Source organism: Muntiacus reevesi, chromosome 1 (assembly GCF_963930625.1).
Source record: "Muntiacus reevesi chromosome 1, mMunRee1.1, whole genome shotgun sequence".
Lineage (NCBI taxonomy): Eukaryota > Metazoa > Chordata > Mammalia > Artiodactyla > Cervidae > Muntiacus > Muntiacus reevesi.
The window spans coordinates 188,449,825-188,594,003 of record NC_089249.1 but is presented as its reverse complement, the minus strand read 5'-3'; the positions used below and the strand labels follow the sequence as shown (position 1 = coordinate 188,594,003).

The window sequence follows — 144,179 nt, the reverse complement described above, 5'->3', positions numbered from 1 at the left end:
GAGTTGCTAGTATATTTTTGAGATTAATTCTTTGTCTGTTGCTTCATTTGCTATTTTTTTCTCACATTATGAAGGCTGTCTTTTCCCTTTGCTTATAGTTTCCTTTGTTGTGAAGAAGCTTTTAATTTTAATTAGATCCCATTTGTTTAATTTTGCTTTTATTTTCAATATACTGGGAGGTGAGTTATAGAGGATCCTGCTGTGATTTATGTCGGACAGTGTTTTGCCTATGTTTTCCTCTACTAGTTTTATAGTTTCTGGTCTTACATTTGGATCTTTAATCCATTTTTAATTTATTTTTGTATATGGTGTTAGAAAGTGCTCTAGTTTCACTCTTTTACAAGTGTTTGACTAGTTTTCCCACACCACTTGTGAAAGAGATTGTCTTTTCTCCATTGCATATTCTTGCCTCCTTTGTCAAATATAATATGTCCATAGGTGCATGGATTTATCTCTGAGCTTTCTATTCTGTTCCATTGATCTATATTTCTGTCTTTGTGCCAGTACCATACTGTCTTGATGACTGTGGCTTTGTAGTAGAGTCTGAAGTCAGGCAGGTTGATTCCTCCAGTTCCATTCTTCTTTCTCAAGGTTGCATTGACTATTTGAGGTTTTTTGTATTTCCATACAAATTGTGAAATTATTTGTTCTAGTTCTCTGAAAAATACGATTGGTAGCTTGATAGGGATTGCATTGAATCTATAGATTCCTTTGGGTAGTATACTTATTTTCACTATATTGATTCTTCTGATGCATGCACATGGTATATTTCTTCGTCTATTTTTGTCCTCTTTGATTTCTTTCATCATTGTTTTATAGTTTTCTGTATATAGGTCTTTTGTTTATTTAGGTAGATCTATTCCTAAGTATTTTATTCTTTTCGTTTAAATGGTCAATGTAATTGTTTGTTTCCTTAATTTCTCTTTCTGTTTTCTCATTGTTAGTGTATAGGAATGCAAGGAATTTCTGTGTATTAATTTTATATCCTGCAACTTTACAATATTCATTGATTAACTCTAGCAATTTTCTGGTAGAGTCTTTAGGGTTTTCTATCTAGAGGATCATGTCATATGCAAACCGTGAGAGTTTTGCTTCTTTTCCAATCTGGATTCATTTTATTTCTTTTTCTGCTCTGATTGTGGTGGCCATAACTTCCAAAACTCTGTTGAATAGTAGTGGCAAGAGTGGGCGCCCTTGTCCCTTGTCTTGTTCCTGACTTTAGGGGAAATGCTTTCATTTTTTTACCATTGAGGATACTATTTGCTGAGGTTTTGTCATATGTAGTTTTTTTATGTTGAGGTATGGTCCTTCTAGTCCTGCTTTCTGGAGGGCTTTTTTTTAAAAATCATAAATGGATGTTGAATTTTGTCAAAGGCTTTCTCTGCATCTATTGAAATAATCATATGGTTTTTATCTTTCTATTTGTTAATATGGTGTATTACATTGATTGATTTGCGTATATTGTAGAATCCTTGCATCTCTGGGATAAAGCCTACTTGGTCATGATGTATGATGTTTTTCATATATTGTTGGATTCTGTTTGCTAGTATTTTGTTAAGGATTTTTGCATCTATGTTTATCAGTGATATTGACCTGTAATTTTGTGTGTGTGTGACATCTTTGTCAGGTTTTGGTATTAAGGTGATTGTGACATCATAGAATGTGTTTGGAAGTTTACCTTTTTCTGCAATTTTCTGGAAGAGTTTCAGTAGGATAGGTTTTAGCTCGTCTCTAAATTTTTGGTAGAATTCAGCTGTGAAGCCGTCTGGTCCTGGGCTTTAGTGTGTTGGAAGTTTTCCTACTGCAGTTTGAATTCCATGCGTGTGATGGGTCTGTTGAGATTTTCTATTTCTTCCTGATTCAATTTTGGAAAGTTGTACTTTTCTAAGAATGTGTCCATTTCTTCCAAGTTGTCCATTTTATTTGCATTTAGATGCTGATAATAGTCACTTATGATTCATTGTATTTATGTGTTGTCTGTTATGATCTCTCCATTTTCATTCCTAATTTTGTTGATTTGATTTTTCTCCCTTTGTTTCTTGATGTGTCTGGCTACTGGTTTTTCAATTTTATTTACGTTCCCAAAGAACCAGCTTTTGGTTTTGTTAATTTTTGCTATGGTATCTTTTGCTTCTTTTGCATTTATTTCTGCCCCATTTTTAATATTTCTTTCCTTCTACTAACCCTTGGATTCTTCATTTCTTCCTTTTCAAGTTGCTTTAAGTGTAGAGTTAGGTTATTTATTTGTTTTTTTTCTTGTTTCTTGAGGTATGGCTGTATTGCTATGAACCTTCCCCTTATCACTGCTTTTACCGTGTCCCATAGGTTTTGGGTTGTTCTGTTTTCATTTTCATTCATTTCTATGCATATTTTGATTTCTTTTTTTATTTCTTCTGTGATTTGTTGGTTGTTCAGCAATGTGTTGTTCAGGCTCTATATGTTGTAATTTTTAATAGTTTTTCTCCTGTAATTGACACCTAATCTTACTGCATTGTGGTCAGAACAGATGCTTGGAATGATTTCATTTTTTTTTTTTTTAATTTCCCAAGGCTAGATTTATGGCCCAGGATGTGATCTGCCCTGGAGATGGTTCTGTGTGCGCTTGAGAAAAAGGTGAACTTCATTGTTTTGGGGTGAAATGTCCTATAGATATCAATTAGGTCTAACTGGTCAATTGTATCATTTGAAGTTTGTGTTTCCTTGTTAATTTTCTGTTTAGCTGATCTATCCATAGGTGTGAGTGGAGTATTAAAATCTCCCATATTATTGTGTTATTGTTAATTTCCCCTTTCATACTTATTAGCATTTGACTTACATAATGTGTGTACACTTTTTTATATGAGTAATATATCTCGTGACAGTTTTGTTTTTTTTTTTTTTTTTTTCCAGAAAGCAAAGCAAAAATTACTCGGGATGACATTTGTCATTTAAGAAAGTATTATTCCTCAACTTACTCCACAAAAAAATTGAAATGTCCAAATATTTCTTATGCAGAGTTTGGAAAATTTTGAAGTAGAAAAAGGCACAACTTAAAAAAAAAAAACACCTAAATGATAGTATGAAAAGAAAGTTTAATAAAGTGAGTAACAGAGATTATATAGAAAAGATGATTTTCTATAAAAATGGATATCCAAGGAAATAAGTAGAAGGAGCAAATTTCATTCTACACTGAGAAGAGTGTCACAATTACTGATTCTCAGGCTTTGAGCAATGCAATCAAGGGCACTTCACCTGCCCCAGGACAGTTGGCCTTTTTATACCTACTATTCCATAGACTCAATACAGATCCCTCTTTATGTCTTTGTTCCTCAGGCTGTAGATGAAGGGGTTCAGCATGGGTGTGACCACAGTGTACATCACAGAGGCTGTTGCACTTGAGTGTGAGCTGTGTGTAGCAACAGAGCTAAGGTACACTCCTAGACTCATACAATAAAATAATAAGACAAATGAGAGATGAGATGCACAAGTGAAAAATGCTTTAAACTTTCCCTGAGTTGATGAGATTCTTTGTATGGAAGAGACTATCTTAGAATAAGAGTAAATGATACCAGCAAGTGGCCCCCCAGCTAGAAGCACTGATGCCGAACACATCATCATGCCATTCAGAAAGATGTCAGAACAGGCAAGTTGGACCATCTGATTGAGTTCACAAAAAAAGTGGGGAATTTCCACCTCTCTACAGTAGGTCAGTCGCAAAACCATTAAACTTTGTGACAAGGAATTCATACAACTCGTCATCCAGGACACCAGCACCAGAAGTGCACAGAGGCAAGGGTTCATGATGACTGTGTAGTGCAGGGCAGATGGCCACAAAGCAATCATAGGCCATCACTGTCAGGAGGAAGTCATCTATTCCTGCAAAGAATATGTAAAAACACACCTGGATGATACAGCCTTCATAGGTTATGACTTTGCTCTGGGTCTGGATATTCTTAAGCATCTTTGGGATGGTGGTGGAGGTGAAGCAGATGTCTACAAAGGACAGGTTGGAGAGGAAGAAGTGTGTGAAGGTGGGAGTCAGAGATGGTGACCACGATAATGAGCAGGTTTCCAAACACAGCAATCAGGTACATGGAGAGGAAAAGCCCAAAGATGAGGGGATGCAATTCTGGATCCTCTGAGAATCCCAGAAGGAAAAATTTAGAACATTGTGTATTGTTACCTGGTTCTATGTGGTGGAGTTGACTACCAGGAAAAAAGAAAATAACGAGTAATTTTCACACAAATTGGCATAACTCACATAGTGCAATTTCTATTTTGCTCTCAATAAATTAATTTTAATATCTTGTGTTTAGAAAAGTTCTGTTTCATCTCTTCTTGGGCATTTTTGATCCATTCTCAGCATATTCCCAAAGAAATCATGCATTCTACAGTTCTAATAAAAATATATTCATACATTTCAAGAATGTATTTTGACTGTCAACCATGTTCAAAGCACATATTGCTTAGTTGCTGAGCCGAATCTCTCACTTTTGAGACCCCCGAACTGTATGTAGCCTGCCAGGCTCCTCTGTCCACGGGATTTCCCAGGCAAGAACACTGGAATGGGTTGCCATTTCGTTCTCCAGGGGATCTCAACCCAGAGATTGAACCCACCTCTCTTGCATTTCCAGGTAGATTCTCTACCACTGAGCCACGTGGCAAGTCCCTCCAAACAAATACAGGTAACAAATATATGGTGCTGAAATACAGAAGTTTTCATAATCCTGTGCTGGTGCAAGATGATTTGCAAATATAATACAATATGTCAAGTAATAGCAGTTGCTCTGAAGAAAACAGAACTAGATATAAAAGGGTGTAGTAGGAGGTATTTTCATGTACTGAGTATTCAGGTAAGGCTAGAAAACAAGGTGATAATTGAACAGATAGCTCAAGAAAGGGTGAGAAGGAACTAGAATGATATCAATAGAAATATGTGCTTAGTGAGGGAATGGCCACTTCAAAAGACCTAAGGAAAATGCTTGTTCCTTGTACTTTATGAATTTAGTTGCAAAAGCATCCTGTGAATTAAAGCATCTCCCATCCTTAATACCTTCTGCTGACTGAGGTCTGGGCTCTGTTATAAGACACCTTAATATATGAGTCCAAGCACCTCTGCTTTAAGAACTGCTCTCAAGGCACAAGCACACACACGTGCACACACATACACACACACACACACAAATAGGCACAGACACACACACACACACACACTCACACCATAACCTCCTGGGCTATGTTCCTACCACACATTTTTCACCCAGAACCACCCTCCTCACACCATATACCATTATAACTCAAGCTGATCATGTCAGATAATCTTTCTCCTACATAATGTGTAAATGGTACCCAGAAAAGTGGGCAAAGAAAATAAACCAAGAAAAATGAATAGTTAAAGGAAAACAGCAAAAACTAAACATGTTTTATAGAAAGCAATAGAATACATTTTCCCCGATCCTTTCTATTTATTTGACCAACTTTTTACTGTTCTATAGGGAAAGAGGCAAGCTCTTTCCCAGTTTCCTTCTGGGGCATCGTGTGTTTCTTATTCTTCAAGTTTATACACTATCAAATTTTAAAATAAATCTGATGAGCATACCCCAATGCTTTTCTAGTCTTTGTTCAACATGCAAAAGGTTTTTCAAACTATACTCTGTAAACTTTACAGACACCATCTCAGTCAATCCTTTTGTCCTGAATAAATTTTTTCACAGGATTCATGCCTGAAGACGTTATATTATATTATAATAGATGCTCATTGTACTGTTACTTCACCATGACGATGCAAAATCCTAATCATCAGAGACTTCAACTGCTATGGTCACTATTGTACTTTCAGAAAGATATGTGAACATATGTGCACTTATATAGAAACATGGGCTTTCCAGGTGGTGCTAGTAGTAAAGAAGCTGCCTGCCAATGCAGGAGGCATAAAGGAGGCAGGTTCAATTCCTGGGTCAGGAAGATCCCCTGAAGGAGGGAATACAAACCACTCCAGTCTTCTTGCCTGGAGAATCCCACGGACAGAAGAGCCATGTATGGCTAAAGTTCATGCAGTCGCAAAGAGTCAGATACATCTGAAGTCACTTAGCATGCGTGTAGGCAATCAGAAACGTATTTAAATATATGTGAAGTTACAAAATAAAGGGGATTGCAGGGAATATAACTGAATAAATTAGTTCCAAAGCAATTGTATTTTTTCAAAATTGAATGGAGTTTCACACACTAACTCAAACAATATTAAAATAGCAATAATTTACTGATATCCAATGGAATAATAATCAAATTGGGAAATGTGTAAACATGAATATAATATATAATGTTCCTGAAAATTATGGCATGTATTAGATTCTGTTATTATATATTGAATGAATCAGGATTTACTTCTCAATTATAGATTTCATTAAATACATATAAGATTTTACTTCAATTTGGGAAGATTAGATTATTGAATAAATCAGAGGGATTATCTATCCAATGTAAAAACCAGTCCTTTCTGGTGAATATCTAGAAAACTACACACTAAAATCCACAAGTGTGCCGAACTGTCTTAAAGCAAGAAATCCAGCATAAGATAGACGTATTTAACTAAGTAAAATGAAAAAGGAATTTTATGGCAAAACAATCCCCAAAAGGTCAACTGAGAAACAACAATTCTTAAAAATCATTTCAAAAGCTGATAGTGCTCTAATAAGAGGTTTATATTATATGGGCATATAATAATAAAATCGACACATCAAAATGACAATTCAAGGTATTATTTTTTAGCAAACTCAGTAATAGTTAAGAAAAGAATACTTTTCACAACCATCCATCTGGGGAAATACTTAAGAGTTGCCACACAGTTTACAGTGGTGCTTTGAAACAGGGAGCAAAGGTGCACTATCTGTATTTGCAGACAGAAATTTAAAATGTTGCACTGTTGGGAAAATCATTCGAACAATCGCACAGATAGTAAAATACAGAGAAGCTCTTTACCTGGAGGCGTCTCATTCTCAGCACTGGTGACATTCTCGGACAGGCTGTTCTCTGTGGTGGGGTCTGTTCTGGGTCTTCAGGATGCCTAGAGCATTCCTGACCTCCACCCACTGTTCCCAGAGTAACAGACAGATATTTCTACAAACATCGTTCAGTGTTCCCAGGGAAACAAAGTTGCTCTCGCTTAGAAACACACTTTAAATTTAACAATCTCAAATATTTTTGTAGGAATGATATAATAGCAACCTGAAGATAAAGAGTAGGAAAGACAGTCTGCAGTGTGAGAAGCACAGCCTCTTATGAAATACTAAATATCTATTGAAATAATGAACCCATGTTACATTGAATACTAGTTGATTGGAAGAAAATCCCTGGGGCTTTATTGACCCATAAAGGAAAAGGGACACAGGTAGAAAAAAAAAAAAAAAAAGACTGCACTGAATCAAGAGTATCTGTGATGTGCACAGGATTCTATAGAAATATATGAATAGGTGTTTGTACCTAATATAGAAAGAAAAGTTTAAAAGAAACCTAGCATATGTGGGACAATATGACTGAGAATAAATCTGGGTTAAGTGATAGCGGTTTTAAAATAACTGAATGTAACAAGATTGAATGAATATCTATAACTAAGTTTCATAAAGACCTGAACAGTAATAATTTAATGATAACAACATTCACCACTAATTCAATGTTAAATTGCCAAAGACTTGAAAATAAAATAAGAGAAGATAGTTTAAATGCAGTGAGAAAGCAGTATTCAAGTTAAATTTTTTTTCTTAAATAAAGATACATGGATTCAAATATGTGCATGAAAGACAAAGGTGACATTTAATCAAATGGTTTTAAAATTATTTCTACATGATGTCCAATGGTAATACAACTTTTAGAAATGCATTTAACCACAAAAGATTAAAAGGAACAACAAGGAAGAAGAGAGTAAAAGTTAGAAATATGTTTAATAAGTGGTTGTGTGTGTGTGTGTGTCTGTGTCTGTGTGTTAAGTTGCTAGAGTCATGTCCAACTCTGCAACCCTATGGACCACAGCCCACCAGGCTCCTCTGTCTATGGGATTCTTCAGGCATGAATACTGGAGTGGGTTGCCATGCCCTCCTCCAGGGGATCTTCCAGGTCCAGGGATCCAGCTATTTCTCTTATGTCTCCTGCATTGGCAGGTGGGTTCTTTACCACTAGCATCACCTAGGAAGCCCATAATAAGTGATTAATTAACACTAAAAAATATGCAGGAAATAAATCACTGCCTTATTTTCAAAACAAATATCGTCAAGTGAAGAATATTACAGTGAGAGCTCAATTATTTCTTTTTTTTTTTTAAATGTTATTTTATTAGTTGGAGGCCAATCACTTCACAACATTTCAGTGGGTTTTGTCATACATTGACATGAATCAGCCGTATAGATTTCAATAAAAAATGTAAAAAGCAATGGATACCATATGACTGACTGACCACACAAATTTCATAAATTACAAAACATTCTCACAAATACTTCTATATATACATAAAATAGCTAAATGGCAAGCATTTTGTGGAAAGAAAATAAATTCTCCATTTTGAATAATCTGAGCAAAGACAGGAATAAAAACACTCCAGCTGCAGCTTATAAAGGGTTCTCACAGACAATTTTTCATCAACAGAGTAAATGTGTAACACAGATAAATATATATGTGTATGTGTATGTTTGTGTGTGCTCAGTCATTTCCAACTCTTTCAATATAAGAATGCATATAAAACTTTTCAACAAAGGTCTTTCCCAATTGCCCAGGTGGTAAAGAATCTGCCCACAATGCAGAAGACAAGGGAAATGTGGATTTGATCCCTGGATGGAGATGATCCCATGGAGGAGGAAATGGGAACCTACTCCAGTATTCTTGCCTGGAGAATCCCATGGACAGAGGAAATGGCAGGCTGCAGTTCATGGTGTTACAGAGTCAGACAAGATTGAGTGACTGAATATTATAACAAAGAGAAGGTACTATCCATTAAGAATTTTTTAAATTTATTTATTTTTAATTGGAGGATGATTACTTTACAATATTGTTTTGGTATCTGACCTACATCAGCATGAATCAGCCATGGCATACATATGTTTGCAGGGATATATTTTCATGAAGCCCTTGGTTAATATCTTACTCATTAATATAGAAATATCAAATATGACCCATCTTTTTAAAAAAAATCCTTACTTCAACGTACATCTGCCCACATCTAATAACTTATTTTTCTACTCTTGTTACTTCATGTTGTCATTAGGCTTATGTTCAAATTTTACTGGAAACACTTGATGCCTCCCATTCTCTCTTCTACCTGAACTTCCATTTTTATCATTTAATTGGCAACACTGAGCCTTACCTTACTCAGGTCAGTTTTTGCTTCCCTTTTTTGTACCTGCTCAGTCGTTCAATTGTGTCCGACTCTTTGCGAGCCTGTGGACTGAAGCCCACCAGGCTCCTCTGTCCATGGAATTCTCCAGGCAAGAATCCTGAAGTGGGTTGCTATGCCCTCCTCCAGGAGATCTTCCTAGCCCAGGGATCGAATCCGTGTGTTTTATGTCTTCTGCATTGCCAAACAGGTTCTTTACCACTAGTGCCATTTGCGAAGTCCTTGCTCCTCTTTTAGTCCTAAATAAATACATTTATTTATGAACTAGGGTTTCCTGAGTGGTGCTAGTGATAAAGAATCCACTGCCAATGCAGGAGATGTAAAATACTCAGGTTCAATCTCTGGGTTGGAAAGATCGCCTGAAGGGGGAAACGGCAACCCACTCCAGTATTCTTGCCTGAAAAATTTCATGGACAGAGGAGCCTAGCAGGCTACAGTCCATGGGGTTGCAAGGAGTCGAACATGACTGAGTGAATAAGCATGCACACCCAATAAACAAGAGTGCAAACTTCCTCACTAATCTCCGGTGTCTGAGCTGGGCTGGACTCAATCACAGGTGACCTCAGATAAATGCTCAAGGTTTGCACTGTATTTCTCTCCCACAGTGTCTCTGGGCTCTCAGACTCACCCAGATGGAAACTGAAAGAAAGGTCTTTGTGTGGAAGTTCAAATGCCTCCTGGAATATTGATGATAGAGACTGATGCTCTGTCCCCACAAGACAGCTGGAGGGAGTAAAGGACTGATTTCCCAGCAAAACTCAGGTTTTCAAAGGAAACATGTTCTGTGGCGTCCAAGATTTCTCAGGCTGAGGGGACCACAGCAGAGGAGATTTTATAGCTGACCTGGCTTCCCATTAGGCATATTTCTGCTGTAACACCCATACTCTATACCTGGTTTCCCTGGGGGACAGGGGTAGGGCAGAAAGGAAAGTTTTCCAGTTCATTCTTTGTTCCTAAGAGACCAGGTTACAAGGCAGGTGAATTCTGTTTTCATTCCTCCTTCTCCTTAATTCTTCTGTGTCCAGAGGTTTAAACCATGCCAGCAATGTATCCCAGTCTAAGCTAAAGTTTCCTCAAAGTCTAAGGTTAATAATTCTCACTTAATTTAGTCCCTCAGATCTTTCAAGTTTTCACTAGTGTTGAACACATAACTCCTGAGAGTTCTAAAAAATATTTTATGAGTATGACAACTTTGTCCTTTCATATAAAACCTTGGGCACTACACTCCTTGGTTCCCTGACATTTTTGGCAAACCAATCAGGATTTTTATGCTTATATCAGAAGTAAAGAGCTGTCCTTTAGTACTTCATTCTAATTGTTTTTAACTTTGAGACAAATTTAGATATTTTTATAGACTATAACCTAACTTAGCACATTATAGGGACTGTCTGCTTTAATTTTTATAGACGTTCATGCTGTGATACAGTCTTCTTATACATTACGACTTCATCCTCTAGTATAGAAATAAAACACAGAGGGGTTTAATGTTCTGCTCCAAGGTATGACCAAGAAAGGGATGGAGTCTTGAATAGGTGTCTTGATTGTCAGAATGCTTTCAGTTCATAAATTCTATGGCAGTGATTTGCAATCAGAAATGACTTTGAAGCTGGTTATATTTTTCAGGATCTAAAGAGATTCTACACATGTATTGCATAGGATGGTATCCAGTACTTATAATTGTGCTTCCTCAAATACCATCAGTGAAAAGGTATAAAATTTATTCTAGTCCAGCATTTTTCTAAATTGACTCTTCTTAAAAATTACCAAGACCAAATGAAAACTCTGATTCAGCAGTCTGATTCAAGGTACCAGAGATTCTGCTTTTCTAACAAGATCCTACATGTTCTTAACACTGCATATCCTTGTCTGAGTAGCAAGAACATGATTCTGTTACTTAATTCTGCAAATTTAGATTTTTTATACACCTGGTGGCTCAGACAGTAGAGAATCTGCCTTCTGTGAGACCTGGATTTGATCCTTCGGTTGGGAAGATCCCCTGGAAGAGGACATGGCAACCCACTCCAGTATACACTTGCCTGGAGAATCCCCATGGACACAGGAGCCTGACAGATGACAGTCCATGGGGGTAACAAAGAGTCAGACATGACTGAGCACCTAAGCACAGCACAGCTCAAACACTATAACCTAACTTAGCACATTACAGGGACCGTCTGCTTTAATTTTTATACTAGTTACTTCTGTGTTGTAGTCTCCTATGTTCTTCATCCTCCATTATAGACATGAGACACAGGGAGGTTTAATGTTCTGCTCAAAAGTATACACCAATTAGCTCTAGTAATTTTCTGGTAGAGTCTTTAGGGTTTTCTATGTAGAGGATCATGTCATCTGCAAACAGCGAGAGTTTCATTTCTTCTTTTCCTACCTGGATTCCTTTTATGTCTTTTTCTGCTCTGATTGCTGTGGCCAAAACTTCCAACACTATGTTGAATAGTAGTGGTGAGAGTGGGCATCCTTGTCTTGTTCCTGATTTCAGAGGAAATGCTTTCAATTTTTCACCATTGAGGGTGATGCTTGCTGTGGGTTTGTCATATATAGCTTTTATTATGTTGAGGTATGTTCCTTCTATTCCTGCTTTCTGGAGAGTTTTAATCATAAATGAGTGTTGAATTTTGTCAAAGGCTTTCTCTGCATCTATTGAGATAATCATATGTTTTTTATCTTTCAATTTGTTAATGTGGTGTATTACGTTGATCGATTTGCGGATATTAAAGAATCCTTGCATTCCTGGGATAAAACCCACTTGGTCATGGCATAGAAAACCCTAAAGACTCTACCAGAAAATTACTAGAGCTAATTAATGAATATAGTAAAGTTGCAGGATATAAAATTAACACACAGAAATCCCTTGCATTCCTATACACTAACTGAAAAAACAGAAAGAGAAATTAAGGAAACAATACCATTCACCATTGCAACAAAAAGAATAAAATACTTAGGAGTATATCTACCTAAAGAAACAAAAGACCTATACATAGAAAACTATAAAACACTGATGAAAGAAATCAAAGAGGACACAAACAGTTGGAGAAACATACCGTGTTCATGGATTGGAAGAATCAATATTGTCAAAATGGCTACTCTACCCAAAGCAATCTATAGATTCAATGCAATCCCTATCAAGCTACCAACGGTATTTTTCACAGAACTAGAACAAATAATTTCACAATTTGTATGGAAATACAAAAAACCTCGAATAGCCAAAGTAATCTTGAGAAAGAAGAATGGAACTGGAGGAATCAACCTGCCTGACTTCAGACTCTACTACAAAGCCACAGTCATCAAGACAGTATGGTACTGGCACAAAGACAGAAATATAGATCAATGGAACAGAATAGAAAGCCCAGAGATAAATCCACGAACCTATGGACAGCTTATCTTTGACAAAGGAGGCAAGGATATACAATGGAAAAAAGACAATCTCTTTAACAAGTGGTGCTGGGAAAACTGGTCAACCACTTGTAAAAGAATGAAACTAGAACACTTCCTAACACCATACACAAAAATAAACTCAAAATGGATTAAAGATCTAAATGTAAGACCAGAAACTATAAAACTCCTAGAGGAGAACATAGGCAAAACACTCTCCGACATAAATCACAGCAAGATCTTCTATGACCCACCTCCCAGAATATTGAAAATAAAAGCAAAAATAAACAAATGGGACCTAATGAAAATTAAAAGCTTTTGCACAACAAAGGAAACTATAAGTAAGGTGAAAAGACAGCCCTCAGATTGGGAAAAAATAATAACAAATGAGGAAACAGACAAAGGATTAATCTCAAAAATATACAAGCAACTCCTGAAGCTCAATTCCAGAAAAATAAACGACCCAATCAAAAAATGGGCCAAAGAACTAAACAGACATTTCTCCAAAGAAGACATACAGATGGCTAACAAACACATGAAAAGATGCTCAACATCACTCATCATCAGAGAAATGCAAATCAAAACCACAATGAGGTACCATTACACGCCAGTCAGGATGGCTGCTATCCAAAAGTCTACAAGCAATAAATGCTGGAGAGGGTGTGGAGAAAAGGGAACCCTCTTACACTGTTGGTGGGAATGCAAACTAGTACAGCCACTATGGAAAACAGTGTGGAGATTTCTTAAAAAACTGGAAATAGAACTGCCATATGACCCAGCAATACCACTTCTGGGCATACACACTGAGGAATCCAGATCTGAAAGAGACACGTGCACCCCAATGTTCATCGCAGCACTGTTTATAATAGCCAGGACATGGAAGCAACCTAGATGCCCACCAGCAGATGAATGGATAAGGAAGCTGTGGTACATATACACCATGGAATATTACTCAACCGTTAAAAAGAATTCATTTGAATCAGTTCTAATGAGATGGATGAAACTGGAGCCCATTATACAGAGTGAAGTAAGTCAGAAAGATAAAGAACATTACAGTATACTAACACATATATACGGAATTTAGATAGATGGTGGCGATAACCCTATATGCAAAACAGAAAAAGAGACACAGAAATACAGAACAGACTTTTGAACTCGGGGGGAGAACGTGAGGGTGGGATGTTTTGAAAGAACAGCATGTATATTATCTATGGTGAAACGGACCACCAGCCCAGGTGGGATACATGAGTCAGGTGCTCAGGCCTGGTGCACTGGGAGGACCCTGAGGAGTCGGGTGGGGAGGGAGGTGGGAGGGGGGATCGGGATGGGGAATACATGTAACTATATGGCTGATTCATGTCAATGTATGACAAAACCCACTGAAATGTTGTAAAGTGATTGGCATCCAACTAATAAAATAATATTAAAAAAAAAAAAAAAAGTATACACCAAGAAAGTCTTGATTGGGAGTCTCGATTATCAGAACACGTTTAGTTCACAAGTTCTGTGGCAGTGATTCTCAATCAGAGATGACTTTGCAGCTGGTCATGTTTTGCAATATCTAAAGGGATCCTACAAATGTAATGCATAGGACAGCATCCAATACAAATAATTAAACTGCCTCAAATACCATCAGTGAAAAGAAATAAAACTTATTCTACTCTAGCACTTTCCTAAGTTGACTGTTCTTAAAAATTACCAAGGACTATAATTCACATGCAAATTATGATTCAGCAGGTCTGATTCAAGGTACAAGAGACTCTGCATTTCTGACAATGTCCTACACGGTCTTGACACTGCAGGTCTTTGTCTGGTTAGCAAGAAAATGATTCTGTTGGAGTCAGGCAGAAACAGTTTTAGGTCTTCATCAAGAATCTTCCATGTAAATAATTTTGAGCATCTCACTCACTTTTGCAAGCAGTGGTAAATTCTGTTTGATTTTTTTAGTGGGAGAAGCCAAGGGTGGGATCGTTTGAGAAACTAGCATTGAAATATGTACATTACCATATGTAAAACAGATGACCAGGGTAAAATCGATTCATGAAGCAGGGCCCCCAAAGCCAGGGCTCTGGGACAACCCAGAGGGATAGAGTGGGAGGAAGGTGGGAGGAGGTTCAGGATGGGGGGGACACGTGTATACCTATGGCCCATTCATGTTGATACATGGCAAAACCATCAGAAGTATTGTGTGGTAATTATCCTCCAGTTAAAATAACTTTTTAAGAAGAACTTTTGAGTGACATCGTGATATATATCTGAGAAAAGACACTTTATTTTTTTTTCAATTATTTTTATTAGTTGGAGGCTGAAAAGACACTTTAATAGCAGAATGAGATACTCAAAAAATAACCACACACCATTCCCAAGACCTTTTGAATATCGTATCTAGGTAGCAAGGGAGATACTCGAGTGGGTAGCCTATCCCGTCTCCAGGGGATCTTCCCAACCCTAGAATTGAACCAGGATCTCCTGTGTTGCAGGCATATTCTTTACAAGCTGAGCTACCAGGGAAGCCTGAGATTATATTAGTAAATGGAATAAAGTGGATAATCATTGATCTTGATATCAGATAAGCATGTATATTCAGCTTGGAATAATGTAATCACAGTGATCCTCTAAATACGGAAGAGAAAGGAAGACGAATTAGAGTCAGATAGATATTTTTAAATGCTCTGCCCCTGTGTTTGAAGATGGAGGAAAGATCATGAACCACGGAATGCTGGTGGCAACTAGAAGTAAAACAGCAAAGGGAACGCATTGTCCTCTGGAGTGTTCAGGAGGATCACGGTCCTGCAGACATCATAATTTTAGCTCAGTGAGACTTCAGACTTCTGAAGAGTTTTAAGACACAAGCATGGTAATTTGTTACAGAACTTTAAGACAGGTATTCGTTTTAAGCCTCTAGCGTGGTAATTTGTTACAAGAGCATGCATGCATGCTAAGTCACTTCAGTGGTGTCTGACTTTTTGAAACCCCATGGACTATAGTCTACAGGGCTCCTCTGTCCATGATGATTCTCCAGGCAAGAATACTGAAGTGAGTTGCCATGCCCTCCTCCAGGGAGTCTTGCCAAACCAGGGATGGAACCTGCGTCTCTTGCAGGTGCAATGGTAATCTAATACAGATATGTGTCCAATCAGATATTGTTGTTGGAGTTGAATTTAAACCTTTCAATTCAATCAGTGGGCTTCGCTTATCTACAGGTATTTTGTGGTGAAAACCTACCTCAAACAGAAGGAGACAACTGAGTCCTTTTTGAGGTATTCAGACTCATTAGCTGCTAGAGAGAATTTCTCATTGCCTAAATGTAAATACAGTTCTAACTGTTAGGTCTCTGAGGATTGAAGATGAGAAATGTAAATCATTGTTAATATTATGGGCACACATTCTGCTTAAAAGCTTTCTGTCAAAATTTCTAAATCCTTTCTATTTTCTGTTATTTCAAGCATCTGTTCACTTCAATAATTCTAACTCCCTCTCAAGTTTTCTTTCAACTTGGAATGGCTTACAAATGAGAATGTCGGCATGTGCATACAAGTGTGAGTGTATTTGTTTCAGAGAAAGTTGTATACAGATGCAGGGACATATATACATACACATACATCTAACCTTAAACTTAGGTTGGAAAAGCCAATGACTTTTCTAACAGAAATGACTTTTCTAAAAGAAAGGACTCAGCAAAGTGTTTCTATACATTTCATTCATTCTTCACAGCATCCATGTGAAGTTTGGATTTGTCATCTCAACTTTTCTTCTGAAGTAATTAAACCTGAGACTCAGGTCAATCACATTATTAACAATAACCTTTCAAAGAAGTTAAAACTTGTGCATTTTTGAGCTATTAAAGAAACGAACCAGGTAGAATTTACAGCCAATTTATGAAATTCAGCAAATAGTATGCTTTAAAACTTGGTGGTTTATTGTATATAATTACTCTTCAAGGGATGAGAGTTTAAAACATCTGGCTTTGCATATTCAGGGTAACAAGGAAAGCCCATGTTGTTGAGTCTCACACACACAAAAAGTGTTATATATGGATATAAGAAGAGTGATACTGATATGAAGAAATTATCATTTGATACCATTTGACACTGAAACACCATTTCAGCTTTTTTCTTGTAAACCAAAGATGGACCTATGTATATAAAAAGAACAAATTGTAAATGGCAATGGGTCCACACCTATCAATAATTACCTTAAATGTAAATGGGTTGAATGCCCCAACCAAAAGACAAAGATTGGCTGAATGGATACAAAAACAAGACCCCTATATAGGCTGTCTACAAGAGACCCACCTCAAAACAAGGGACACATACAGACTAAAAGTGAAGGGCTGGAAAAAAATATTTCACGCAAACGGAGACCAAAAGAAAGCAGGAGTCGCAATACTCATATCAGATAAAATAGACTTTCAAATAAAGGATGTGAAAAGAGACAAAGAAGGACACTACATAATGATCAAAGGATCAATCCAAGAAGAAGATATAGCAACTATAAATATATATGCACCCAACATAGGAGCACCGCAAAATGTACGCCAAATGCTAACAAGTATGAAAGAGGAAATTAACAGTAACAAAATAGTGGGGGACTTTAATACCCCACTCACAACTACGGATACATCAACTAAACAGAAAATCAATAAGGAAACACAAACCTTAAATGATACAATGGATCAGCTAGACCTAGTTGATATCTATAGGACATTTCACCCCAAAACAATCAAATTCACCTTTTTCTCAAGCGCACATGGAACCTTCTCCAGAATAGATCACATCCTGGGCCATAAATCTGGTCTTGGAAAATTCAAAAAAATTGGAATCATTCCAGTCATCTTTTCTGACCACAGTGCAGTAAGATTAGATCTCAATTACAGGAAAAAAATTGTTAAAAATTCAAACATATGGAGGCTAAATAACATGCTTCTGAATAACCAACAAATCATAGAAGAAATCAAAAAAGAAATCAAAATATGTATAGAAACAAACGAAAATGAAAGCACAACAACCCAAAACCTATGGGACACTGTAAAAGCAGTGCTAAGGGGAAGGTTCATAGCATTACAGGCTTACATCAAGAAACAACAAAAAAGCCAAATAAATAACCTAACTCTACACCTAAAGCAATTAGAGAAGGAAGAAATGAAGAACCCCAGGGTTAGCAGAAGGAAAGAAATCTTAAAAATTAGGGCAGAAATAAATGCAAAAGAAACTAAAGAGACCATAGCAAAAATCAACAAAGCTAAAAGCTGGTTTTTTGAAAAAATAAACAAAATTGACAAACCATTAGCGAGACTCATTAAGAAACAAAGAGAGAAGAACCAAATTAACAAAATAAGAAATGAAAAGGGTGAGATCACAACAGACAACACTGAAATCCAAAGGATAATAAGAGACTACTACCAGCAGCTCTATGCCAATAAAATGGACAACTTGGATGAAATGGACAAATTCTTAGAAAAGTATAACTTTCCAAAACTGAACCAGGAAGAAATAGAAGATCTTAACAGAACCATCACAAGCAAGGAAATCGAAACTGTAATCAAAAATCTTCCAGCAAACAAAAGCCCAGGACCAGATGGCTTCACAGCTGAATTCTACCAAAAATTTAGAGAAGAGCTAACACCTATCTTACTCAAACTCTTCCAGAAAATTGCAGAAGAAGGTAAACTTCCAAACTCATTCTATGAGGCCACCATCACCCTAATTCCAAAACCAGACAAAGATGCCACAAAAAAAGAAAACTACAGGCCATCAGTTCATCACTGATGAAAACTACAGTTCATCACTGATGAACATAGATGCAAAAATCCTTAACAAAATTCTAGCAAACAGAATCCAACAACATATTAAAAAAATCATACACCATGACCAAGTGGGCTTTATCCCAGGAATGCAAGGATTCTTTAATATCCGCAAATCGATCAACGTAATACACCACATTAACAAATTGGAAGATAAAAACCATATGATTATCTCAATAGATGCAGAGAAAGCCTTTGACAAAATTCAACACTCATTTATGATTAAAACTCTCCAGAAAGCAGGAATAGAAGGAACATACCTCAACATAATAAAAGCTATATATGACAAACCTACAGCAAGCATCACCCTCAATGGTGAAAAATTGAAAGCATTTCCCCTGAAATCAGGAACAAGACAAGGATGCCCACTCTCACCACTACTATTCAACATAGTGTTGGAAGTTTTGGCCACAGCAATCAGAGCAGAAAAAGACGTAAAAGGAATCCAGATAGGAAAAGAAGAAGTGAAACTCTTGCTGTTTGCAGATGACATGATCCTCTACATAGAAAACCCTAAAGACTCTTCCAGAAAATTACTAGAGCTAATCAATGATTATAGTAAAGTTGCAGGATATAAAATTAACACACAGAAATCCCTTGCATTCCTATATACTAACAATGAAAAAACAGAAAGAGAAATTAAGGAAACAATACCATTCACCACTGCAACAAAAAGAATAAAATACTTAGGAGTATATCTACCTAAAGAAACAAAAGACCTATACACAGAAAACTATAAAACACTGATGAAAGAAATCAAAGAGGACACAAACATATGGAGAAACATACCGTGTTCATGGATTGGAAGAATCAATATTGTCAAAATGGCTATTCTACCCAAAGCAATCTATAGATTAAATGCAATCCCTATCAAGCTACCAACGGTATTTTTCACAGAACTAGAACAAATAATTTCACAATTTGTATGGAAATACAAAAAAAACCTTGAATAGCCAAAGTAATCTTGAGAAAGAAGAATGGAACTGGAGGAATCAAACTGCCTGACTTCAGACTCTACTGCAAAGCCACAGTCATCAAGACAGTATGGTACTGGCACAAAGACAGAAATATAGATCAATGGAACAGAATAGAAAGCCCAGAGATAAACCCACGAACCTATGGACACCTTATCTTTGACAAAGGAGGCAAGAATATACAATGGAAAAAAGACAATCTCTTTAACAAGTGGTGCTGGAAAAACTGGTCAACCACTTGTAAAAGAATGAAACTAGAACACTTTCTAACACCATACACAAAAATAAACTCAAAATGGATTAAAGATCTAAATGTAAGACCAGAAACTATAAAACTCCTAGAGGAGAACATAGGCAAAACACTCTCTGACATAAATCACAGCAAGATCTTCTATGACCCACCTCCCAGAATATTGGAAATAAAAGCAAAACTAAACAAATGGGTCTAATGAAACTTAAAATCTTTTGCACAACAAGGGAAACTATAAGTAAGGTGAAAAGATAGCCCTCGGATTGGGAGAAAATAATAGCAAATGAGGAAACAGACAAAGGATTAATCTCAAAAATATACAAGCAACTCCTGAAGCTCAATTCCAGAAAAATAAACGACCCAATCAAAAAATGGGCCAAAGAACTAAACAGACATTTCTCCAAAGAAGACACACAGATGGCTAACAAACACATGAAAAGATGCTCCACATCACTCATTATCAGAAAAATGCAAATCAAAACCACAATGAGGTACCATTACACACCAGTCAGGATGGCTGCTATCCAAAAGTCTACAAGCAATAAATGCTGGAGAGGGTGTGGAGAAAAGGGAACCCTCTTACACTGTTGGTGGGAATGCAAACTAGTACAGCCACTATGGAAAACAGTGTGGAGATTTCTTAAAAAACTGGAAATAGAACTACCATATGACCCAGCAATACCACTTCTGGGCATACACACTGAGGAATCCAGATCTGAAAGAGACATGTGCACCCCAATGTTCATCGCAGCACTGTTTATAATAGCTAGGACATGGAAGCAACCTAGAGGCCCATCAGCAGATGAATGTATAAGGAAGCTGTGGTACATTTACACCATGGAATATTACTCAGCCGTTAAAAAGAATTCATTTGAATCAGTTCTAATGAGATGGATGAAACTGGAGCCCATTATACAGAGTGAGGTGAGCCAGAAAGATAAATAACATTACAGTATACTAACGCATATATGCGGAATTTAGAAAGATGGTAACGATGGCCCTATATGTAGGGCAGAAGAAGAGACACAGAAGTACGGAACAGACTTTTGAACTCTGTGGGAGAAGGGGAGGGTGGGATGTTTCGAAAGAACAGTATGTATATTATCTGTGGTGATACAGACTACCAGCCCAGGTGGCAGGCATGAGTCAAGTGCTCGGGCCTGTTGGGCTGGGAGGATCCAGAGGAATCGGGTGGAGAGGGAGGTGGGATGGGAGACCGGGATGGGGAATTCGTGTAGCTCTATGGCTGATTCATATCAATGTATGACAAAACCCACTGAAAAATAAAAAAATAAATTAAAGAAATATAATATTTTTAAAAAATAATAAAAATAAAAAAATAAAATGCAAAAAAAAAAAAAAAAGAATAAATTGGTATAAAATGGCTCAAAACAGAAGAGTACTACAACTGCACACACCATCATGGAGGAGACTTTAAAATACAAAATAGAGCCAGACAGCTGACAGTAGACCCATGAAGAAGAGAGTATCAGAACTCAGATCAGATCCCCATAGTGTATTCTTGTTTGAGAGTAATGACATTATGTTAAACCATTTGCTTTCAGGATGAAATTTTAACTTGTTATGAACAGAACTGAGTGAAATTATAATCATGTATGGCTTCTATTCTAGGCATTTGTTATGATATTTTAATAGCATTTATAATTACTCAGTTATTCAAGTTATATTTCATATAACTGAATAGCATTGAATAGCATTTATAATTACTCAGTTATTCAGTTATATTTCATATAACTGAATTAAAAAGTGATTCCATTGAGGTTTTCCTGTAGGTAACCATGCCAGGTTAAAAGGATGTGCCTGTTTGTTCAAAAATCTGTGACTCTGAATCATAGGACCAGAAGGAATTTAAACTCCCTAGTGAACTGGATTTTGGAGATATACATACAAACACACACACTCACAATCACACACTCACACGAACACACACACCTATATATGATATTTATATTGCTCATTCAGTATCCTTTAGTGGTTATGATAAAATTTAGAAAGGGGAAGATATTTCATTTAGAACAATGGAAGGAATCATATTTGTAGGTAACAATGCAAGCTTTCAAGCAGAGGAAGAAAGATAATTCAATATAAAATATAAGTATACCAATCTTTCACACTAATGATAAACCCCTTTATATATGGACACTGATGTTACATACATTGGTAACTAAATGTACACCAGAAAAAATAAATTTCATAGTTAAAATCTGTATAAATATGTGCTTCATTTTCGTTAGGGTCATCTTAGACTCTAGACATTATTACGTCAAACTTTCTACTGAAATTTGGGTTTCACATAGACTAGCATTGGAGACATGCATCGATGATCAGGTTTCCTAGTGACTCTGAGAACATTGGCTCAGCAGGTAAAGAATCTGTCTGCAGTGCAGGAGATGCAGGAACTGGAGGTTGGATCCCTGGGTCAAGAAGATCCCTTGGAGTAGAGAATGGTAACCCACTGCACTATTGTTGCCTGAAAAACTCCACAGGCAGAGGAGTCTGGTGGGCTACATACAGTCCATGGGGTCATAGAGTCAGACACAACTGAGCAACTGAGCGTGCACTGATAACCTACATGCACACTGAGCTAAAGAGCAAGATCTTGGAATCAAATGGAATGCCTTGCTATGAAACACACTATATGCTAACGTCTACATTTTAGGGGAAGAGAAATCACAGTAGTGATATACACAGGAATGATGAACCAAAAGTGATAATCTGAGGTATCATACTTACATTCATGAAATTATGTCACCGGGTTTAGTCACCAAGGTAGTTTTTCTTTTCCAAAAAGGTAACAGAACTCATGACTATTCACTCAGTAAAATGAAATCAATTTGATCTGTATATAACATTTCACAAAGAAATCATTCTTAGGAGATACATCAAGTCTATGAGATACATACTCACAACCTTACTTCACTTAAGATTGGGAGAGATCAATTTGGGAGAGAAGAAAAATGGCAAAAGATGAAGCATAGTTGGCAGAACAGAAAAGCTAATGAAGTAAGTTACTGAAGTTGCATAGAGAAGTCGAAATCTAAGAAATGAAAATAGCAAGCAATAATTTGAAGGAGCAAGTGCTATCTCTACAGTTTGATCAAAGAATCACAAGAGGTGGCCCCAAAGCTTTAGCCATGCTATCATGGGCATTTCTTCAGCCCAAGGACAAATGACCCTGATATATTCTCCTTCCCAGATAATCTTTTCAGTTCAGTTCAATTCAATTGCTCAGTTGTGTCCGACTTTTTGCAACTCCCGGAATTTACTCAAACTCATGTCCATTGAGTTGGTGATGCCATCCGACCATCTCATCACCTGAGAGCAAGCTCTGGGGGTTGGTGATGGACAGCGACGTCTGGCTTGCTGCAGTCCATGGGGTCGCAAAGAGCTACACATGACCGAGGTTCTAAACTGAACTATATATAGCATTTCACAAAGAAATTATTCTTAGCAGATGTACACAGTCTTATGAAATACATAGGCATTTCCATATATTTCACTTAAGATACTGAATCAATTTAGGAAAGTAGAAAAAGTTAATGAAGCTAGTTGCTGAAATTGTATAGAGAGGCTTAAATCAAAGAAATGGAAATAAAAGGCAATAAGCAGAAGGAGCAAGTGTCATTTTCACAATCTGATCAAAGAATCATAATATGTGGCCCTGAGGCTTTAACCCTGCCATCATGTGCAACTTTTAGAATAGATTTAGAATGAAAGGACCATAAGGAATAGGAAATGTGGAAAGTAGTTGAAAATATGCAAAAGTGTGATGTATTTGCACCACGTATGAAGAACATTCTTTTTCATTTTTGTTAAGGCAAGGATCTGCAAGTGAAGAATATTTGAGTGATGGCTCAATTCCTTCAGTTAAAAAAATATTGGAGAGAGCATAAGATGACTGACACAGATTTTACCACACAAAATTTTAAATTCTCAGAGTTTCTGCACAAATAATTGTAGACATTATGACATATCTAAGGGCAAACAACAATCTTGATCATAAAAATCGAATTCCTAGTTTGAAAGCATATAATAATTAAAAACAAGAGCAAAAACATGCTGAATTTCCTATATGAGAGCAAAGAACTTGACTGATCAATTTTAAAAGGTAACAGTAATGGGCTAATGATTCTACCAGATCAAACCAGTCAATCCTAAAGGAAATCCGTTGTGAATATTCATTGGAAAGACTGATACTGAAGCTGGAGCTCCACTACTTTGACCACCTGATGCGAAGAGCTGACTCACTGGAAAAGATCCCTATACTGGGAAAGATCAAAGATAGGAGAAAGGAATGACAGAGGATGAGACGGTTGGGTGGCATCACCGACTTGATGGACATGAGTCTGAGCAAGCTCCGCAAGTTTGTGATGGACAGGGAAGCCTGGTGTGCTGCAGTCCGTGTGGTCGCAAAGAGTCAGACACAACTGAGCAACTGAACTGAACTGAATGATTCTACACATATATTTAATATTATTGGAAATTAAATAATGGCAGGGTAAGCTCTTTGGCATAAAATTTTGATGTAATAATTTTTTTTAAATTTGTATATTAAGAGGGTGGAGACACCGAAATGTATGCCTCATCAATTGCTGTTGCAAGGGAAATGTTTGCCAGCATTCTAGGTCTGGATCTTATTCATCATAGTTAAATATGCTTCTGCTAGAAAAACATGCTACATCACTGTACATCCCTCCACAGCTAATACCGTTTAACTCTATTTTAGTTAATGACAAACATACTTGGACTTAGGTTCTACTTTGACTGAAAACTTACATTGTAAGTTTACAATATAAACTTACTAGCTTACAAACAGTTGGAGGACATTAAAGTTGCTTGCTCAAATGACTAAGGCTTTACTGTTTGTAAGGCCTGGCTGAGGGAGCGGTTTGAATTTTAAAGCCGCCGTTTTCTCCCCTTGGTTTTAGATCTCACCCTATTGAGATGTCAGGCTCAGTCTCAGGTCCTTGTGGAGTGTATTGATGAGAATACTGGAACTGGCTTGAAAACCAGTTCTCAAATATTTTCATGTGCAGGTTGATATAAGCTTATGACCTAGGACACTTTTTTTTTTTTTTTAATTTTATTTTATTAGTTGGAGGCCAATTACTTCACAACATTTCAGTGGGTTTTGTCATATATTGACACTTTTTAATAGGAATGAAACCTCTTTAGTTTGCTTAGAACTCTTTTCATGCAATATCTTTAGCACTTAATAAGATGATCCTATTTGGGGGATGATTTTTTTTCTACTTATTTGCTCTACTTGCAAGGAGAGATAAGAAAGCCTTCTTCAGTGATCAATGCAAAGAAATAGAGGAAAATAGCAGAATGGGAAAGACGAGAGATCTCTTCAAGAACATTAGAGATACCAAGGAAATATTTCATGCAAAGATGGGCTCGATAAAGGATAGAAATGGCATGGACCTAACAGAAGCAGGAGATATTAAGAAGAAGTGGCAAAAATACACAGAAGAACTGTACAGAATAGATTTTCATGACCCAGATAATCATGATGGTGTGATCACTCACCTACAGCCAGACATCTTGGAAGATGAAGTCCTTAGAAAGCATGACTATGAACAAAGCTAATGGAGGTGATGGAATTCCAGTTGACTTATTTCAAATCCTGAAAGGTGATGCTGAGAAAGTTCTGCACTCAATATGCCAGCAAATTTGGAAGACTCAGCAGTGGCCACAGGGCTGGAAAATGTCAGTTTTCATTCCAATCCCAAAGAAAGCTCAAACTACCACACAATTGCACTCATCTCACATGCTAGTAAAGTAATGCTCAAAATTCTCCAAGTCAGGCTTCAGCAATACGGGAACCGTAAGCTTCCAGATGTTCAAGCTCATTTTAGAAAAGGCAGAGGAACCAGAGATCCAATTGCCAACATCCACTAGATCATCAAAAAAGCAAGAGAGCTGCAGAAAAACATCTATTTCTGCTTTATTGACTATGCCAAAGTCTTTGACTGTGTGGATCACAATACACTGTGGAAAATTCTGAAAGAGATGGGAGTACCAGACCACCTGACCCACCTCTTAAGAAATCTATATGCAGGTCAGAATGCAACAGTTAGAACTAGACATAGAACAACAAACTGTTTCCAAATAGGAAAAGGAGTATGTCAAGGCTGTATATTGTCACCCTGCTTATTTAACTTAAATGCAGAGTACATCATGAGAAACGCTGGGCCGGAAGAAGCACAACCTGGAATCAAGATTGCTGGGAGAAATATCAATAACCTCAGATATGCAGATGACACCACCATTATGGCAGAGAGTGAGGAGGAACTAAAAAGTCTCTTGATGAAAGAAAAGAGGAGAGTGAAAAAGTTGGCTTAAAGCTCAACATTCAGCAAACTTAGATCATGGCATCCGGTTGCATCACTTCATGGCAAATAGATGGGGAAACAGTGGCAGACTTTATTTGGGGGGGCTCCAAAATCACTTCAGGTGATATAGATTATTTTATATTAATCTATAAATTAAAAAGGGCTGATTCATGTCAATGTATGACAAAAGCCACTACAATATTATAAAGTAGTTAGCCTCCAACTAATAAAAATCAATGAAAAAAAAAAAAACCACATTCCCCCCCCCAAAAAATAATAAAATAAAATAAAAGATTCTTGCTCCTTAGAAGAAAAGCCATGACCAAACTGGACAGCATATTAAAAAATAGAGACATTACTTTGCCAACAAAGGTCCATCCAGCTAAGGCAATGTTTTTTCCAGTAGTCATGTATGGAAGTGAGAGTTGTAGTATAAGGAAAGCTGAGCACTGAAGAATTGATGCTTTTGAACTGTGATGTTGGAGAAGACTCTTGAGAGTCCCTTGGACTGCAAGGAGATCTAACCTGCCCATCCTAAAGGAAATCAGTCCTAAATATTCATTGAAAGGACTAATGCTGAAGCTGAAAATCCAATACTTTGGCCATGGTGTGAAGAACTCTCAAAAGATCCTGATGCAAGGAAAGATTGAAGGCAGGAAGAAAAGGGGAAGACAGAGAATGAGATAGTTGAATGGCATCACTCACTCAATGGACATGAATTTGAGCAAGCTCTTTCTCCTTTTCCTTTAGCTTCTTTTCTTTTCTCAGCTATTTGTAAGGCCTCCTCAGACAACCATACCCTCTAGGTCTAGCCATATTGTTGCAAATGGCAAGATTTCACTGTTTTATACCTAAGTAGTGTTCTACTGTATAGAACACATCATCTTTGTCCACTCTTCTGTCAATGAACACTTTGGTTGAAACCATATGTTTATTATCTTAACTATGTGGCAATGGATATAGCAATACATATTATTTAGTGTTTTTACATCTTTTGGATAAATACTCAGAAGTGGAATTGCTTAATCACAGCATAGTTCTATTTCTAGTTTTGGAGAAACTTCTGTACTATTTTCTATACTGGCTGCACCAATTTACTTTCCTACCAACAGTGTACAGGGTTTCCTTTTCTTGAGATCCTTTTCAAAATTCATTAAGTGTAGACTCTTTGATGATGGCTATCCCCACAAGTGCAAGGTGACATCTCATGCTTTTTTGGTTTGCATTTCTCTAGGAATTAGTGATACTGATCAAACGTCCATGTGTTGATTATCCATCTGTGGATTTTCTTTAGGGAAAAAATGTCTATTCAGGTCTTTTGTCCAATTTTTTTTAAATTGAGTTGTTTATTTTTTGTATTGAGTTGTATAGGCTGTTTATATATTTTGGATTGTGAGCCCTGCTAGTGATATAATTTGCAAATATTTTATCCCATTCCATAGATGTCTTTTCATTTCTTAGATGGTTTCCTTTGCTGTGAAAAATCTTTTAAGTTTAATTCAGTTCCATTTGTTTATATTTGTTTTTATTTCCTTAACTGAAAGACAGAGATCCTAAACAATATTGTGATGATTTATGAAAAAAATGTACTGTCCATGTCCTCACTCCTCAGAATTTTATGAGTCAGGTCTTCCATTTAGGTCCATAATCCATCTTGAAATTTTTCTTCATATGTGGTGTGAGGAAATGTTCTAATCTCATTGTTTTATACGTAGCCATTTAGTTTTCACCAGCTTCCCAAGTGGCTCAATGGTAAAGAATCTGCCCACCAGTACAGGAGACACAGGTTCTATCCTAGATTCAGGGAGATCCCCTGGAGAAGGAAATGGCAATCCACTCCAGTATTTTTGCCTGGGAAATCCCACCCGTGGGGAAGCCTGGAGGGCTCATCCACGAGGTTGCAAAGAGCTGGTCAGGACTGAGCGTGCACAAATGCCCATTCAGTTACGGCAATGCAACTTGTTGAAGAGACTGAGCTTTGCTCCATGGTGCATGCTTGCCTCCTCCCTTGTCATAGATTGATTGGTCACAACTGTTTGGGTTTATTGCTGGGGTCTCTATTCTCATCTATTGATTCATGAGTCAGTTTTTGTGCTGGTACCATGCAGTTCTGATCATCATGTCTTGGTGTTGAGAGTACAGTCTGAAATCTGGGATCTACATGACTCCAGCTTTGTTGTTGTTGTTTCCCCAGGATTGCTTTGAAATTCTGTGTCTCTTGTAGTTTCAAGTGAATTTCAGGATTCTGTTCTACTTCTGTGAGAAATATCATGAGTATTTTGATTCAGAGTGCACCAAATCTGTAGATTGCTTTGGTTGTATGGCCATTAGAATATTACTTCTTCCACTCCAAGAGCATAGGAATGTCTTTTCATTTCTTTGTATTGTCTTTGGTTTTACTCCTCAATGTTTTATACATTTTTGAATACAGATCTTTCACCTCATTGGTTAAGGTTATTTCTAGGCATGTTTTATATGATTTCATATATATATATATATATATATATATATATATATATATATACATTTTTACCTTTCTCATTCTCATAGTTGATTTTTAATGTTTAGGGAGGTATAGACTTCTGTGTTTTAATATTTTATCTTGCAACTTTTCTGATTTCATTTAATAGTTCTGATACACTTTTGGTGGAGACTTTGAGTTTTTCTATTTAAAGTATCTTGCCTTCTACATCATGGCTTAATAAAAGACTCCTTTTGTCTCTCTCCTTCAATCAACAGCCAAGAAAACTTTCACAACACAGGAAAGGTGCCTCTGCACAACCTACCAGTTTATCAAGAATTCCACAAACCTGTACTTTTAAGGTGGGGACATACAGGAGAAGCCAACTACCTACAAGAGGGTGATAGAGCCTGTGACTCAGGATTTCTCAGGCCCATCAGGAAAGCCTACATCCCTGTGGCCCGGGCAGCATACTGGTAACTGTGACAACAAGCAAGGTACCCACTGAAAGAACATCTTTGGCAGAGGTTGGAAAGTGCATACTTTCAAATGATAATCAAGGGCTGCTCAGGTAGGAAGGTTGAAAAACCAAGAGAAAAAAGAAAAAGTTATGCCACGTAGTGGATTAAAAAACAAAGCATTTTAATTTAGTAGAAGGAAAGGAAAAACTGCTCCCTTCTTCAAAGGCACCACCTGAGAGGAACAGCACATCAAACCCGAGAAAGAACCACAGAAATATGACCACAGAAAGAAAGCAACAACTGCCCAGCAGCCAAGCTTCAACGCTGTCGTGAAGAAACTCAATTCAAGAAAACCGAGAAAGACAGCTGAATGAACCCAGGAATAAAATTAATGACCAGAAGGAATGCTTTCCAAAATATTGAAACTTCAAGATAAAACTAAACAGAAATTCTAGAGCTGAAAGGGAAACAATAAGCCAGATGAGGAATGCATTAGAAATCATTGGAAACAGGACAGAGTTAGTGAATTTGAAGATGGAAAGGTAGATATGATACAAGTAGAAGAAGAAAGAGAAACGAGGTATTAAACAATGAGGCTATTCAAGGAGAGGTAACTAACTCTTGAAAGAAGGGCCACTTTAAGGTAGTGAGTGTCTGAAAAAGAGAAGAGAAAAACGAAATGTGTAGAGTTTATTCAGATAAACAAAACTGAGTATTCCCCAAACTTGGACAAAGAATTGGATATACGAGTCCATAAAGTTAAGACCATCTAATTATCTCAATGCACAAAAACCTTCCCCAGGACACATCATACTAAAGTTGTCAAAAATCATTAACAAAAAATAATTTAAAGGCTGAGACAGAGAAAGCAGGATGGTAGCCTTCATGAAACACTCATTAGACTCAAAGAAGATTTCACGGCAGAAATCCTACAAGCCAGGAGGGAGTAGCATGGCATTCTCAAAATTCTGAAAGAGAAAACCTTTCACCCCAAAGTAGTCTATCCATAAAAATTATCATTAAGATATGAAAGAGAAGTCCTTTTTCATACAAACAAATGCTAAGCGAGTTTAGCAACACTAGACCTAACCTACAAGAAAAAGCTCTTCAACATGAAACAAAAAAGGCAAAAACACACAAAACTTTCAGTAAAGTGACAAATAGAGTCATAAAATCATAAATACTGCTGGAATAGATTTTTAAATACCTTAGTACAGTGTAATGTGCAAAGAGGACAAAAAGCAGAAAACAATTACGGCTACTTCAATTAGGCAACAAGCTCATGACATAAAAAGGCAACTAAGACACAAAACGGGAAGAGGAAAACTAAGGAACCCATGTGTGCAACAAAAATAAGATGCTATCAGTGAGAAAACGACTATTTTTACCTATGAGATGTTTGCCACAAATCCATGGTGATCACAAAACATAAATCTAGAAGACTCAAAACACCAAAAAAGAGGAAACTGATCAAAACAAATCATAGAAAAATGGCCAAATTTAAATGGCAGACAGAAAGTCAGGAAAAAGGAAAAAGGGAGGTGGGGAATAGAATAACCAGAATAGAAAAGATAAAAGAGTAGTACTAAATCCTCATCTGTCAATAATCATTCTAAATGTGTTGAATGCACCTATCAAAAAAACAGTGTCTGGATGGATTAAAATACAAGACCCACATACATACTAAACCCAAGAGACTCTTCATGTCTAAAGACATAGATTTAAAATTAAGAGACGGAGAGAGATACCCCAAACAAATGGTAACATATAAGGTGTAGCCGTAATCATATCAGAAAAAATTGGATTTCAAGACAAAAGCGGAGCCAAAAGACAAAAATGGACAGTTCATCAGGAACACTTAATTTTTTTTCTTTTATTTATTTATTTATTTATTTTACTTTACAATATTGTATTGGTTTTGCCATACATTGACATGAATTCTCCATGGGTGTACATGTGTTCCCCATCCTGAACCCCCCTCACACCTACCTCCCCATCCCATCCCTCTGGGTCATCCCAGTGGACCAGCACTCAGCATCCTGTCTAATGCATCTACCTGGGCTGGCGATTTGTTTCACATATGATAATTTACATGTTTCAATGTCATTATCCCATATCATCCTGCCCTCGCCCTCTCCCACAGAGTCCAAAAGACTTCGATATATCTGTGTCTCTTTTGCTGTCTCGCATGCAGGGTTATCGTTACCATCTTTTTAAATTCCATATATATGCGTTAGTATACTGTATTGCTTTTTTCTTTCTGGCTTACTTCACCCTGTATAATAGGCTCCAGTTTCATCCACCTCGTTAGAACTGATTCAAGTGTATCTTTTTAATGGCTGAGTAACATTACATTGTACATATATACCACAGATTTTTTATACATTTCTCTGCTGATGGGCATCTAGGTTGCTTCCATGTTCTGACTATTATAAACAGTACCATAATGAACATTGGGGTGCTCCTTCAATTCTGGTTTCCTCAGTGTGTATGCCCAGCAGTGGGATAGCTGGGTCATATGGCAGTTCTATTTCCAGTTTTTTTTTTAAGGAATCTCCACACTTTTTTTTAGTGGCTGTACTAGTTTGTACTCCCACAGAGTAAGAAGGTTCCCTTTTCTCCACACCCTCTCCAGCGTTTATTGCTTGTAGACTTTTGGATAGCAGCCGTTCTGATTCGTGTGAAGTGGTACCTCATTGTGGTTTTGATTTGCATTTCTCTGATAATGAGTGATGTTGAGCAACTTTTCATGTGTTTGTTAGCCATTTTTATGCCTTCTTTGGAGAAATGTCTGTTTAGTTCTTTGACCCATTTTTTGATTGTGTCTTTTATTTTTCTGGAATTGAGCTGCAGGTGTTGCTTGTATATTTTTGAGGTTAATCCTTTGTCTGCTGCTTCATTTGCTATTTTTTTCCCATTCTGAAGGCCGTCTTTTCACCTTGCTTATAGTTTCCTTTGTTGTGCAGAAGCTTTTAAGTTTAATTAGGTCTCATTTGTTTATTTTTGCTTTTATTACCAATATTCTGGGAGGTGGGTCATAGAGGATCCTGCTGTGGTTTATGCTGGAGAGTGTTTTACCTATGTTTTCCTCTAGGAGTTTTATAGTTTCTGGTCTTACATTTAGACCTTTAATCCATTTTGAGTTTATTTTTGTGTATGGCGTTAAAAAGTGTTCTAGTTTCATTCTTTTACAAGTGGTTGACCAGTTTTCCCAGCACCACTTGTTAAAGAGATTGTCTTTTCTCCATTGTATATTCTTGCCTCCTTTGTCAAAGAAAAGTTGTCCATATTTGGGAGGATTTATCTCTGGGATTTCTATTTTGTTCCATTGATCTATATTTCTGTCTTTGTGCCAGTCCCATGCTGTCTTCGTGACTGTGACTTTGTAGTATAGCCTGAAGTCACACAGGTTGATTCCTCCAGTTCCACTCTTCTGTCTCAAGATTGCTTTGGCTATTCGAGGTTTTTTTGTATTTCCATACATACTGTAAAATTATTTGCTCTATCTCTCTGAAAAAATACCGTTGGTAGCTTGATGGGAATTGCATTGAATCTATAGATTACTTTGGGTAGTATACTCATTTTCACTATAATGATTCTTCAAATTCATGAACGCGGTATATTTTTCCATCTATTTGTGTCTTCTTTGATTTCTTTCACCAGTGTTTTACAGTTTTCTGTATATAGGTCTTTTGTTTCTTCAGGTAGATATATGCCTAAGTATTTTATTTTTTTCGTTGCAATGGTGAATGGAATTGTTTCCTTTATTTCTCTGTTTTCTCATTTTTAGTGTATAGGAATGCAAGGGATTTCTCTGTTAATTTTATATCATGCAACTTTATTATATTCATCGATTAGCTCTATTAATTTTCTGGTGGAGTCTTTAGGGTTTTCTATGTAGAGGATCATGTCATCTGCAAACAGCCAGAGTTTTACTTCTTTTCCAACCTGGATTCCTTTTATTTCTTTTTCTGCTCTAATTGCTGTGGCCAAAACTTCCAAAACTATGTTGAATAGTAGTAGTGAGAGTGGGCACCCCTGACTTGTTCCTGAATTTAGGGGAAATGCTTTCAATTTTTCACCATTAAGAATAGTGTTTGCTGAGTCTTTGTCATATATAACTTTTATTATGTTGAGTTATGTCCCTCCTATTCCTGCTTTCTAGAGGGTTTTTATCATAAATGGATGCTGAATTTTGTCAAAGGCTTTCTCTGCATCTATTGAGATAATCATGTGGTTTTCATTTTTCAATTTGTTAATGTGGTGTATTACATTGTTTGATTTGCAGATATTGAAGAATCCTTGCATCCTGAGATAAAGCCCACTTGGTCATGATGTATGATCTTTTTTCATATGTTGTTGGATTCTGTTTGCTAGAATTTTGTTAAGGATTTTTGTATCTATGCTCATCAGTGATATTTGCCTGTAGTTTTCAATTTTTATGGCATCTTTGTCAGGTTTTGGTATTAGGGTGATGGTGGCCTCATAGAATGAGTTTGGAAGTTTACCTTCCTCTGCAATTTTCTGGAAGAGTTTGAGGAGGATAGGTGTTAGTTCTTCTCTAGGTTTTTTGTAGAATTCAGCTGTGAAGCTGTCTGGTCCTGGGATTTTGTTCATTGGAAGATTTCTGATTACTGTTTCACTTTCCGTGCTTATGATGGGTCTGTTAAGATCTATTTCTTCCTGGTTCAGTTTTGGAAGGTTGTACTTTTCTGAGAATTTGTCCATTTCTTCCAAGTTGTCCATTTTATTTGCGTATAGTTTCTAATAATAGTCTCTTATGACCATTTGTATATCTGTGTTCTCTGTTGTGATCTCTCCATTTTCATTCTAATTTTGTTGATTTGATTCTTCTTCCTTTGTCTGTTGATGAGTCTGGCTAATGGTTTGTCAATTTTATTTATCTTTTCAAAGAACCAGCTTTTGGTTTTGTTGATTTTTTTCTATGGTCTCTTTTGTTTTGCTTGCATTTATTTCTGCTCTATTTTTTTTTTTTCATTTGTTGTTTTTTTCTTTTTTAATTTTATTTTATTAGTTGGAGGCCAATTACTTCACAACATTTCAGTGGGTTTTGTCATACATTGACACGAATCAGCCATAGAGTTACACGTATTCCCCATCCCGATCCCCCCTCCCACCTCCCTCTCCACCCGACTCCTCTGGGTCCTCCCAGTGCACCAGGCCTGAGCACTCGTCTCATGCATCTCACCTCACCTTTCTGCTCTATTTTTAAAGATTTCTTTCCTTCTACTAACCCTGGGTTTATAATTTCTTCCTTTTCAACTTGCTTTAGGTGTATAGATAGGTTATTTATCTGGCTTTTTTCTTGTTTCTTGAGATAAGCCTGTATTGTTATGAACCTTCCCCTTAACACTTCTTTTAAACAGTGTCCCATAGGTTTTGGGTTGTTGTGTTTTTATTTTCATTCATTTCTATGCATATTTTGATTTTTTAAAATTTCTTTTGTGATTTGTTGGTTATTCAGTGGCGTGTTCTTCAGTCTTCATATGTCGGAATTTTTAATAGCTTTTCTCCTGTAATTGACATCTAATCTTACTGCACTGTGGTCAGAGAAGATGTTTGGAATGATTTTAATTTTTTTTTCAATTTACCAAGGCTAGATTTATGGCCCAGGATGTTATCTATCATGGAGAATGTTCCATGTGTGCTTGAGAAAAAGGTGAAATTCATTGTTTTGGGGTGAAATGTCCTATAGATATCAATTAGGTCTAACTGGTCCATTGTATCATTTAAAGTTTGTGTTTCTTTGTTGATTTTTTATTTAGTTGATCCATTCATACGTGTGAGTGGGATATTAAAGTCTCCCACTGTTATTATATTATTGTTAACTTCCCCTTTCATACTTGTTAGCATTTGTCTAACATATTGTGGTGCTCCTATGTTGGGTGCATATGTATTTATGATTGCTATATATTCTTCTTGGATTGATCCTTTGATCGTTATGGAGTGTCCACCTTTGTCTCTTCTCACATCCTTTGCTTTAAAGTCTATTTTATCTGATATGAGTATTGCTACTCCTGCTTTCTTTTGGTCTCTATTTGCATGGAATATCTTTTTCCAGTCCTTCACTTTCAGTCACTTTCCTGTTTAGTGAAGCTTGCACCGGTGTTCTGGTGGGTGGAGCTGGATTTCTTCTCTCTAGAGTGCAATGAAGTGTCCAGTAATGGGTTTTGAGATGTCAGTGGGTTTTGTGTGACTTTGGTCAGCCTGTATATTGAGGCTCAGAGTCATGTTCCTGTGTTGCTAGAGAATTTGCATTGTATGTCTTGCTCTGGAGCTTGCTGGCCCTTGGGTGGTGGTTGGTTTCAGTGTAGGTATGGAGGCGTTTGATGAGCTCCAATCAATCAATGTTCCCTGGATTCAGGAGTTCTCTGGTGTTCTCAGGATTTGGACTTAAGCCTCCTCCCTCTGTTTTTCAGTCTCATTCTTACAGTAGCCTCAAGACTTCCTCATCTATACAGCACCAATGAGAAAACATCTAGGTTAATGATGAAAAGTTGATCCACAGTAAGGGACATCCGGAGAGGCACACAGAGTTACATGGAGAAGAGAAGAGGGAGGAAGGAGACAGAGGTGAACAGGAGGATGAAAGGAGGAGTCAAAAGGAGAGAGACAGATCCAGCTAGTAAAAAGTTCCCTAAATGTTCTCCACAGCCCAGAACACACAAAGAGATTCACTGAGCTGGGTAGAGAAGAAAAGGGGGAGGGGGGAGATAGAGGCCACTTGGTGGAGGAAAATAAGAGTCAAAAGGGGGACAGAGCAATCAGGCCTGTGATCTCACTCCCAAGTAAAAATGGGTACTGAAGATTGGGTTCTTAAAAGTACAAAGCTGATAACAAATACCAAAACGCAAAGATTAAAAATCTAGTGTAGAAGTTAGATTCTCAAAAATACAATATTAAAACAAAACAAAACATAATATCAACAGCAAAGTCACCAAAATTATAAAATATATATACATATGAAGTTTGCCTTTAAAAGTAGGGTCTTCCTTTTTTTTTTTTTCCCAAGGTAATATTAGGCTATAAAAATGAAAATTAAAGGAGCAATGGGGACTTAAAAATTTTAAAAAATCATTAAATATTTTTAAAAATTTTTTATTTAATTTAAATTATGATAATAGTAAAAATATATCTAAGACTTTCTCTGGAGCTGTTGCGAACAGTGTGGGGTCAATTCAGTCCAGTTTGGGGTCTCCTAATGTTCGTTGGAAGGACTGAAGCTGAAGCTGAAACACCGATACTTTGGTCACCTCATGCGAAGTATTGACTCATTGGAAAAGACCCTGATGCTGGGAGGGATTGGAGGCAGGGGGAGAAGGGGACGACAGAGGATGAGATGGCTGGATGGCATCACCACTCAATGGACATGAGTTTGAGTAAACTCTGGGTGTTGATGGACAGGGAGGCCTGGCGTGCTGTGATACATTGAGTCACAAAGAGTTGGACATGACCGAGCGACTGAACTGAACTGAACTGGACACAGTAACATAAAACATATAAAACAGTAGTTAACAGACCTAAAGGGAGTAATTGACAGTAACACAATAATAGCCCATGACTTTAACAATCCTGATATTTGAATAAATATCATCCAGCCAGAAAGTAAAAAAAAATAAGTATCAGCTAAATTAAATATAAGGCCAGATGCATTTGATATATTTATATAGAACATTCCATTCTAATGCAGAAGAATATATATATTTCTCAAGTGCACATGGGACATTCTCAAGAATACGCCACGTTTTGGGGACACAAAACTAGCCTCAATAAATTTAGGAAGCTTTGAATCACATCAAGTTTCTCTTCCGATCACTAGGATATGAAACTAGAAATCAAATAAAAGAAGAAAGTTGGAAACAAAAAACAGAACTCTGTGAAAACTGAAACACATGCTACTGAACAACTATCAGGTCAATGAAAATGCCAAAGGAGGAATAGAGAATCACCTGAAGACAAATGAAAATAAAAATATCACATATTTAAATCTATGAGATATACTAAAACTGAACTAAGATAGAAATATTTGGCAATACAGGTCTACCTCGGGCACAAGAAAATTTCGAGGTAAACAATTTTTATTTGCAACAGAAAAAAGAACACCATACCATTTCATGGTAGCAAAACATGTGAGATTGTTTGCTTTCATAATGGCTTGCTGTGAACACCATATGATATCACTTACATAGGAAATCTAAAATATGACACAAATGTCCTTATCTCTGAAACAGCAACAGATTCACAAACATAGAGAACAGACTTGCAGACTGTGAATAACACTTAAAAGAGTTCCTAAAATTCTATAAAGATACTGAATTAAAAGAAGGAAAGAAAACTGGAAATCCCAGGAAATAAGGGCAAGGAGCAATTTTATTTCACAATGATCAGAGAAGAATTTCTGGTTTTGATACTTTGAGTTATGCAATCCAGAGCACTAGCATAATTGGTCTTTTGTACTTGGCATCCAATACAATCTCTTTAGACCCTCTTTTATATCTCGGTTTCTCAGGCTGTAGATGAAAGGGTTCAGCATGGGTGTGACCACAGTGTACATGACCGAGGTAATTGTACTTGAATGTGAGGTGTAGGTAGTCCCAGAGCTAAGGAACACTCCTAAGGCTGTAAAATAAAATAGGAAGACAACTGAGAGGTGGGACACACAGGTGGAAAATGCTTTATACTTCCCCTGAGCTGATGTGATTTTACATATGCAGGAAACTATTTTAGAATATGAATAAAGGATGCCAGCAAAAGGACCAACACCCATCAGGACAGCTGCAAAATACATCACTATGTTATTAAGAAAGTTGTCAGAACTGGCAAGTTGTACCAGCTGACTGAGTTCACAGAAAAAGTGGGGGATTTGCACAAGTGGACAGAAGGACAATCGCAGCACCATTAAGCTGTGTAGCAAGGAATACAAGGCAACAAGCACCCAGGATATCAGAACCAGCAGTCCACAGAGCCGGGGGCTTATGATGACCGTGTAGAGCAAGGGGTGGCAAATGGCCACATACCGATCATAGGCCATCACACTCAGGAGAATGTCATCCAATCCTGCAAACATTATGTAAAAATACATTTGAGTCATGCAGCCTCCATAGGTGATACCTTTGCTCTTGCTCTGGATGTTCCACAGCATCTTTGGGATGGTTGTGGAGGTGAAACAGATGTCTACAAAGGACAGGTTGGAGAGGAAGAAGTACATGGGGGTGTGGAGGTGGGAGTCTGAGCTGATGGCCAGGATGATGAGCAGGTTTCCAAACACAGTGATTAGGTACATGGAGAGGAAGAGCCCAAATATGAGAGGCTGCACTTCTTCTTCTGAAAGTCCCAGAAGAATAAATTCTAAAATTCGTGTATTATTCCCTGGTTCCATGGGGTGGAGGTGCCTATCAGAAAAAAGGAAAATAACATGACTCGTTTGCACAAAAACTGTCATAATTCACATAGCTGAAATACTGCAATTTCTATTTAACCCTCAAGTAATTGATCATAATACCTTATTTATAGAAAAGTTCTCTTCCAAAGTACACTCCATTTCAACTCTGACAAAGAATTTTTGTCCCATTTTCATCACATTGGCAAAGAGCTCATCTATTCTAGAGTTCTAATGAGGTATTTCTTCATTTATTTGAGAAATACGTATTTAGTGCTGACCCAGTAGAAAATGCTGAAAAAAAAACCTCTCCCAGTCCACGGATTATGATTGATGATATTCAAATAAAATATGATAGAATATGTCAGAATGTCATGCATGCTATGAAGAAAACAAAACCAGGTATAAAGGAGAGCCTGGCAGGAGGTGTTATTTTGTCCTGAGTGTTCAGGGAAGAGCTTCAAACTAGGTGATGTTTAAGATGCTGAAGAGAGAAGCCTTTTTGATGTCAGAAGAAGTGTGTGCCTGGCAGAGGGAGCTGCCACTGCTAAGGACCTGAGGAAGATGCTTCTTCCACATGTCCAAGTGCAAACAAGGAAGCCAGTGGGGTGAAGGAATTAGTAGGAGGCGGAGTGATTAGAAACAGTGTCAAGGATGCTGAGGAACAAGGTGGCCTCCCTGCTACAGCTGAACCTTCAGCACATAGAGAACCCCTCCTTCAATCTGGTTCTGAAAGGTTGTTGCTGAATGATAAGACGCTGGGATTCTTGGCCTCCAGAGGAGACAAATTCAATCTGGGGGCAGAGACAAGGCTGGATCACTCAGAACTTTTGTGTAATAAAGTTTTATTAATGTATAAAGGAGATAGAGAAAGCTTCTGGCATAGGCATCAGAAGGGGGTAGAAAGAGTACCCCCCTGCTAGTCTTTAGCTGTATGCCATATAGTCACTCGCAGTCTGTTAATGAAAAGAAAGGAATGTCATAAAATTTAGTATGGCACCAGATAATTCATCTCCGGCCATAAACGATTGACTTGAATCTTGTAGAAGGGCAGTTTACCAAGCAAATAATTTTGTTTACATAGATTAGGGGAACAATATCTGAGTATAGTTTGAGCCATTTTGGTGGAACTTAGAGTCTGGGGTAAATGCATAGCACATTAACATAGCTTAAGACAAACATTTCCATAAAAAAAAAGAAATGTATTGGTTAACTCAAGGTTTGAGAATAGTTAATTTCAGGTGAAACCAGGTGTCATGGCAACACAGCATTTTAATAGAAACCTCCTTTTAAATTTGTATAAAGAAAAATATATCAAAGGTTTGTTTCCTCCTGCTGCTTAAGAGAGATAAAAATGTCTGGCACTTGCAGCCTATTTCCTCCATTTGGAGACCCCTGGCCTTCTTGCCTGTTACCCTCTCAGTTCCTTGCACTTTATGAATTTAGTTTAAAATCATCCTGTGATTTATGTCAGTTGGCTACTTATTTCCATCTATTGACCAAATTGTGACTTCTGTTTTATAAGTCATCTTAACATATGAGTACAGATGCCTCTGCTTTAAGAATTGGTCTATCTTCACAAGTCCCAGGCAAACACACACACACACACACACACACACACACACACACACACACACACACATGATGCTTCAGGATTGTGTTACTATAATAAACTGGTCACCCATATACACCCTCGTTAAGCCATGAATGGTTACACATCAAGCTTGGCAGATCAAATTATTATTCTCCAAAAGAATGTAAAATTTTTACCCAGAAGTTCTAGGCTTGTTTTTGTTTTGTTTTTAATTTATGTGTTTTTTAGTTGAAGGATAATAGCTTTACAGAATTCTGTTGTTTTCTGTCACACCTCAACATGAATCAGCCATAGGTATACATATATCCCCTCCCTTCTGAAACCCCTCCCATCTCCCTCCCCATCCCACCCCCAAATTTCAGTTTATAAACTTCCCATAGAAAAATAAACTTCAGGTTCAATGTTGGTATGGATTATTTCTTCTCAGTATTTAGAGAATAATGAAAAGCATGAGGGAGAAAGAAAAAAAGAGAAATGAAACAGACATAGACAAATTAAGAGGGAAAATATCCAATAAACTCAAATGACCCCTGAGACAATGCAATGAAGAAAAGTTTCCTGCCTTCATCAATATTCCAACTCCAGTGACATCTCCTTCATGCCCAGAAAAAAATAATGAAGAAAAATATTTTTTTTCAAAGACATAACTGGGGATATATTTATGATGTGATATATCTTACAGTTGAAATATACCAAGAGAATAAGCAAATGGAATATAAACTACCAACTCAAAATCAGAAATAAATGAAATAAAACAAAAGTTGAATATATTGTGTATGAAGAAGCAGAATACTTCTTTTTCTTGAGGAGTTTTCCTATTTATTTACTTCTGTTCATAAATAAGATTATTAGACTTATTGTCTACTTTTACTGGAAGCCTTTTATGCCTCCCATTCCTTCTAATGGGGCTTCCTTAGTGGCTCATTGGTAAAGAATCCACCTGCAATGCAGGAAGCCAAGGTTCAGTCCCTTGGTGAGCAAGATCCCCTGGAGAAGGAAAGTGCACCCCACTCCAGTATTCTGGCCTGGGAAATTCCATGGACAGAGGAGCTTGGTGGGTTACAGTCCATGGGGTCACAAAAGGGTCAGACACAATTTAGCAACTAAACCACCACCACTGTTCCGTCTAACTGAGATTCCTCTGTTACCATTTGTCAACATTGAGGAGTGAAGAGGTCATTTTACTTTTAGACCTAAATAGATACACTAAAATTAGGAAAGCCAGAAACAACCACAGTGACCTCTGGCCTCTGGATACACTAGATTGGCCCTCAGGTGACCTCAGGTACATGCTCCTGGCTTCCGTCCTCTCTGATCCTCTCCTGAAATGTGTGCAGAGCTCTCACCTGCCTGCAGACTAAAAAGGCTTTCCCTGTAGAAGTCCAAGTTCGTTTCTAAATGATTAATGATGCAGACAGAATTTTTGTCCTTAAACAAGACAACAGGAAGGGATAAAATCAAGCATTGGCTCCCAGACAGATTCAGAGATCTAAATTAAGGACTAGGTCCTCACCAGCCAAAGCGGCACAGGCGGAGGGGCTGCAGCAGAGGAGATATTTGCAGCTTCTTGTGTCAGCTCACAGGGCTTCTCCGGTGGCTCAGTGATAAAGAATCCACCTGCAATGCAGGAGTCACAGGAGATGGGGGCTTGATCCCTGGGTCAGGAAAATTCCCTGGAGGACTGCAAGGCAATGCACTCCAGTGTTCTTGCCTGGAGAATCCTATGGATCCTAGAGGGCTACAGTCTGTGGAGTCTCAAAGAGTTGGACAGGACTGAAGGAACTTAGCAAGCAAGCACATATGTCAGCTAATTAGGCATATTTTCCTTTTGTTACACCAACCTCCAAGTACATGATTTCCCTTGGGGACACTGGGCTGGACACAATGCAATTATTTTTCTGTAGATTCTCTGTTACTCGATGACTGCATTCTAAGTTGGTGATTCAGTTTTTATCACTCCTTCCCCTTTAATTCTCCTGCTTTCAAAGCACTAAGGCTCCCAAAACCTCATTACATCACTGAGATCTAATTACTCTTTAAACTATAACACTGAGAATTTGTCTTGATGAGGTTCCTTGGGTCTTCTAAGCTTTGATTTCTGGTACAGAAAAGAAAAAATCCATATGGTCGCAGAGTCTGATACAAATGAAGCCATTTAGCATGCATGCTGTCAAACAGAAACTTATTTAAATATATGTGAAGTTACAAAATAAAGGGAATTGCAGGAAAAATAATTGAATAAATTAGTTCCAAAGTATTTGTATTTTTTAAAAATTGAATGGAGTTTCACACACTACTCAAACAATATTAAAAGAGTAATGATTTGCTGATATCCAACTGGACTAATAGTAATTAAATTGGGAAATGTGTAAACATGAATATAATATATATAATATATAATGTAACAGATTTTGTTAAAGACATATAAGAAATGTATTTCAATTTGGGAATGTTAGATTATAGAATAAATCAGAGGGATTATCTATCCAATATAAAACCAGTCCTTTTCAGTGAATACCTAGAAAACAATACACTAAAATCCACAAGTGTGCCGAACTGTCTTAAAGCAGGAAATCCAACATAAGATAGATATATTTAGCTATGTAAAATGAAAAAACATTTTTATGGCAAAACAGTCCCCAAAAGGTCAACTGAGAAACAACAATTCTTAAAAATCATTTCAAAAGCTGGTAGTGGTAGAATAAGAGGTTTATATCATCTGGGCATGTAATAATAAAACTGACACATCAAAATCACAATGCAAGGCATTATTTTTTATCAAAGTCATTAACAGTTAAGAAAAGAACACTTTTTCACAACCATCCATGTGGGGAAATACTTAAAGAGTTGTCACACAGTTTACAGTGGTACTTTGAAACAGGGAGCAGATGTGCACTATCTGTTTGCAAACAGAAATTTAAAATGTTGCATTGTTGGGAAAGCCATCTGAACAATGGCACAGATAGTAAAAGTACAGAAGCTCTTTACCTGGAGGCCTCTCAGTCTCAGTGCTATTGACATTCTCGGACAGGCTGTTCTCTGTGGTGGGGTCTGTTCTGTGCTTTCAGGATACCTAGAGCATCCCTGACCTCCACCCACTGCTCCCAGAGTAACAGACGGATATTTCTACAAAGCATCGTTCAGTGTTCCCAGAGAAACAAAGTTGCTCTTGCTTAGAAACACAGTTTAAATTTAACAATCTCAAATATTTTTGTAGGATTGATATAACAGCAACTTGAAGAGAAAGATTAGGAAAGACAGTCTGCAATGTGAGAAGCACAGCCTCTTATGAAATACTAAACAGCTATTGAAATAATGAACCCATATTACATTGAATACTAGTTGATTGGAAGAAAGTCCGTGGGGCATTATTGACCAGTAGGGGAGAGGGAACACAGGTAGAGGAAAAAAAAAGACTGCACTGAATCAAGAATATCTGTGATATGCACAGGATTCTATTCATACATTTGTAAAAAAGTGTATGAATAGCTGTTTGTACCTAATAAGAAAGAAAAGTTTAAAAGAAACCAAGCATATGTGGGACAATGTTACTGAGAATAAAACTAGGTTAAGTGATAGCGGTTTTAAAATAACTGAATGTAACAAGATTGAATGAATATCTATAAGTTTCATAAAGACCTGAACAGTAATAATTTAATGATAGCAACATTCACCACTAATTCAACGTTAAAGTGCCTAAGACTTGGAAATAAAATAAGAGAAGATATTTTTAATGCAAGGAGGAAGCAGTATTCAAGTTCAGTTTTTTTTCTTAAATAAAGATAGGTGGATTAAAATATGGTCATGAAAGACAAAGGTGACATTTAATCAAATGGTTAAATAATTGTTTCTATATGATGTCCAAAGGTGATACAACTTTTAGAAATACATTTAACCACAAAAGATTAAAAGGATCAATAAGGAAGAAGAGAGTAAACGTTAGAAATATGCTTAATAGGTGGTTGTGTGTGTGTGTGTGTGTGTGTGTGTGTGTGTGTTAAGTTGCTACAGTCATCTCCAACTCTGCAACCCTATGGACCACAGCCCACCAGGCTCTCTGTTCATGGGGCTCTCCAGGCGTGAATACTGGAGTGGGTTGCCATGCCCTCCTCCAGGGGATCTTCCAGATCCAGGGATCCAACTATTTCTCTTACGCCTACTGCATTGGCAGGTGGGTCCTCTACCACTAGTGTCACCAAGGAGGCCCATAATAAGTGATTAATTAGCATTAAAAAATATACAGGAAAGCAATCACTGCCATGTTTTCAAAACAAATATTTTCAAGTGAAGAATACTACAGTGACAGCTCAATTATTTCAATAAAAATGTGAAAAGCAATGGAGAGAACACCATCTGACTGACTGACCAAATACATTTTATAAATTACCAAGCATTGTCACAAATACAACTATATATACATAAAATAACTAAACGGCAAGCATTTTGTGGAAAGAAAATAAAGGCTCTAATTCATCTTGAATAATGTGAGCAAAGACAGTAGTAAAAATACTCCAACTGCAGCATACAAAGGGTTCTCACAGACAATGTTTGATCAACAAAGTAAATGTGCAACAGAGATAAATATATATGTGTATGTGTGTGTTTGTGTGTGCTCAGTCATTTCCAACTCTTTCTATATAAGTATGCATATAAAACTTTTGCATGTGTGCACACATACATACACACACAGCACACACACATACACACACACACAGAGCACACACACACACACACAGCACACACACAGCAAACACATACACAGCACACACACACATACACACACAGCACACAGACACACACAGCACACATACACACACAGCACACACACACATAAACACACACAGCACACACACACACAGCACACACACATACACACAGCACGCATACACACAAAGCATACACACAGCACACACGCATACACACACAGCACACACACGCACACACACGCACACACAGCACACACACACACATGTTCTTTGTTGTGTCTCCATTATACACTGGTCACCCAGATTCACCCTGTTTAGGCTGTGAGTGGTTAGAGCTCAGCTGGTCAGCTCAAATAGTTATTCTCCAAAGGAATATATAATTTTTACCATGAAATTCCAGTTTATAAACTTCTCATGGAACAATTAATGTGGGGTTCATTTTTGGTATAGCCAATGTCTGCTTGGTATTTTGAGAATAATTAGAAGGATGAGAGTGAAAGAAACAGGGAGAAATGAGATGAATATATGGACCTGAAGGGGAAACTCTATCCAATATACTCAATGACTATGAGACATGCAATAAAGAAAGATTTCCTTGCTTCATCAACATTCCAACCCCAGCGGCTTCTCCTTGATTTGGAAAAATAATACAGAAAAATATCTTTCATCTAAAAACATACAAAAATGATATACTTATGACATGGAACATCTTACAGTTTGAATATCCCAAGAGGAAAAGAAAAAAATGGAATATAAGCTACCAATTCAATATCAGAAATAGACAAAATACAACAGAAGTTGCATATGTCTTATGTGAAACATATAAAGCACTAGAAGCTTTTTCTTTTCTTAAGGACTTCCCCTATTTGTTTCCCCTTGTTCATAAAAAAGGTCCGTATACTAGTTTTCTACTTTTACTGGAAGCATTTTATGCCTCCTATTCCTTCTAAAAGGGTTATCTTGGTGGTTCAGAAAGTAAAGAATCTGCTTGTCGATGCAGGACACATAGGTTCAATCCCCGAGTCAAGAAGATCCCCTGGAGGAGGAAATGGCAACTCACTCCAGCATTCTTGCCTGGGAAATCCTAGGGACAGAGGAGCTGGGTGGGTTAAAGGCCATGGGGTCACAAGAATTGGAGCAACTTAGCAACTAAACCACTAGCATCATTCCTTCTGAGCTTTCACTGTTACAATTTAATTGTCAAGATTGACACTTGCACTTTCAAATGCAATGTTCACTTTATTTTTAGACTGTAAATAAGTACTTTAATATTAGGGAAACCAGAAAACAACTACAATGACCTCAGGCCTCTGGGCTATGCAAGATTGGTCCTCAGTGACCTCAGGTACACATTCCAGGCTTCTATCATCACTGACACTCTCCTGGAAGGGTCTGTGGAGCTGTCAGACTCACCTGCCTGCAGATTGAGAGAGAAGGCTTTCCCAGTAGAAGTCAAAATTCCTCCTAAATGATTACTGATGCAGACAGAATTTTTTTCCCCAAACAAGAAAACAGGAGCAGATAAAAATGAAGCATTGGTTCCCAGACAGATGTAGAACTTCCAAAACAAGAACCAGGTCCTCCCCAAACAAAGTGGCAGAGGCTGAGGGACTGCAGCAGAGGAGATATTTGGAGCTTCCTCTGTCAGCTCATTAGGCATGTTTCCTCTGGTTACTCCAATCTGTAACTACATGATTTCCCTTGGGGACACTTTTCTGGACAGAATGGATTTTTTCACCTGCTGATTCTCTGTTCCTAAGACACTGCATATAAGTTAGGTGAATTCATTTTTTATTACTCCTTCCTCTTAATTCTCTTGCTTCCAAAGCCCTAAGGTTCCCAGCATGTCATCATATCCCTGAGTACAAGATTTTCTTTAAATTGTAACATTCAGGATTTCTCTTGACTAGGTCCCTTGGGTCTTTAATGCTTTGACTTGGGGCAGGGAAGGGGTCACTGAAATCTCTAAAAATTACTATTCTCCTCTTCAAAACAGGGGATAACTTTGCTACTTTAGAATAAAACCATGGTTAATATACTCCTTGGATGCATGCTAGTTTCTCCAAGTCAATTAGAAATTTCTCAGTTATATCAGAACTTAAGAGCTATCCTTTAATCCTTCATTACTAATGCTTATACTTATGAGAGACATTTACATGCTGATATGCACCATAAACTATCTTAGCGTATTACTGTGTGTGTCTGTGTGTGCGTGTGTGTGTGTGTGTGTGTGTGTGTGTGCTCAGTCACATCTGAGTCTTTGTGACCCCATGGAATGTAGCCTGCCAGTCTTCTCTGTCCATGGAATTTTTCAGGCAAGGATACTGGAGTGGGATGCCATTTTCTTCTGGCCTCTAGACAAAGAGGCAGCCATATCTCATACCTGACTCAAGTCCAAGCCCTCCATTCCTCGTAGCAAGATGACTGCAATCAGTATACCCCAAAGAAAGGCATGAATTGTGATAGCATCAGATCTAGCTCTTCCAATAAAGTCACTGGGCACACATCAACTGTATATAACTCTTCGCACAAAAAGATACAACTCTAAGACAGCAAGAGTTAACTGTGGCACATAATTTCAGAAGACAGACAAAGATAAATAAAATGAAAATACAGAGGAATTTGTCCCAACTTAAATAAAAAGATATCATGCCTAGAAAACAGCCAATGAAAGAGAAACAAACAGTTCACCAGATTGGAATCAATGCATTTGTAAAGATATAAAACTCCATTTTCTCAACCTAAAATGATTCAAGAAATTTTCCAAAAGAAGTTTTATTTCCGGTATTCACCCTGTGCATTTTGTTAATAATGGAAGACCATAAAATATTTAATTTTGTGTTAAAAGGACTGTTGAATTCATTATGATTTTAATAGGGAACTATAAAACAAAAACTAGTTTGAACTCAACATTCCATTAAATGAAATGAACAACTAGAAGTAATTAATAATATACCAGGTGATACAGAAGAATGCATAATCTAACTAAAATATAGAATCATGGAAATGATTAGTCAGAAAAGAAAAAAACAGATTATAAAAGGGAATAATTTGAGGGATGTTTAACTGCATTAAGAACACCAACACTGGCATAACTGCAGTACCCAAGAAGGGAAAGGCAGAAGGAAAGGTCATCAGAACTTATCTGATAAACTTATGTCTGAAAAGTTCCCAAACCTGAGTAAAACAGCAAATTCAGGTACCAGAAGCAAAAAGAGTCCCCCAAAATGACAGCAACAAAACCTACACCAAGATACAGCAATTAAAGCCACAAAGTTAAAGATATGGTTTTCTAAAGCCAGCAAAAATAAAACAGTGTCATATAATATGGAAGCACATAGGTCTATCAGCTGATTTCTTTTCTTTTTTTTTTTTTTTTGCAGAAACTTTGTGCGATATAATGGGGAGGCATGATATATTTAAAATGTAGAGAGGGAAAAATGTGCAAACTAGGGCTTTCTACCCAGAAAGACTAACATCGAGAATTGAAGGAGAAATAAGGAACTTTTCAGACAATCTAAGACTAATAGAATTTATCAATTCTAAAGGTACTCTACACAGAACATTATAGGACCATCTCTAAGAAAGAAGGAAGAAAGGCATAGCAAGTGGGAAGAAATTATAAGAGGAAACCCTGTGAGTAAAGGTAGACGCAGAGAGAGGCTGAGGGTCAGATCACTGAGCTGGTGTGAGGACTCAATAGACCAAAAAGTCCTAAAATCAAGTATAGCTGCAATAAGAATGAAAGGGATAACTAAGGAGGTATCAAATGTGACTTCAGAGACATAAAATGTAGGGCAGGGAGTGAAAATGTAGTGTGATCAGTATGTGTATGAACTTAAAAGACAACTTGTTTTTATAAGTAGACATCATTGTAGGCCATCATATGAAGATCCTTTATCATACTTCAAAAATCTACACAAGTTAAAACCTAGAGAGAAAGGAACACAAGCATATCACTAAATAAATCATCAAATCATAAGAAAAGAAACACAAAGAAAAAGGAAAAACAAAGAATGACACTAACAGAAAACAAGTTAAAAATAGGCAATAAGTAATACTTATGAAAAAACTCTTAAACTGCCAGTAAATTAAATGATCTCCTAAGAGACAACTTAAGATTAAACATTGAAACAACTAAGGTCATAGCATCTGGCCCCATTACTGCATGGCAAATAGAAGGGGAAAATGTGGAAGAAGTGACAGATTTCCTCTTCTTGGGCTCCAAAATCACTGCGGATGATGAGTGTAGCCATGGAATCAGAAGATGATTGCTTCTTGGCAGGAAACTGATGACAAACCTAGACAGTGTGTTGAAAAGCAGAGACATTACTCTGCCAACAAAGGTCCGTAGTCAAGGCTATGGTCTTCCCTGTGGTCACATGTGGTTGTGAGAACTGGACTGTAAAGAAGGCAGAAGGTGGAATAATTGACCCCTTTGAACTATGCTACTTGAGAAAACTCCTGATAGTCCCTTGGACAGCAAGGAGATCAAACCAGTCAGTCTTAAGGGAGATCAACCCTGAATATTTGCTGAAAGGACTGATGCTGAAGCTGAAGTTCCAGCATTTTGGTCATCTGATGCAAACAGATGATTCATTGGAAAAGTCTCTTCTGCTGGGAAAGATCAAGGACAGAAGAAGAGGGCATCAGCGGATGAGATGGCTGGATGTCTTCACCAATGCAATGAACATGAACTTCTGCAAACTCTGGGAGATGGGGAGGGCCAGGCAGGCCAGCCGTGCTGCAATCTGTGGGGTCACAAAGAGCGGGGCACAACTGTGTAACTGACCAACAACAGACTAAATGCTCTGAAAAAAAGACATTGCACCTGATGAAGTCTCCATGATTCTATGATACTCCATCAAAGAAATGGATTTCCAAACATTTTTGATCCAAAGATAGGAAAACTGTGGGTAGGAAAAAATAACAACTGTCTATATATAAGACTGAGAATAAAGCATAAAAACAGAGTACCTAAAACTCTATAAAGATACTGAATTAAAAGAAGGAAAGAAAAATGGAAATCCCAGGAAATAAGGGCAAGGAGCAAAATTTCTTTCACAATGATCAAGGAACAATTTCTGGTTTTGATACTTTGAGTTATGCGATCCAGAACACTAGCATAATTGGTTTTATACTTGGCATCCAATACAATCTCTTTAGACCCTCTTTTATATCTCGGTTTCTCAGACTGTAGATGAAAGGGTTCAGCATGGGTGTGACCACAGTGTACATCACTGAGGCAATTGTACTTGAATGTGAGTTGTGGGTAGCCGCAGAGCTAAGGAACACTCCTAAGGCTGTAAAATAAAATAGGAAGACAACTGAGAGGTGGGACACACAGGTGGAAAATGCTTTATACTTCCCCTGAGCTGATGTGATTTTACATATGCAGGAAACTATTTTAGAATATGAATAAAGGATGCCAGCAAAAGGACCAACACCCATCAGGACAGCTGCAAAATACATCACTATGTTATTAAGAAAGTTGTCAGAACTGGCAAGTTGTACCACCTGACTAAGTTCACAGAAAAAGTGGGGGATTTGCACAAGTGGACAGAAGGACAATCGCAGCACCATTAAGCTGTGTAGCAAGGAATACAAGGCAATCAGCATCCAGGATATCAGAACCAGCAGTCCACAGAGCCGAGGGCTCATGATGACCATGTAGTGCAGGGGGTGGCAGATGGCCACATACCGATCATAGGCCATCACTGTCAGGAGAATGTCATCCAATCCTGCAAACAGTATGTAAAAATATATCTGGGTGATGCAGCCTTCATAGGTGATACCTGTGTTCTTGCTCTGGATATTCCACAGCATCTTTGGGATGGTGGTGGAGGTGAAACAGATGTCTACAAAGGACAGGTTGGAGAGGAAGAAGTACATGGGGGTGTGGAGGTGGGAGTCTGAGATGATGGTCAGGATGATGAGCAGGTTTCCAAACACAGTGATTAGGTACATGGAGAGGAAGAGCCCAAAGATGAGGGGCTGCAGTTCTTCTTCTTCTGAAAGTCCCAGAAGAAGAAATTGTGAAATTCGTGTATTATTCCCTGATTCCATGGGGTGGAGGTGACTACCAGGAAAAAGGAAAATAAGGTGACTCGTTTGCACACGAACTGGCATAATTCACATAGCTGAAATACTGCAATTTCTATGTAGCCCTTAAGTAGTTGATCTTAACACCTTATTTATAGAAAAATTCTCTTTGAAAGTATACTCCATTTCATGTCTGACAAAGAATTTTGGTCTCATTCTCATCACATTGGCAAAGAGCTCATCTGTTCTAGAGTTCTAATGAGGTATTTTTTCATTTATTTGAGAAATACGTATTTGGTGCTGACCCAGAAGAAAGTGCTGAAAAATAAACCTCCCCTAATCCAAGGATGGTGAATGAGGATATTCAAGTAAAATATGATAGAATATGTCAGAATGTCACATGCTATGAAGAAAACAAAGCTAGGTATAAAGGAGAGAGTGGCAGAGAGTATTATTTTGTCTTGAGTGTTCAGGGAAGAGCTTCAAACTAGGTGATGTTTAAGATCCTGAAGAAAGAGAGAAGAAACCTTTGTGATGTCAGAAGAAGTGTGTGCCTGGCAGAGGGAGCTGCCACTGCTAAGGACCTGACAGAGATGCTTGTTCCCCATGTTCAAGTGCAAACAAGGAAGTCAGTGGGGCGAAGGAATAAGTAGGAGGGGGAGTGATCAAAGACAGTGTCAAGGATGCTGAGGAACAAGGTGGCCTCCCTGCTACAGCTGAAACTTCACCACATAGAGAATCCCTCCTTCCATGTGGTTCCTTGCACTTTATGAATTTAGTTTAAAACCATCCTGTGAAGTATGTCAGTTTCCCTACTTAGTTCCATCTATTGACCAACTTCTGACCTCTGTAGTATAAGTCATCTTAACATATGAGTACAGATGCCTCTTCTTTAAGAACTGGTCTCTCTTCACAAGGAACAGGCAGACACACACACACACACACACACACACACACACACACACACACGCTCACACGATGTCCTTCTGACTTGTGTTACGATCATAAACTGGTCACCCAGATCCACCTTCATTAGGCCATGAATGGTTACATATCAAGCTGCTCAGATCAAATTATTATTCTCCAAAAGAATGTATTATTTTTGCCTAGAGGTTCCAGGATTTTTTTAAAATTATGTGTCTTTTAGTTGAAGGATAGTAGCTTTACAGAATTTTGTTGTTTTCTGTCACACCTCAACATGTATCAGCCATGGGTATACATATATCCCCTCCCTTCTGAACCCCCGTCCCATCTACCTCCCCATCCCACCACCAAATTCCAGTTTATAAACTTCCCACAAAACAATAAATTTTGGGTTCAACGTTGGTATGGCCAGTTTCTTCTCAGTATTTAGAGAAGAATGAAAAGCATGAGAGAGAAAGAAAAAAAAAAGAGAGAAATAAAATGGACATAGGCAAATTAAGCAGGAAAATATCCAATAAACTCGTTAGCCCTGAGCCAATGCAACGATAAAAAGTTTCCTTCCTTAATCAATATTCCAACTCCAGTGGCATCTCCTTCATGCCCAGAAAAATATAATAAATAAAAATAAATTTTTCCAAGGACATAAACAGGGATATATATTCATGACGTGATATATCTTACAGTTTAAATACCCCAAGAGAATAAGCAAATGGAATATAAGCTACCAATTCAAAAGCAGAAATAAATGAAATGTGACAAAAGTTGGATATATTTTATATGAAGATGCAGAATACCTCTTTTTCATGAGGCTTTATCCTATTTGCTTACTTCAGTCCATAAATAAGATGATTAGACTTATTGTCTACTTTTACTGGAAGCCATTTATGCCTCCCATTCCTTCTAAGGGGGTTTCCTTAGTGGCTCATTGCAAAGAATCTGCCTGCAATCCAGGAGGTTAAGGTTCAATCCCTGGGTCAGGAAGATCCCTTGGAGAAGGAAATTGCAACCCACCCCAGTATTCTAGCCTGGGAAATTCCATGGACAGAGGAGCCGGGTGGGCCACAGTCCATGGGGTCACAAAAGGGTCAGACCCAACTTAGAGACTAAATCACCACCACCTATTCCTTCTAATTGAACTTCCTCTGTTACCATTTATCAATATTGACGAGTGAAGGGGTCACTTTATTTTAGACCTAAATAGATACACTAATATTAGGAAAGCCAGAAATAACCACAGTGACTTCTGGCCTCTAGATATGCTAGATGGTCCTCAGGTGACCTCAGGTTCATGCTCCTGGCTTCCATCCTTTCTGAACCTCCCCTGAAATGTGTGCAGAGCTCTCACCTGCCTGCAGACTGAGAGAGAAGGCTCTCCCTGTAGAACCCAAATCCTTTCTAAATGATTAACGATACAGACCGAATTTTTGTGCCTAAACAAGACAACAGGAAGGGATAAAATCAAGCATTGGCTCCCAGAGGGATTCAGGGATCTAAATTAAGAACTAGGTCCTCACCAACCAAAGTGGCACAGGCGGAGGGGCTGCAGTAGAGGAGATATTACCAACTCCTTGTGTCAGCTCACAGGGCTTCTCCGGTGGCTCAGTAATAAAGAATCCACCTGCAATGCAGGAGTCACAGGAGATGGGGGCTTGATCCCTGAGTCAGGAAAATCCCCCAGGGGACTGTATGGAAACCCACTCCAGTATTCTTGCCTGGAGAATCGCATGGACAGAGTTGCCTAGAGGGCTACAGTCCATGGGTCTCAAAGAGTTGGACAGGACTGAAGGGACTTAGCAAGCATGCACACGTGTCAGCTAATTAGGCATATTTTCCTTTTGTTACTCCAGCCTCCCATAACATGATTTCCCTTGGGAACACTGGGCTGGACACAATGCAATTATTTTTCTGTTGATTCTCTGTTACTAGGTGATTGTGTTATAAGTTGGGTGATTCAGTTTTTATCACTCCTTCCCCTTTAATTCTCCTGCTTTCAAAGCACTAAGGCTCCCAGAACCTCATTACATCCCTGAGATCTAAGTCTTCTTTAAACTATAACACTGAGCTTTTGTCTTGACAAGTTCCCTTGGGCCTTCAAAGATTTGATTTGTGGCAGAGGAAAAAAAAAAAAAAAAAAAAAAACTTCTGAAGTCTTTAAAACTACTATTTCCCTCTTTAGAACTGGGGACAACATTACTCTTTCAGTATAAAATTGTGGGTATTATACTGCCTGGATTTATGCCAGTTTTTCCAAGCCAATTACAAGTTTCTCAGTTATATCAGAAGTCAACAGCTGCCCTTTAGTCTCTCATTATAAAATGTTTATAACTATAAGAAAAATATTTATATGTTGATATGATAAGTGAAAATTGCTCAGTCATGTCTGACTCTTTGGCCCACATGGACAATACAGTCCATGGAATTCTCCAGGCCAGAATCCTGGACTGGGTAGCCATTCCCCTCTCCAGGGAATCTTTCCAACCCAGGGATCAAACACAGGTCTCCTGCATTACAGGCAGATTATTTACTGGCTGAGCCACAAGGGAAGCCAAGGAATCCTGGAGTGGGTAGCCTATCCCTTCTCCAACTGATCTTCCTGACACAGGAATTGAATCAGGGTCTCCTGCAGTGCAGGCAGATTCTTTACTAGCTTAGTTATCAGAGAAGCCTGATGTGATATTAACATGACCATAAACCAGGCTTCCCAAGTAGCTCAGTAGTAAAGAATATGCCTGTCAATGCAGGAGACTTTAGAGATGCAGGTTTGATTCCTGGGTCAGGAAGATTCCCTGGAGGAGGAAATGGCAACCCACTCCAGTATTCTTTCCTGGAGTATCCTATGGATGGAAGAGCCTGGCAGGCTACAGTCCATGGGGTTGCAACCAGTTGGACACAACTGAGTGACTAACACATGACCATTAAACTATATCAGCATGTTATAGTGATTGTCAGATTTAATTTTTTAAATAGTGCGGTTTTTGAGGTAGCACTTTTATGAACTCCATTCTCCATTGTCAGAATGGAACTCAGAAGGATTTAATGTTCTGCTTAAAAGTACAAACCAAGTGAGGGCTGGAGTCTGGATTGAGGTCTTTCAGTTCTGGAACTCAGTCCCAGTCATTCTCAACCAGACACGATTTTGACACTGGAGATACATGGCAATATCAGAAAGGAAGCTACTAATCTCCTATAAACACAGAAAAGTTCCCAATACAAACATTTCTCCTTCCCAAGGCAGCGTAAGAATGTGAGTAATCCTATTCCAGATAAGAATATCTATAAATTCACTGTTCATACGAATCACCAAGGTCTGTGGTTCAAATGCAGATTAGGATTCCTCAAGTGGTCCAGGGACTGTGTCTCTGATCATTTGAGCCAGAATATCAGATTCCAGTTCAAATTCTTTACACCCTGATAAAAAGGGAACTTCTTTAACACTACCAATGGTGGTCCTTTTATACTTGCCACTCCAAATAATCCTTTCAGAGCCCTGTGTATGTCTTTGTACCTTAGACTCTAAATAAAGGGGTTAAGCACGTGTGTGATCACAGTGTACATCACGAGGTGATTGCACTTGACTCTGAGCAGAAGGGCATGAGTAGCCACAGGGTTGAGGTACACTCAAGGCCCATCCAATGAAACAAGATACAAGTGAGAGGTGAGATGCACAGGTGGAAAGCACTTTGTACTTCCCCCAAGCTGATGGTGTTCCAGAGAGAGAGGAAACTATCTTAGAGAAAAGGATGCCAGATAAGGCATTTGTTGTTCAGTCACTCAGTTGTATCTGACTCTTTGTGACCCCCTGGACGGCAGCACGTCAGGCTTCCCTGTCCCTCACCATGTACTGGAGCTTGCTCAAACTCATGTCTATCCTGTCAGTGATGCCATCCAACCAACTCATCCTCTGTTGTCCCCTTTGCTTCCTGCCTTCAATATTTCCCAGCATCAAAGTGTTTTTTAACAAATCCGCTCTTCACATCAGGTGGCCAAAATATTGGAGCCTGAGCTTCAGCATCAGTACTTTCAGTGAATATTTAGGATTGGTTTCCTTTAGTATTGACTCATTTGATTTCCTTTCAGTCCAAAGGACTCACAAGAGTTTTCTCCAACACCACAATTCAGAAGTATTATTTCTTTGGTGCACAGATTTCTTTATGTTCCAACTCTCAAATCCATACATGACTACCTGAAAAGCCATAGCTTTGACTAGATGGACTGTTTTTGGCAAAGTCCCTGCTTTCTAATATACTGTCGAGGTTTGTCAAAGCTTTTCTTCCAAAGAGCAAGTGTCTTTTAATTTCGTGACTGCAGTCACCATCTGCAGTGATTTTGGAGCCTAAGAAAATAGTCTCTTACTGTTTCCATTGTTTCCCCATCTCTTTCCCTTGAAGTGATGGAACCAGATGCCATGATCTTAGGTTTTTGAATGTTGAGTTCTAAGAATGCTTTTTCACTCTCCTCTTTCACTTTCATCAAGAGGCTCTTTAGTTCCTCTTCACTTTCTGCCATAAGGGTGGTGTCATCTGCATTTCTGAGGTTATTGCTATTTCTCCTGGCAATCTTGATTCCATCTTGTGCTTCATCCAACCCAGCATTTCTCATGATGTACTCCGCATATAAGTTAAATAAGAAGAGTGGCAATATACAGCCTTGACGTACTCCTTTCCCAATTTGGAACCAGTCCATTAAACCTGGATTACAACAGTTTCAAATTACAGCATCATGTCATTAAGAAAGATGTCACAATTGACTGGATGGACCTCTTATTTGCTTTTACAGGAAAAGTACAGAATTTCAAGAAGGTACAGAAGGACTGTTGCAACACTGTTCATCTTTGTAACAAAGAATGCAGGGCACTCAAGAACCAAAAACCAGAACCAGCAGTCCACAAAATGTGTGTGTTGGGGGTGGGGGATGTTCATGGTGACCGGGTAGTGCAGAGTTTGACAGACGGCCATGAAGCGATCATAGGTCTTTGTGGTCAGTATAATGCTGCCCAAAGAGTAGGTAACAGTATATTCACAGATTATGGCTTTGCTTTCTTTGGGATGGTGGTGAATGTGAAACATATCTTAAAAGAACAGATTGGAAAAGAATTACATGGGTGTGTGGAGGTGGGAGTCAGAGATGGTGGCCAGGATAATGAGCAGGTTCATAAGTAAAGTGATCTGGAACATGGGAGAAAATGTGCAAATATAAGGTGCTGCAGTTCTGGTTTCTCTGATAATTGCAGAAGAAGGAATTGTGAAATTCGTGTAACATTTCCTGGTCTCATGTGGCCCTCATCAACTTGTGGATTTCTGTCTCTTTGTAATAGCCATTCTTCCTGTGGAAGGTGTACCTCTTGCAATTTTGGTTTCTGTTTCTTTGAAGATTAATGATGTTAAGCCACTTTTCTTGTGTCTGTTGGTCATTTGTATGTCTTCCTTGGGAGAAAATGTCTATTGAGGGTCCTCTACCCATTTTTAATATGGTTATGTGTTCATTTATTTAATGGAGTTGTCTTAGTCTGATATATAGTTTTTCTGTTTCTGCCTATCAACCTGATCTTTTGGGTAATTTTGCCTTCTCATTTCAAGTAGAAGAGAACACTTCAACTTTGCTTATAAGACAGTTCTGGGTGCTGACCTCCCTCAGCTTTTCTTTATCTGGGAGAGCTTTTATTTCTTCTTCATATGGAAAGGATACCTTTGCTGGATGGAGGATTCTTGGCTAGCAGTTTTTATATCACGATAGTTTGAGAATGATATTCCATTCTCTCTTGGCCTGTGGAGTCTCTGCTAAGAACTTTGTTGATAATCCAATGTGGGTATCTTTGCAGGGTGCTCACTTTTTTTCCTGGATACCTTTAATATTCTTTCTTTTTAATAACTTTTTTTAAAATGTAATTGTTTTACAGTGTCATATTAGTTCCAGGTGTACAGCAAAATTATATACATATATATATATAGATAGATTCTTTTTTAGATTCTTTTTCCACTATATATTATTACAAGATATTGAGTTTATTTCCCTGTCTTTAATTCCCTAGGCCCTTGTTGACTGCATATTTTAAATATACATACTAGTATATAAAAACAGCATTCTTTCACTGACTTTTGAAAAAAAAATTATTTATTTATTTGATTTCTTTCTTTTTTTTTTTTTTCCATTTACTTTTATTAGTTGGAGGCTAGTTACTTTACAGTATTGTAGTGGTTTTTGCTGACCGACCGGAGTCCGCCTTGCTCTGCCGGGGCTTTCTCTGGTTGCGGAGGGGCGGGCGCTACTCTTCACTGCGGTAGGAGGACTTCTCACCGCGCTGACCTCTCTGGCTGCAGAGCGCGGGCTCCGTACTGCAGGCTCAGCAGTCGCGGTGCCCCAGCTTCGAGACTCTCGGGCGTGTGGAATCTTTCCCGAACAGGGATCAACCCAACGCCTGTTCCTGCCTTGGCAGGCAGATTCTTACCTACTGACCCACAAGCTAAGTCTTTTCTTTCATTGACTTTTGACAGTTTTAATATGTGTGTGTTGGAGAAGGTCTTTTGCACTGAAACATTCATGTGTCTTATTATAATACCTCTGTGGAAGTGTGCATTCGGTTCCTTCCTCAGACTTGGGAAATTCTCAGCTATTGTTTCTATGCATAATCTCTCTGATCCTTTCTCCCTCTCTTCTGCATTTGAGACACCCAGTATCCTTCTTACCCTTCCGGTAGAGTCAGAATTTTCGCAGAGAATATCTTCATTAAAAAAAAAAAAAAAAATCTCAGTTCTGTCCTCACATCTACCTGAATCATTCTACCTTTGAACTCAGTCTCTCTACTCCATATGGTCTCCACTTCCAGTGCTTTGCAACTCATCCTTCATCTCAGTTACTGAGTTCTTCAGCACCAGAATTTCTGTTTACTTATGTTTAAGGGGTTTCATCATTCTGGAAACTGTTCCTTATGGTCATTATTTTTATTCCTCAGCTAACTGAAATGTCTTTGTGAGTTTTCTTGTAGCTTGTTGAGCTTCTTCATGACACTATTTGAATTCTCCTCTTGCTAGATCACAATCTTTCCTGACTTTAAATTAGTTCATGGAAAACTGCCGTGTTCTTTTTGTGATTCCATGTTGCTGTGGTTTTTCATGGTGCTCAGAGGGTTGTTCCTCTGTCCATGCATTTGAAGGAGCAAACAGTTTTCTTATGTAGGCAAAGCCTTGTACTCTTTGATTCTAACAATTCAATTAGATTACTAACAGAGGTCCTTCTACGTTTTTCAATTAAGTGATTTTGTGGCACAATTTTTGGTTTCTTTCACATGAGCTGCTTCTGGCTATATTTGAGGAACTGCATGTTTTGCATTTCATGGCCTCTTCCAGAGGCGTTGTCATTGTCCTTGCCATCAGTGTTTGTGCCTCCAGCATCACTGGTGACCTGGTGCTGTCAGTGTCCCTGATGTGTTGGCATCTTTGCTGGGGGTACCAGACTGGTTGGTGCTATTGCCACATCCAGGGTGACCTTGTTTGAGGGCCCCCCCACCACTGGTGCCAGGTTCCCTGTGGCCGCAGGTGCCGCTGCATCCAGGAGGCCAAGGTTACAGGCACCATCTCCAGGGGTACTACCAGGAGTTCTGGGGCTATGGGCTCAGTTGCCTCAGCCATGGGGCTGGGATCAGCATCACTGCCTCTGCTGTTCCCCTGGATCCACCGCCTCTATGTGAAAACGCACTCACCTTCACATGTACAACTTTGTGTATGTCTGGTGTCCCAATGTGTTGGGTAGAAAAAAATTTAGTTATGCATGATGTTATCTACAAGTTGGAGATTGACCGGGAGAGACAAAGGGAGTGTCTTCTGCTACCATAATACTAAAGTCACCCTGTTAAACTTTCCCCCACAAGCTATAAGATTAAAACTGGGGCTTCTGAGGGGGTTCAGTGGTTAAGAATCCACCTGCCAATGCAGGAGATGCAGGTTTGGTCCCAGGGTCAAGAAAATCCCCAGAAGCGAAAATGGCAACCCACTCCAGTATTCTTACCTGGAGAATCCCATGGACAGAGGAGCCTGGTGAGCTACAGTTCATGAGGTCACAAAGATCAGACACCACTGAGGACACATGCATAAGCATTAATTAAAATACACAAATATATGGAGTAGACTATCATATATTAGTGAGGAAAGAGTTACTACATGGCTCCATACAACCTCATGGATGAGCTTTAGAGTCCAACATATAGAATTACAGAGAAACATAGACTCATGAGAAACACCGCAGAGATCAGAACAACTCCTTAATATTAAATCTCATTTGATAATAAAGACATCGTTTAGAACACTTACTGTTAGGATGAATGGTTATGCAGCACCAAGTAACAGAATAAAAAACAAAATGGTATAGAACTAACAAATTACTGGAGATCAACTCCAAAATGGTATAGAACTAACAAATTATTGGAGATAAACTCCAATAATCACATTCTATGCATTTATTATGATATTTAAAGATAGTATTCACTACTCTGATTTTTAATTGTATGACAGATAATTATATAAAAAAGTTATTCCATTGCAGTTTCCTCCCAGGTAAGCAGGACATTGGCAAACATGTTTGTTCAAATTGTGACCTGAACCACATGACTGGATAGGCAGACAAGCTCTCTAGTGAGTCATCTTTCATCATGAGGTATATAGGCACACTATGCACATAGAAAGATTTGACCGTTAAATAATGCAGAGCTTGGAGCAATGGCACCTTGTGGAATTGAAAGTTTGCCTGTAACATTGCAATCAACTCTCCTTATTCATAGCTCCGCATCCTCTGATTCAGTCCACCCTTTTATAAAATTATATAAATTGCCTTCGATCTGACTTGTATACTTTTTTACATGAGTAATATATCTCATTACAATTTTTTCCAGAAAGCAAGGCAAAAATTACTCAGGATGACTTTTGTCATTTAAGAAAGTATTATTCCTCATGACACTCCATAAAAAATAAAACATTTCCTATCCAAAATTTGGAAAATTTTGCAGTAGAAAAAAGCAGAACTTTAAAACAATACCTAAATGAGAGAATGAAAAGAAAGTTTAATAAAGTGAGTAACTGAGATTGTATAAAAAGTTGAATTTTTATAAAAATGGATATCCAAGGAAATAAGTAGGAGTGAATTTTATTCCACACTGAGAAGACTGTCACAATTACTGATTCTCAGACTTTGAGCAGTGCAATCAAGGGCACTTCATCTGCCCCAGGACAGTTGGCCTTCTTATACCTACTATCCCACAGACTCTCTTCAGAGCCCTCTTTCTGTCTTTGTTCCTCAGGCTGTAGATGAATGGGTTCAGCATGGGTGTGACCACAGTGTACATCACGGAGGCTGTTGCACTTGAGTGTGAGCTGTGTGTAGCAGCAGAGCTAAGGTACACTCCTAGGCTTGTACAATAGAATAATAAGACAACTGAGAGATGAGATGCACAAGTGGAAAATGCTTTAAATTTTCGCTGAGTTGATGAGATTCTTCGTATGGAAGAGACTATCTTAGAGTAAGAGTAAATGATACCAGCAAATGGCCCACCAGCTAGAAGCACTGATGCCAAATACATCACCATGTCATTCAGAAAGGTGTCAGAACAGGCAAGTTGGACTATCTGATTGAGTTCACAAAAAAAGTGGGGAATTTCCACCTCTGTACAGAAGGTCAGTCGCAAAACCATTAAACTTTGTAACAAAGAATTCATAGCACTCATCATCCAGGACACCAGCACCAGCAGCGCACAGAGCCGGGGGTGCATGATGACCATGTAGTGCAGGGGGTGGCAGATAGCCACAAAGCGGTCATAGGCCATCACTGTCAGGAGGAAGTCATCTAATCCTGCAAAGAATATGTAAAAATACACCTGGATGGTACAGCCTTCATAGGTTATGACTTTGCTCTGGGTCTGGATATTCTTAAGCATCTTTGGGATGGTGGTGGAGGTGAAGCAGATGTCTACAAAGGACAGGTTGGAGAGGAAGAAGTACATGGGGGTGTGAAGGTGGGAGTCAGAGATGGTGGCCAGGATAATGAGCAGATTTCCAAACACAGCAATCAGGTACATGGAGAGGAAAAGCCCAAAGATGAGGGGCTGCAATTCTGGATCCGCTGAGAATCCCAGAAGAAAAAATTCAGAAAATTGTGTATTGTTACCTGATTCCATGTGGTGGAGGTGACTACCAGGAGAAATAAAAATAGCATGAGTGATTTTCACACAAATTGGCATAACTCACATAGTGCAATTTCTATTTTGCTCTCAGTAAATTAAGTTTAATATTTTGTATTTAGAAAAGTTCTATTTCATCTCTATGGGGCATTTTTGGCCCATTCTCAGCATATTCCCAGAGAAATCATGCATTCTACAGTTGTAATAAGAAATATTTTCATACATTTCAACAATATATATTGACTGTCAACAATGTTCAAAACACATGTTGTTTAGTCCCTAAGCCGGATCTGGCACTTTTGAGAACCCCCGGGACTGTATGTAGCCTGCCAGGCTGCTCTGTCCATGGGATTTCCCAGGCAAGAATACTGGAATGGGGTGCCATTTTCTTCTCCAGGTGATCTTCTCAACCCAGGGATTGAATCCGCCTCTTTTGCATTGCCAGGCAGATTCTCTATCACTGACCACCTGGCAAGTTCCTCCAAACAGATACAGGTAACAAATATATGGTGTTGAAAAATGGAAGTTTTCACAATCCAGTGATGGTGAAAGATGATGTGCAAGTAAAATATAATTTAATATGTCAAGTAATAACAGCTGTGATGAAAAAAACACAACTAGATATAAAAGAGAGTAGTAGGAGTTATTTTCATGTACTGAGTGTTCAAGTAAGGCTAGCAAACAAGGTGACAATTGAACAGATAACTCAAGCAAGGGAAAGAAGGATCTAGTATGATATCAAGAGAAATATGTGCCTGGCAAGGGAATGGCCACTACAAAGGACCTAAGGAAAATGCTTGTTCCTTGAACTTTGTGAATTTAGTTTCAAAAGCATGCTGTGAATTAAAACTTCTCCTGTCCTTAGTACCTTCTGCTGACTGAGGTCTGGGCTCTGTGATGAGGCACCTTAACATATGAGTCCAAGCACCTCTGCTTGAAGAACTGCCTTCAAGGAACAAGCACACACGTGCACACACACACACATTCACACCGTGTCATCCTGGACTATGTTGCTACTACACATTTCTCACCCACAAACATACTCCTCACACCATATACCATTATAACTCAAGCTGATCATGCCAGATAATCTTTCTCCTACAGAATGTGTAAATGCTACCCAGAAATTCCAGTTCATAGACTGCCCATGGACCAACAAACCTGGGATGCATTTTTATGATCACTTTCAGCTTTATATTTAAAGAAACAAAAAAGTATGTGTGTGTGTGAAAGAGAGATGGAGGGAGAGAGAAGACAGGGAAATGAAATAGACATTGGAGGGTAAAAGATTTAATAAGCTCTGATGAGAAGACAATAGCAACCCACTGCAGTATTCTTGCCTGGGAAATCTCATGGACAGAGGAGACTGGTAGGCTGCAGTCCATGGGGTTTCGAAGAGTTGGACACCACTGAGCGACTTGACTTTCACTTTCCACTTTGACGCATTGGAGAAGGAAAAGGCAACCCACACCTGTGTTCTTGCCTTGAGAATACCATGGACAGAGGTGCCTGGTAGGCTGCCGTCTATGGGGTCGCACAGTCGGGCACGACTCAAGCAACTTAGCAGCAGCAGCAATGAGGTCTTACAAATAGCTGTGAAAAGAGGAGAAGTGAAAAGCAAAGGAGAAAAGGAAAGATATTCCCATTTGAATGCAGACTTCCAAAGAATAGCAAGGAGAGATAAGAAAGCCTTCCTCAGCGACCAATACAAAGAAATAGAAGAAAACAACAGAATGGGAAAGATTGAAGACCTCTTCAAGAAAATTAGAGATACCATGGGAACATTTCATGCAAAGATGCGCTTTATAAAGGACAGAAATGGTATGGACCTAACAGAAGCTGAAGATATTAAGAGGTGGCAAGAATACACAGAAGAACTGTACAAAAAAGATCTTCATGACCCAGATAATCACGATGGTGTGTCAGTCACCTAGAGGCAGACATACTGGAATGTGAAGTCAAGTGGGCCTTAGAAAGCATCACTACGAACAAAGCTAGTGGAGGTGAAGGAATTCCAGTTGAACTATTTCAAATCCTGAAAGATGATCCTGTGAAAGTGCTGCACTCAGTATACCAGCAAATATGGAAAACTCAGCAGTGGCCACAGGACTGGAAAAGGTCAATTTTCATTACAGTCCCAAAGAAAGGTAATCCCAAACAATGTTCCACCTACCACACAATTGCACTCATTTCACACGCTAGTAAAGTAATGCTCAAAATTCTCCAAGCCAGGCTTCAGCAATACATGAACTGTGAAGTTCCAGATGTTCAAGCTGGTTTTAGAAAAGGCAGAGCAACCAGAGATCAAATTTCCAACATCTGCTGGATCATCAAAAAAGCAAGAGAGTTCCAGGAAAACATCAATTTCTGTTTTATTGACTATGCCAAAACCTTTGACTCTGTGGATCAAACAAACTGTGGAAAATTCTTCAAGAGATGGATATACCAGACCACCTGACCTGCCTCTTGAGAAACCTGTATGCAGGTCAGGAAGCAACAGTTAGAACTGGACATGAAACAACAGACTGGTTTCAAATAGGAAAAGGAGTACGTCAAGGCTGTATATTGTCACCCTGCTTATGTAACTTCTATGCTGATTACATCATGAGAAACGCTGGGCTGGAAGAAGCACAAGTTGGAAATAAGATTGCCTGGAGAAATATCAATAACCTCAGATATGCAGACACCACCCTTATGGCAGAAAGTGAAGAGAAACTAAACAGCCTCTTGATGAAAGTGAAAGAGGAGAGTGAAAAAGTTGGCTTAAAGATCAACATTCAGATAACCAAGATCATGGCTCTGGTCCCATCACTTCATGGCAAATAGATGGGGAAACAGTGGAAAGAGTGTCAGACTTTATTTTTTTGGGGCTCCAAAGTCACTGCAGATGGTGATTGCATCCATGAAATTAAAAGACACTTACTCCTTGGAAGGAAAGTCATGAAACCTAGATAGCATATTAAAAAGCAGAGACATTACTTTGCCAACAAAGGTCCATCTAGTCAAGGCTATGGTTTTTCCAGTGGTCGTGTATGGATGTGAGAGTTGGACTGTGAAGAAAGCTGAGCACCGAAGAATTGATGCTTTTGAACTGTGGTGTAGGAGAAGACTCTAGAGAGCCCTGTGGACTGCAAGGAGATCCAACCAGTCCATCCTAAAGGAGATCAGTCCTGGATATTCGTTGGAAGGACTGATGCTGAAGCTGAAACCCCAATGCTTTGGCCACCTGATGTGAAGAACTGACTCATTGGAAAAGCCCCTGATGCTGGGAGGGTTTGGGGGCAGGAGGACAAGGGGATGACAGAGGATGAGATGGCTCGAAGGCATCACCAACTCAATGGACATGAGTTTGAGTAAACTGTGGGAGTTGGTGATGGACAGGGAGGCCTGGCATGCTGCAATTCATGGGGTTGCAAAGAGTCAGACACGACTGAGCGACTGAGCTGAACTGATCTGAATGGTCCCTGAAACTATGTGATGTATTAAAGCTTCCTTTGTTCGGCAGCATTCTAATTCCAGGTATCTCTACTTGATGCCCAGGAAAAATGATTTTCAAAAAGAAAATACATGTTTGCCATGATAGAAACAGTTATACTTTTATAATGAAAGAAACCTGAAATATTTGACTACCCCAAAAGAAAAATGGGCAAAGTAAATAAACCAACAAAAATGAATATCCAAAGGAAGACAGCAAAAGCTAAACATGTTATTTATATAAAGCAATAGAAGACTTTTTTCCTGAATCTTTTCCATTTATTTGACGAATTTTCTACTGTTCTATAGGGAATGCGACAAGCTCTTTCCCAGTTTCCTTATGCGGGCACTGTGTGTTTGTTATTCTTGGAGTTTATGCACTATCACATTTTTAAAAATAAATTTGATGAGCATACCCCACTATTCTGGTCTTTGTTCAACATGCAAAAGGGTTTTCAAACTATACTCTGTAAACTCTACAGGTACCATGTCAATCGATCCTTTTGTCCTGAATATATTTTTTCATAGGATTCATGCCTATAGAATTTATATTATGATAGCTGTTCATTGTACTATTACTTCACCATGAAAATGCAAAATCCTAATCACAAGAGACTTCAACTGCTATGATCACTATTGTACTTTCAGGAAGATATGTGAATATATGTGAACTCATATAGAAACATGGACATACAAGGTGATGCTAGTGGTAAAGAACCTGCCTGCCAATGCAGGAGGCATAAGACAGGCAGGTTTAATTCCTGGGTCAGGAAGATCCCCTGGAGGAGGGAATGCAACCCACTCCAGTATTCTTGCCTGGAGAATCCCATAGACAGAGGAGCCTGGGGGACTACAGTCCCTATGGTGGCAGAGTCAGATACAAATGAATCCATTTAGAATGCATGCCATCAAACAGAAACTTATTTAAATATATGTGAAGTAACAAAATAAAGGGAATTGCAGGAAAAATATTGAATAAATGAGTTCCAAAGTATTTGTAGTTTTAAAAATTGAATGGAGTTTCACACACTACTCAAACAATATTAAAATAGTAATGATTTGCTGATATCCAACTGGACTAATAATTAAATTGGGAAATGTGTAAACATGAATATAATATATATATATAATATATATTGTAATAGATTTTGTTAAAGACATATAAAATTGTACTTCAATTTGGGAATATTAGATTATAGAATAAATCAGAGAGATTATCTATCCAATATAAAACCAGTCCTTTTCAGTGAATACCTAGAAAACTACACACTAAAATTCACAAGTGTGCAGAACTGTCTTAAAGCAAGAAATCCAGCATAAGATAGATGTATCTTATCTCCATAGATACATACGTAGATGAATGTATCTCCAACTCTTTGCAACCCTATGGACCACAGTCCACCTGGCTCCTCTGTTCATGGGGCTCTCCAGACATGAATACTGGAGTGGGTTGCCATGCCCTCCTCCAGGGGATTTTCCAGACCCAGGGATGCAGCTATTTCTCTTACGTCTCCTGCATTGGCAGGTGGGTCCTTTACCACTAGTGTCACCTAGGAGGCCCATAATAAGTGATTAATTAGCATTAAAAAATATACAGGAAAACAATCACTGCCATGTTTTTAAAACAAATATTTTCAACGAAGACTATTACAGTGACAGCTCAATTATTTCAATAAATATGTGAAAAGCAATGGAGAAAACGCCATATGACTGACTGACCACATAAATTTTATAAATTACCAAACATTGTCACAAATACAACCATATATACATAAAATAGCTAAATGCCAAGCATTTTGTGGAAAGAAAATAAAGCCTCTAATTCATCTTGAATAATGTGAGCAAAGACAGGGATAAAAATACTCCAACTGCAGCATATAAAGGGTTCTCACAGACAATTTTGATAAACAGAGTAAATGTGTAACAGAGATAAATATACATGTGTATGTGTGTGTTTGTGTGTGCTCAGTCATTTCCAACTCTTCTATATAAGTATGCATATAAAACTTTTCAACAAAGGTCTTTCCCAGTTGCCCAGGAGGTAAAGAATCTGCCTGCAATGCAGTAGACGCAGGAAATGTGGATTTGATCCCTGGATAGGAATGATCCCTTGGAGGAGGAAATGGGAACCTACACCAGTATTCTTGCCTGGAGAATCCAATGGACAGAGGAGATGGCAGGCTACAGTCCATGGGGTTACAAAGAGTCAGACAAGACTGAAGATTACAGCAAATAGAAGGTGCTATCTGTCAATAATTTTTCAAAATTTATTTAGTTTTAGTTGGAGGATGATTACTTTACAATATTATATTGGTTTCTGTCCTACATCAACGTGAATCAGCCATCACATACATATGTTTGCAGGGATATATTTTCATGAAGCCCTTGGTTCAGATCTTACTCATTAATATGGAAACAGTCAAATATGACCTATCTTAAAAAAAGAATCCTTACTTCACTATACATATGTCCGCATCTAATAACTTATTTGTCTACTCTTGTTACTTCATACTCTCAGTAGCCTATGTTCAAATTTTACTGGAAACACATTATGCCTCCCATTCTCTCTTCTACCTGAACTTCCATTTTTATCATTTAATTGACAACACTGAGCCTTACCTTACTGAGGTCAGTTTTTGCTTCTCTTTTGCATGCCTGCTCAGTCACTCACTTGTGTCCGACTCTTTGCAAACCTGTAGACTGTAGACCACCAGGCTCCTCTGTCCATGGAATTCTCCAGGCAAGAATCCTGAAGTGGGTTGCCATGCCCTCCTCCAGGGGATCTTCCTAGCCCAGGGATCGAATCCGTGTGTCTTATGTCTCCTGCATTGCCAAGCAGGTTCTTTACCACTAGTGCCATCTGGGAAGCCCTTGCTTCTCTTTTAGTCCTAAGTAAATACATTTATTTATGAATTAGGGTTTCCTGAGTGGTGCTAGTGATAAAGATTCCACTGCCAATGCAGGAGATGTAAGACACTCAGGTTCAATCTCTGGGTTGGAAAGATCCCCTGAAGGGGGAAACGGCAACTCACTCCAGTATTCTTGCCTGAAAAATTCCATGGACAGAGGAGCCTAGCAGGCTACAGCCCATGGGGTTGCAGAGTCGAACATGACTGAGTGAACAAGCATGCACACACAATAATCAGGGTAGCAAACTTCCTCACTAATCTCTGGTGTCTGAGATGAGCCGGACTCAATCACAGGTGACCTCAGATAAATGTTCAAGGTTTGCCTGGCATTCCTCTCCCACAGTGTCTACTGGGCTCTCAGACTTACCTCGATGGGAACTGAAAGAAAGGTCTTTGTGTGGAAGTTCAAATTCCTCCTGGAGGGTTGATAATAGAGACTGAAGCTCTGTCCCCACAAGACAGCTGGAGGGAGTAAAGGACTGGTTTCCAAGCCAAACTCAGATTTTCAAAGGAAACATGTTCTGTGGCATCCAAGATTTCTCAGGCTGAGGGGACAGCAGCAGAGGAGATTTCATAGCTCACCTGGCTTGTCATTTGGCATCTTTCTGCTGTAACATCCATATTCTGTACCTGATTTCCCTGGGGACAGGGTTCTGGACGGAAAGGAAAATTTTCCAGTTCATTCTTTGTTCCTAAGAGGCCAGGTTACAAGACAGGTGAATTCTGTTTTTATTCCTCCTTCTCCTTAATTCTCCTGTGTTTAGAGGTCTAAACCATGCCAGCAATGTATCCCAGTCTGAGCTAAAGTTTCCCCAAAGTCTAAGGTAAAGAATTCTCACTTAATTTAGTCCCTCAGATCTTTCAAGTTTTAACTAGTGGTGAACACATAACTCCTGAGAGTTCTAAAAAATATTTTATGATTATGACAACTTTGTCCTTTCACATAAAACCTTGGGCACTACACTCGTTGGCTTCCTGACATTTTTGCCAACTCAATTAGGATTTTTATGCTTATATCAGAAGTTAAGAGCTGTCCTTTAGTACTTCATTGTGTTTTTAATTATGTGACAAATTTAGATATTTTTGTACACTATAAACTAACAACACAGCATACGGACTGTCTGCATTAACTTTTATAGAATTTCATGTTGTGATACAGTCTTCTTATATATTATGACTTCGTTCTGCACTAGAGAAATGAGACACAGAGGGGTTTAATGTTCTGCTCCAATGTATGACCAAGAAAGAGATGGAGTCTGGATTGGCTGTCTTTATTGTCAGAATGCTTTTAGTTCATAAATTCTATGACAGTGATTTGCAATCAGAAATGACGTTGCAGCAGGTGATATTTTTCAGGGTCTAAAGCGATCCTGTAATTCGTAGAGTGTATCCCATACTTATAATTATACCACCTCAAATACCATCAGTGAAAAGATATAAAATGTATTCTAGTCCAGCACTTTTCTAAATTGACCGTTCTTTAAAAGAACTATAAGAAGTTCTATACCAAGAACTATAGTTCAAATGAAAACTATGATTCAGCAGGTCTGATTCAAGATACCAGGGACTCTGCATTTCTAACAAGATCCTACATGTTCTTAACACTGCATATCCTTGTCTAAGTAGCAAGAAAATGTTTCTGTTATTAAACTCTGCAAATTTAGATATTTTTATACACCTAGTGGCTCAGACAGTAAAGAATCTGCCTTCTGTGAGACCTGGGTTTGATCCCTCAGTTGGGAAGATCCCCTGGAAGAGGACATGGCAACCCACTCCAGTATTCTTGCCTGGAGAATCCCCATGGACACAGGAGCCTGACAGACGACAGTCCATGGGGTCACAAAGAGTCAGACATGACTGAGCGACTTAGCACAGCACAGTACAAACACTACAACCTATCTTAGCACATTATGGGGACCGTCTGCTTTAATTTTTATACTAGCTCCTTCTGTGATGTAATCTCCTTATGTTCTTCATGCTCCAGTATAGACATGAGACACAGGGGGTTTAATGTCCTGTTCAAAAGTATAAACCAAGAAAGACTTGATTGGGAGTCTCGATTATCAGAACACTTTTAGTTCACAAGTTCTGTGGCAGTGATTCTCAATCAGAGATGACTTTGCAGCTGGTCATGTGTTTCAGTGTCTAAAGGAATCCTACACATGTAATGCATAGGACAGCATCCAATACAAGCATTTATACTGCCTCAAATACCATCAGTGAAAAGGAATAAAACTTACTCTAGTCTAGCACTTTCCTAAGTTGACGATTCTTAAAAATTACCAAGGACTATAATTCACATGCAAATTATGACCCAGCAGGTCTGATTCAAGGTACCAGGGACTCTACATTTCTGACAATGTCCTACATGTTCTTGATGCTGCCGGTCTTTGTCTGGTAGCACTGATTCTGTCAGAATCAGACATAAACAGTTTTAGGTCTTTATCAAGAATCTTCCATGTATATAATTTTGAACATTTCACTCACTTTGTAAGCAGTGGTAAATTTTGTTTGATTTTTTTAGTGGGAGAAGTCAAGGGTGGGGTGGTTTGAGAGAATAGCATTGAAATATGTACGTTACCATATGTAAAACAGATGACCAGTGCAATATCAATTCATGAAGGTGGGCACCTAAAGCCAGGGCACTGGGACAACCCAGAGGGTTAGAGCAGGAGGGAGGTGGGAGCGGGTTCAGGATGGGGGGGGGAACACGTGTATACCTATGGCCAATTCATGTTGATATATGTTGAAAAACCATCAAAAATGTCGTTATGGTAGTTATCCTCCAGTTAAAGTAATCTTTTTAGAAAGAACTTTTGAGTGACATCAAACGATATATATCTGAGGAAAGACACTTTAGTACTTTAGTGCAGAATAAGATACTCAAAAGATAACCACACCCCATTCTAAGACCTTTTGAAGATCCTATCTAGGTAGCAAGGGAGACACTTGAGTGGGTAGCCTGTCCCTTCTCCAGGGGATCTTCCCAATCCAGGAATTGAACCAGGGTCTCCTGAATACCAGGCATATTCTTTACCAGCTGAGCTACCAGGGAAGCCTGAGATTATATTAGCAAATGAAATAAAGTAAATAATCATTGATCTTGATATCAGATTAACGTGAGTATTCAGCTTTGAATAATGTGATCACAGGGATCCTCTAAATACAGAAGAAAAAGGAAGAAGAATTAGAGTCAGATAGTTATTTTTAAATGCTCTGCACCTGGATTTGAAGATGGAGGAAAGACTGTGAGCCAAGGAATGCTGGTGGCCACTAGATGTAAAACAGCAAAGGAAACGCATTGTCCTCTGCAGTGTTCAGGAGGATCACAATCCTGCAGACATCATAATTTTAGCTCAGTGAGACTTCAGACCTCTCAAGAGTTTTAAGATACACATATGTTTTAAGCCATTAGTGTGGTAATTTGTTACAAGAGCATGCATGCATGCAAAGTCACTTCAGTGATGTCTGACTCTTTGTGACCCCATGGCCTGTAGCCCTCCAGTCTCCTCTTTCCATGATGATTCTCGAGGCAAGAATACTGGAGTGAGTTGCCATGCCCTCCTCCAAGGAGTCTTCCCAAACCAGACATGGAACCTGTGTCTCTTGCGGGGGAAATAGGAATCTATTACATATATGTGTCCAATCAGATATTGTTCTTGGAGCTGAGTTTAAACCTTTCAATGAAATCAGTGAGCTTCTCTTATCTAAAGGTATTTTATCATGAAATCCTACCTTAAACAGGAGACAACTGAGTCCTTTTTGAGGTATTCTGACTCATTAGCTGCTAGAGAGAATTTCTCATTGTTCTAACTGTGAGGTCTTTGAGGATTTAAGATGAGAAACGTAAATGATTATTATTATGGGCACACATTCTGCTTAAAAGTTTTCTGTCAAAATTTCTAATTTCTTTCTATTTTCTGTTATTTCAAGCACCTGTCCTTTTCACTTCCACCTGTCTAACTTCCTCTCAAGTTTTCTTTCAACTTGGGATGGATTACAAATGAGACTGTAGGCATGTGCATACAAGTGTGAGTGTATTTATTTCAGAGAAGGGTGTGTACAGATGCAGGCACATATATACATACGTATACATCTAACCTTGAACTTAGGTTGGAAAAGCCAACAACTTTTCTAACAGAAACAACTTTTCTAAAAGAAAGGACTCAGCAAGGTATTTCTCTACATTTCATTTATTCTTCACAGGATCCATGTGAAGTTCGGATTTGTCATCTCAGCTTTTCTTCTTAAGTAAGTAAAGCTGAGATTTGGGTCAATTACATTATTAACAATAACATTTCAAAGAAATTAAAACTTGTTGCACATTTTTGAACTATTAAAAAATGAACCAGGTGCTATATATACAGCTAATTTTTGAAATTTAGCAAATAATATACTTTAAAAACTGGCAGTTTATTGTACGTAATTACTCTTCAAGGAATTAGAATTTAAAACTTCTGGTTTTGCAAGGTTCAGGGTAACAAGGAAAGGCCATGTAGTTGAGTCACACATAAAATTGGGAGATATCTCTTTAAAAGAGGGAGAAAGAAAAATGTTGTATATGGATATGAGTATAGTGATACTAATATGAAGAAATTACCATTTGATACCATTTGACAGTGAAATTCCATTTCAGCTTTTTTTCTAGTAAGCTAAAGACTAACCTACATACGTAAAAAGAAGAAGTTGTCATAAAATGGCTCAAAACAGAAGAATACTACACCTACACACACCTCCTGGGGGGAACATTGAAACACAACATAGAGCCAGACAGCCAACAGCAGACACATGGAGAAGAGACTGTCAGCGCTCGGATCAAATCCCCATGTGTATTCCTGCTTGAGAGTAAAGACATTATGTTAAACCATTTACTTTTAGGACAACTTGTTATGCAGCAACAAACTGATAAAATAATCCAAGTGAACAGAACTGAGTGAAATTATAATAATGTATAGCTTCTCATTCTGATATTTGAATAGCATTTATAATTACTCAGTTATTCAAGTCTATTCCATATAACTGTATTAAAAAGTGATTCCATTGAGGTTTTCCTGTAGGTAACCATGCCAGGTTAAAAGGATGTGCCTGTTTGTTCAAAAATCTGTGACTCTGAATCACAGAACCAGAAGGAGTTTAAGCTCCCTAGTGAGCTGGACTTTGGAGATATACATACAAACACACACACATACACATATATATATGATATTTATATTCCTCATTCAGTATCCTTTAGTGGTTATGATAAAATTTAGAAAGGGGAAGATATTTCATTTAGAACAATGGAAGGAATCATATTTGTAGGTAACAATGTGAGTTTTCAATTAGAAGAAGAAAGATGATTCAATATAAAATATAATTATACCAAATATTCACTTTATATATGGACACTGATTTTACATACATTGGTAAGTAACTGTATGCCAGAAAAACATATTGTTCATAGTTTAAATCTGGTATAAATATGTGCTTCATTTTAGTTAAGGTTATATTCGACTCTAGACATTATTACATCAACTTTCTATTGAAATTGGTGTTTCACATAGACTAGCATTGGAGACATGCATCGATGATCAGGTTTCCTAGTGACTCTGATAACAACGGTTCAGCAGGTAAAGAATCTGTCTGCAGTGCAGGAGATGCAGGAACTGGAGGTTGGATCCCTGGGTCGAGAAGATCCCTTGGAGTAGAGAATGGTAACCCACTCCACTATTGTTGCCTGAAAAACTCCACAGGCAGAGGAGTCTGGTGGGCTACATACAGTCCATGGGGTCATAGAGTCAGACACAACTGAGCAACTGAGCGTGCACTGGTAACCTACATGCACACTGAGATAAAGAGCAAGATCCTAGAGGGGACCAAATGGAATGCCTTGCTATGAAACACACTATATGCTAACGTCTACATTTGGGGGAAGAGAAAGTATGGTAGTGATGTACAAGGAATGATGAACCAAAAGTGATAACCTGAGGTATCATACTTACATTCATGAAATTATGTCACTGGGTTTAGTCACCAAGGTAGTTTTTCTTTTCCAAAAAGGTAACAGAACTCATGATTATTCACTCAGTAAAATGAAATCAATTTGATCTGTACATAACATTTCACAAAGAAATCATTCTTAGGAGATACACCCAGTCTATGAGATACATGTTACAACCTTATTTCACTTAAGGTTGTGAATCAATTTGAGAGAGTAGAAAAATGGCAAAAGATGAAGCATAGATGACAGAACAGAAAAGCTAATGAAGTAAGTTGCTGAAGTTGCATAGACAAGTCAAAATCTAAGAAAAAGAAATAGCAGACAGTAAGCTGAAGGAGCAAGTGCTAAAAGACAACTAAAAAAATTACTTGCTTCTGAAAATGGAAATCAAGTACGTCACAAAAGGGATTGCCCTAAGAAAGCTAATAAAAAAATAAAAAAAAACAACTCCACAAGTCTGCCCCTGCTGCCATAGAGAAATGCATTAGGCCAAAGAGTGTAAATCTAAATTTGATATTGAAGGAAAACCTATTCCAGAAAACTCCAAGCAGGAGACCCCCCCCCCCCCCAACCCATGTCCCCTTCAACAAAGCCAGGGGAAAATTCCATCTCTTCCCTCAAACCCTCAACATCCGCAGTGCTGCTGTTGATATACCAGCCCTAAATGACTTTCTTCTTTACCCTCAAGCAGTCCCCTCTAGAATACCTACCGGACTTTTTGGGCCCCTGCCCCCACAAACCTTCAGTCCTTTACTTGGCTGATCTAGTTTGACTTAACAGGCAGGAAGGCCAGGGGTCTCCAAATGGAGAAAATAGGCTGTAAGTGTCAGTTTTATCTCTCTTAGCGGCAGGAGGAAACAAACTATATGTATGTATACATATAAATATATATATATATATAGATATATATATAGATATATATATATATCTATATATATATATAGATATGTTGTTTTTTTTTTTTTCCTTACAGATTTAAAAGGAGGTTTCTCTTAAAATGCTATGTTGCCATAATGACACCTGGTCTCACTTAAAATGAACCACTCTCAAACCCTGAGTTAACCAGTGCATTTTTCTTATGGAAATGTTTGTCTTAAGCTACGTTAATGTGCTGTGTGGTAATCTGCCTTTCTTCAAGATGCATGTCAATCATTTTATGGCCCGGGACTACTCAAGGTTATCTCAAAATGCATGTTGTGGGTGAGGGGCCTGGTGCTATTCTCTGAGTTTTGAGACAATTCCTTTCTCTAATTAGCAGACTGCTAGCAGTTATAAGACATCTGGCTAAAGACTAGCAGGGGGGCACTCTTTCTGCCCCCTTCTGATGTCTGTCAGAAGCTTTCTCTATCTCCTTTATACTTCAATAAAACTTTATTACAAATAAATATCAATTTGAAAATGCATTACAAACTTCTACCAATTTCCAAATAGCTTTTCTAAAATATTTTGGAGAAATTTCCTTTCTTTATCCTTCTGGTAAGCTGTGAGATTTCTTCAAAAATACTGAATTTATTATTTCTCACATTATCACATCACAGTCTATACCACAAGCTGAAATTTTTTATATGAATGGGACTAAAAATGCCAAAGCTTCACTCTGGTCTCTTAAAAGATATAAAGTATTTTATACTACATTTCATTCTGCTCAACAAAATGAATTATATGCCCTTATTCAAGTTATTTGCCTACATCCTCACCCCTTTAATATAGTCTCTAACTCTATATATTGTTTTTGTATTAAAAAATATAGAAATCTTCACAATAAACTCCTAGTTCTATTAAACCAGACAATGGCCCTGCCTATATTTCGAGGCACTTTAAACAATTTTTGCAATCTTTTTCTATTAAACATATTACAGGTATTCCTTATAATACACAGGCATAAGACATAGTCGAACGAACACATCACACAAGTTACAAATAAACTTACAAATAAAAAAGAAGGGGGAATACACAGATACACTACTTTCTTCCTTATCTAAAGCAGACTTTACTAGATTCCAACATAAGATATTTTCTAAACCTATAACTATTGTTAATACAGTTTTATTTGTTTAAAATTTTTAAATCTCTTTGGAAGATTCGACCCAAGGGGGTCCCCGGCATTCAAAATTTAGATGAAACAACAAGAACCCCAGGAGGAAGAAATTCCAATACGGGCCATGGCGGCTCTAAAGATCTCCAGGAAGCACCGCCCTCGGAGACATCAACCCTATGATCTCCCCACTTGGGGACAAATAAAAACCCTTACTAATCAAGTTAAAAATCTGGTTTCTCAACAGGAAATGCCTCAGAGTCCTGGAAACCTCCTTATCGCTATGCTCTGTTGGCCTGTGCGACCCTCACTTGAGCCAGATTAACTACTAAAAACCGCACTTCTCAGACTTGACTGGGCTTACTTACCCAACCCCCCTTTATTACAGGTCACAAAATGGATGGAGAAAAGACCCATCATATCAACCTATGACTCCACCCATATGCCCCCTCCCTGGAACCCTCACACCCTGGGGAGGAAAGAGAACTAATTAACATTTCTTTAGGCTATGAAGTCCTTCGTTTGTGTATAGGCCCACCAAAATTATTCGTAAACATTAGCTGACAAACTTGGGCTTTCGTCCTGCCTCCAAAAGGAAGACTTTCCGACCTTGCTGCCCTTTCTCTGTCTGTGAACCATGTTTATACTACTGAGACTTTAGGGAAAGCGTTAGGGAAAGAACAGAGAACATTATGCAAATGGTTTACTTATAAGAACTTTACATATACTCCTGTTCATTGAGAAAGATGTCAAGTCAAATCTGGAAAATTGATGTTTGTGGCTAATCATACCATTGTTGATTGGGGACCCCATGGTATGTGGTTGTCTAACTGCTCAGCTGATATTAACAGCATTGCATGTGACTGTGCTACTCAACATTGCTAACCCTGCGCTGGAACATTACCATGACAGAGGATTTCTTGGCTGGCTTGATGATGGAATGACACCCCCTCACCTAATCACATCGTCCTCAATAAACAAACTGGGCCTGAACAATGGGACATATGGAAGCGCTGCCAGCACTGAAGAACTTGGGACTTAGACCGGACATTTCACAGGGACCAGTCATGGTCATAGTAACTATTTCTTTTGTTATAATCAGTCATATTTTATACAGGCCTGCGTCCCACTTCATTTTGTTATAACCACAAGAAATTTACAATTTAATAAGACTTTACATTCTGTAACTTGTATTAATTGTCAATTTTGTGTTACTCCTGTTTAGTTCAATTATACTACCTACAATTGGGAACAAATCAAATTTCATTTACATGATAATGCCTCTCTGAATGTACAATTACTGCAAAATAAATCTTTAAAACTTTTTCTAAACACTGCCCTCTTCCATTAATTTGGAAACTTTAGGTGAACAAATTACCCTGGCTAGAACCGCAAGGTTGGTTTCAAAGTATTACCCACAGCATCAGGTCTTGAATTGTAACTTTGGTGATTGTCTTGATAATTATATATATTGCTTATTGTCACCTTTCTATAAGGTTGGTTAATACTAACCAAACTCATTTGGTCAGGATTTTTTTTCTACAAATATAATAAAATAGGGGAAATTGTCAAGAAGCATTTAACAGGAGGCTTCCTGGGTGCTGTTTTGGATCTGCCAGGAATCCTTTGTTCCTTATTACTTCCTGAATATTCAGGAATTAAGAGCAGGGACAAGCCATTCCCAGGACTGAGGAATCCAGGCATTTCCTTTGTTAGTTTTTCAATATGGTGATAAGTACCCTCTTCCTTCTTATGAACCATATGGCAGAAGTGATTGTTTACAACTCTGTTTAATATGGATCGCCTTATGTTTTGTAAGTCTGGAATTTTAATCTTTATCTTTGCTGAGAATAACTACCTTGTAAGGCAGTACAGATGCCCAAACCATGTGGATTAAAACACGTTTGCTCCATCAGAGCTTGGGTCCCCGTGTCTTTCTTTCTTTCTTTCTCTTCCTCTCTTTCTATCTCTCTATTCCTGGCTGATTCCCAGGAGTGCAAAGGCCAGCTGTGTAACCTAGGGAATATTAGCCTCTTTCCTTCTTTCACTCTCTTATCGTCGACTCTGGATCACCAAGTTCCAGTCCAATAAAGGACCAACACAGATGCACCCAGTCTTATGAGATATATGGGCATTTCCATATATTTCACTTAAGGAGGGGAATCAATTTAGGAAGGTAGAAAAAAGTTCATGAAGCAAGTTGCTGAAATTGTATAGAGAAGTTTAAAGCAAAGAAATGGCAATAGCAGACAATAAGCAGAAGAATCAAGTGCCATTTTCACAATTTGATCAAAGAATCATAAATATGTGGCCCTGAGGCTTTCACCCTGCTATCATGTGCAACTTTAAGAATAGATTTAGAATGAAAGGACCATGAGGAATAAGAGATGTGGAAAGTAGTTGAAAATATGCAAAAGTGTGATGTATTTGCACCACGTATGAAGAACATTCCTTTTCATTTTTGTTTAAGGCAAGGATTTGCAAGAGAAGAATATTTGATTGATGGCTCAATTCCTTCAGTTAAAAAAATATTGGAGAGAGCATAAGATGACTGACACAGATTTTGCCACACGAAATTTAATTTCTCAGAAATTCTGCACAAATAATTGTATACATAATGACATATTTAAGGGCAAAAGCAATCTTGATCATAAAAATCCAATTCCTAGTTTGAAAGCATGTAATAATTAAAAAGAAAAACAGGAACAAAAACATGCTGAATTTCCTATATGAGAGCAAAGAACTTGATTGATCAGTTTAAAAAGGAAACAGTAATGGGCTAACGATTCTACCAGATCAAACCAGTCACTCCGAAAGGAAATCAGTCCTGAATATTCATTGGAAAGACTGATGCTGAAGCTGGAGCTCCACTACTTTGGCCACCTGATGTGAAGAGCTGACTCATTGGAAAAGACCCCTATGCTGGGAAAGATTGAAGATAGGAGAAGGGAACGACAGAGGATAAGATGGTTGGGTGGCATCACTGATTAATGGACATGAGTCTGAGCAAGTTCCGCAAGTTCGTGATGGACAGGGAAGCCTGGTGTGCTGCAGTCCGTGTGGTTGCAAGGAGTCAGACACGACTGAGCAACTGAACTGAACTGAATGATTCTACACATATATTTAATATTATAGGAAATGAAATAATGGCAGGGTAAGGTCTTTAGCTTACAATTTTGTTTTAATAATCTTTTTTATTTGAATATTAAGAGGGTGGAGACACTGAAATGTATGCCTCATCAATTGCTGTTGCAAGGGAAATGTTTGCCAGCATTCTAGGTCTGCATCTTATTCATCATGGTTAAATATGCTTCTGCTAGAAAAACGTGCTACATCACTGTACATCCTCCACAGCTAATACCCTTTAACTCTACTTCAGTTAATGACAAAAGTATTTGGACTTAGGTTATACTTTGACTGAAAACTTATATTGTAAGTTTACAATATAAACTTACTAGCTTACTAACTGTTGGGGCACATTCAAGTGGCTTGCTCAGATGACTGAGACTTCACTGTTTGTAAGGCCTGGCTGAGGGAGCATTCCCAGTGGTTTGAATTTTAAAGCCGCCGTTTTCTCCCCTTGGTTTCGGATCTTACCCTATTGAGCTGTTAGGCTCAGTCTCAGGTCCTTGTGGAGTGTATTGATGAGAATACTGGAACTGGCTTGAAAACCAGTTCTCAAATATTTTCATGTGCAGGTTGATATAAGCTGATGACTAAGGACACTTTTTTCATAGGAATGAAACCTATTTAGTGACCTCAGAATTCTTTTCATGCAGTATCTTTAGCATTCAATAAGATGATCCTATTTTTTGGATGATTTTTTTTTCTACTTATTTGCTCTACTATAATAAACACATTACCAATATGAAATGTTGGTTGCTTGCTAGGGTTAAATGTTACTGGGTCATCGTATTTGGTTTGAATGATAAATTGCTGAATATACTTATATTTTATTGCTATTTTCTTGGAGTTTTTAAAATAATATGAAAATTAGAGATTAGTCTTTGGTTTTTCTCATACCACTGCTATTGTAGAAGGCTGTTGGCTTTTGGTATCATGATTAAAATAGTTTCAGAAAATTCACTAACACTTATTTTCACATGCCTTCAGATACTTTTTATGTATTTCAAACAGGTTTCTGGGTGGTAAAGTTGATTGATGACTCAATATCTTATTTCATGTTTATCCATTATATATTCAAATCAAGTAAGTAGAAAATACCATGTTATTAACATAGTTTATGTAAATTATGCACAGTCATGTCTTTTTAATTAATGTATTAAAATAATAATCTAAATAAAACAATTGATTATAAATCAATATAATTTAAATAAAATGAGTAATACTTTAAATAAATAATTATTTTATTATAAAGGCATTTAACAATAAAGTACAAAGCAATTCAAAGGCATCTGAGAAAACTAAGCCTGGGTGACCAGGGGTCAAGGTAGTTAAACAAATGAGATCTTCTTTGGATGCAAAATTACTTTTCATGTGAAGCATTTCTAGCTAGTGGTTGCAACACAGGAGAAGATGATAGCATTAGGAGACCTCAAACTGATAGACAAGAGAGAAGAGACCATTCAGCAAAAACATTAGTGATTTTTTTCTTAGTGATAAGATAAATATATTTCATTTCATTATTTTTGTCTTTCCTAGATTTTATTTTTCTCTCTTAAAAAAACGTTTATCTTTAATAGGAGGATCCTTGCTTTGCAATATTATGCTGGCTCCTGCTGTATGTGACATGAATCAGCCACAGGTATGTGTACCTTCCCTCTCTCCTGCATCTCCCTCCCACCTCCCACCCCATCCCACACCTCTAGCTTATCACAAAGCACCAGATTTGAGCTCCCTGCATCATACAGTAAATTTCCACTGGCTATTCTAATTGTGCATCTGGTAACGTATATGTTTTAATGGTACTGACTCTATTCGTCTCACCCTCTCCATCCCCTGATGAGTCCACAAGTCTCTTCTCTATGTCTGTGTCTCCACTGCTACCCTGCAAATAGGATCATCAGTACCATCTTTCTAGATTCTATACATCTGCATTAATATATGATATTTGTCTTTCTGTTTCTGACTTCTTTCACTCTGTATAATAGACTCTAGGTTTATCCACCTTATTAGACCTGAATCAAATGTGTTCCTTTTTATGGCTGAGTAATATTCCATTGTGCATATGTATCACACCCTCTTTATCCAAAGAACACTCAACCCCCATGGACTTCCATTTCTCTGTCTGTGAGATGAACCTATATCAAGGTCAGCCTCAAAAGGGTGACAAGAGGATTAAATGGAATAAAATGGCAAAGGTTCTGCTAAGGAATGCAGGTGACAAGTCCTAAATAAATGTCAGCTGTTGTTACCTACAAGAGTAATTTTTGTAATGCTCCAGGTTTTTATTCCCACATTATTAAGCCAATTTCTCTCCATATACACTGTCATCTGTTAGGTCTAAATCATAAAGTTCAGTATCCCCCAGGAAGGAAGAGGATATGTAATGTGGAGCAGAATTTCTCAACCTTGGCACCATGAACATTTGGTTTGCTTGCTATAGGGGCTGTCTTGTACATTGTAGTATGCTTAGCTATATCTCTGGATATGGATGCCAGTAGCATCACCAGCCGAGTTTCAAGGACTAAAAGTGTCTTCATATACTCCAAGGGGCCAAATCACCCTTGAGAACCATGGGAATGTGTCTTCCAAACAGAAAGTGAACATCTGAAAATGTTCTATGTGCAAAATCCCCAAGGGAGTGAGCTAAAGCAGGGGTCCCCAAGCTCCAGGATCTAATGCCTGATGATCTGAGGAGGAGCTCATAATAATAATAGAAATAAAGTGCACAATAAATGCAGTGCGCTTAATTCACCCTGAAACAATCCCCTCTCCCCCCGCCACTTTGTGTGTGCATGCGGACTCAGTCGTGTCTGACTCTGCGATCCTATGGATGATAGCTCACCAGGCTCTACTGTCCATGGAATTCTCCAGGCGAGAATACTGGAATGTGTTTCCCTTTCCTTCTCCAGCAAAACATTTCTTACACTTGACAACTATGAACCACAAATCCCTGCACAAATAGGGCAGCAGAATCCCAGATTTGACTAAATTTTGCATAACAGCCTTAAGAAGGGCTGGAGCCTGGATCAATTACAAGATTGATGACATTGAAAAGCTAAAATCTACTAATCAAGTGATACGTGGACAAAGAAGACACTTGGCCACATCACTTTAGACCTTTTTAAAAATCATTAAGACTTTAAAAAATTTTATTTATTATCTTTGGCTGCACTGAATGTCCCTATTACACTCGGGCTTTCTATAGTTGTGGCAAGTGGGGACTGTTCTTCATTGCATTGTTCAGGCTTCTCATTGCAGCAGCATCTCTTGTTATGGAGCATGGGCTCTAGGGAGTGCAGTCTCAGTAGCTGTGGCTACAGTCATCCTAAATGGGGATGCCCTAAGTCCACACTTCCTAACACCATACACAAAGATAAACTCAAAATGGATTAAAGACCTAAATGTAAGACCAGAAAGTATAAAACTCTTAGAGGAAAACAGAGGCAGAACAGTTGTTGTCAAATTAAAGCAAGATCCTATATGAACCACCTCCTAGAGTAATGTAAATAGAAAAAAAAGTAAATGGGATCTAATTAAACATAAAAGTGTTTGCACAGCAAAGGAAACTATAGGCAAGGAGAAATGTCAACCTTCAGAATGAGAGAAAATAATAGCAAATGAAACAACTGACAAAGTATCAATCTCCAAAATATACAAGCAGCTCATACAACTCAATGCCTGAAAAACAAACAACCCAATCAAAAAGTGCGTAAAAGACCTAAGCAGACATTTCTCCAAAGAAGATATACAGATGGCAAACAAACACATGAAAAGATGCTCAACATTGCTCATTATCAGAGAAATGCAAGTCAAACCTACAATGAGATATCACTTCACACCAGTCAGAATGGACATCATCAAAAAGTCTACAAACACACAAAGACAGAAATATAGATCAATGGAACAGAATAGAGAGCCCAGAGATAAATCCATGAGCCTATGGACACCTTATCTTCGACAAAGGAAGCAAGGATATACAATAGAAAAAAAAAAAACTTCTTTAACAAGTGGTGCTGGGAAAACTGGTCAACCACTTGTAAAAGAATGAAACTAGAGCACTTTCTAACACCACACACACAAATAAACTCAAAATGGATTAAAGATCTACATGTAAGACCAGAAATTTTAAAATCCTAGAGGAGAACATAGGCAAAACACTCTCTGACATAAATCACAGCAGGATCCTCTATGATCCACCTCCCAGAATATTGGAAATAAAAGCAAAAATACACAAATGGGACCCAATGAAACTTAAAAGCTTTTGCACAACAAAGGAAACTATAAGCAAGGTGAAAAGACAGCTCTCAGATTGGGAGAAAATAATAGCAAACGAAGCAACAAAGTATTAATCTCAAAAATATACAAGCAACTCCTGAAGCTCAATTCCAGAAAAATAAATGACCCAATCAAAAAATGGGTCAAAGAACTAAACAGACATTTCTTCAAAGAAGATATACAGATGGCTAACAAACACATGAAAAGATGCTCAACATCACTCTTTATCAGAGAAATGAAAATCAAAACCACAATGAAGCACCATTACATGCCAGTCAGAATGACTGCTATCCAAAAGTCTACAAGCAATAAATGCTGGAGAGGCTGTGGAGAAAAGGGAACCCTCTTACACTGTTGGTGGGAATGCAAACTAGTACAGCTGCTATGGAGAACAGTGTGGAGATTTCTTTAAAAACAGGAAATAGAACTGCCATATGACCTAGCAATTCCACTTCTGGGCATACACACCAAGGAAACCAGATCTGAAAGAGACACGTGCACCCCAAGGTTCATTGCAGCACTGTTTATAATAGCCAGGACATGGAAGCAACCTAGATGCCCATCAGCAGACGAATGGATAAAGAAGCTGTGGTACATATACACAATGGAATATTACTCAGTCATTAAAAAGAATACATTTGAAGCAGTTCTAATGAGATGGATGAAACTGGAGCCCATGATACAGAGTGAAGTAAGCCAGAAAGATAAAGACCAATACAGTATGCTGACACATATATATGGAATTTAGAAAGATGGTAGCAATAACCCTATATGCAAAACAGAAAAAGAGACACAGATGTACAGAACAACTTTTGGACTCTGTGGGAGAAGGCGAGGGCAGGATGTCCTGAGAACAGTATCGAAACATGTCTGTTATGTAGGGTGAAACAGATCACCAGTCCAGGTTGGATGCATGAGACAAGTGCTTGGGCCTGGTGTACTAGAAGACCCAGAGGGATCGGGTGGAGAGGGAGGTGGGAGGGGGGATCAGGATGGGGAATACTTGTAAATCCATGTCTGATTCATGTCAATGTATGGCAAAACCCACTACAATATTGTAAATAATTAGCCTCCAACTAATAAAAATAAATGGAAACAACAACAACAACAACAAAAATCTACAAACAATAAATGCTGGAGAGGGTGTGGGAGAAAGGGAACACTCTTCCACTGTTGGTGGGAATGTAAATTGATACAGACACTATGGAAGATAATATTGAGATTCCTTAAAAGGAAAGGAATAAAACCACCAGAAGACCCAGGAATACCATTCTTAGGCATATACCCTGAGGAAATAAAAACTGAAAACCACACATATATCCCATTGTTCATTGCAGCACTATTTACAATAGCTAGAACATGGAGACAAGCTAGATGTCCATTAACAGGTGAGTGGATAAAGAAGTTGTGGTACATATACACAATGGAATATTACTCAGCCATATAAAGGAACACATTTGAGTTAGTTCTAATGAGGTGCATGAACCTAGAGCCTCTTAACCAAGTGAAGTAAGTCAGAAAGAGAAACATAAATATCGTATACGAATGCACATATATGGAATCTAGAAAAATGGTACTGAAGAATTCATTTGCAGGGCAGCAATGGAGAAACAGACATAGAGAATCGACTTATGGACATGGGGAAAGGGGAGGAGAGGGTGAGATGTATGAAGAGAGTAAAATGGAAGTTTACATTACCATATGTAAAATAGATAGCCAATGAGAATTTGCTGTTTGTCTCAAGAAACTGAAACAGGGGCTCTGTATCAACCTAGAGGGGTGGGGTGGAGAGGCAGATGGGAAGGAGGGAGGTTCAAATGGGAGGGAATATATGTATACTTACGGCTGATTCGTGTTGAGGTTTGACAGAAAACAGCAAAATTATGTAAAGCAATTATCCTTCAATTAAAAAATAAATAAAAAATAAAATCCACAAACAACAAATGCTGGAGAGTCTGGAGAGAAGGGAACCCTCCTACTCTGTCAGTGGGAGGTAAATTGGTACAGTCACTCTGGAGAACAGTATGGAGGTTCCTTCAAAACCTATAAATGGTGTTACCATTTGACCCTACAATCCCACTCTTGGGTATATATCCAGAGAAAAACAATCTGAAAGGATACATGCACCAAAATGCTCATTGCAGTACTGTCTATAATAGCCAAGACATGGAAGCAACCTAAATGTCCATCAGCAGAGGAATGGATAAAGAAGAAGTGGCGCATGCATACAGTGGACTATTAAATGTCCATCAGCAGAGGAATGGATAAAGAAGAAGTGGCGCATGCATACAGTGGACTATTAAATGTCCATCAGCAGACGAATGGATAAAGAAGAAGTGGTGCATGCTTGCAGTGGACTATTAAATGTCCATCAGCAGACGAATGGATAAAGAAGAAGTGGTGCATGCTTGCAGTGGACTATTAAATGTCCATCAGCAGACGAATGGATAAAGAAGAAGTGGTGCATGCATACAGTGGAGTATTACTCAGACATTGAAAAGAATGAAATAGAGCTGCTTGCAGTCAGTGGATGAACCTAGAGAGTGTCATACTGAGTGAAGAAAGTTGGTCAGAGAAGGAGAAATATTGTATTGCATCTCTTATACGTGGAATCCAAAAAGAATTGATACAAATGAACTTACTTATAAAACAGAAAGAGATTCACAGACTTAGAAAATGAACTTATGGTTGCCAGGGGGAAGGAATAGTAAGGGAGTCTGGGAAAATCATGTACACACTGCCATATTCCAAATGAATAACCAACAAGGACTTCGTGCATAGCACATGGAACTCTGCTCAATGTTATGTGCCAGCCTGGATGGGCTGGGGGTTTGGAAGGATGGATACATGTATACGTAAGGCTGAGTTCCTTTGCTGTTCACCTGAAACAGCCACAACAATGTTAACTGACTATACCTCAATACAAAATTAAAAGTTCAAACTTTGCAAAAAAAATATTATTTAAGTTTCAGGTGTAGTCACATAGTGAGTCACGATTTTAAATATTATAGTTCATTCACTGTTAGCATAGAACATTGGCTACATTCCTTGTGCTCTACAGTATATCTTTGTGGCTTATCTTATGCATGGTAATTTGTACCTCTTAATCCCTTGCTCCTGTCTTGCCCCTCTCCCTTCCCTCTTCCCACTGTTGGCCACTGGTTTGTTCTCTCTGTCTTTGAGTCCAGACTTCCCTGGTGATCCAGTGGTTAAGACTCCACACTTTCAGTGGAGAGATCATGGGTTCAGTCCATGGTCAGGGAAGTTCTACGTGCTGAGCAATGCAGTCAAAAAAAGAAAAATAAATTCTATGTCTGTGAGTCTGTTTCTTTTTGGTTATATTCACTAGTTTGTTTTATATTTTTAGATTTCACTTATAAAAGATATGTACACTTATGGCTGATTCATGTCGATGTTTGACAGAAAACAACAAAATTTTGTAAAGCAAGTATCCTTCAATTAAAAAATATATAATTCTTTTATAAAATGAGAGATATATAGAAAACAAAGTTACTCTCTTGTGAATTATTTAAGACAGTCCATTCTCTCTGGACTAAAGTATTGAGGGCCATCCAATGAACTTGAACCTGAAGTCAAGTTTTGACCCTGAAAAGCAACATATTCTCATGGAGTCTGCCTGAACATCCAGCCGATCCCCTTCTCACACCATTTCTCTTCTTGTATTTCTGGCATCTTCTCCAGATTACACCTTCAACAACAAGAGCAGAAATTGTGGCAAAGTCATGGCCTGATTTTGTTGGTAGACAGGTGCAACCCATATCCTTGATCATAATACCACATTAAGATGCTTGACATTCACATGGTCTTGAAAAATGTGCCATCATGCCCTTGATAGACAAAGAAATTCCATCTCAAATGTTGAGGAAGTGCTTGTGGGAAAAGATAATGAAGATCAGATCCTGGAGAAAAGAGCATTGTGACTAAAGTGCATGGGGAGGGGGAAGCATCTCTTGCATCCAAGATGTTCCCATGGGAACAAAACTAGCAGAAGCTCCTTTCTAGTTTGGCTTCCTCACTAGTGGGAACCAAATTGTTCAGAGAACAGAGTAACAATGGAACAATTAATTTAATGAACACCTGGGAGAATTCAACCTTGGAAGCCACAGAAACAGTAAAAATGCCCCTTACTTCTCTCACTATGGTTCAACTGTCCCAGAAAGGAGGTGGTTCAGCTGTGCCCTTTCAGAGAATGGATGCCTGATGCCACGTCCTTGCACTTCTTTGGACCTGAGTTGAGGATCCATCACCCAGGAATGAAAGGTTCCAGGGAACAAGAGGCTCACTGAGGACATTATTAGAGTGTGTGCTGTGGGAAACAGGTATGGAGACAGGCAGAACTCTCAGCGTATTAATTTGGGTGGCACAAATGAGTATAACACAATGGTAAGTCTATACAGTTATGTCCCGAGTTTCTCAAAATCTCTCTTCCACTCAGGTTCCTTCCCCTCTCTTCTGAGACCCATTTTTGAGAATCTCTCACCTTCTTAATGGAAACTGAACTTGTTTCAGTACCCAGCATCTCTCCAGGTTTCTTATGCAACCATCTTAGTTGTTTTTTAGGAATCAAGTGGTTCTAGTCTCTAGCAGATTCTCCTGTTTCCTTTTGTCTATCATATCTTACTGATTTATTCACTCACTCAAACAAGAAGCATTTTAGGGGTCCTTCCTAGTTAGCACGTACCTACGTGCATGCATGCTTTGTTGGGTCCAACTCTGCAACCACATGGACTGTAAACCACCAGGCTCCTCTGTCCATGGGATTTTCCAGGCAAGAAGACTGGAGCAGGTTGCCATTTCTTACTTCAGGAAATCTTCCCAACTGCCAGGGATTGAACCCGGGTCTCTCACCTCTGCTGCATTGGCAGGCAGACTCTTTACACCTTACAAGTCCATTCAAACAGCTTTGTGATTCAAACAGTTTGCTGACTGTTTCTCTGTCTCAGTTTCCCCATCTGTGAGATGAGGATAATAACAGTGTCCACTTTGTAAGGTTAATATGAAAATTAAATTAAAGGAGATAATGCACGAGAGGTTTTTTAATTACCTCCATCACCCTGTAAGCATCTATACATGTTAATCATTACTATTTTATTACTGTTCACGTACATTCATTTGTTAAATCAAAGCAACAATGAGCATGATAAAATGAGCTAAGGCATACAAAACTTAGCACAAATACTTGACACATGGAGGTCCTCAATAATTTGACCTATTTAGTAAACGTATCTCTTTCATTTACTGTGTATTTGCAAGTTTCTAGCCTCTGTTCTAATTGGCTTACATTTTTGTTAATATGTGAAATGATTGTGATCTATTTTCTGAGAGACTTGACTGCACATATGACACTTCCTGGATTTTTTTTTTCCCCCTTGCACCCACTTTTTATGTTAATTTTTACTTTTTAATAGTTTTAGAGAATTTTAAAGAAAAGTTGCAAAGATAGTACAGAGAGCTCCCATAGTCATGAAAACGTTTTGAAACTAGACAGAAGCAATGGCTGCAAATCATTCAAATGCCACTGAAGGTTACTTTAAGGTGACTATTGGTTTTTATTTTTATTTTATTTATTTTTTTTTGTGTGTGTGTCAGTTGCCTTACTAAAATCATTTTCAGTTCAAAGAGGTTTCCTCTTCCAATAAAAAATACATTTAAAAAGAAGTTTTACATTGCCAATTTTTTATTATCTTCAGCCAATCTATCATCTTCAAACAATAATTGCTTTTTTGATACTTAACATTTTTTGTATCTTTTTCTCTTTGTACTACATTGGCTACAACTTCCTGAGAATTGATAATAGTAACAATAATCTTTCTTTTCTTCTTTAATATTTAAAGGGAAATTCTTCTATTGTTCTTGTCTTTAGGTCCCACAAAGGCATTTTTGGATGTAAGTCTTGTTATTTGCTCAATTCCTTCCCTAATTATTGATCTGTTCTCCTCCATCCTGAATCAACTTTGGATACTTACATTTTATCAGAAATAAATTAATTTCTTAGAGATTTTCTAATTTTAGCATGAAGTTTTAATTAATATTTTCTTGTAAAGTTGAGCATCTCCTTACCTCCATGTTTATTTTTCTCATTCCTAATTTTAGGCATTTTTTGTTCTTTTTGTTTTTATTTCACTCATCAAACTACTTTTGCCCGTATGTTTGCTTTTGCCAAAGAATTAGCTCTGGAATGTCTCAGTTCTAGAAATTTTCTGCTTTTTAATTCATTAACTCTGCTTCTATCTTAATTTTCTGCTTTACTTAGGTTTGTTATATGTAACTTTCATTAACAACATCATGCAAATCTTCACGTCTTTACTTCTTGAGGATAGATTACACATGGGTCATTTGCAGTTTTTTGAAATATGTAATAGAAGAAAACGAATGTAAAAATCAAGATTCATTTTATCACTCCAAGGTGACTCTTGTCCACATTTTGATATTTCTTGTAGAAAATTCTCCTTGGATAAGTGCAAGGAAGCATAAAAGATCTGTACACTGATTTAATTTCTCCAGTCCAGAAAAACAGATCAATTATCACCTCAGAGAGGTATCAGTTCAGCTCAGTTGTTCAGTCGTGTCCGACTCTTCAATCCCATGAACCACAAGACGCCAGGCCTCCCTGTCCATCACCAACTCCAGAAGTCCACACAAACTCATGTCCATCGAGTCAGTGATGGCATTCAACCATCCCATCCTCTGACGTCCCCTTCTCCTCCTGCCTTCAATCTTTCCCTGCCTCAGGGTCTTTTCCAATGAGTCGGTGGCCAAAGTATTGGAGTTTCAGATTCAACATCAGTCTGTCCAATGAACACCCAGGACTGATCTCTTCTAGGGTGGACTGGTTGGATCTCCTTGCAGTACAAGGGACTCTCAAGAGTCTTCTTCTACACCACAGTTCAAAATCATCAATTCTTCTGTGCTCAGCTTTCTTTATAGTTCAACTCTCACATCCATACATGGCTACTGGAAAAATCATAGCCTTGACCAGACGGACCTTTGTTGGCAAAGTAATGTCTCTGCTTTTCAATATGTTGTCTAGGTTGGTCATAACTTTCCTTCCAAGGAGTAAGTGTCTTTTAATTTCATGGCTGCAATCACCATCTGCAGTGATCTGGGAGCACAGAAAAATAAAGTCAGCCACTGTTTCCATTGTTTCCCCATCTATTTGGCATGAAGTGATGGGACCGGATGCCATGAACTTAGTTTTCTGAATGTTGCTCTTTAAGCCAACTTTTTCACTCTCCTCTTTCACTTTCATCATGAGGCTCTTTAGTTCTTCTTCACTTTCTTCCATAAAGGTGGTGTCATCTGCATATCTGAGGTTATTAATATTTCTCCCGGCAATCTTGATTCCAGCTTGTGCTTCCTCCAGCCCAGCATTTTTCATGATGTACTCTGCATATAAGTTAAATAAGCTGGGTGACAATATACAGCCTTGACGTACTCCCTTTCCTATTTGGAACCAGCCTGTTGTTCCATGTCCATTTCTAACTGTTGCTTCCTGACCTGTATACAAGTTTCTCAAGAGGCAGGTCAGGAGTTCCGGTATCCCCATTTCTTTCAGAATTTTCCACAGTTTATTGTGATCCACACAGTCAAAGGCTTTGGCATAGTCAGTAAACAGAACTAGATGTTCTTTTGGAACTCTTTTGCTTTATCGATGATCCAGCAGATGTTGGCAATTTGATCTCTGGTCCCTCTGATTTTTCTAAAATCAGCTTGAACATCTCGAAGTTCATGGTTTACGTATTGCTGAGGCCTGGTTTAGAGAATTTTGAGCATTAATTACTTCACTAGCATGTGAGATGAATGCAATTGTGCTGTAGTTTGAGTTTCTTTAGCATTACCTTTCTTTGGGATTGGAAAGAAAACTGACCTTTTCCAGTCCTGTGGTCACTGCTGAGTTTTCCAAATTTGCTGGCATATTGAGTGCAGCACTTTCACAGCATCATCTTTCAGGATTTGAAATAGCTCAACTGGAATTCCATCACATCCACTAGCTTTGTTCATAGTGATGCTTTCTAAGGCCCGCTTGACTTCACATTCCTGGATGTCTGGTTCTAGGTGAGTGATCACACCATTGTGATTATCTGGGTCTTGAAGATCTTTTTTGTACAGTTCTTCTGTGTATTCTTGCCACCTCTTCTTAATATCTTCTGCTTCTGTTAGGTCCATACCATTTCGGTCCCCCGAACCCATCTTTGCCTGAAATGTTCCCTTGATATCTCTAATTTTCTTGAAGAGATCTCTAGTCTTTCCCATTCTGTTGTTTTCCTCTATTTCTTTGCATTGATCGCTGAGGAAGACTTTCTTATCTCCTTGTTATTCTTTGGATCTCTGCATTCAAATGGGTATAACTTTCCTTTGCTCCTTTGCCTTTTGCTTCTCTTCTTTTCACAGCCATTTTAAGGCCTCCTGACAGCCATTTTGCTTTTTTCCATTTCTTTTTCTTGGGGATGGTTTTGATCCTTGTCTCCTGTAGAGTGTCATAAACCTCCATTCATAGTTCATCGGGCACTCTGTCTATCAGATCTAGTCCCTTATATTTATTCCTCACTTCCACTATATAGTCATAAGGGATTTGATTTAGGTCATACCTGAATGGTCTAGTGGTTTTCCCCCACTTTCTTCAATTTAAGTCTTAATTTGGCAATACAGAATTCATGATCTGAGTCACAGTCCACTCCCTGTCTTGTTTTTGCTGTCTGCATAGAGCTTCTCCATCTTTGGCTGCAAACAATATACTCAATCTGATTTTGAGGTTGACCATCTGGTGATGTCCATGTGTAGAGTCTTCTCTTGTGTTGTTGGAAGAGGGTGTTTGCTATGACCAGTGCATTCTCTTGGCAGACTCTGTTAGCCTTTGCCCTGCTTCATTCTGTACTCCAAGGCCAAATTTGCCTGTTAATCCAGGTGTTTCTTGACTTCCTACTTTTGCATTCTAGCCCATATAATGAAAAGGATATCTTTGGGGGGTGTTAGTTCTAGCAGGTCTTGTAGGTCTTCATAGAACCGTTCAACTTCAGCTTCTTCAGCAGAACTGGTCAGGGCATAGACTTGGATTACCGTGATATTGAATGGTTTGCCTTGGAAGTGAACAGAGATCATTCTGTTGTTTTTTAGATTACATTCAAGTACTGCATTTCAAGCTCTTTTGTTGACTGTAATGGCTACTCCATTTCTTCTAAGGGATTGCTGCCCACAGTAGTAGATATAATGGTCATCTGAGGTAAATTCACCCATTCCAGTCCATTTTAATTCACTGATTCCTACAATGTCAACATTCACTCTTCTCATCTCCTGTTTGACCACTTCCAATTTGCCTTGATTCATGGACCTCCCATCCCATGTTTCTATGCAATATTGCTCTTACAGCATTGAATCTTGCTTCTATCACCAGTCCCATCTACAACTGGGTGTTGTTTTTGCTTTGACCCCATCCCTCATTCTTTCAGGAGTTATTTCTCCACTGATCTCCAGTAGTATATTTGGTACCTACTGACCTGGAGAGTTCATCTCTCATTGTCCTATCTTTTTGCCTTTTCACACTGTCCATGGGGTTCTCGAGGCAAGAATACTGCAGTGGTCTGCCATTCCCTTCTCTGGTGGACCACATTCTGTCAGACCTCTCCACCATGACCCCTCCATCTTGAGTGTGCCCACACAACATGGCTTAGTTTCATTGAGTTGGACAAGGCTGTGGTCCGTGTGATCAGGTTGACTAGGTGTTTGTGATTGTGGTTTCAGTCTGTCTGCCCTCCGATGCTTTCTCTCAGCACCTACCATCTTATTTGGGTTTCTCTTACCTTGGACGTGAGGCATCTCTTCATGGCCGCTCCAGCAAACTGCAGCCGCCTACGTATATGAAGTCCTATTTCACTTTTCACTTGATGAAATTTTGCATTCTGAGTCTTTATTTTTTCCAATGTCTTCTTAATGACCTCACTGAAAAGTGTATCTTATTTTACTTTCACACTCTAGGTTAATACTATAAAAAAAAATTCTCAAAACTTATTACCTTTTTTACACTTTCTATAAATATTTAATATCTTATGCCTTTTCTCCAGCTAATACATTAATGTTTCCATGACTTTTAATTAAGGCTTTATAGGTTAAAGATACTAATTTTTATTAGTCAAATACATTATATTTCTGCATGGCACATTTTTCATTAATAATTTTTCAATTTATAGTCCAATTATTAATCTTTTCTCCCCTTACTTCTATCAAAGACTTTTATTCAGCAAGAACATCTGCTTTTAAAAATTACATATATTCATATATAAATTATATTATCTATGTATTATATTTATTTTCTTCTGGTAGTCTATATGGTCCCTTGCTCCACACTTAACATTTGAAATTCATTAGGAAATATGGAGATAAGATTTAACATTATTTGCTCTAAATTGTTAATCAATTGTGAAATACTTCTTCACATCACTAAAAGGTCCTCTAACAATAGTAAGAATTCCAGCTCTTAACATAAATTTGAACAGTGTTGTGGAGTTTCATAGCAATGCAACTAGACCTAAAGACAAACAGACATTGTAAAATAATACAATTTGGAGAAAATAGATAAATATTAAAAAAAATCTTGAAATTAATAAGGAAATCTAGAAAATGCCCATAGCAGCTTATAAATACAAAAAATAAAATCTAATGCTTTCCTAACATAAAGGCAATGTCATAGATATAATGGGAAGGACTAAACGTCATTATCAACGACATTAAACCTAAACCACATTAAAATACTATGTAGAAATCCTGCTGCTCACAACACTTTGGATGAATCTGGAGGACATTATAACAAATGAAATAAGTCATACAGAAAAGGACAAATACTGTATGATGTATGATTCCACTCACATGAGGCATCCAGAATCATCAAACTCATAGAAGCAGGGAATAGGATGTTGACTGTCAGTGGCTAGAAGGCAAGGGAAATAGTGAACTCTTGCTCAGTGTATAAAGTGTTTGTTATGCAAAATGAATAAACTCTAGAGATCTGGCATATAACATGGCGGTAGTGATGGTTTAGTGGCTAAGTCGTGTCCAACTCTTGGAACCCCATGGACTATAGCCTGCCAGGTTCCTCTGCCCATGGAATTTCCCAGGCAGGAATACTGTAGTGGATCCCCATTTCCTTCTCCAGGGATATAATATAGTTAATAAAGTTGATAATATGGTATTGTATTCTTTAAAATATTTTAGAAGGAGAGATTGTAAGTATTCATACGATACAAAAAAATACAAGGCCAGTTTTGGAGGTGGTAGGTTGTTTTTATGGGCTTCCCAGGTGGCTCAGGGATAATCAACCTGCCAATGCAGGAGACACAAAATGAAGCTTGGATCTCTGGGTCTGGAAGATCGCCTGGAGAAGGAAATGGCAACCCATTCCAGTATTCCTGCCTGGAGAATCCCATGGAGAGAGGAGCCTGGCAGGCTACGGTCCACAGGGTCCCAAAGAGTCAGACACGACTGTGCACACATTCACCCAAAACGCAAAACAAAAGATGATTTATGTGAAGACAAACTCCATATTTAGAAACTCTAGGAGAGTCTATATTTAGAAGTTCAATTGTGATTGAATTTATATAGGGTTATTGACAATATAAATAACATGTAAATGAGGATTAATGATAATATTGGGCTTTTTTTCCCCCTTTTTTTTAACAAAAGGAGCACCCATGTTCCATAGGATATGATATAGAAATTACAGAAATACAGTACAATGAAAGAAACACTCAACGATGAAAAAAACTGCCTAGAGTCAGAGAATTCCCCATTTCTATAAGCACTGTTAAACCCTCGTGAGCAGTCATAGTAGATGCCAGGGAAGGGACGATTGTTTGGGGATGCAGGCGAGCACTAGAGCAATGCATCTCAAACATGTGTGTCAGAATTTCCAAGAGGGCTTGTTAAAATACCAAGTGCGGACTTCACACCCAGCGTATGTGCTTCAGTAGGTCAGAGGTGACTCTGGTAAAGGATCCACCTGCCAATGTAGGAGGCACAGGAGATGCTGGCTCCAACCCCTGGGTCGGGAAGATCTCCTGGAGAAGGAAGTGGCAATCGATTTCAGTCCACATGCCTAGGAAATCTCATGAACAGAGGAGATGGTGGGCTACAGCCCATGGGGTCGCAGAGTCAAACACATGATTGAGCACACACGCAGGTCAGATGGGCCTAAAAATGTGAATTTCTAATATTTCTAGGGGGTGGTCATGTTGCTGGTCAGAGACAATCACAATTTGAGGATTGCTGAACTCAAAGACAATTGTTCTAGATGTCAACAGTAACCACAATTTGTCATCAAATAAAGTCAATCCTTAGCCAATATGAATGACTTCATGATCTCCCTGGGTTTGGATTAAGGATATTTCTGTCTCTCTGGGGAATATTTATTTGGGGTAGATTTTGTATTCCTTTTTTCCTCCTTGTTGGCTAGCCCAGCAGACTCATGGAAAGAGGAAACCAAACAGGAATCAGAAACTTTCTCCTCCTGGGATTCACAGAGGACCCAGACCTACAGCCTCTCCTCTTCGGACTGTTTCTGTCCATGTACCTGGTCACATTCACTGGGAACCTGGTCATCATCCTAGCCATCATCTCAGACTCCCACCTCCACACCCCCATGTACTTCTTCCTCTCCAACCTGTCCTTTGCTGACATCTGCTTCACCTCCACCACCGTCCCAAAGATGCTGTGGAACATCCAGAAACAGCGTCAAGTTATCACCTATGCAGGCTGCCTCAGCCAGGTATTCTTTTTCATTTTGTTTGCATGCCTGGACAATTTACTCTTGACTGTGATGGCCTATGACCGCTTTGTGGCCATCTGTCACCCCCTGCACTACATGGTCATCATGAGCCCCCGGGTCTGTGGGCTGCTGGCTCTGGGGTCCTGGTGCCTCAGTGTCACAGCCTCCCTGCCTGAGACCTTGACTATCTTGAGGCTATCTTTCTGCAGAAGCATGAAGATCCCACAATCATTTTGTGATCTTCCTGAAATCCTGAAGCTTGCCTGTTCTGACACCCTCATCAATCACACAGTGGTCTATTTTGTGACTATTATCCTAGCTGTCTTTCCTCTCTCTGGGATCCTCTTTTCTTACTATCAGATTTCCTCCTCCATCCTGAGAATGTCCTCAGTCAGGAGCAAATACAAAGCTTTTTCCACCTGTGGGTCTCACTTCTTAGTGGTCTCCTTGTTCTATGGCACAGGCTTAGGGGTCTACCTCAGTTCTGCAGTCACTTCATCCTCTAGAACAAGTCTGGTGGCCTCTGTGATGTACACCACGGTCACCCCCATGCTGAACCCCTTCATCTACAGTCTGAGGAGCAGGGACATGAAGGGGGCCCTTGTGCAGCTCATTAGCAGGGCACCGTCTCTCATTCACAGGGCCTTCAGAAGGCTCTCATAAGTAACTGGGCACATAACATTGGGGACCAGAAATCCTGGCTTCCTTCACTTAATGTTTTTATCTTTCCTAATACTCATGTTTTAAAGAAAAACGTTCCTTGGGTCTTCACAGCCCTCTCTATTTTCCTTCATTCTTTATCTTTGGTTCCCTTTTTCAGTTTGTAACCATATGAATTTTAACTTCATATGAATTGAACCTGACATTTTCTGTTACATTTAGTGATGACTTAAATTTCTTAAAAAAATAAACTGATCTCATGTTTTTAATATATATTGTCAAAGTGATGTATAACTATTATGGAAATGTTGCATGCCAAACTCATTTACAGAGATGTTTTCTGAGGTTGTGTGAATTACATGAACTGAAAGAAGTGCCTTTTCTCTGAATAACTTTCAGTCACATCAAACTTAATATATTTTATTTCATTCCTGATATGTGAATTCTGGAGCTGAACAGCTCAAAGCTAGCCATCAAGTACTGAGGATCCTTTAGCTTTTTTGCTCTATCTCTTGCTTGACTGTGGGGCTTCTACCCTCAAGGTCACAAAATGACTTCTGCCCTTCCAGCAATTGCAGCTGCATTCCAGGAAGGTGGAATGGAAAAGTATAATATAGAAGATATCCCTTCATCATTGACCACTTTAGTGTATTCTGTCTAGCTTCAAACTTTCACATCTGTATCCATTACCTAAGAAATTTCTGTAGTCTGCTCTGCCCATGTTTAGAGAATTAATGTCCCAGGAATCACTTCTTAACCAAAAAGACCAACAGGAATTGGTGTATGAAATACTTGCCCATTGAGTGAAATAAGTCTGAAGCATACATATTTTACTGGCTCCTGTCTTTCCCCAGCAGAAGTCTTAGCAGATCATGGTGGTAATTGGCTTGATAAACACACCTTTGATGGTTGTCTTCTCTTGCCTGACTCATGGTTATATTTCCTAGGACCACTAAAATCTTTGTCTCCACTAGACTGAGCTACATTTCCTGAACCACATAGTAACTTGATTGGCAACACCACAAAATATATGCCTACTTGGAACTCGTGAATGTGAACTTTTTGGAAAAAGCAACTTTGCCAATTTAGTTAAGGGTCCTCAAATGAGATAATTATGGATTGCTTGGGTATGCCCTAAATTCAATGACAGTTGTCCTTAGAAGATACAGGAGAGGGACTTCCCTGCTAGTCTAGGGATTAAGAATCCACCTTGCAATGCAGGGGACTTGGGTTTGATCCCTGGCTGGAAAACTAAGATCCCACAAGCCTTGGAGCAATGAAGGCATGAGCCACAACCTCTGAGCCTGTGTGCCACAGCGAGAGAGACGCTGAGCCACATGAATGATCCTACAAGCCACAACTAAGACCTGACACAGCTAAGTAAATAAAAATAAATTTTAAAAATGTTTTACCCCCCAAAAAATATACAGGAGAGGATATGACAGAAACAAGTCCTGTGACATAAAGGCAGGAATTGGAGTGACGTGGCCAAAAGGCAAGGGACTCTTGGAGCCACCAGAAGCTGCTAGAGGCAAGAATGGATTCTCTCATAAAGGAGGGATCTGCAAGCCACAGACCATGGATTAGTACCAGCCCATGGCTGCCAGGGTCCAGCCTCTCAGGATGAACAGCGTCTGCGAGAGAGAGATGTGAGACCAGCCTTCATAGAGCCAAGTCTGCGAGGGGGAGAGAGAGAGAGAGAGAGAGACAGAGACAGACAGACCAGCCTGGGGGGGGGGGGGGGGGGTGGTGCAGCAGGATCTGGCAGAGTCTGGCAATGCTTTATTTTTTACCGTGGCTTTTATACCCTAAGTTAGTATATTTCTAAGGGGAAGATAGTTTAACATTACATCAGGTGGTTCTTCACGAAACCAGGGTGTTTTCTGCATGCTTCTTTGTTTATGAGGGTCGTGTACATTATCTTCTGGCCTTGGGGCCTATTGACATTTTATGACATAGGTGAATGCAAAGTTGTTTTTCGGAATCTATTCTTTAATGAACACAAAGATTAATCCCTTTGCAGAAGTTATCAGTTAAATTTATCTAAAAGGTTTACCACACAAAGACTCTGCAGCTCCAGTGAGGCAGCACCTGTTTAGCATTCCTGGTTAAAATTAACAATTCTAAACTCTTATTTTTCTAAATCTTTAACTATAACCGCTTTTAGAATAATATTTTTATGTTCTCTAACAGGGCTTCCTCACCCCCGAAGGGCTCTGTGCCTATTAGGGCCTTTTGTGTGATCAGGTTCTTTATGCTGTTTATGATTAAGGTGTTGTGAGCAGTCGTGTGCATTAGTACGCATTTGCCAAGCAGGCTAGAATGCCAGCAAAGGGGTCTAAATTGATACACTCCTTTCATCCTGGATAATCTTATAGGATACCACCGTCCGGCGGACACATTAATTAAAGTTCTAAGTTGATTCTGTTTGGAAAGAGATCGGAGAAGGCCTTCTACCTGTGTCACAGAAATTAGGGAGTAGTCTAATATAGCAAACATCAGAAAGGCAGAGATCATCTTTAAGGTGAGCGCCGGGGCAGCTTTTCGAAATCCCTGAAGTCCTGATCTGCCTTGCTTGTCAGGTCTCCTCCTCACGACATTATCATGGATGGGATCTCGTGTGCTGGCTCCCAGCACATGGCCTGTTAGGAACTGAGCCACCCAGCAGGAGGTGAACAGCAGGCCAGCAAGTGAAGCTTCATCTATATTTACAGCTGCTCCCCACTGCTTGCATTGCTGCCTGAGTTCTGCCTCCTGCTCAACAAACTCAATAAAAATAATGTGCTTGAAACATGCTGAAATCCCAGGTCTAGGAAAATTGTCTTTCACTAAACCAGTCCCTTGTGCCAAAGAGGTTGGGGTGCATGCATGCTAAGTTGATTCAGTCATGTCCAACCCTCTTTGCAACCCTAAGGACCATAGCCCGCCAGGCTCCTCTGTCCATGGAATTCTCCAGGCAAGAACACCGGAGTGGGTGGCCATGCCCTCCTTCAGGGAATCTTCCTGACCCAGGGATCACATCCACATCTCTTACGTTTCCTGCATGGGCAGGTGTGCTCTTTACCACTAGCACCACCTGAGAAGTCCAAAAGGTTGAGGATCGCTGCCCTAAAGCCTTCATGGGGAGTACAGCGCTACTGATGTCTTGATTTTGGGTTTCTGGTCTCCAGAACTGTAAGAAAACAATTCTGTTCCTGTAAGGCACCTGGGTGGATATGTTCAGTTGCTTCAGGCATGTCCGATTCTTGGCAACCCCAAGGACTGTAGCTCACCAGGCTCCTCTGCCAAAGAAATTCTCCAAGCAAGAATACTGGAGCGGGTTGCCATGCCCTCCTCTGGGGCATCTTCCCACCCAAGAATTGAACCAGAGTCTCCTGCATGGCAGGCAGATTGTTCACTGCTGAGCCACAGGGGAAGCCCTATAAGCCACCCACATTGTGGTAATGTGTAACAACAGCCATAGGCAACTAACACAGATTATAAGGAAGATTTTTAGTGTATTTGGAGGGTTAGAAGAATCAGCTGCCATTTGTGTATACACACACACACACACACACACACACACACACACACACACACACACTGCTGAAGGCCTGCTGATTTGCTCACTAGCATGAAGCTGCAGGGGCTTCCCAGGGGGTGCTAGTGGTAAAGAACCTGCTTGCCAATGCACAAAACAGAAGAGATATAGGTTTGATCCCTGGGTCAGGAAGATTCCCCCAAAGGAAGGGACAGCAAGCCACTTCAGTGTTCTTACCTAGGAAACCCCATGGACTGAGGAGCCTGGCAGCCCACAGTCCATGGGGTCACAAAGAATCAGACATGACTGAAGCGACTTAGCACATGTGCACATGAAGCTGCAGGTGGACCTACAACTGTTCTACATTCCCTCAGAACCTCTTTGAGTCTCTCTGCTTCTTGGGCCAAGTGTGTATATTTATCTCCATGACAAAGGTCTTTGGGTTCTGCAGGATCCCTCATCACTGAGGTCAGAAGCAACACAGGTGAACATAGGCTTTTTTCCATCCCTGTGAGTTTCCATCTCTTGCTTGTAGCTTCCAGCCTGCCTTTGATGAACCCCCAGTCCATCTTCTCATCTCAGAATAAACCCAGAAAGCAGGTCACATATTTTACAACAGATAACTTCACGGGTCAGAGATAAACTTGTCTCATTCTGGTTGGCATGAAGGATTGAAAGAATGAAAAGATTATCTAATCCAATCCACAATCCCCCCCACACACACAAAAAAAAAAAAAGATTTATATTTCCAATGTGTGGGAAGGGTAGGGAGTTTGGCATGTACATATATACACTGCTATATTTAAAATGGATAACCAACAAAGACCTACTGGATCAGGAAGATGCCCTGGAGAAGGGAATGGCAACCTACTGTAGTATTCTTGCCTGGAGAATTCCATGGACAGAGGTGCCTGGTGGACTGCACACCATGGGGTCACAAAGAGTCAGACAGGACTGAGCGCCTAGCATTATATATGAATATATATATGTGTGTGTGTGTGTGTGCACGTTTAATCAGTCAGACATATATGAATTCAAATACTTGTATCTGAATTTAACACAAATTCAAGTTCCAGTACCTGAATTAAACACAGAACCAGTGTTTTGTTACTGAAAGTGTGACCCTCATACTCAGACCTGCATCAACATGGAGCCCAGTAGCTTGTTAGAAGTGCAGGGTCCCAGGGCCCACTGAGGACCTGTTCAATCAGAATTTTCACTTGAATTAGAATCCTGCTGACCTGTAGTCACAAGGAAGAAAGAGAAGTGCCCCTGTAAAGGATTTATCTCTGGTTCTATGGCAACTCACTCCAGTATTCTTGCCTGGAGAATCCCATGGACAGAGGAGCCTGGTGGGTTACAGTCCATGGAGTCACAAAGAGTTGGAAATGATTGAGTGACTGAACACACACGAGGCATAAAGTGCTTCCAGTAAAAGTAGAATGTAGGTCCATGTATCTTATTAATAGTTTGAGTAGACAATTAGTGTATTAGTGATGTAGGAATATAAAATATAGTTAGGGCGTTTCTTTCAAAATTTTTGGTGAAACTATTTGACAATATTTCATATTGATTAAAAACATACATATGGGGCTTCCCTGGGAGCTCAGTGGTAAAGAATCTGCCTTCCAGTGCAGGAGACACAGGCTCGATCCCTGGTCGGGAAGATCCCACTTGCCTCAGAGCAGCTAAGCCTGTGCACCATAACTACTGAGTCTGTGCTCTAAAGCCAAGGAACCACAGCTACGGAGGTCCTCACCCCAGAGAGTTTGTGCTCTGCAGTAAGAGAGGCCCCCGCAAAGAGAAGCCCATGCGCCACAAACAAGAGTAAACCCTCCCCACCGAAACTAGAGAAAATCCCACTGAACAACAACAACGTAGCACCTCCAAAAAAATAAATACATGTGCACACCAAGGAACGCTTTTAAATGCATCGTTGCTGCAGTATTTGTCAGAGACATACACTTAACAGTATCTCCTGTGAAAAACAATCAAATGTAAAGAGGGGCGTCCTATGAGCTTGCTGTTTGGTAGTTGCTCGGTTGTGTCCAGCTCTTTGTGACTGTAGCCCGCCAGGCTCCTCTGTCCATGGCATTTCCCAGGTAAGAATACTAGAGTGGGTCCCGTTTTCTCCTCCAGGGGATCTGACAGACACAGGGCTTGAACCAGTGTCTCCTGCATTGCCAGGCAGCTTCTGTACCACTGAGCTGCCAGGGAAGTGCTAATGAACTTACCTTGCAATTGCTTCATTATCTCTGAGGCTGAATGTGTGTGTGGATTCGTTAGCCATTTGTTTTCTCTATCTTAAATTATGTGTGTGAGTCCTTTGCTTTTCTATATAGGATCAGAATAAGATTCCTATCTTTGAGTGCAATCTTTCAAACAAAGAACTGGAGATGCGTTTTAGTTGTTAAGATGTTATTTTGTTGTTTAATCATGCCCATCTCTTGGCAACCCCCTGGACTGTAGCACACCAGGCTGTTCTGTCCATGGGATTTCCCAAGCAAGAATACTTGAGTGAGTTGCCATTTCCTCCTCCAGGGGATCTTCCTGGACCAGGGATTGGACCCATGTTTCCTATATTGACAGGTGGATTCTTTACGACTGCACCAGCAGTGAAGTCTTTGTTCCTACCTTTTGTCCCATTTTCCCTTTTTTCCCCATTTTCCTTCTTACTCAATAATTTCTCACAGACCTGCCTCAAATCACAAGTATAATGATGAATTCATTATTTTTATGGCTGTACAACAGGTCATGGTGTGCCTATAATTCTAACACTTTCATGGTCTTTTGTATCCTTTATCATTAGGTTGCTATTATACCAAAGCTACACAATACATTGAGATAGTGAAGTTCATACTCTGATTCTAACCATGGATGGTTTCATCCCCCCAGGAATTTTTGTCTGTCACACATAGAAAGCTCTGTAGAGTCAGGGATGCTCTAAATATCCTTCAATGCGCAGGACAGATGCCACCACAAACAGTGATCTGATTCATAATGTCAATGGTGCTAACACTGGAGAACCCTGAGTTAAAGTATATCTGTATTTTCAAGGGTTATAGCTGTCTTCAGACTTTTTCATAAAATATTGTAACAGTTCACATTTCTGCCAGAAAAATCAGAGTCCCCTTTGCTACTAGTCCAGAAGTTCTCAGCCCACATTTGACCAGTCTTCAAGATATTTCCCAGGACCAAGGTAGGAAAGAGATTTTTTTGTTGCATTCTTTATATACTGAACTAGAGCAACGATTTATATATTTCTTCACCTTTTTTATTTGCCTATTATTATTATGTATGGACTTCCATGGTGGCTCAGTGGCAAATTTGAATTTGCCTGCCAGTGCAGGGGACATGGGTTCCGTCCCTGGGTCGGGAAGATAGATTCCCTGAAGAAGGAAATGGCAACTCACTCCAGTATTCTTGCCTGAAAAATCTCATGGGCAGTGGAACTTGGCGGGCTACAGTCCATGGGGTCATAAAGGGGTCAGACACGACTTAGCAGCTAAACAGCAAAAACAATAATTATTATTAAGTACAGTATTAATAACTAAACAACAAGAATACATGTTATATGCCCATTTTTCTGCAAATATAAGCCTTTCGAATGACTCTTTAAAATGATTGTTTTTCAGTTGATTTGTGAGGCATATCTTTGGCCTTAAACTTCTTTTTAAATTTTTTATTTAGTTATATATAACTATTGTCTTGTTTCTGAGTATCTTGCATTATTTAAGGTGATTTTGACCCTCCCCCATGTTGATACTATATTGGCTTCCCAGGTGGTTCAGTTGGTAAAGAATCCACCTGCAATGTGGGAGACCTGGGTTCTATCCATGGGTTGGGAAGATTCCCTGGAGAAGGGAAAGGCTACCTGTTCCAGTATGCCGACCTGGAGAATTTCAGGAAGTGTATAATCCATGGGGTCCAAAAGAGTCGGATACTACTGAGTGATGTTCAGTAGTTGATATTATATATTTACATGTCAATGTGTTCATCTAAAATGTGTCAGTTATTCTTACACTGAGGACATAATCTCACTAATATTTTCAAGATGTTTGAAGTAGGTGAGAGGCCATTTTTTGAAAGATAGGTATTTATTCCACTTTAGGAACAATTCAATCTTCCCAAATAAATTGAAATACAACATTGACATATATTCAGTTCAGTTCAGTTGAGTTGCTCAGTCGTGTCCGACTCTTTGCGACCCCATGAGCTGCAGCACACCAGGCCTCCCTGTCCATTACCAACTCCTGGAGTCCACCCAAACCCATGTTCATTGAGTTGGTGATGCCATCCAACCATTTCATCCTCTATTTCCCCTTCTCTTCCTGTCCTCAATTGTTCCCAACATCAGGGTCTTTTCAAATGAGTCAGCTCTTTGCATCACGTGGCCAAAGATTTGGAGTTTCAGCTTCAGCAACTGTCCTTCCAATGAACACCCAGAACTGATCTCCTTTAGGATGGGCTAGTTGGATCTCCTTGTAGGCCAAGGGACTCTCAAGAATCTTCTCCAACACCACAGTTCAAAAGCATCAATTTTTCAGCACGCAGCTTTCTTTATAGTCCAACTCTCATATCATGTATTAAATGTCCGTATATTAGTGAGTTTTGAGATGGATCTATGTGTTTGGTGTGACTTTGGGCTGCCTGTATGTTGACGCTCAGGGCTAGGTTCCTGCGTTGCTGTAGAATTTGCATGGTATGTCTTGCTCTGGAACTTACTGGCTCTTGGGTGGTGGCTGGTTTCAGTGTAGGTATGGAGGTTTTTGGATGATCTCTTATTAATTAATGTTCCCTGTAGTCAGGAGTCCTCTGGTGTTCTCAGGTTTTGGGCTTAAGTTTCCTGCCTCTGGCTTTCTGTCTTATTCTTCCAGTAGCCTAAAGGCTTCTCCAACTATACAGCACTGATGATAAAAATTCTAAGTTAATGGTGAAAAGATTCTCCACAGTGAGGGACACCCAGAGAGTTACATGAAGAAGAGGAGAGGGAGGAAGGAGATAGAGATGAGCAGGAGGAGAAAAAGGGGGACTCAAGAGGAGAGAGACAGATCTAGGCAGTACTCTGTTCCCTAAGTGTTCTCCATAGCCCAGAACACCCAGAGAGATTCACAGAATTGGATTGGGAAGAGAAGGGGAAGGGAGGAAATAGAGGTGATCTGGGGGAGAAAAAGACCAGTCTAAAGGGGGAAACAGAAATCATCACACGCCTGAGTAAAAATGGGTACTGAATATTGGATTCTTAAAGTCCAAAATTGATATCAAATACTGAAAAACAAAGATTAAAAATCTAGAGTAGAGGTTAGACTCTTAAAAATACAATATTAAAATAAAAAACAACAACAAGAAACAACACACACACACACACACACACACACACACACACACAAATTGCAGAAGAAGGTAAACTTCCAAACTCATTCTATGAGGCCACCATCACCCTAATTCCAAAATCAGACAAAGATCCCACAAAAAAAGAAAACTACTGGCCAATATCATTCATGAACACAGATGAAAAAATCCTTAACGAAATTCTAGCGAACAGAATCCAACAACATATTTAAAAGATCATACATCATGACTGAGTGGGCTTTATCCCAGGGATGCACGGATTCTTTAATATCCACAAATCAATCAATGTAATACACCACATTAGCAAATTGAAAGATAAAAACCATGTGATTATCTCAATAGATGCAGAAAAGGCCTTTGACAAAATTAAAAATCCATTTACAATAAAAAATCTCCAGAAAGCAGGAATAGAAGGAACATCCCTCAACATAATAAAAGCTATATATGACAAACCCACAGCAAACATTATCTTCAATGGTGGAAAATTGAAAGAATTTCCCATAAAATCAGGAACAAGACAAGGGTGCCCACTCTCACCACTACTATTCAACATAGTTTTGGAAATTTTGGCCACAACAATCAGAGCAGAAAAAGAAATAAGAAGAATCCAGATAGGAAAAGAAGAAGTGAAACTCTCGCTGTTTGCAGATGACCTGATCCTCTACATAGAAAACCCTAAAGACTCTACCAGAAAATTACTAGAGCTAATCAATGAATATAGTAAAGCTGCAGGATATAAAATTAACACACAGAAATCCCTTGCATTCCTATACACTAACAATGAGAAAACAGAAAGAGAAATTAAGGAAACAATACCATTCACCACTGCAACAAAAAGAATAAAATGCTTAGGAGTATATCTACCTAAAGAAACAAAAGACCTATACATAGAAAACTATAAAACACTGATGAAAGAAATCAAAGAGGACACAAATTGATGGAGAAACATACATGTTCATGGATTGGAAGAATCAATACTGTGAAAATGAGTATACTACCCAAAGCAATCTATAGATTCAATGCAATCCCTATCAAGCTACCAATGGTATTCTTCACAGAACCAGAAGAAATAATGTCACAATTTGTATGGAAATACAAAAAAACCTCGAATAGACAAAGCAATCTTGAGAAAGAAGAATGGAACTGGAGGAATCGACCTGCCTGACTTCAGGCTCTACTACAAAGCCACAATCGTCAAGACAGTATGGTCCTGGCACAAAGACAGAAATATAGATCATTGGAACAGAATAGAAAGCCCAGAGATAAATCCACGTACCTACTGACACATTGTCTTCGACAAAGGAGGCAAGAATATACAATAGAAAAAAGACAACCTCTTTAGCAAGTGGTGCGGGGAAAACTGGTCAACCACTTGTAAAAGAATGAAACTAGAACACTTTCTAACACCATACACAAAAATAAACTCAAAACGGATTAAAGATCTACATGTAAGACCAGAAACTATAAAACTCCTAAAGGAGAACATAGGTAAAACACTCTCTGACATAAGTCACAGCAAGATCCTCTATGACCCACCTCCCAGAATATTGGATATAAAAGCAAAAATAAACAAATGGGACCTAATGAAACTTAAAAGCTTTTGCACAACAAAGGAAACTATAAGCAAGGTGAAAAGACCTACCTGCAGAATGGGAGAAAATAATAGCAAATGAAGAAACACACAAAGGATTAATCTCAAAAATATACAAGCAACTCCTGAAGCTCAATTCCAGAAAAATAAATGACCCAATCAAAAAATGGGCCAAAGATCTAAACAGACATTTCTCCAAAGAAGACATACAGATGGCTAACAAACACATGAAAAGATGCTCAACATCACTCATTATTAGAGAAATGCACATCAAAACCTCAATGAGGTACCATTACATGCCAGTCAGAATGGCTGTTATCCAAAATCTACAAACAAAAAATGCTGGAGAGGGTGTGAAGAAAAGGGAACCCTCTAACCTAGATGCCCATCAGCAGACGAATGGATAAGGAAGCTGTGGTACATATACACTATGGAATACTACTCAGCCATTAAAAAGAATTCATTTGAATCAGTTCTAATGAGATGGATGAAACTGGAGCCCATGATACAGAGTGAAGTAAGCCAGAAAGAGAAAGACCATTACAGTATACTAATGCATATATATGGAATTTAAAAAGGTGGTAGCGATAACCCTACATGCAAAACAGAAAAAGAGACACAGATGTACAGAACAGACTTTGGGAGTCTGTGGGAAAAGGCGAGTGTGGGATGTTCTGAGAGAACAGCATTGAAACAAGTATACTATGAAGGGTGAAACAAATCACCAGCCCAGGTTGGATGCATTAGACAAGTGCTCAGGGCTGGTGCACTGGGAAGACCCAGAGGGATGGGATTGGGAGGGAGGCGGGAGGGGGGGATTGGGATTGGGAACACATGTAAATCCACGGCTGACTCATGTCAATGTATGGCAAATACCACTACAATATTGTAAAGTAATTAGCCTCCAACTAATCAAAATAACTGGAAAAAAAAAAAAAAAAAGAAAAAAATGTCCATATATAAGGAGACCTAAGTCCTGATTAATTCAACAATTTCCTCAGATGACTAATATGAAGCAAGTTAGTGAGAAGGTTGAAATGGTCAGTGTATCCTGGTTTTATGTGTGTGGACTTTTGATCTTTTGAGCAAAGATCTGAACTAGGGCTAGAGTATGCCCTTAGGACTCATCAGAAAAAGATGAAAATCCAAGAATAACTGGAAAAAGAAAAAAAAGATGTCACATCTGAAAAGAGAGAAAGAGGCTTGCTCCACTGCTTTCATATAAAAACATTTAGTCAAATGAAATTGAAATAAGCACAGGAAAAACAAGTTTTGCTGCCTGATATTAAAAATGGCCAATGTTCAGTTCCTATCCATTGTACTTTATAAGCATCCTTTTGTGAAGAGCTATTTTGTTCCCTTTGCTCATTTTTCTCTTGGGTCTTACAACCCATAAGTATTTAGACCATAAGTACTTAGTCTAAAACCCGTAAGTATTTAGTGGTAACTTTGATACTTTGGATAGATTTATTTTTTCTGTTTAATTATTTCTGCTGGGCATCAGGGGAATATAATAGCACATGAAATGTCATAAAAGCAAAGAAATGTTCTTACTGCCTTCTCTCAGGGACTGTTTGAGTTCTTAGCTCTGTATTCTCTTTCACTTCTTCTTTATTTCTCTCTCTCTCTCATACATAGAGACATGTATTGTTGGTGCTGTTCAGTCTCTAAGTCATGTCTGATGCCTTGAGAAGCAGACGTTTCAGAACCACCTTGTTCCTCAGCATCCTCTGACACCTTCTCTCCTCACTTTCCCTCCTAACTTCCCTCACCACACTGGCTTCCTTTTTTTCATCTTAACATCTTAATCATCGTAACATCTAAAACATCTTAAACAAGCACCTTCCCCAGCGCCTTTGCACTGGCCGCTCTCCCTGCCAGGCACACACTTCTGATAAGTTCATGACTCCTGCTCTCTCTTCCATGAGGTCTCTGTTCAAATGTCACCTCATTTGCTGTCTTACCTGAAGACCCATAGAAATAGCATCCCTTCTCTACTCTTTCCTTTATACTTGCTTTCATTTTATTCATAGTAAGTGTCACCATATGACATGCTATATATATTTTTATTTGCTATATTAGTTCTCCATGACTAGATTTTAGGAGATTTTGAATACCAAAACACTGTACTCATTGTATGAACAAAACATTGACATCAATTTCCTATTTGCAAAGTATGTAAGATAGTATTTCAACAATGTGAGTAATGCCCACTTGCATGAAAATTAGTCACATTTTTCCCCTTTACTTGTAGTCACTTCCACCACGTGGCACCAACGAACATCACAGGAGTTTCAGAATTTCTTATTCTGGGATTCTCAGAGGAACCAGAACTGCAGTCCTTCATATCTGGGCATTTCCTCTGCATGTACCTGATCAAGGTGTTTGCAAACCTTCTATCAAACTGGCTGTCAGTTCAGACTAGCACCTCCACACTCCCATGTACTTCTTCCTCTTCAACCTGTCCTTTGTAGACATCTGCTTCACATCCATTACCCCGAAAGATGCTGTGGAACATCCAGACACAGAGTAAAGTTATCACCTATGAAGGCTGCATCACCCAGATGTATTTTTTATACTCTTTGCAGGGTTGGATGACTTTCTCATGACTGTGATGGCCTATGACCGCTTTGTGGTCCTCTGCCACCCCTGCACTACATGGTCATCATGAACCCCCAAATCTGTGGAATTCTGGTTCTGGTTAGCTGGACCATCACTGTCTTTCATTCCTTGTTACAGACCTTAATGGAGTTGAGACTATTCTTCTGTAGAACTGGAAATCCCTCACTATTTCTGTGAACTTAACCAGATGGTTCAACTTGCCTGTTCTGACAACCTTCTTCATGACATGGTGATTTCACAGCTGGGATGCTGGCTGGCGGTCCCCTGCCTGGGATATTTAATTCTTACTCTAAGATAGTTTCCCCCATATGTGGAATCTCATCAGCTCAGGGGAAGCTTAAACCCTCTTCCACCTGTGTCTCACCCCTCTGTGGTCTCCTTATTTTATTGTACTTGCTTAGGGGGGCACTTTAGCTCTGTTACTACCCACAATTCACACTCAATTGCAACAGCCTCAGTCATATACATTGTGGTCACACAAATGCTTATCCCTTTCATCTACAGTCTGAGGAACAAGGACATAAAATTGGCTCTGAAAGCATTCTTTAGGATGACAACTATTAAAATACCAATTGATCCAAGCTGAAGAAGGGAGCATGAATGAAATGTTTAAAACCACACAGGGAAAAACTACAATTTTTGGTCAGATTCTGGAAGTAGAAGTTGCTCCTTCCATTTATTTCATGGGGTTTCCATTTCTTTGACTTCACCTGCTCCATAAATTGATGTCATTCACTTGATTAAGTTTAGTGATGTCCCTCTTTCCAAGAGCTGTTCATGTTGTGCTTTCCCTCTCTCTCAAATTTGTTTTGAACTTTGGACCTGAACAACATGGAAATTACTATTTATCATGCAAATTGGTAGAATTCTGAAGAACAGAGTATTCTCAAATAATATTTAAAGTATTAAATGCTCTTCTTTCATTTTAATAAAGAATAGTCAGGAGCTGTACTACTCCTACAGTGGGGGCGGGTGGGGGGCAGCAAGGGGGAACTACTCAAGGCATTCATGGCTATTTACATGTTTAAAACAAGGAGAATATCAGACCATTGATTTCATGTTTGCATACATCACTCCTTTATCTATCACCACCTGAGCTGCTCTTCCTGATATTCTGGACTAGAACATACATTATGTCTTGTTAGTTGTCACTCTGTTTGCCTCTTTAGGATTCTATTCCCTCATTCAGCTTTGTTTCCACAACACCTATCTTGTTTGTTTCTGCTTACACACTCAGTCCTGCCTCTTTGCAACCCTTTGGACTGTAGCCTGCCAGGCCCTCCTGTCCATGGGATTCTCCAGGCAAGAATGCAGGAGCGGGTTGCCATTTCCTCATCCAGGGGATCTTCCTGACCCAGGGATCAGGCTCCATCTAAGTCTCCTGCGTTGGCAGGTGGGTTCTTTACCACTAGCGCCACTTGGGAAGTCCTTGAGCCATCACAGTCACTGGCAAAAATAGATTATCATACACATGTCTTCAGGTAGAGTTCCCAACAGAACACAAGCTTCAGTGAACCATTTGATATAATAAACGTGTGTAATATGATGAAGAAAAATGTTAAGATGCACTTTGTGTTATTTTGCAAAAGATTTCATTTTTCATACTATGCATCTATTTCTTTAATTATGGATGATCAGTATTCAAGTAAAGCTGGAGTTACTTTGGAAGTAAGAAGCTGAAGGCTTGTTTTGCTCTTTTTAATTGGATGCTCTTCTTATTTCTGCTTGAAAATCTACAGTTCTGCCTGCATATGAACCTTTTCATTTTTCTAAGTGAAATACTTCCCACTTTTATAAATAGATATAGTAATTTAAGGAATGATGAATGTACATTATAAATATCATCCAATACACGTCCCTTTATGATCAGATACATCTACAGTCAGATAAAGAAGAATTTTCCTTTATGAGGAAACGGCAACCACTCCAGTGTTCTTGACTGGGAAATCCCATGGACAGAGGAGCCTGGCAGGCTGTAGTACATGGACTCACAAGAGTCAGACATGACTTAGTGACTAAACAACAAGGGCATCTCTACAATCATTATGATCATAGTGTAACTAAAATGAGAATTTAGATACCTTCTCGGTCCTGTGAACCAGAGTCACAATTTTCTCTCCATAAACATTCATTTCTTTTCATGCTCCCCTGATCACCTGGAAGGCAATCTCCATGTAGTCATATTTTGATACAGTTTTCTGAAAAAAAAAAAAAGTCTTGAATAATAGAAAGATCATCAATGGGTCTATACTGAAACAAATGGCAAAATCAAGAATCAGCAAATTTTTATAATTGCCTTCACTGCTGTGTATTTTTCTTTTTGTATCATTAATCTGTTACTATATAACAAATCATCCTGAAAGAAAGTGATTTAACATTCAGTTCAGTTCAGTCACTCAGTCCTGTTGGACTCTTTGGGACCCCATGCACTACAGCACGCCAGGCTTCCCTATCCATCACCAACTCCCGGAGCTTGCTCACCTTATGTCCATTGAGTTGGTGATGCCATCCAACCATCTCATCCTCTGTTGTCCCTTTCTCCTCCTGCCTTCAATCTTTGCCAGCATCAGGGTCTTTTCTAATAAGTCAGCCCTTTACATCAGGTGCCCAAAGTATTGGAGATTCAACTCCTTCAGATTTAACATTATGTTTCACTAAATAACTTTACATAGTAATGAATTGTGCACATTTCTGCTGGACTCTACCTATGTCTTTATTCACCTCTATTTCAACAGCAGAGGTTCTGTTGATCTTGGCTGAGAGTTCTAACACAGTAGGAGCTCAGCGGGCTGAGGATTCAGGAGGTTAGAAATTTTTTCTTTCTTTGCCCAGTAGGTGGCGAAAAGATAAAGCTTTTTTTCTTTTTTTTTTTTTTCTTTAATTCTACCTGAGCTGCTTCTGTTTATGAATCTGCACTTTAGACCCTCTATGACCTGTCAGAGGAGTTACCCTGTGCCCTAGCCATTGCTTTTGTGCCTCAGTGATTTTGGTACCTTGCTGCTGTCAGTGTTCCTCACGTGCTGCTAGGAGTGCTGGGTGGGTAGTTCCCTGATGCATTGTAGGTGGCTGGTGGGGGAACACAGGGTCATGGACACCTAGGTGGCTGGTGGGAACACAGGGTCATGGACACCTAGGTAGCTGGTGGGGGACACAGGGTCATGGACACCTAGGTAGCTGGGGGGATCACAGGGTCATGGACACCTAGGTAGCTGGTGAGAGGCACAGGGTCGTGGACACCTAGGTAGCTGGGGGGGGACACAGGGTCATGGACACCTAGGTAGCTGGTGGGGGGGACACAGGGTCATGGACACCTAGGTAGCTGGTGGGGGGGACACAGGGTTATGGACACCTAGGTAGCTGGTGGGGGGGACACAGGGTCATGGACACCTAGGTAGCTGGTGGGGGGTCACAGGGTCATGGACACCTAGGTAGCTGGTGGGGGGGACACAGGGTCATGGACACCTAGGTAGCTGGGGGGATCACAGGGTCATGGACACCTAGGTAGCTGGTGAGAGGCACAGGGTCGTGGACACCTAGGTAGCTGGGGGGGGACACAGGGTCATGGACACCTAGGTAGCTGGTGGGGGGGACACAGGGTCATGGACACCTAGGTAGCTGGTGGGGGGGACACAGGGTCATGGACACCTAGGTAGCTGGTGGGGGGGACACAGGGTCATGGACACCTAGGTAGCTGGTGGGGACACAGGGTCACGGACCCCTAGGTAGCTGGTGGGGGGAGGACACAGGGTCATGGACACCTAGGTAGCTGGTGGGGGGAGGACACAGGGTCATGGACACCTAGGTAGCTGGGGGGGTGGAGATGGGGGCCCCACTGCCCCTCTGCTCCTCTCTCTGCTGCAGACACTCGATGCTGGAATTCCAGACCTGGTGCCACCTGTCCTGCTGCTTCTACCTTCCTTGGGATTGAATTTATAAAACAGCAAAATGAAACACAGCCAGTAAGCTCTGGGACTGAATCCATAAGACACCTAAAGGAAGAGCAAGGTAGTAAGCGTTTTGATATTAGTTTTAGTAATATCCATTCTAGATATATATCTCCTCAGGCAAGGGAAACAAAACCAAGAATAAATAATGCTACTCTATCATATTAAAAACCTTTGCATAGAAAATAAAATCAGCAAAATGAAAAGACAAACTACCAAATGTAAGAATATATTTACAATGGGTCTATCTGATAAGCAGTTGATATTAAAATATACAAATGACTCATGTAACTCAACAATAACAAAAAAATAACTAGATTTTAAAATGAGCAGAGGACCTTAATAGATTTTTTTCAAGAATACTAGAGTGGGTAGCCTATCCCTTCTCCATGGGATCTTCCTGACCCAGGGATCAATCCTGGGTCTCCTGCATTGAAGGAGGATTCTTCACCAGCTGAGCTACCAGTGTGCCCTCAGAAAGACATACAGATGGCCAACTGACCCAGGAAGAAATGTTTAACGTCACTCTGTCAATTCCCCCACTTGTGAACGACTTCTGTTCTGAGAGTGTGTTCCAAGTTCCATTTGTTTGTAAATCCAACAAAGTTAGCCTAGGTACCTAACTTTTACAGATAATGCCAGACACGAACTAACTTACATGACTGGATATGTGAACACATGTTTGCATTTTAAAAGTTGGCAACTTGAAGGTTCATATGTAGGGCACTTACTGTAATTACTAAGGAAATACAAATGAAAACCACAATGAGATATTACCTCATAGAGATATTACGCCTCTTACAATGGCATTATCAAAAAGGCAATAAATGAGTGTCAGTGATCATATGGAGAAAAGGGAAACCTTTTTATTGTAGAGAGTATCTTTTTTCCATCATATGTTGTTTGCTTATTATAAGCTAATTGTCCCATATGTGTGCCTCGTTGGTGTGAATTTAAGTTGGTACAGCTACAATGGAAAACAAAATAGAGATTCCCCAAATAATTAGGAACTATCATATGATTCAGCTATTCCACTCCTGAATATTTATTCTCAAACATGAAAGCACGAATTTTTAAAGATGCATGCACCCTTAGTTCATCACAATGGTATTTAAAATAGCCAAGATATACGGGGAAATATGTGTAAATATGTGTATGTGCATACATACACAATGAAATACTACTCAGAATGAAAAAAATGAAACTTTTCATTTGCAACAACACGGATAAAATTTGAGGGTGTTTTGCTAATTAAAATAAAACAGATAGAGGAAGACAAATACCCTTTGATTTCACTCATATATGGAACAGAATGAACAAACAGTAAATGAGCACTCCAAAGGGAACAAGATCGAACATGTAGGGTGAGTGGCTTAAAGGGGATCGACTTCATCATGATGAATGGAAGCTAAAGTTTTGCTTGTGAGTGCTCTGTCTCATATACAGAAGTAAAAAAAAAAAAAATTGTTTGTACACATGAAGCTTATATGATATTATCTCAACAAATTATATATCAATTAAAAATGAAAAAAAAGACATATATACTGGTGTTTTCTAAGATCATTCATCCATTGAAAATAGAAGAAAAATAAAACATTACTGAACTGAAATTACACCTGTATTGGACAGGTTTGTTGAGATGGCCCTCAGTGAAGCTTTCTCTGTATCCATACCTTTTGAAACGTGACACTGAAGCACCTTGAATTAGGAGGAGGTATCCCTGTCTCCACCTTTGTATCTGGGCTAGACTTAGGATTTTTATTTGCTTGAGTCCATAGAATTTGGTGAAAATAACGGTGTGCCTTGAGAGGACTGAGTGCATTCTGCTGAATTCTCACATAATTCTGCCTCAGAAACATGAATAAATCCAGTTGGGCTGCCCCAAGTTTAAGAGGACCTACAGAACAGAGCTTCACGGTCCCAGTCAAGAACATGATAAATCAGCCTATAGCTAGCTGGGGGCTTCCCTCATAGCTCAGTCGATAAAGAATCTTCCTGCAGTGCAGGAGCCCTGGGTAGGGAAGGTCCTCTTGAAAAGGTAATGGGAACCCACTCCAGTGTTCTCATCTGAAGAATCCCAAGGTCAGAGGATCCTGGCAGGATACAGTGCATGGGATCACAAGAATTGGACATGACTTAGGGACTAAGCCACCACTAGTTGATTTCCCAGTGTATTAGAATGCTCAACCAAGATCAACAGAGCCTCCTCGGCTGACTTTCCTGTAAATAAATACACAGGAGGAACTGAGCAGAGATCAGCACAATTCCAAACCATCCATTTTAATAAAACAGTGTCACATCACTTGCTGTTAAGACAGATTGTTATGTAGCAATGGCAAACTGACACAACAATCAAAAGAAACAGAAATGAAGGCAATTATAATAATTTCCCAGAGCTTCCCAGGTGGTTCAGTGGTAAAGAATCTGCCTGCAAATGCTGGAGGCACAGGAGACGCAGGTACAATCCCTAGGTCAAGAAGATCCCCTGGAGAAGGAAATGGCAATCCACTCCATTATTCTTTCCCGGAGAGTCCCATGGACAGCGGAGCATGGCGGATTATAGTCCAAAGGGTCACAAGGAGTTGGACATAACTTAGCGACTGAGCTTCTTGCCATTTCTTAAATTTGAGAGAGTAGAAAATCATAAAAGTGAAAAACTGATGGATGTGATAGAAATCACTAAGGCTAATCATGTGAGTTACATAAAGTGCAATGAAAGAGGCAAAGTCAAAATATGAAAATTTCAAGAAATAGAGGAGCAAATTCTCTTTTCACAATCTGATCAAAAATTCTGATCAGAGATTTATAATTTCAGACTCTGAGGCTTTGAAACTTTAAATTATGTCCCCTTGTTTATCCCACAAACATGGGCCTAATTAGAGCTGCCTCTCTGAAGAATGCTCGCAGAGCCCTCTTTATGTCTTTGTTCCTCAGACTGTAGATGAAGGGGTTCAGCATGGGTGTGACCACAGTGTACATCACGGAGGTGATTATACTTGAATGTGCACTGTGAGTAGCAGCAGAGCTAAGGTACACTCCCAGGCATGTGCCATAAAATAAGGAGACAGCTGAGAGGTGAGACACGCAGGTGGAAAATGCTTTATATTTACCCTGAGCTGATGCAATTCCACATATGGAGGAAGCAATCCTACAGTAAGAGTAAAATATGCCTGCAAAGGGACCAGCACCCAGCAACCCTGCTGCAAAATACATGACCATTTCATTAAGGAGGTGGTCAGAACTGGCAAGTTGGACCAGCTGTTTGAGTTCACAGAAATAGTGAGGGATAAACACATCTCTCCAAAAGGACAGCTTTGATACCATGAAGGTCTGTATCATGGAATCCAGGACACTGACGGCCCAGCTAACTAGAACCAGAATTACACAGAGCTGGGGGTTCATGATGACTGTGTAGTGAAGGGGGTGGCAGATGGCCACAAAGCGGTCATAGGCCATCACAGTCAGGAGGAAGTCATCCAACCCTGCAAACAGTATGAAAAAATGCATCTGGGTGATGCATCCTTCATAGGTGATGGCTTTGCTCTGTTTCCATATGTTTTGCAGCATCTTAGGGATGGTGGTGGAGGTGAAACAGATGTCTATGAAGGACAGGTTGGAGAGGAAGAAGTACATGGGAGTGTGGAGGTGGGAGTCTGAGCTGATGAGCAGGATGATGAGCAGGTTTCCAAATGCAGTGACCAGGTACATGGAGAGGAAAAGACCAAATATGAGGGGCTGCAGTGCTGGTTCCTCTGAAAATCCCAGAAGAAAAAATTCTGAAACCTTTGTGAGGTTGCTTGGTGTCATTTGTTGATGTTGACTGTAAAGAAACACGACAATATGATTCATTTTCACAAAAAGGGCCATTATAGAGTTGAAAAAATACACTCTGTATTTTGCTTAATTATATTTAATTACATTTCTTAATTAATTTCAATATTTGCAAGAACTTGATCCTCTTTAAGAAATTCCCTCTGTCATTTCTAACTTGCAAATGTGTTCCAGTTTTAGCATTTTCCCCAAGATGTCATGTAATCCACATATTTAATGAGAAATTTTTTCATTCCTTTAGGCACTATATTTTGGGTGAAACAATATCTCAGGTACTGTCTAGGAAATGTGCATACGGTGCCGAAATATGAAAACTTAAAAAATCTGTCCAAGGAGAAAAAATATTATGTGCGTGTGAGTGTGTGTGTATGTGTGGGCTCGGTCATGTCTGACTCTTTGTAACCTCATGTACTGTAGCCTGCGAGGCTCTTCTATCCATCTATCCATGGGATTTCTCAGGCCAGAATACTGGAGTGGGTTGCCATTTCTTCCTCTAGGATATATATGCCTGGGAGATGGTGAAATGTTCTACGTAGAAATTTGAAAGCACGTATAAGGGAAATTCTTATGAAGGGCTCCTATTATTTAAAGCAAGACATGCAAAAAATAGTTATCATTTGAACAGAGACCTCAAGGAAGAGAGAGCAGGAGCCATGAATGTGCCAGGCACAAGGAGAACTTTGTGCCAGGCAGAGAGAATAGCCTGTGCAAAGGCCCTGGGGAAGGCACCTGTCTAAGCTGTCCTAGTTTTTAAAAAAGACACTAATGTGGGAGGGGTTAATGAGGGGAGTGGGTAAGAGCAAGAGGGAGAGTGAGGAGAGATGGAGCCAGAGGAGGCTGAGCAATAAGTTGGGCTCCCCACTGCTGTTGAAGCTTCAAACCCCCACTATGTTCTCCTAGTACTTTATGAAATTGCTGCGCAGATGTCCTGTATGTTTAAATGGATCCCTTCTGTTGATTGAGTTCTGGCCTCTGTGTATGAGAGTCACCTTGGAATATGTGAACTCGGTACCACTGCCCTGAAGACCTCTCCCACTCCACGGGGCAAGAAAACAATGACTCTGGTTTCCTAGGCTGTGTTACTTCCACCTTGTTTTCACCCTTTAACTACCCTGATGAAGTTAAGGTTAATGTTGGTCAAGGTGATTAGATCAGATTATGTACAAAGGGCATCCAGAAATGCCCTTTTGTACATTTCCCAGGTGGCTTCCCAGGTAGCACAGTGATAAAGAATCTGTCTGCCAATGAAGAAGATGCACTAGACAGGGACTCAATACCTGGGTTGGGAAGATCCCCTGAAGCAGGAAATGGCAACCCACTTCAGTTTTCTTGCCTGGGAAAGCCCATGAATCAGACAAGACTGAGCATAGCAACAGATTTCCCCAGTACCAGTGAAGGTGGTGCTCAGTTTTGGTCGTCATTTTATTCTTGTCGTAAAGGCACATCAAGATACGTTCAGGGAACATATGTGTCTCTACATTGTTTACCTAGATGTCTGTATCTTTCCTCAAAATTTCAAAACCTGGATTTTACATATATACACACACACACACATACATATAATTCATACATATATATGTATAATCCACATATATATGTATATATATAATCCATATATATATGGATTCTCAGATAGCTCAGTGGTAAAGAATCTACCTACCAATGGACGAGGAGTCACTGGAGACATAATTTCAATCCCTGAGTCAGGAAGATCCCCTGGAGGAGGGCATGGCCACCCACTTTAGTATTCTTGCCCGAAAAATCCCACGGACAGAGGAGCCTGGTGGGTTGCAGTCCATGCGGTTGCAAGGAATTGGATACGACTCAGCACAAGCAAGCAGAAATATATATGAGAGAGAAAGAGAAAGGGAGAAAGAGAGAGATCGAGAGAGGGAGGGAGATGGTGCATAAGCTCAAAAGATCCCTGAGACTTTGGTGAGGAAAAGCGTCTTCGGTTCTGGTGACATTTCATGTGTTGTTATATTTCATCCCTGGCCATGGAAAATACTGAAAAAGCAAAAATAAAGTCATTCAAAAGAAAAGATCACTATATCTTTATGGTGTGAAACAATTAGAGATTTTACAGCCCATGAGATAAAATGCCAAAAGCAATAAACCAATACTGTACACAAGGATGTTTGTAAAGTAAAATGAAAGTAACTGAATAGTGAGCATTTGACATATCAGCTAGCAGAAATGTTTTCCTGTGCCCGTTTCTTGTTTATTTGACTAACCAGGTTCACATTGCAGACCTGGCAAGTCTCTGTCTTCATTTTAATAAGTGGCAGCTTTGCTTTGCTTTGTTTGTGGTTTGATTGCTTTTTTGATTAGTTCTCAAGGCATCCTTTGTCCGAAGTCTGATCTTTGTTTCAGTATCAACAAAGTCCACGGTCCACACATAAACACCTACACTCTGTGACAATTCCAATCTTGTCACTAAATTACTTTCTTCATATTAGTTATCTGAGGACATTGCATTATGCATGCATGTCTTTCAATGTATTCTGTCTTCCCAGTCATGATTCTAGATCCCCTAGGCAGAGACTTCACCTGTTTTGTTAACCAGGTATGTGACTATATGTGATGGCTCAGACAGTAAACGATCTGCCTGCAGTGCAGGAGACCCGGGTTCAATCTCTGGGTTGGGAAGATCCCCTGGAGGAAAAAGTGGCAGCCCATTCTAGCATCTTCCTTGGAGAATTCCATGGGCAGAGGAGGCCAGTGGGCTACAGTCCATAGGGTCACAAAGAGTCAGACACAACTGAACGACTAACACTTTCACAAAACTAAATTGGGAAAAATAAAAAAGTAAGGAAATAATGAAACCAAGTTAAATAGTGTAATTACAAAACAAGTCTGCTGCTGCTGCTAAGTCGCTTCAGTCGTGTCCGACTCTGTGTGACCCCATAGACAGCAGCCCACCAGGTTCCTCTGTCCCTGGGATTCTCCAGGCAAGAACACTGGAGTGGGCTGCCATTTCCTTCTCTAAAAAACAAGTCTAGTAAATGAAATTAAATGAGGTATTGAAAACTAAATGAACAAGAAATAATTTATGATGTCAATAAGAATTAATTAAACTGAAAACGACCTATAGGTATAATAATATACTATGTAATGTTTATATAATGTTTTTTCAAGTAGCAGATGCTCATTTATTGTTGTTGAATGAATCAGGACTTATTTCTCATTTTATATCAGCATTTAGTATACGTGAACATTTATTTAAATTTGTTTGGAAGGATAGAATTGTTGGTAATAGCTGGCATAACTATTTACCAAGAAATGAAGTTTTGCCCCCCAACATCTGATATTAATGAAATATTAGAACAATTATAGCCCCAGTGTAAGAGTAACCAAAACATTTTAGATTAATATCTTGAAAACTACATATAAAATCTATGGCTGTGTAAAATCATCATAAATAAGGCAAGATGTTCAGAAGTGAGACAATAGAGATGTACAACTAAATTAAATTTTTTAATGTTATGGCCAAAAATATGACTCAGAAGTCACACACACACATAAAACTGGAGAAATTTGGCTATCTGAAATATCTATGATGTGAGAGCATCTGTGGATGGTACCAGTGTCAATTCCTGGTTTTGTTATTATAGTATTTAAGATATTGGGAGAAATTGGGTGAGGAGCTCATGGGACATTTCTGAATTTTTCTGTAATGTCCTGTGTATCTAGTATTATTTAAAAATAAAAAGCTAATTATAAAAAGTCATTTGAAAACATAATTTATAAAAATTACTTGAGAGTCTTTTTAGTGTAGGAAAATGGGCATATAATATGAGTATATAACAGTAATAGGCAAATCAAATATATTTACTTGGTCACCATTTTGATTATATATATTCTATAATATTAAATGTATTTTGATTCATATATTTTATATTAAATATATAAATTTTCTCTAACTCAGTATATAGTTTAAGAAGACAACAAGGAAGCTCTTACCTACTATCATCTTGGGAAAAACTTGAGCCAAGAACTTTCAAACTAGTAGCAAAAGAGTGCTCTCTGACTCTTCTGGCAAAAATGACAGTGTTTTAGGGGAAAATCTGAAGACATCTCTAACTATTCACAATGCGGATGTGCTTTAACTCAGGATTCTCCAGCGCTGGCACAACTGCCCTCTGATCCGGATTGTTGTGGTGGGATCTGTCCTGTGCCTTGTAGGATGCTGTGCAATATCTCTAACCTCTTCTGAGCCCTCCACGGGTGACACCCACAGTCACAGCTAGATTCTGACTTTCACTACCTTATGTTTCTGTATCATTGATATGCTAGTGATTTAATTTTAAAGGACGTGAAGGACCATCAAAGGGAGAGTAACACAGGCACACGACACAGATTCTGCATGTGTGTGCACGCGCGTCGTGTCTGACTCCATGCGACCCTGTAGACTGTAACCCACCAGGTTCCTCCATCCATGGAATTCTCCAGGCAAGAATACTGGAGTGGATTCTATGCCCTCATCCAGGAGATCTGCCCAACCCAGGGACGGAACTCACATTTCCTGTGTCTCCTGTGGCTCATGCATTGCAGGCAGATTCTTTATCCACTGAACCACCTGGGAAGCCCATGATACAGTCAGATAAATAATAAATCATTAGAGTAGTAATTGGAGGCAAGTCTATGAGAAATTATTAAGAAGGAAAAAAGGTAGGGAAAATGATTTCACTAAAACATAAGGAGCAATTTTGATGTGCAAAGGATCCTATTCATGCATTTGTATAAAAGTGTATTGGCATGTATATGTAGATAGTATACAAAGAGATGTTTTACAATAAATTAAGAATTTATGGGACAAAATGTCAGTGAGAATGAAATTAGTTTAAGTCAAGTGGTTTCAAGACAGCTGTATGTAACAATATTGGGTGAATATCTAAAGAAAATTATAGAAAAATATTAAATAGTAATGATTTAACAACATCAACATGGGTCACCAATACAAAATTAAATTGCCAAGACTTGGTAAAAAAAAAAAAAAAAAAGACTATAACAGAATGAATTTTAAAATGTAATGAGAATGCATTACCTGAGTTATTTCCTCTTACATGACTATGTGTGAATTTTTATTTGTTTTAGGAAGACGTAAGTGATCTTTGGTCAAATGGTAATGAAGCATGCCTTCCACATGAATGCCAGGTTTGATACAACTTTCAGAAACAGATCTAATTACACATACACACACACACACACACACACACACACAGTGGAAAGCAAAACAAAAGAAAGCAAAGGAAAACAGCAATATAAAGACTTGGAGAAATTAAATAGGGTGATCTATTAGCACTAAAGATGTAGTTACTTCACAGCCATTTTTGTTAAAACAAGAATTTACAAGTGAAGAATTCAACCTGAAAACTCAATTCTTTCAGAAAAATTAAAAAAATGGGAAAGCAGTGGAGGGAGCTCATGTGCTTGATTGATACATTGATCACATGAAAACTATATACACTCACAACTCCTCTCAGATGCATCTATGCATACATGTACAGGCATGCATGTGTGCTAAGTCGCTTGAGTTGTGTCCAGCTCTGACCCCATGGGACAGTAGCCCGCCAGGCTCCTCTGCTCAAGAGATTCTCCAGGCAAGCACACTGGAGTGGGTTGCCAGGGGATCTTCCCAACCCAGGGATCAAACCAGCATCTCTTACGTCTCCTGCAATGGCAGGAGTGTTCTTTAACCATTAGCACCACCTGGGAAGGCCCCTTCAGTTCAGTTCAGTTCAGTTCAGTTGCTCAGTGGTGTCGTGTCCAACTCTCTGTGACCCCATAGACTCAGCACACCAGACTTCCCTGTCCAGCCCCTATACATACATAAGAGCTAAATAGCAAACAGCCAGTCTATGGGGGTTAAAAAAAAAAAAAAAAAAAAAACAGAAAAAAAATAACAATTCATCGTTTGAAAGATTAGAAGTAACAACAGAAAATTTCTCCTCTTTCCTATACTAATGCAAAAAATTCACACAAATAATTTGAGATAGAGAAACTAAATGATCAATAAATCCACATACATATGCATCCTCTCAGATAATGAGATAGTTACAAGGTAAGCACATCTGTATCCCCCTTTACACATCTGAATTTTTTCTTTTTTTTTCCCACAGAAAATAATGTGAAAAATGTCTCTCACACCTGCTGTTGCAAAGATATATCTGCAAGCACTTCTTGGTGTGAAATGTTCTCATCATTACAGAAGCATTATGGAAATATGCTTCATTTTAAAAGTTAAAAAGAAATGCTTTAACTTCATTTTATAGCCCTCCAACTAAGAGCCTATCTCTCTATTCCAGCTAATTAAGATATTTGGACATATGTTCTACTCTTACTGGAAGGAATTTATGTTCCTCCCCCATTTTCTAATGGGGCTTCCATTCCTAACATTTAATTGACATCACAGATCATAGTCTTCCTGAATTCTACATTCACTACTCTTTTTAGCATCATTAAAATACACTGATATTTTAATCAAGCAAGAAAACAACCACAATGGTCTCTGGGATGAACTGAGGTAAACATTCTCTCGGGTAATTCTTGGATTTCATTCTATTTGTCATCCTTCTGCAGTGTCTTTTGGGCTTTTGAACTCACCTGCATGGGAATGCTGAGAGGAAGGACCTCGTGTGAGAGTTTGAATCCCTTCCTGGATGGTTGATGATGGAGACTGAAGCTCTGTCCCCAGACAAGTCAGCAGGAAAGGGCCGTGCATTGGTCCTTCACCAGTCTTAGGACTCTAAAAGCAACAACTTGTCTCATCCATGCCCAGGTTGTACAAGTTCAGGGACACAGCAGAGGAGATAGTCACAGTTCGCATTACGCATGTTCCCCTCTTGTTATTAATACAATGACCTGTAAGCACATGAAATTCCTGAGGGAGTTGGACTGGACAGAAAGGATGTGTTTCCCTATTGATTCTCTGTTCTCAGGAGACCAGGTAATAAAGCCAGAAGGACTAAGTTTGTATTAATATTTCTCTATTAACTCTCTTGCCCTCCAGCTATCTAAATCTCCCAGCACTTTATCCCAATCCTGAGCTTAAGTTTTCTCTAGCCTCTGAGACTCAGGTAACTATCGTGACTATGTCTCTTGGTTCAATAAAGCATTGACCTATGGTGGGGACATAGCTCAGGAAATCCTTAGTAAAGCTTTTTTCCCTCTTTCTGAGAGGGACAAGTGTGTCCCTTTAATGTAAAACATTGAAGTTCATTCCATGATTTCTTGACCCTTTTGCTAAAACCTTTAGGAATTCCATATTACATCTGAAGTTAAGAGCTACTAGTTAGCCCTTCATTTCAAAAGGTTTGTAAGTTGTGAGATATATTTAGATATTGCCGAACACCATAACCTACATCAGCACATTACAGAGATTATCAGATTTAATTTTTAGAGAAGCTTCTTCTGTGAGGTGGTACTACTACAACTCCACCCTCCATTTCAGGAATGAGGTTCAGAGGAATTTCACATTCTGCTAAAAATCACAAACTTGTTTTGGGATAGAGTCTTGACCGGAATTTTATCAGGATGTTTCCAATTCTCAAACTCTGGTTCACGGTTCCCAGTCAGAGAACTGGGTTTTGATCCTGGAGATATGTGGCAATGTCAAAGAGGATGCAGTTAAACACCCACAATATCCAGGACAGGACTCAACACAGATAATTGTCCTGCAAAAATGTGAGCAGTTAGAAGGTGATAAACACCCTTTAAACCAGCACTGCTCCAAGTTTCTAGCTTCCCAGGTGGCTCAATGATTAAGAATCTGTCTATCCATTCAGAGGATGCAGATTCAATCCCTGAGTCAGGAAGATCCCCTGGAGAAGGAAATGGTAACCCACTCTAGAGTTCTTGCCTGGGAAATCTGGACAGAGAAGTCTGGAGGGCTACAGTCCGTGAAGTCTCAAAGAGTCGTACACGACTGAGAGACTGAGCACAGCTCCAAGTGTGTTGTGCACATACGTCACTGAGGGTCCTAATTCAGCTACAGTTTCCAGCTAAGCAGGTGTGCAGTGGGCCCAAGGGCCCTGCAAGTCCAACAGCTGCCGGGGTGTGATGCTGCACTTTGAGTAGCAGGCTGTGACTGTGAGTCAGTCATAGGTGAGTTTAGATGTTCTGCACCAAAAGAAAATCTAATTTTGCCTGTAATTATGAAAGCAAAAGGTTTGACTCCTTGCAGAGGTTGTAATAAAATCTGTTTTTTTCCTTGGAATCAACTTTATTTTTTTTTTCATTTATTTTTATTAGTTGGAGGCTAATTACTTTACAATATTGTAGTGGTTTTTGTCATACATTGACATGAATCAGCCATGGATTTACATGTATCCCCAATCCCGATCCCCCCTCCCATCTCCTTTGATTCTTTTTTTTTTTTTTTAGAGCTTAATTTAAGGTTTTAATTTCTGATACAATGGGATCATTCTTTTTTTTTTTTTTTTTCCGATGGGTTTTGTCATACATTGATATGAATCAGCCATAGAGTTACACGTATTCCCCATCCCGATCGCCCCTCCCAACTCCCTCTCCACCCGATTCCTCTGGGTCTTCCCAGTGCACCAGGCCCAAGCACTTGTCTCATGCATCCAACCTGAGCTGGTGATCTGTTTCACCATAGGTAATATACATGCTGTTCTTTCAAAACATCCCACCCTCACCTTCTCCTACAGAGTTCAAAAGTCTGTTCTGTACTTCTGTGTCTCTTTTTCTGTTTTGCATATAGGGTTATCATTATCATCTTTCTAAATTCCATATATATGTGTTAGTATACTGTAATGGTCTTTCTCTTTCTGGCTTACTTCACTCTGTATAATGGGCTCCAGTTTCATCCATCTCATTAGAACTGATTCAAATGAATTCTTTTTAATGGCTGAATAATATTCCATGATGTATATGTACCACAGCTTCCTTATCCATTAGTCTGCTGATGGGCATCTAGGTTGCTTCCATATCCTGGCTATTATAAACAGTGCTGTGATGAACATTGGGGTGCACGGATCTCTTTCAGATCTGGTTTCCTCGGTGTGTATGCCCAAGAGTGGGATTGCTAGGTCATATGGCAGTTCTATTTCCAGTTTTTTTAAGAAATCTCCACACTGTTCTCCATAGTGGCTGTACTAGTTTGCATTCCCACCAACAGTGTAAGAGGGTTCCCTTTTCTCCACACCCTCTCCAGCATTTATTGCTTGTAGACTTCTGGATAGCAGCCATCCTGACTGGCATGTAATGGTACCTCATTGTGGTTTTGATTTACATTTCTCTGATAATGAGTGATGTTGAGCATCTTTTCATGTGTTTGCTAGCCATCTGTATGTCTTCTTTGGAGAAATGTCTGTTTAGTTCTTTGTCCTATTTTTTGATTGGGTCATTTATTTTTCTGGAATTCAGCTTCAGGAGTTGCTTGTATATTTTTGAGATTAATCATTTGTCTGTTTCTTCATTTGCTATTATTTTCTCCCAATCTGAGGGCTGTCTTTTCACCTTACTTATAGTTTCCTTTGTTGTGCCAAAGCTTTTAAGTTTCATTAGGTCCCATTTGTTTAGTTTTGCTTTTATTTCCAATATTCTGGGAGGTGGGTCATAGAAGATCTTGCTGAGATTTATGTCAGAGAGTGTTTTGCCTATGTTCTCCTCTAGAAGTTTTATAGTTTCTGGTCTTACATTTAGATCTTTAATCCGTTTTGAGTTTATTTTTGTGTATGGTGTTAGAAAGTGTTCTAGTTTCATTCTTTTACAAGTGGTTGACCGGTTTTCCCAGTACCACTTGTTAAAGAGGTTGTCTTTTTCCATTGTATATCCTTGCCTCCTTTGTCAAAGATAAGGTGTCCATAGGTTCGTGGATTTATCTCTGGGCTTTCTATTCTGTTCCATTGATCTATATTTCTGTCTTTGTGCAATTACCATACTGTCTTGATGACTGTTGCTTTGTAGTCGAGTCTGAAGTCAGGCAGGTTGATTCCTCCAGTTCCATTCTTCTTTCTCAAAATTCCTTTGGCTATTCGAGGTTTTTTGTATTTCCATACAAATTGTGAAATTATTTGTTGTAGTTCTGTGAAAAATACCGTTGGTAGCTTGATAGGGATTGCATTGAATCTATAGATTGCTTTGGGTAGAATAGCCATTTTGACAATATTGATTCTTCCAATCCATGAACACCGTATGTTTCTTCATCTGTTTGTGTCCTCTTTGATTTCTTTCATCAATGTTTTATAGTTTTCTATGTATAGGTCTTTCGTTTCTTAGATTCTTTATATAAAGATTCTTGTTGTTTATTTGGTCCCTAGGTCATGTCCAACTCTTTGCCACCCCATGAGCTGCAGCATGCCAGGCTTCCCTGTCCTTCACTGTTTCCCAGAGTTTGCTCTTGAATTGCATCAAATCACATACATCAAGAAAATAGTTTATAATAATAGGCAGAAAAAATGCCTCAAAAATATGTCCACATCGTGATCCTGAGAACTTTTTATATGCATCCATAAAGGCAAATTACTGCAGAAGTTAATAGAAGTAATCTTGTTCAGGTTTCAGAGACTATAAAAGGCCTTTAACTGGACACAGACCCTGACGGGAGTTACATGCCAAACTGCTGACCAACAGAAAGCTGTGTGTGCTCCATCATGTCTGACTTTGCCACCCAATGGATGGTAGCCCACCGGGCTCCTCTGTCCATGGGATTTTCCAGGCAAGAATACTGGAGTGGATTGCCATTTCCTCCACCAGGGGATCTTCCTGACCTAGGTATTGAACTTGCAACTCCTGCATTGGCAGGTGGATTCTTTACCACTGAGCCACTTGGGAAGCCCCATGAATTACCTTGGTTTGTATAAAGTCATTACAATGGACTTCTGAGTGTGGAGGAAAGAGGAAGAAAAATTGGAGTCAGAGATTTGAGGACGTTACACTGCTGGCTTTGAAGATGAGGAAGGACCATGAGACAAGGAATGGAGGTGCCTCCAGAAAGTAATCTAGGAAGGCAAGACCTTCTTCCCTGGAGTGTCGACATGGATCCCAGATCTCCCAGACATCTTATATGCAGCTCAATAAATGAGTTTTGACTTCTGACTTCTAGAACTTCACCTGTAAATGCAGGTACAAAGTTTATAATTAGAGACATAGCGCAACAACAAGTGGAGGAGCACGTAGACAAATGCATTTTTAGTTAAGATAGAAGCAAGGCAGAGATGCACAGCTGGAGAGAAATGGTGTGGGCATCCCCCCAGTGAGGAAGAGCACATTAAAGTGTCAGTTAAGTGATTATATGGGTCAGTTCTCTCTGGTCTTTATTTACCTTCAGCCAATTATTTGGCCTCTTTTTCCACCCTGACCTACCCTGGGACTCTCCCTTGGGTGCACCCGCACCCCTCAGCCAAGATGGATCTCGAAGTGAAGGCTTCTGGGAGGATCAAGACTCTTTATGGCCTGGTGTCATTCCCTGAGTTTTGACCCCCAAATAACTTTCTGAGCATGTGCAGTGTCTCCCTTGTCCTAAAAGCAGGGGTGGGGAAAGGGGGAGGGGGGAGTGGAGATCCCTTAATCCTTTGCTTTGTCCTCACCATGTCTATACATTAAGGTGTTTACAAGAGGTGAAGCCTGGCTATATACCCTATTTCTGTTGTCACTTCCATTTCAGAGGTCAAACAAGAGGCTGATTGTAAATGCCTTGAACTGGAGCTCACCTATCTCTATCTCAGGAAATGCAAAGAGGAGGCCAGTTGTAAATGTTTAACTTGGAGCCCATCTGTGTCCTGCCTCACTTTGACCCTCTGTGGTCTAACTAGTACTGTCAAGGTGCTTTGAAATAATATATTAGCAAAAGAGTGATGACATATACTAAAATATGGTTATTAATTTCAAGTTTCATTATAATGTCTGCTTTCACCTAATTTCTTTCCCTTTTCACCTATCCTCATGTTTTGGCTTCATGCAGAAATGCTACTCTTCAAGGACCATTCTGTTCTTGACTTTGTGTAACAATATGTAGATCCTAAACCATTGTCTTATTCTTTAACTACATATGGATATTGTTGCTTGATTATGAAATTATTTTCTTGAGTGGTCATTAACTTACAATATTTCCAAAACTCCCTTAAAATCCTCTCTCTATCTTTAACCCTCTAGTGATATTTCTAAACTATTTAATTATCCTACTCTATCCCTAACAAGTGTTAAATTGAAAGAATAAATACATAAATAACACACACATGTATATACTTCATAATTTTGAATGTGTTCTTTTGACTACATAAGAACTTTTATAGTTTCAGATTTTCTCATAGCATCCTTCTTCACAAATTATGCTAATTTTTTCATATTACCTTTAGAAGTAAGGAAAGGGGGGCTGGGGAATTACATTTGTGAAAAATACCTAAGAAAACAGTAAAATTATCATATACCTTCTCAAGTTGTATAAAAGTGGAAGCAGGCAGTACATACTCTAAACTGTTATATGACTTTCTAAATTCTTCTACTGGTACAGTTTAAATGAGTACAGTTTACTGCTTGTAATTTTGCTTTAATAAATTTAGTAGAATTTTAAAAATGTAATGTTCATGACAAGGTAGGATCTGGAGCAAATCTAGCTGAGTCACAGCTGACTGGGATGGGAGATATCTCTTCCAACTGACAAAAATAAAGGTTTCATATGTGTGTATTAAGGTAGTCAAATTAAGGTAATTCACATTTAAGAAATTTATTTCCCCTTGCAGATTAGAAGCTTAACCTCAACATATGAAAGTCGTTCAGTGACAAATTCAAGACAGAAGAACAGTACAACTACACACAACGTCGTGGATGAGCCTTTGAAATACAAGGTGGAGATTCATGCCTGACTAGAGACTCATGAGAAGCCCTACAGAGATCAGAACAGCTTCACACTGTTCCATCTCGTTTGAAAAGTGTGATGCTATATTAAACAATCTTATTTTAGGCAAGTTTGTATGCAGCAATAACTAAATGATGAAATAATCAAACTGGATGAAACTGAGAGTTATAACAATAAACTGATTCTATGTATTCCAAGGAACTTGTTCTGATAGTTGAAGATAACATTCATAATCACTCAGTTTTTCAAGTTTGTTTTGTATAGCTCCAGTGGGGTCCCTTTGATGCCCCATGGCGAGGTTGGAAGGACATGGATGTTTGCACAACACCTACATCCCCAAATCACATACCTGAAGAGAATCTGAGTTTTCTACATGTCATCCTTAATAATGAGGATAATACTTAATGGATATTATTGATACTGTTCATTCTTTGCCCCCATAGAGGTCTGACAAAATTATGAATAGATGGAGATATTTTATTAAGAGAAATGGAAAGAATAATAATTACTGAAAGCACTGGAAATTTCTAATCAGGAATAAAAATTAATTAAAAAAAAAATCCCACCAGTCCTTCAACTTAAAGAATGTACATTTCAAACAGATACTCATAGTTCATATTTTAAAGAATCTATGAATCATCTGAAAAACATAGATTTTTGAAAAGTAATAAATGCATGACTTTCATATTTTGCTTCATCTTACATAAAGTGAAGTCTAAGTTCATATTGTATCAACCTATTTTTTCATATGTGTCTTTCAGTGTAGATTTCACTTGGAAACATGTGGTATATCATCAGTATTTGCCAGTAATGATGGAAGACACAGTGGACACCATCTCTATATGACAGCAAGATCCTAATTAGTAGAAAAATATGTTATGACCAGTGATAACAACCAGTAATTTAAAATTTGTATTATCAAGAAGAGTAGTTAGGACAGGAATATGCACAGAATGATGTTGAAAAAAATTAAAACTACATTCTCAGTTTTCCCCTGTTATAAACTTATCAATAGTTGTGAATGCCAAAAGTAGGGATCTTCCCCCATAGGGGTTGAATAATGCATAACTCTCAAGCAAAAGACAACAATGCTCACTCTAGCCTTACTATTTCATCTGAGGAGAAATTATTCTTAAGAGATCCATGTAACACCTTGAGATAAATGGGAATTTCCAATGTTTCATATCCAAGACTGGAAATTCGGGAGAGTAGGAAACTTAAAAAGGAGAAATGTTGGATATCAGACATCACAAAGCATAAAGGTGAGTTATATAAATTGTATAAAGTTGAAATCAAAATAAAAATTTCAAGAAAAATAGAAGAGGCATCCTCGATTTCCACAATCTGACCAAACAATGGCAACACTGGTCTCAATGTTTGAGCTCTGCTACTACAGGTACTTCTTAAGATCTATGACAATAGGACCTTTCAAAATCACCTTTCCAAAGAGTTTTCTCAGACCCTTCTTTAAGTCTTTATTCCTCAGACTGTAGATGAAGGGGTTCAGCATGGGTGTGACCACAGTGTACATCACTGAGGCTGTTGCACTTGAGTGTGAGCTGTGAGTACCCGCCAAGCTAAGATAAACACCTAAGCCTGTACAATAAAATATCGAGACAATTAAGAGGTGTGATGCACAGCTGGAAAATGCTTTATACTTCCCCTGAGCAGATGAGATTTTATGTATGGAGGACACTATCTTAGAGTAAGAGTAAACAATACATATAAGAGAACAACCAGCCAGAAACACAGCTTTAAAATACATCTCCAAATTTTTGAGAAAGGTGTTAGAACAGGCAAGTTGGATCATCTGATTGAGTTCACAGAAAAAAATGGGGAATTTCTAAGACTGTACAGAAGGACAGTCTCCACATCATTAAGCTTTCTAACAAGGAGTTCAGGACGCTGATGACCCAGGACACCAGCACCATCAGTCCGCAGAGCCGGGGGTTCATGATGACCATGTAGTGTAGGGGGTGGCAGATGGCCACAAAGTGGTCATAGGCCATCACGGTCAGGAGGAAGACGTCCAGTCCTATAAACAGTGTGAAAAACTGCATCTGGATAATGCAGCCTTCGTAGGTTATAACTTTACTCAGTGTCCAAATGTTCTTCAGCATCTTTGGGATGGTGGTGGAGGTGAGGCAGATGTCTACAAAGGACAGGGTGGAGTGAAAGAAGTACATGGGGGTGTGGAGGTGGGAGTCTGAGCTGACGGCCAGGATGATGAGCAGGTTTCCAAATACAGTGATCAGGTACATGGAGAGGAAAAGCCCAAATATGAGGGGCTGCAGCTCAGGTGACTCGGAAAACCCCATAAGAAGAAATTCTGAGCTTCCTGTTTGGTTCCTTGCTGTTACACGGTGGGTATGATTACCAGGAAACAGGTAATTATCATGACTGATTTCATACAAATTGGCATTTTTCACATTTTTTAAATGGGAAGATATATTTTTTGTCATGAAGAAGTTAATTTCAGTATTTTGTTCATGGATTTGAATCTTTTTAGGGATTTACCTGTGCCATCTCTAATTAGCAGGTTTTTCTCAAGATGTCATGTATTCAAGTTTTTCATGAGAAACTCTTTCACGTATTTGAGGAATTTGTCTTGAACTGAGACAAAGACCAGGTACTGTACATGCAATAAATGCAGGGTTCTGAAAAACAAAAATTCCAAGATCCAGTTATGGAGAAGAGAAGCAAATAAAAAACAATAGGAAGTGTGTCCAATGGTTATTGATGCTACGAAGATAAAGCAGATATAATAGACAGAGTCAGGGAAAGGTGCCATTTTTAATTACATGTTCAGGAAGAAACTTCGAACAAGGTGATGTTTGAGCAGACTGCAAGGAGGAGAGAGCCAGTGACGTGAGCATAACTGGGAAACTGTGTACCTGGCAAGGGAAGAGCCAGTGCAAGGGCCTGGAAAGTGCTCATGTAAGATGGCTCAGTCCAGAAAAGGAAGTCACTCTAATGAGGGACATGAGCAGGAGAGTGAGAGAAGAGAGATGGTGTCAGAAGATGTAGAAAAATGAGATGGCCTTCCTGCTACTGCTGAAGCTTCAAGACACGGAGTCCTCTTATCAATGTTATGTACTTTCAGAACTTATGAAATTCAATTTTAGAAGACTATATGAAACAACTGATAGATCGAAAACCAGTCTCTATATATGTATACATATATGTGTGTATACACACATATATGTTAGTTATAATTTAATATCAGTGTGGGTCATGTTACAGTGAAATGGGAAGAAAGAGGAGTGAGTTTTTCCTGTCCCTTTCCTGAGAATCAAGCAGATATGGATAACAGTGAGCAGGCCTGAACATCCTTTAGTTTTTATTTCAACTGTTCCTAATCTGTAGTCTTTAACTGAGTTTGCTTTTCTGCCCCCAAAGTCTGCAGGAGCTACATTTTGCATCTTTTATCCTTTTCTGCTGTTGTTGTTCAGTCACTGAGTCATGTCACACTCTTTGTGACCACATGGACAGCAGCACTGTAGGCTTCCCTGTCTAACCCTAACTCTAACCCTGACTATCCTTTGACTCTATGCTAAATACATCCTTTATCTAGTGCTTACCTTTACAGCACTCTCCCCCTTTTGATTCTTTTTACATATCAGAAAGAAGGTCATAGAGTCCCCTGACTGCCAGACTCAGTTACTAGGTTACTGATGCCAGCCTATGACTGTTTTTGAAACAATACAAGAGGAAAAAGACAAGATCCTTGCATAATTGTTCCTCATCACCAACCCCTGACTGTGTACCTTCATCTTACATAAGCCCCTGTGATCTCAGTGAGGGAGCAGTGAGCAGTGGCATGAAGCAAGATCTAAATTCCCTGCACAGGAATTGAACCTGGGTATCCCAGATGAGAACCAGGAATCCTAGCCACTGTTCACTAAAAAATATAATCACAGCCTGAAAGTAGAGAGTTATTTTATTTGGTGGGAATGTTAAGGACTCAGAGCCAGGGAGATGGAATCTCAGTAACTGAGAAAACTGCTCCAAGGAGGCAGGAGTGGAAGTCAGGCTCTATACAAGTTTGCAACAAAGGGAGCAGGCAGTCTGAACATCAAAGATCAGGTATCAAGTCAAGGAATTTACCATTTTATGCATGAGAAAATGCAAGCCTCTGGGCTCACTGAATTCATTCCCTTCATATGCACCTCAGCTATCTGGTGCCAATCCTGTTTCCTTGTTCACCTTGCTTCTTGCATTCCCTCCTGCTCTGCAGCAATCAACTTGCTGATGGCAGCATCTGCTGGATCATAGATTGGGGAACTCACATTCACATTTGGAGGCCAGAAATCAATGATGTCTGTGACATGTCTTGTTTACTGATATGGCAGGAGACATTTTCATTTGTCACCACCAAACCAGCAAGGATTATAGGCTAAAAGCTGCTTTTCTCTGGATTTTTGCTCCCACTGAAAAATGTGTGTATCAGAGAGGCAGAAACCTTAAATGTAGGTACAAAGTTTATTATTAGAGACACAGAACAACAAGTGGGAGCGCACATAGAGTAATGGTTTGTTTAGTTGAGGTAGAAGCAAGGCAGAGATGCACACCCAGATAGAAAGAGTGTGGGCATCCCCCCAGTGAGAGGGTTAAACACTTATACAAGCCAGTTCTTCTGGGTCTTCATTTTCCTTCAGGCCAATTACCTGCTTTATTTTTCCACACCTGACCTACCCTGGGTCTCTCACCTGGGGTGCACGTTCACACACACCCTCAGCCAAGATAGATTTTGAAGTTAAGGCTTCTGGGAGGAACAGGATTCATTATGATCTGGCATCATCCTTTGACTTGTGACCCACAAGGAACCCTTCTGAGCATGTGCAGCGTCTCCCTTGTCCCAAAAAGAGGGAGGAACAGAAATCCCTTCATCCTCTACTCAGACCGAGTTCCGTCTCCCTTTGTCCTTGCCATGGTTACTTCCCTGAGATGTTTACAAGAGACAAATGCTGCCTATTTCTGTTGTTACTTTCATTTTGGAGGGCAAACAGGAGGCTGGTTATAAATTCCTCAACGGGAGGTCTCCCATCTCTTGTCTCAGGACATGTAAACAGAGGGCTAGTTGTAAACATCTAACCTGGGTCCCTTCTGTCTCTTACATCCCCTAGACTCCTCATGGAGAGAGGCACAGTTCTTGAGGCATTAGCCTGCTGTGTTCCCCCTCTGCCAGCTGAGAATTAAAGCCACCTTTCTATTTCCTCCAAACTCTGCCTCCGTATATTTTATTCAGCTTTGGTGGGCAGAGAAAGCCAAGATTTTGGCCTGCAAAAACCACTAATTCACTTGTGAATTACCAAAATCCCAGGAATAAAATTGAATGAGAGAAAATCTTTTAAAATATTGAGAGGAAGTAGTACCTGAATTATCACTTCCTCTTACACAAAGACCTGTGTGTGTGTGTGTGTCTGTGTGCACACGCTCAGTCTCTCAGTCACGTCTGACTCTTTGGGACCCCATGGACTGTAGCCCACCAGGCTGCTCTGTCCATGGGATTCTCCAGGCAGGAACACTGGAGTGGGTTGCCATTCCCCTCTCCAGAGGATCTTCTCCACCCAGGAGACAAACCCAGATCTCCTGCATTGCAGGCAGATTTTTTGCTGGCTCAGCCATCTGGGAAGCTCCATTACACAGAGACAGAAGGATTCAAATACACATTTGGAAGACAAGGAGATTTTCATCAAGTGTAAAGATTGCCTTAACACAGAGTTATTTTGAAGCAACTTTTAGAAGTAGATCTAATCACCAGAGAAGGAAAGGAACAATGAGGAACTGTAGATATGGAAAGTAGTTGGATATATGCAAAGAGTGATTTAATAACACCAAGTATGCAAAGGAGGGGCTTCCTAGATGTCTCAGCGGTAAAGAATCTGCTTGCCAATGCAGGAGACTCAAGAGACATGGGTTCAATTTTGCAGATACTTATATATATATATACATATTGATGCTTTTGAACTGTGGTGTTGGAGAAGACTCTTGAAAGTCCGTTGACCTACAAACAGAACAAACCAGTCCATCCTAAAAGGATATCAGTCCTGAATATTCATTGAAAGGACTGATGCTGAAGTTCCAAAATTTGGGGACCTGATGCGAAGAACTGACTCATTAGAAAATCTTTCCCTGATGCAGGGAAAGATTGAAGGCAGGAGGAGAAGGGGACAACAGAAGATGAGATGGTTGAATGGCATCAGCGACTCGATGGACATGAGTTTGAGGAAGCTCTGGGATTTGGTGATGGACAGGGAAGCCTGGCGGGCTGCAGTCTACAGGGTCACAAAGAGTCAGACAGGACTGAGTGACTAAACCGAATTGATATATATATAGATAGATACACTAACTAAATGGTAAAGAAAAAAAATCAATTAAAAATTCCAATTCTTTGAAGATACAAACAAAAAAAAGAAATAGGAAAAAAAATTGAATTTGCTATAAAAACAAAGGATTTAAGCAAGTAGAAATTCAGTCAAATAGAGAATGTAACTAGCAAAGTATTCTACAAATATATTCAGTCTTACAGTTAGAGAAATGATTGCAAACTAAACCCATAAACATTCCCATTTTCACACAATATTTTTTATTTGAATATTAACTCGAGATATTGTGAAATGCTTGTGTCACAACAGCTATTTTAAGGTAATGTTTGCCTGCATTTCTTGGGTAGGGTCTTAAAAAAAAATAAGAAAGAAAAAAAAACATTGTACTTACATCACTGCACATTCCTCCACAACACCCCGATTCTCTCTTTCAATTAGTTGCAAACGTCCTTGAACTTAAGTCCTACTTTAACTGGAATAATTTACACCTCCCATTTCCTCTTCTAATTGAATTTCCATGTCCACTATTGGGGCTTACCAGGTGTCTCAGATGGTAAAGAATTTGCCTGCTAATTCAGGAGACACAGGACACAAGAGTTCCGTCCCTGGGTCAGGAAGATCCCCCGAAGAAGAAAATGGCAGCCCACTTCAGTATTCTTGCCCGGATAATTCCATGGGCTGAGGAGCCTGGCGGGCTATAGCTCAAAGGGTTGCAATGACCCTTGCATTGTAGAGTTTAATGTACCCTTTTACTTCTGGCTTCATAAATTAATATATTATGTTGTTAAGCACGAAAACAACTCCAGTGATCTTAGCTCTGGGTTAGTCTGGACTGCCTCTCAGGTAAACCAGGTAAAGGTTCTTGCCTTGCATTCCCTTTCACCTTCTCCTGCAGTATTTACTGGGCTATTGAACTCACCTGGGTGGAGTCTCTGAGAGGAAGGTCTCAATGTAGATGTCAAAATCCTCTTGGATGGTTGATGATGGAGAAAGAAGGTGTGTTTCCAGATGTTACAGTGGGATGGAGTCAAACATGGGTTTGCCAGCAGGAGTTATGACTCCAAAAGCAACAACCACATCCTGACTAGACCAAGGTTGCTCAGGTTGAGGGATGCAGCAGAGGATATATTTACTCCTTGTGTCTGCTCATTAGCACATTTCCCTCCTTATCCCCACCGCTAAGTAATTGATTCCCCATAGGACCAGACAGAAAGAGTTTTCTGTTTATTCTCTTTGTTCAGGAGACAATGTAACAAGCCAGACAAATCGGTATTTATTATTCCTTCCATCATCTCATCTGTTCTCCAGAGGAATAAACCTTAAGATCCCAACACCAAATCCCATCCCTGAGTTCACATTTTCTCCAGAGTCTAAGTTTGAGGCTTCTTTCTTGATTAGTCCATAATCAATTGCATGCGTGCTTGCTCAGTCATGGAGAAAGAAATGGCAAGCCACTCCAGTATTCTTGCCTGGAATATCCCGTGGACTGAGGGAGGAGCCTGGTCCATGGGGTCCCAAAGAGTCAGACGTGACTGAGTGACTTCACTTCACTTCACTTCACTTGCTCAGTCATGTCTAACTATTTCCACCCTATCGGCTATAGGCTCCTCTTTCCATGCGATTCTCCAGGCAAGAATACTGGAATGGGTAGCCTTTCCCTTCTCCAGGGGATCATCCCAACCAGGGGATCAAACTCAGGTCTCCCACATCACAGGTGGCTTCTTTACCAGCTGAGCCACAAGGGAAGCCCAAGAATACTGGAGTGGGTAGCATATCCCTTCTCCAGGGTATCTTCCCAGCTCAAGAATGCTGGAGTGGACCTCCAGGAGACCTTCTCAACTCAGGAATCAAAGCGGGGTCTCCTACGTTGCAGACAGATTATTTGCCAACTGAGCTATCAAGGAAGCCCCCTCATTTGTTAGTAGTGCTCTTTATTATCCTATGACACATTCAGAAATAATGAATTTAGGCTTGGGAAGATTACATTTTTCACAATTACATTCAAAACAAAGAAAGACTATTTTGCACTTTCTTGACATATACAAGTAGAATCAGGCAGAATGTACTCGGTTTGTATATGGTTATTTCATTTGTACAAACCATACATTTTATTTTATTTTTCCAGCTCTATTGACAGGTAATTCACCTATCATATTGTGCAAGTTTAAGGTATACAGTATAATGATCTGTTATATTTTTGTATTTCCAAATAATTACTCAATAAGAGTTAACACCTTGGTTGCCTCAGGAATTGATCTTTTCTTGGGTGAGAACAGTTAAGATTTACTCTCTTAGCATATTTCAAGGATATATTTTAATGGCAGTTAACTTCTGCCACCAGGCTGACTCTTAGATCCTCAAAATTTATTCATCTTATAACTGAAACTTTGGACTCTTTGACCAACATCTCCCAAAATTCCCCACTCCAGCTTCTGGAAACCAGCAGTCTATTCTTTATTTCTATAATGCTGGACTGTTAGATTCCACATATATGTAAGATAACACAGTATTTGTTTTTCACTGACTAAATTATTTCACACAGCATGATGTCCTCAGAGTTCAACCATATTATTACTAGCGGCAGGATTTCATTCTTTATTACTGTCAAAGAAATTATAATATATATACAGAAAACATTTTAAAAAATCCATTCACAGCCCAATGGACACTTGGGTTGTATTCTTGTGTTGCATATAGTGAGTAATATTGCAATGAACATGGTTGTACATATTTCTTCAAGAGACTGAATTTAGTTCTTTGGATATATGCCCAGACGTGGAAGTGCTGGGTAATAGCCCAGTTTTAGGGCTTTCCTGGTGACTCATATGGAAAAGAACCTGCCTGCAATGCAGGAGAGGTAGTTCAACTCCTGGGTTGGGAAGATCCTCTGGAGAAGGGAATGGCAATGCACTCCAGTATTCTTACCTGGAGAATTCCATGGACAGAGGAATCTGGCGGGCTATAGTCTTTGGTGTCACAAAGAGTCAGACAGAACTAAATGACTAACACTTTCAATTTTTCTCACTTTCATCCCAGTTTTATTTTTCATTTTTGAGTAACTTTTATACTTATTTTTTTGCTTAGTGGCTGTACCATAAATTACATTAACACCAATAGTGTGCATGCGTTCACTTTTCTGCACATCCAAACCAACACTAAACTCTCACTTTTCTTCAATTCAGTTCAGTCTCTCAGTCATGCCTGACTCTTTGCGACTCCATGGACTGCAGCACGCCAGGCATCCCTGTCCATCACCAACTCCAGGGACTTGCTCAAACTCATGCCCATCGAGTTGCTGATACCATCCAACCATCTTTTTTAAAAATTTCTCATTGAGGTAATATTTCAATAGTTCATTTTACTGAGGTGATATTAGTTTACAATATTATAAATGTTTAATGTTCCAACATTAGATTTTGAATTCTCTGTATACAGTGGTGTGCTCACCACCAATATTTTGTTGTTGTTGTTGTTTTCATCTGTTAATATTATTCACTTTCTTTAGTCATTTTGTCCTCCATTCATCACATCCCTTCCCTCAGGTAGCCACTACTGTGTTCTCTTTATTGATATGTACATTTTTTTTGTCTGTGAATTGATATTTTTTAGAGTCCACATGTGCGTGAAGTTATATAGTATTTGTCTTTTGCTGTCATTTCTTTCACTTAGCTTAATACCCTCAAGATCTTTCCATATTGTTACAAATACTAACATTCCAATCTTTTTTACCTAAGTAATATTGCAACCAGAGAAGGCAATGGCAACCCACTCCAGTACTCTTGCCTGGAAAATCCCATGGACGGAGGAGCCTGGCAGGCTGCAATCCATGAGGTCACGAAATCAGACACGACTGAGCGACTTCACTTTCACTTTTCACTTTCATGCATTGGAGAAGGAAATGGCAACCCACTCCAGTGTTCTTGCCTGGAGAATCCCAGGGTCGGTGGAGCGTGGTGGGCTGCCATCTATGGGGTCACACAGAGTCGGACACGACTGAAGCGAGTTAGCATCAGCAGCAGTATTGCAACTGTATGTCTATGTTTATATATGCACTCATATGTATCCTTTATCCTTTATCCATTTTGTATATCCTTTATCCATATAACCTTTATCCATTCTTCTGTTGATGAGTACTTAGGCTGTATCTATATCTTGGCTATCATAAATATGCAGTCATGATCACAGTGATGCATATTAATTAGTATTTTCATTTACTTGGAAAAGGGCTTTCCCTGGTGGCTCAGTGGTAAAGAGTCTGCCTGGCAATGCAGGAGACACAGGAGATGAAGGTTCGATCCCTGAGTCAGAAATTTCTCCTAGAGAAGGAAATGGCAGCCCACTCAATTATTCTTGCCTGGAAAACCCCATGGACAGAGGAGCCTGGGGGGCTACAGTCTTTGAGGATGCAAAGAGTTGGACACAACTGAGCACACCTGCACCTTTTACTTGGACAGAAACTCAGGAATGAAATTCCTGGATCATAGATTAGTTCTAAAACTCTGGAGGAAACTCCATACTGTTCTCCATAGTGATTACACCAACTTACATTCCCACCAATAGTGTAAGAGAGTTCCATTTTCTCCACATTTTCACCAGCACTGTTGGTTCTTATGTATTGATAATAGACATTCTGACAGATGTAAGGGAGAATCTCATTGTGATTTTTATTTTTTAGTTTCTCTGTTCATTTTTGATTGTTGTTCTTTTTATACAGGACTTCTCTCCCATCAATCCCAATGATTTTTTAAAATTTCATATTTTTGTAGGATAATTACTTTACAGTATTGTGATGGCTTTTGTCTTACAGCAACAGGAAATGATCATAGATATACATATGACTCCTCCCTCTTATACCATCCCTCCCACCTTCCTCCCCGTCTTACCACTCTAGGTTGTCACAGAGCGCCAGCTATGGGTTCCCTGAGTCATCCAGCAAACTCCCACTGGCTATTTTACAAATGGTAATGTATATGTTTCAGTGCTCTTCTCTTCTGATTTGCATTTCCCTAAAAATTAATGTTGATCTGCCATGAGGCTTCTTTTGAAAATATATGGTTCAGTTGTTCTGCTCATGTTTCATTTTTTTCTTTTTCATTTATATGATACTGAGTTGTATGAACTGATTATATATTTTGGATATTAACTCCTCATCAGTTGTTTTCTGTAACTATGTACTCCTATTCTATAGCTTATCTTTTGGCTCAGTAGATGGCTTCATTTTCTGTTTTTGAAATTAATTCTGTCTCATTTGTTTATTTTTTTGCATCTATTTCTTTTGCTTTACAGCAGAGTTTCAAAAAGCATTACCATGATTTATGACAAAAAGTATTCTGCCTACTTTCACTTCTAAGAGTTTTATGGTTTCAGGCCTTGCACTGGGGTTTAAAAATCTCATTTTTATAAATAATGCAAGGAATCTATAAGGCACTAAGATCTAAACATAACTTTTGTAACAAAAAAGCATTTTCTGATGAGGGATGGATAGCTATTAGCTAGTAATAGAAAGCTGAAATTGCTAGTTGTTTTAGCAAAACTGTCATGAATCCAAGCAATGTACAACCCAAGGATTTGTATTTTTAAAAACCAAGAAAAGTTAACATTTCTTGAAGACAGGAATTATAGTTTACAAGAGATATCAGGTATGACCTAAAGCAAATCCCTATGACTATACAGTGGAAGTGAGAAATAGATTTAAGGGACTAGATCTAATAGACAGAGTGCCTGGTGAACTATGGATGGAGGTTCATGACATTGTACAGGAGACAAGGATCAAGACCATCCCCATGGAAAACAAATGCAAAAAGGCAAAATGGTTGCCTGAGGAGGCCTTACAAATAGCTGTGAAAAGAAGAGAAGCAAAAAGCAAAGGAGAAAAGGAAAGATATTCCCATTTGAATGCAGAGTTTCAAAGAATAGCAAGGAGAGATGAGAAAGCCTTCCTCAGCGACCAATGCAAAGAAATAGAGGAAAACAACAGAATGGGAAAGGCTAGAGATCTCGTCAAGAAAATTAGAGATATTCAGGGAACATTTCAGGCAAAGATGGGCTCAATAAAGGACAGAAATGGTATGCACCTAAGAGAAGCAGAGGATATTAAGAAGAGGTGGCAAGAATACACAGAGCAACTGTACAAAAAAGACCTTCATGACCCAGATAATCACGATGGTGTGTCACTCACCTAGAGCCAGACATCCTGGAATGTGAAGTCAAGTGGGCCTTAGAAAGCATCACTTCGAACAAAGCTAGTGGAGGTGATGGAATTCCAGTTGAGCTCTTTCAAATCCTGAATGATGATGCTGTGAAAGTGTTGCACTCAATATGCCAGCAAATTTAGAAAACTCAGCAGTGACCACAGGACTGGAAAAGGTCCATTTTCATTCCAATCCCAAAGAAAGGCAATACCTAAGAATGCTCAAACTACAGCACAATTGCACTCATCTCACAGGCTAGTAAAGTAATGCTCAAAATTCTCCAAGCCAGACTTCAGCAATAGGTGAACTGTGAACTTCTAGATGTTCAAGCTGGTTTTAGAAAAGGCAGAGGAGCCAGAGATCAAATTGCCAACATCCGCTGGATCATCGAAAAAGCAAGAGAGTTCCAGAAAAACATCTCTTTCTGTTTTATCGACTATGCCAAAGTCGTTGACTGTGTGAATCACAATAAACTGTGGAAAATTCTTCAAGAGATGGAAATACCAGACCACCTGACCTGCTTCTTGAGAAACCTATATCCAGGTCAGGAAGCAACAGTTAGGCCTGGACATGGAACAACAGACGGATTCCAAATAGGAAAAGGAGTACATCAAGGTTGTATATTGTCACCCTGTTTTTTTAACTTTATGCAGAGTACATCATGAGAAACACTGGGCTAGAAGAAGAACAGACTGGAATCAAGATTGCCAGAAGAAATATCAATAACCTCAGATATGCAGATGACACCACTCTTATGGCAGAAAGTGAAGAGGAACTAAAAAGCTTCTTGATGAAAGTGAAAGAGGAGAATGAAAAAGTTGGCTTAAAGCTCAATATTCAGAAAACAAACATCATGGCATT

The 144,179-nt window shown here is 39.0% G+C and overlaps 4 protein-coding genes and 1 pseudogene across 4 annotated transcripts; 1 reads left to right on the top strand and 4 right to left on the bottom strand.

The window, feature by feature from the left end:
• Window positions 1-37,508: 37,508 nt before the first annotated feature.
• Window positions 37,509-38,453, bottom strand: LOC136155971 (olfactory receptor-like protein OLF4). The gene has a single exon (XM_065918238.1). The coding sequence runs from the start codon at window positions 38,451-38,453 to the stop codon at window positions 37,509-37,511; it is 945 nt and encodes a 314-aa protein (XP_065774310.1).
• An 11,403-nt stretch (window positions 38,454-49,856) lies between these two features.
• LOC136155963 (olfactory receptor 7A10-like) lies at window positions 49,857-50,819 on the bottom strand. The gene has a single exon (XM_065918227.1). It carries the CDS (start codon window positions 50,817-50,819, stop codon window positions 49,857-49,859), a length of 963 nt encoding a protein of 320 aa, XP_065774299.1.
• Window positions 50,820-56,812: 5,993 nt separating this feature from the next.
• Window positions 56,813-117,951, bottom strand: LOC136155953 (olfactory receptor 7A17-like). The gene is made up of 6 exons (XM_065918214.1): window positions 117,455-117,951; window positions 85,040-85,050; window positions 60,958-61,868; window positions 59,282-59,395; window positions 57,930-58,106; window positions 56,813-56,884 (listed from the first exon to the last, which is right to left on the bottom strand). Exons 1-6 carry the CDS (start codon window positions 117,949-117,951, stop codon window positions 56,813-56,815), a joined length of 1,782 nt encoding a protein of 593 aa, XP_065774286.1.
• On the top strand, window positions 96,156-97,118 carry LOC136155760 (olfactory receptor 7C2-like). The gene has a single exon (XM_065917836.1). It carries the CDS (start codon window positions 96,156-96,158, stop codon window positions 97,116-97,118), a length of 963 nt encoding a protein of 320 aa, XP_065773908.1.
• Window positions 117,952-132,188: 14,237 nt separating the features above from the next.
• Window positions 132,189-133,116, bottom strand: LOC136155949 (olfactory receptor 7A17-like; annotated as a pseudogene).
• Window positions 133,117-144,179: the final 11,063 nt, after the last annotated feature.

Bases quoted from the DNA above. Each gene is read 5' to 3' on its own strand.
- LOC136155971 (XM_065918238.1), bottom strand. From the start codon at position 38,453: ATGGAACCAGGGAATAATACACGAATTTTAGAATTTATTCTTCTGGGA.
- LOC136155963 (XM_065918227.1), bottom strand. From the start codon at position 50,819: ATGGAATCAGGGAATAATACACGAATTTCACAATTTCTTCTTCTGGGA.
- LOC136155760 (XM_065917836.1), top strand. From the start codon at position 96,156: ATGGAAAGAGGAAACCAAACAGGAATCAGAAACTTTCTCCTCCTGGGA.
- LOC136155953 (XM_065918214.1), bottom strand. From the start codon at position 117,951: ATGACACCAAGCAACCTCACAAAGGTTTCAGAATTTTTTCTTCTGGGA. The intron at 58,107-59,281 runs GTAACCTTGGCC...TGTTCGGGAAAG, and splicing joins TACCCCTGGAGATGGTGCCT to ATTCCACACGCCCGAGAGTC. The intron at 56,885-57,929 runs GTCGGTCAGCAA...CCCATGTTCCAG, and splicing joins GCAGAGCAAGGCGGACTCCG to ATCACTTTACTTATGAACCT.